The sequence below is a fragment of the Pelophylax lessonae genome (genome assembly GCF_965119305.1).
Source record: "Pelophylax lessonae genome assembly, chromosome: 11".
In the NCBI taxonomy this organism is placed as follows: Eukaryota; Metazoa; Chordata; class Amphibia; order Anura; family Ranidae; genus Pelophylax; species Pelophylax lessonae.
In genome coordinates this window covers 109,301,651-109,443,264 of record NC_138778.1, presented here as the reverse complement: position 1 = coordinate 109,443,264, position 141,614 = coordinate 109,301,651, and positions in this window count along the sequence as shown.

The following is a 141,614-nucleotide window of genomic DNA, read 5'->3' as shown; positions in this document are numbered from 1 at the left end:
ATTGGTGTGGGTGGGGATAGGATAAGCCCCATCATTGGTGTGGGTGGGGATAGGATATGCCCCATCATTGGTGTGGGTGGGTATAGGATAAGCCCCATCATTGGTGTGGGTGGGGATAGGATAAGCCCCATCATTGGTGTGGGTGGGGATAGGATAAGCTCCATCATTGGTGTGGGTGGGGATAGAATAAGCCCCATCATTGGTGTGGGTGGGGATAGGATAAGCCCCATCATTGGTGTGGGTGGGGATAGAATAAGCCCCATCATTGGTGTGGGTGGGGATAGAATAAGCCCCATCATTGGTGTGGGTGGGGATAGGATAAGCCCCATCATTGGTGTGGGTGGGGATAGAATAAGCCCCATCATTGGTGTGGGTGGGGATAGGATAAGCCCCATCATTGGTGTGGGTGGGGATAGGATAAGCCCCATCATTGGTGTGGGTGGGGATAGGATAAGCCCCATCATTGGTGTGGGTGGGGATCGGGCCCGGACTGGGACAAAAAAATAGGCCCGGGCATTTTAGGCTGAGCAGCCCATTTTTTCTTTTAAACAAAATGACCAATGATGAACAACTACCAGTTTCTCTATGTTTTTTAGTTATATTTAGCCTGCACACCCATGCGATTTGATTCTGCAAATCGTGCTGCATTTTGAAAACCGATTGCGGGGTGTCGTTAACCTAACATACACTCCGCAATCTGTTTGCATGGACGGGTTGCTATTTAGATGCAGTCACATTTAGTGTGAACCCAGGCTAAGAGGGAAAAGGTAATTTTAGGGTACATAAAAAATATATTACCCAATTTTTGGGTAAAATATAAAAGATGAGTTTGTGTCAAGTAAATAAATACCCAACATGTCAAACCTTAAGACTATGCATGCCCGAAAATGGCAACACATTTCAGTACCCTATATTTTCCATAGGCACAGTGGTGGTGGGGATAGGGGTGACATCAGTGGCGGTGGTGGTGGGGATAGGGGTGACATCAGTGGTGGTGGGGATAGGGGTGACATCAGTGGCTGTGGTGGTGGGGATAGGGTTGACATCAGTGTTGGTGGGGAAAGGGGTGACATCAGTGGCAGTGGTGGTGGGGATAGGGGTGACATCAGTGGTGGTGGGGATAGGGGTGACATCAGTGGCAGTAGAGGTGGGGATAGGGGTGACATCAGTGGCAGTGGTGGTGGGGATAGGGGTGACATCAGTGGTGGGGGAGATAGGGGTTACATCATTGGCAGAGGGAATAGGAATGACATCAGTGGCAGTGGTGGTGGGGATAGGGGTGACATCAGTGGCAGTAGAAGTGGGGATTGGGATGACATCAGTGGCAGTGGTGGGGATAGGGATGACATCAGTGGCAGTGGTGGTGGGTATAGCGTTGACATCAGTGGTGGTTGGGATAGGGATAACATCAGTGACGGTGTTGAGGATAGGGATGACATCAGTGGGAATGATGGGGATAGGGTTGACATCAGTGGGAGTAGTGGTAAGGATAGGGATAGCATCAGTGGCAGTGGTGGTGGGGATAGAAATGACAATGTTCACTGCCACTGATGTTATCCCTATCCCCACCACCACCGCTACTGATGTCATCCCTATCCCCCATCACCACTGCTTAATGGGAGGGGTGGAGATCAGACAGAGGGATGACGGTGGGAGGGATGGATGGGATCAGGCAGAGTGATGGCAGTGGGAGGGATGGATGGAATCGGGCAGAGTGATGGCAGTGGGAGGGAGGGATGGATGGGATCAGGCAGAGTGATGGCAGTGGGAGAGATGGGATCAGGCAGTGATGGCAGTCAGAGGGGTGGATGGGATCAGGCAGAGTGATGGCAGTGGGAGGGGTAGATGGGATCAGGCAGAGTGATGGCAGTGGGAGGGATGGATGGGATCAGGCAGAGTGATGGCAGTGGGAGGGATGGATGGGATCAGGCAGAGTGATGGCAGTGGGAGGGATGGATGGGATCAGGCAGAGTGATGGCAGTGGGAGAGATGAAATCAGGCAGTGATGGCAGTCGGAGGGATGGATGGGATCAGGCAGAGTGATGGCAGTGGGAGGGATGGATGGGATCAGGCAGAGTGATGGCAGTGGGAGAGATGGGATCAGGCAGTGATGGCAGTGGGAGGGATGGATGGGATCAGGCAGAGTGATGGCAGTGGGAGAGATGGGATAAGGCAGTGATGGCAGTCAGAGGGATGGATGGGATCAGGCAGAGTGATGGCAGTGAGAGGGATGGATGGGATAAGGCAGTGGGAGGGATGGATGGGATCAGGCAGAGTGATGGCAGTGGGAGAGATGGGATCAGGCAGTGATGGCAGTCAGAGGGATGGATGGGATCAGGCAGAGTGATGGCAGTGGGAGAGATGAGATCAGGCAGTGATGGCAGTCGGAGGGATGGATGGGATCAGGCAGAGTGATGGCAGTGGGAGGGATGGATGGGATCAGGCAGAGTGATGGCAGTGGGAGAGATGGGATAAGGCAGTGATGGCACTCGGAGGGATGGATGAGATCAGGCAGAGTGATGGCAGTGGGAGGGATGGATGGGATAAGGCAGTGGGAGGGATGGATGGGATCAGGCAGAGTGATGGCAGTGGGAGGGATGGATGGGATAAGGCAGATGGATGGGATCAGGCAGAGTGATGGCAGTGGGAGGGATGGATGGGATCAGGCAGAGTGATGGCAGTGTAAGAGATAGGATCAGGCAGAGTGATGGCAGTGGGAGGGATGGATGGGATCAGGCAGAGTGATGGCAGTGGGAGGGATGGATGAGATCAGGCAGAGTGATGGCAGTGGGAGGGATGGATGGGATCAGGCAGAGTGATGGCAGTGGGAGGGATGGATGGGATCAGGCAGTGATGGCAGTGGGAGGGATGGATGGAATCAGGCAGAGTGATGGCAGTGGGAGGGATGGATGGGATCAGGCAGAGTGATGGCAGTGAGGGGGGATGGATGGGATCAGGCAGAGTGATGGCAGTGGGGGGGATGGATGGGATTAGGCAGAGTGATGGCAGTGGGAGAGATGAGATCAGGCAGTGATGGCAGTCGGACGGATGGATGGGATCAGGCAGAGTGATGGCAGTGGGAGGGATGGATGGGATCAGGCAGAGTGATGGCAGTGGGAGAGATGGGATCAGGCAGTGATGGCAGTGGGAGGGATGGATGGGATCAGGCAGAGTGATGGCAGTGGGAGAGATGGGATAAGGCAGTGATAGCAGTCGGAGGGATGGATGAGATCAGGCAGAGTGATGGCAGTGGGAGGGATGGATGGGATAAGGCAGTGGGAGGGATGGATGGGATCAGGCAGAGTGATGGCAGTGGGAGGGATGGATGGGATCAGGCAGAGTGATGGCAGTGGGGGGGATGGATGGGATAAGGCAGATGGATGGGATCAGGCAGAGTGATGGCAGTGGGAGGGATGGATGGGATCAGGCAGAGTGATGGCAGTGTAAGAGATGGGATCAGGCAGAGTGATGGCAGTGGGAGGGATGGATGGGATCAGGCAGAGTGATGGCAGTGGGAGGGAGGGATGAGATCAGGCAGAGTGATGGCAGTGGGAGGGATGGATGGGATCAGGCAGAGTGATGGCAGTGGGAGGGATGGATGGAATCAGGCAGTGATGGCAGTGGGAGGGATGGATGGAATCAGGCAGAGTGATGGCAGTGGGAGGGATGGATGGGATCAGGCAGAGTGATGGCAGTGAGGGGGGATGGATGGGATCAGGCAGAGTGATGGCAGTGGGGGGGATGGATGGGATCAGGCAGAGTGATGGCAGTGGGAGGGATGGATGGGATCATGCAGTGATGGCAGTCGGAGGGATGGATGGGATCAGGCAGAGTGATGGCAGTGGGAGGGATGGATGGGATCAGGCAGAGTGATGGCAGTGGGGGGGATGGATGGGATAAGGCAGAGTGATGGCAGTGGGAGGGATGGATGGGATCAGGCAGAGTGATGGCAGTGGGAGGGATGGATGGGATCAGGCAGAGTGATGGAAGTGTAAGAGATGGGATCAGGCAGAGTGATGGCAGTGGGAGGGATGGATGGGATCAGGCAGAGTGATGGCAGTGGGAGGGATGGATGGGATCAGGCAGAGTGATGGCAGTGGGAGGGATGGATGGGATCAGGCAGAGTGATGGCAGTGGGAGGGATGGATAGGATCAGGCAGAGTGATGGCAGTGGGAGGGATGGATGGGATCAGGCAGAGTGATGGCAGTGGGAGGGATGGATGGGATCAGGCAGTGATGGCAGTGGGAGGGATGGATGGAATCAGGCAGAGTGATGGCAGTGGGAGGGATGGATGGGATCAGGCAGAGTGATGGCAGTGGGAGGGATGGATGGGATCAGGCAGTGATGGCAGTCGGAGGGATGGATGGGATCAGGCAGAGTGATGGCAGTGGGAGGGATGGATGGGATCAGGCAGAGTGATGGCAGTGGGAGGGATGGATGGGATCAGGCAGTGATGGCAGTCGGAGGGATGGATGGGATCAGGCAGAGTGATGGCAGTGGGAGGCATGGATGGGATCAGGCAGAGTGATGGCAGTGGGAGGGATGGATGGGATCAGGCAGAGTGATGGCAGTGTAAGAGATAGGATCAGGCAGAGTGATGGCAGTGGGAGGGATGGATGGGATCAGGCAGAGTGATGGCAGTGGGAGGGATGGATGAGATCAGGCAGAGTGATGGCAGTGGGAGGGATGGATGGGATCAGGCAGAGTGATGGCAGTGGGAGGGATGGATGGGATCAGGCAGTGATGGCAGTGGGAGGGATGGATGGAATCAGGCAGAGTGATGGCAGTGGGAGGGATGGATGGGATCAGGCAGAGTGATGGCAGTGAGGGGGGATGGATGGGATCAGGCAGAGTGATGGCAGTGGGGGGGATGGATGGGATCAGGCAGAGTGATGGCAGTGGGAGAGATGAGATCAGGCAGTGATGGCAGTCGGACGGATGGATGGGATCAGGCAGAGTGATGGCAGTGGGAGGGATGGATGGGATCAGGCAGAGTGATGGCAGTGGGAGAGATGGGATCAGGCAGTGATGGCAGTGGGAGGGATGGATGGGATCAGGCAGAGTGATGGCAGTGGGAGAGATGGGATAAGGCAGTGATGGCAGTCGGAGGGATGGATGAGATCAGGCAGAGTGATGGCAGTGGGAGGGATGGATGGGATAAGGCAGTGGGAGGGATGGATGGGATCAGGCAGAGTGATGGCAGTGGGAGGGATGGATGGGATCAGGCAGAGTGATGGCAGTGGGAGGGTTGGATGGGATCAGGCAGAGTGATGGCAGTGGGAGGGATGGATAGGATCAGGCAGAGTGATGGCAGTGGGAGGGATGGATGGGATCAGGCAGAGTGATGGCAGTGGGAGGGATGGATGGGATCAGGCAGTGATGGCAGTGGGAGGGATGGATGGAATCAGGCAGAGTGATGGCAGTGGGAGGGATGGATGGGATCAGGCAGAGTGATGGCAGTGGGAGGGATGGATGGGATCAGGCAGTGATGGCAGTCGGAGGGATGGATGGGATCAGGCAGAGTGATGGCAGTGGGAGGGATGGATGGGATCAGGCAGAGTGATGGCAGTGGGAGGGATGGATGGGATCAGGCAGTGATGGCAGTCGGAGGGATGGATGGGATCAGGCAGAGTGATGGCAGTGGGGGGGGTGGATGGGATCAGGCAGAGTGATGGCAGTGGGAGGGATGGATGGGATCAGGCAGAGTGATGGCAGTGGGAGGGATGGATGGGATCAGGCAGTGATGGCAGTCGGAGGGATGGATGGGATCAGGCAGAGTGATGGCAGTGGGAGGGATGGATGGGATCAGGCAGAGTGATGGCAGTGGGGGGGATGGATGGGATCAGGCAGAGTGATGGCAGTGGGAGGGATGGATGGGATCAGGCAGAGTGATGGCAGTGGGAGGGATGGATGGGATCATGCAGTAATGGCAGTGGGAGGGATGGATGGGATCAGGCAGAGTGATGGCAGTGGGAGGGATGTATGGGATCAGGCAGTGATGGCAGTCGGAGGGATGGATGGGATCAGGCAGAGTGATGGCAGTGGGAGGGATGGATGGGATCAGGCAGAGTGATGGCAGTGGGGGGGATGGATGGGATCAGGCAGAGTGATGGCAGTGGGAGGGATGGATGGGATCAGGCAGAGTGATGGCAGTGGGAGGGATGGATGGGATCAGGCAGTGATGGCAGTCGGAGGGATGGATGGGATCAGGCAGAGTGATGGCAGTGGGAGGGATGGATGGGATCAGGCAGAGTGATGGCAGTGGGGGGGATGGATGGGATAAGGCAGAGTGATGGCAGTGGGAGGGATGGATGGGATCAGGCAGAGTGATGGCAGTGGGAGGGATGGATGGGATCAGGCAGAGTGATGGCAGTGGGGGGGGGGGTGGATGGGACCAGGGCAGGCAGAGTGATGGCAGTGGGAGGGATGGGATCAGGTAGAGTGATGGCAGTGGGAGAGATGGGAACAGGTAGAGTTATGGCAGTGGGAGGGATGGATGGGATCAGGCAGTGATGGCAGTGGGGGGATGGATGGGATCAGGGCAGGCAGAGTGATGGCAGTGGGGGGGATGGATGGGATCAGGGCAGGCAGAGTGATGGCAGTGGGAGGGATGGATGGGATCAGGCAGTGATGGCAGTGGGGGGGATGGATGGGATCAGGCAGTGATGGCAGTGGAGGGGATGGATGGGATCAGGCAGAGTGATGGCAGTGGGAGAGATGGGATCAGGCAGTGATGGCAGTCGGAGGGATGGATGGGATCAGGCAGAGTGATGGCAGTGGGAGGGGTGGATGGGATCAGGCAGAGTGATGGCAGTGAGAGGGATGGATGGGATCAGGCAGAGTGATGGCAGTGGGAGGGATGGGATCAGGCAGAGTGATGACAGTGGGAGGGGTGGATGGGATCAGGCAGTGATGGCAGTGGGAGGGATGGATGTGATCAGGCAGAGTGATGGCAGTGGGAGGGATGGATGGGATCAGGCAGAGTGATGGCAGTGGGAGGGATGGATGGGATCAGGCAGAGTGATGGCAGTGGGGGGGATGGATGGGATAAGGCAGAGTGATGGCAGTGGGAGGGATGGATGGGATCAGGCAGTGATGGCAGTGGGAGGGATGGATGGGATCAGGCAGAATGATGGCAGTGGGAGGGATGGATGGGATCAGGTAGAGTGATGGCAGTGGGAGGGATGGATGGGATCAGGCAGTGATGGCAGTGGGGGGGATGGATGGGATCAGGGCAGGCAGAGTGATGGCAGTGGGGGGGATGGATGGGATGAGGGCAGGCAGAGTGATGGCAGTGGGAGGGAGTGATGGATGGGATCAGGCAGTGATGGCATAGGGGGGGATGGATGGGATCAGGCAGTGATGGCAGTCGGAGGGATGGATGGGATCAGGCAGAGTGATGGCAGTGGGGGGATGGATGGGATCAGGCAGAGTGATGGCAGTGGGAGGGATGGATGGGATCAGGCAGAGTGATGGCAGTGGGAGGGGTGGATGGGATCAGGCAGAGTGATGGCAGTGAGAGGGATGGATGGGATCAGGCAGAGTGATGGCAGTGGGAGGGATGGATGGGATCAGGCAGAGTGATGACAGTGGGAGGAGTGGATGGGATCAGGCAGTGATGGCAGTGGGAGGGATGGATGTGATCAGGCAGAGTGATGGCAGTGGGAGGGATGGATGGGATCAGGCAGAGTGATGGCAGTGGGAGGGATGGATGGGATCAGGCAGAGTGATGGCAGTGGGGGGGATGGATGGGATAAGGCAGAGTGATGGCAGTGGGAGGGATGGATGGGATCAGGCAGTGATGGCAGTGGGAGGGATGGATGGGATCAGGCAGAATGATGGCAGTGGGAGGGATGGATGGGATCAGGTAGAGTGATGGCAGTGGGAGGGATGGATGGGATCAGGCAGTGATGGCAGTGGGGGGATGGATGGGATCAGGGCAGGCAGAGTGATGGCAGTGGGGGGGATGGATGGGATGAGGGCAGGCAGAGTGATGGCAGTGGGAGGGAGTGATGGATGGGATCAGGCAGTGATGGCATAGGGGGGATGGATGGGATCAGGCAGTGATGGCAGTGGAGGGGATGGATGGGATCAGGGCAGGCAGAGTGATGGCAGTGGGAGGGATGGATGGGATCAGGCAGTGATGGCAGTGGGGGGGATGGATGGGATCAGGCAGTGATGGCAGTGGGGGGGTGGGTGGATGGGATCAGGGCAGGCAGAGTGATGGCAGTGGGAGAGATGGGATCAGGCAGTGATGGCAGTGGGAGGGATGGATGGGATCAGGGCAGGCAGAGTGATAACAGTGAGAGAGATGGGATCAGGCAGTGATGGCAGTGGGAGGGATGGATGGGATCAGGCAGTGATGGCAGTAGGGGGGGGTTGATGGGATCAGGGCAGGTAGAGTGATGGCAGTGGGAGGGATGGATGGGATCAGGCAGAGTGATGGCAGTGGGAGGGATGGATGGGATCATGCAGAGTGATGGCAGTGTAAGAGATGGGATCAGGCAGTGATGGCAGTGGGAGGGATGGATGGGATCAGGCAGTGATGGCAGTGGGGGGGATGGATGGGATCAGGCAGTGATGGCAGTGGGGGGGATGGATGGGATCAGGACAGGCAGAGTCATGGCAGTGGGAGAGATGGGATCAGGCAGTGATGGCAGTGGGAGGGATGGATGGGATCAGGGCGGGCAGAGTGATGGCAGTGAGAGAGATGGGATCAGGCAGTGATGGCAGTGGGAGGGATGGATGGGATCAGGCAGTGATGGCAGTGGGGGGGTGGATGGGATCAGGGCAGGTAGAGTGATGGCAGTGGAAGGGATGGATGGGATCAGGCAGTGGGGGGGATGGATGGGATCAGGCAGTGATGGCAGTGGGGGGATGGATGGGATCAGGGCAGGCAGAGTGATGGCAGTGGGAGAGATGGGATCAGGCAGTGATGGCAGTGGGGGGATGGATGGGATGAGGGCAGGCAGAGTTATGGCAATGGGAGAGATGGGATCAGGCAGTGATGGCAGTGGGAGGGATGGATGGGATCAGGCAGTGATGGCAGTGGGCGGGGGTGGATGGGATCAGGGCAGGTAGAGTGATGGCAGTGGGAGGGATGGATGGGATCAGGCAGTGATGGCAGTGGAGGGGGGTGGATGGGATCATGGCAGGTAGAGTGATGGCAGTGGGAGGGATGGATGGGATCAGGCAGAGTGATCAGCAGTCAGCACACACGGTCAGCCGGTGTTGTCCCGATATTGGTTTCCCCGCAACACCGGGGCAGCACAGCACTGTCTGCACTCTGCACTCACTTACCTTCTCCCCACAGCCGCCGCCGCCGCCGTCCCCCGTGAGCAGCCCGGGCCCCGGGCTGAAGAAGCTGCTACATCTGAGACTGACTGCAGCTGCTTGAGGGATTCGGGCTGGGCTGGCCGCGCCGAGCATGACACTGGCGGGAAGGAACAAGAGTGACTCGTGACGAGTGTTGATTACTTCCTTGTCCGGCTTCGCGGCCAATTAGCCTTCTGCTCAGGGGGGGTGTGACTCACACCCCCCCTGAGCAGAAGGCTGATTGGCCGCGAAGTCGGCCGGCGGCCGCAGTGGCTATGAGGGAAATTTTTGTGATGTCTGCAGACTGCGGCCCACCGGGAAAATGCCCGGTCTGCCCTATGGCCAGTCCGGCCCTGGTGGGGTAGGATAAGCCCCATCATTGGTGTGGGTGGGTATAGGACAAGCCCCATCTTTGGTGCGAGTGGGGACAGAATAAGCTCATCAGTAGTGTGGCTGGGGACAGAATAAGCTCCATCAAGAGAAATCACGAGAAGTGTGTTTCACATTACCCAGATATGAATGGGCCCTGAATGTACTCTGCATTATTAAATAACCCTATTTGTCTGGTTAGGTTGCTGAATTTGAACAAATAAAAGTGACAATTTTTTTTTTTTATTTGCTACCTGAAACCATAAAACAACAACCGCAGCCAATTTGACCCTGAGCAAAGTAAAGGCAACACTGAATCTGGGCGATAAGGAGTTAAAGTTGAGGGGGTGTGGCTGTTCACCATGCAGTTTTTTTTTTTTTTTTTTGCCTTATTTTATTTTTTCCTTGATTTAAATTTATTTTCCATTTCTCCGCAGTTGTTCAGGAGCAGCGACGCATGCGAACCCTTCCTGCAAGAGAAAAAGAGAGTTATTTTCAAAGTTTTTAGAGTTTGTGAGCTTTGTCAGTTTGGTACTGTCACAAATAAAGTTGGGTTAAAAAAAGGCTGATTTACCTATAAATACGCCCACTTGTGAAGCATTCTGCCCTTTGGCCTACAGATGTGAGCACATGGCTTCTGCCGCCATGTTTGTTTGGTAAGTATTGGTTGATTATGTTTGCAATGTTCATTTAAAAACTACAGTTTTAACTTTATTTTTTTTTTCTGCACTTTGTTAAAATGTAACAAATCCTGTACATGTTCCAATCTTCATGTATAATCTCCTAAAATTTACTATTAACTATGTTATGCTGGGGCCTGCCTTAATGGTTTGTATTCAAGCAGATAAGCTCTTGCATCACATGACTGCTGGAAAACAGCATGGGTCAGTTGCTGATTGGCTGCTATGGTTATTGCACCTTGCTATGTGCCTAAACTAAGGTGCATACTGAACAGTCACCCATACTATAAACCATTTTACAGCCTGCTCAGTTTCTCTAGAACTTTTTGTGTTGACTAAGACTGGTGTTAGAAATAAGAAAAACTAAACATGCATTTTCAGGAAAGGAGAAACAGTGGCCTGCCACTGTGGATCTCTCCTGCTGAAAATGCTAGTTGCCTGGCTCTCTGGCTGCTGCTGAGCTCCAGTGCAGGTTTCATTTATTGTCAAAATTGTTATTCACCCATTTGAAAGATGTGCGTTGCAGGAAATGTTGCTTGTAGAGTTTATTAATACCCTAATACTTGTGTGAATGTACCCTAGGGGTCATATACACAATATCTGCTTTAACTGTGCATTTCTGCAAGCATATTGGTTGTGCGTTTACATGCATTCGCAGTGCGTGTTTGGCGCATTTGCAGTGGTTTTTGGAATAATTTTTTTTGTTAATTTTTTTGTATCCATCTACGTATGTTTGCAATGCATTTTTTTTGCAGAAAGTGCAGTATGCTGTACTTTTTTTAACATGCAGACGAAAGCACTGCCATGCTATAAACGAAGCTAATTGGAATACATTCATTTTTTTTACATATGCGTTCATACTGCCTACTGTTTAAAAATGCATTGACTGTAAATCAGCCCTAAATGTTATCTGTTTGCATGATATTACAGGTGAAGACTAATGCACTTTGGCTCAATCTTCTAGTGGTCCGCAGCCATCACAGAACCATTTTACATCATAGCCCCCCCAACCTCTCCCCTCCCCCCCTGCTAATAGAGCTTTCTTATGGTGGTATTTGATCGCCTCTGCATTTATTTTTTGCTCTATAAACAAAAAAAAATCGACAATTTTTAAATGAAAAGTCAAAAAAAAAAATCCACATTAAGCGTATATTGATTTGGTTTGAGCAAAATTCTACAAACTATGGGGTATTGTATTTATTATATTGTATTTATTTTATTTTTTTTACTAGTAATGGTGGCGATCAGCGACTTATAACCGACTGCAATATTGCGGCAGGTAATCAAACATGAAGGGGTGTATTTACTAAAGCTAGAGAGTGCAAAATTAGTCACAATTCTGCACAGAACCAATCAGCTTCCACGTTTTTTTTTTTTCTGCCAAAGCTTAATTTAACAAGCTGAGGTTAGAAACTGATTGGCATCTATGCAGCAATGGGACTAATTTTGCACTCTTTAGCTTTAGTAAATAAACCCTGACACTTTTTGGGGACCAGTGACACTACTACAGTGATCAGTACTAAAACATATGCACTGCAACTGTACTAATGGCACTTGCAGGGATGGGGTTAACATCAGGGGGTGATCAAAGGGTAAATGTGTCCCTAGGGGGTGTTTTCCAACTGTGTGGGGGATGGGCTTGTACTGTAAGAAGACAGAAATCTGTGTTCCTGCTTAGCAAAAACACAGGATCCCTGTCTTCTCTTGTCACAGAACTGCCATCTGCCTTATTTACATAGGCAGACTGCCATTCTTTTTGCCTTGGTAACGACCCGCTAATTGGCTCCTGCTGTGTCCAATCACAGTGGGAGCTGGGCTAGGGTTGCCACCTCATCCCTTTATACCTGAACGTGTATTAACCACATAAGGACCAGGCCTATTTCTGACACTTGTTTACAAGTTAAAATCAGTATTTTTTGCTAGAAAATTACTTGGAACCCCCAAACATATTTTTTTTTTTTTTAGTGGAGACCCTAAAGAAAAAAATGGGGATCATTGCAATACTTTGTCACACCGTATTTGCGCAGCGGTCTTACAAATGCAGTTTTTTTGGAAAAAATCCACTTTTTTTAATAAAAAATAAATAAAAAAAAAAAAGAACCAGTGAAGTTAGCCCATTTTTTTTAATAAATGTGAAAGATATGTTACAGCGGAGTAAATAGATACCCAACATGTCATGCTTCAAAATTGCGCACGCTCGTGGAATGGGAACAAATATTGGTACTTAAAAATCTCCAAAGGCGATGCTTTAAAAATGTAAACATCTTTTGTAATAGAAATAAGCAGGACAGGACCTCTTTAATGTGAGATCTGGGGTCAAAAAGAAATCAGATCTCGCATCTACACTAAAAAGCAAAAAAAGTATTTTTTTTATTTCAGCATGAAAAAAATGGGCCATTGGGAGAAATGGATGTATGAGGTCACTGCGGTCCTCATAGCCATACAGTTAAGTGGGGGCCATCTTGCCCTCACCTGACTTCCTGCCTGGGACATGGTCGACCGGATCGTTTTCTCCGCTACCAACGGCTCCAGTAAGCAGGAAAAATGACTGGGGGGGGGGGCACCTCTTCTGCCCCCCCTAAGTGATCCCGCGTGAATTCACCACTGGGACCACTTTTATGTGAGAGGACCACCCACCCTGTAAGAAAATACTGGGGTTATGGCAGCAAGCTGCTGCCATAACACCGGTATTTAACATCAAAGTACCAACATAAAACTGCGGCGGGCGGTCCCGGAAGTGGTTAGGATGTTTGTTACCCAGAAAAGAAAAAAAAGATCCCGTTTCTTTAAAGCATGGATAACCGCACAGTGCTTGTGCTGTCATTTGTCCCCTTCTATCACCTGCAATACCTGACTGATCCTGCCTGGTTCTGCCCTCCCCCCTGTAAACTGTCCACGGTGTATCATGGTCAAGTTTACGTGCCTCCATCATCCACTCTCTCTTCTGTCTCATGTGTCCCCCTTCCCCCTCCCCCTCCCGCCTGTACACTGTGATTGAGCCGCCCCTTTCTAGCACTGTTCTGAGCGGTGCAAACATTACTATTTCCAATCACTGTCGGCACCTCTGCTAGGATAACATAAACAGCAGTTTATAGAAGGCAGTGTGAACTACCTGCAAGGGAGATCGGATGTGGGAATCCACACTGGAATCGCGCTGATTTCCGCATCACGTGAACTGGGGCTACAGCATGGTGCAGAAAATTGTAGGGGGGGGGAACTTGTTACTCTTGAAAAATGTAGACTTTTTGCCGGAGGAATGAAATGAAAGAGGTTACGTAGTCTTATGTTGTTGCTTTGTTTTGGGGACGTTTTTTGATGATTGTGGTGTATGAATAATGTGTGGAGTAGAAATGGAATTTCTCTGTCAATTTGTTTTCTACAACGACAAATCTTTTCTTTATTTTGTAGATGGTGAAATGACCATCAAGGCTGAACAATGACAACACGGTGCTGTGAGGGTCAAATGCTGGGAAATTAGAGGTATGTATCAAATTTAGTCTATAAATGCTGTAATCTGCGGGACATTTAAGTGACATTTTTTTTTTTTTTAAGTTGTGGGCTCCATTTACGAAGCAGTATTTTCCTGTTTACAATTTGAGGTAAAATAGCTTTTATATTGCAATTCACAAAAAAAAAACACGCTACTAAAATACCGCATGCATGCGCTATTTCATCAAAATATAGACCGTGAAGCACAGCTCCAGGTGAGTCTTCACCTATCTCACCCCCACTGCACACTAATGGGTGCTGGCCATGTTTGTCACATAAGTCATGGTGTGAAAAAAAAATCTGGTTGGTTGCTCTTCTATAAAATAAACTTTGTACAGATGAGGGAATATAGCCACTTAGCTGGTGGCTAAAATCTCTCATCTGTACAAGGGGAGGCCAATAATTTATTACCCTCACCAAGATCCAGATGTGCTAGGGATCCTAAATGTAGTCCACTAACTCTTCCTTATCTACATATCCACCTCCTATGGTCTACACGCTTCTCATATCTGTCGAATAGAGCTTTACTACCATCTGCGTAGAAGTATGCAGATTTGGAGGAAAACCAGCTGACAACATGACCTTGCTGAATGAATGTTGCACCTTATCCTTTTTGGTGGTGGGCGATTAAGCATGTTTTACTCAATTCTTTAGTCTCAGGATCTTATAGATATACCCAGCTTTCACCCATGGTCACTAATCTGTTTAAAAAGTCCTCCTCCTTGTTGTGGTACAGGTTCAAAATGCTTTGTGCAAATTCTACTCTTTGCTGTTTTTGGAAAGTTGTCAGTAAACTTGGAACGCATTTCTCTTGACTCGAACTATAATTCACCACAAATTGGCATGCAGATTACAAAGATATCCACTTAAAAACCTACAAATATTCAAATACCTAGCACATCTAGATCATGGTGAGGGTAGGAACTTATTGGACTCCCCTTGTACATTGTGGATTGTCAGCGTGAATTATGTGTCAATTAAGGTGATTTTATGGAAGTGTGGCCAACCAGACTTTTCTTCACACCATTTCATTGCAATATGCTATATTTATTTCATGCAACCATGCAGTATTTTATTTCATGCACTATCCAGTGGGATGGACACAGTGAACCTCCATCTGTTTTTACTGCTAATAAAGAGGTAAAATTGTGTAAACCATAGAAACATGCCAACGCAGTCAGTGCGGGCCCTGCAGCACAAGTATTAATACAAAAGAAAAATGGTGACTAAGAATGCCAAAGGATAGTTGCTTTCACAGGACACACGTGGTGTATCAAATGACGAAGTTCAATTAAGTACATACTAAAAACCTTAAATGTCAAATATCTGAATGAAAATGGTATAAGAAATGACATGTATAAATACCCTTCCACCTATGAAAAGAAAAGTCTTGGTGGAAGAAGGGTATGCATGTGTAATTTTTTTATACTATATTCACCTGGTATCCTCTGGAGGAACCCTAGGGTTCCATAGAGCCCTGAAACAAAGAAATGTATAAAAATGACACACAGCATCCAGTGCTCCTCTGTTTAATGTATTAGCAATTATTCCATGGATAAACACACTAAGAGTCTGTGGTGTGGCAAGTGCAGCACTACAAAGTGCCTTATGCGCTGTGGCATTAGAAGAACTTGATCTCTCTCTTCAGTCTAACCAGACTGTCTGTTACTCTATAAATTCCTCTAATACCGTTCTATGGAAAGCAGTAGGTTTAAAGAGCACACCAAACGCTTAAGATATCTTCTTTATTAACTTCAACTTTTCTTCATAGATAACAGTGACACTTTTGCAGCAGACAGTCCATGTACAACATGTGCTGAATACAGTATAACAAATGGTGGATATATTTCTCTCTATTGCTGTTTGAGTTTGTTTGCTTGGGTTTGTTTGCTTGGGTTTGGTTTTGAGTTGTTAGAGTTTGATATAACTTCTGAAGTTTGATAGTTTGATTTCGTGTTCGAGTTTGGTGGAACTACAAGTGAACACATAACTAGTTCAGTATACAGCTCTAATCACATTACTAACAATAGGAACATGTATAACTGTTAATTACCTATTTTTGGCCACTTGCTTCCATAAAACTGCTCTGTGGATCTGTGTGTCTATTCAGTTCTCTTCTGTATTGGAAAATGAGAAGGCTGGCTGAAGCATGAGGCTTCAGAGAAAAAAAAATGGGTGTAAGGCTGGCTGTGATTGGCCAAGACTGTTGCTGAGTGTGAGATTGGCTGTGATTGGCCACAAACTCCTTATGGGTAATAAAGTTTAACTCTGTGCTTTCTGGTTTCAACTCTGCTGTGTCTGAGCTTACCTTACATGCATACAAATGAATCTTACAGGCATATTTTTCCTTTGCTTCTGTGAACACAATATACAATTGTTATGTGACATCCAAACATGAAATCACAGTAAATAACTCTGCTTTTGTCTCTCACACATAAACATATGCACTAGTATTGAGGTTATTAACAGGTCTAGCTGTATATGCATGTAGGTCATATTAGCAACCTAGGACAGGTTCTAGCTGGCCAGCTACATGTGGTATAACATTTAAAAGCATTAGTGGGGGGGGGGGTGAATGATGGATGGTTCACCTCTGCAGCTCCTGTAAGATTTGGGCAGGATCCTAGAACCTGTGATTCCATAGAACCCTGGTTGAGAAACCCTGTTTTAAAGTCCTTTTTTGCTGTGATAGTTGGGAAGTCAATACTATATCTTTAGACAAGTCTATTTTTTCTTGTTGAATAGCCATTACCATTCTCCGATGTTCTTGAAAGTGTTTCTTGTATCTATCAAATCTTCAAATTGACACCCTGCTCCCTCAAGTTCTGCACCTTTGTAGGACTACTCAAAATTGGCTATTATATTTTTACATTCCTTAAATACCACATGCCTGGAACATAAAAGGTTTTTTCTCTGTCGCTCATTGACAGACGCAGTCCTCTTGATTAATAACACATTGGGTTATACTGCCCTCTACAGGAGTTGGACACTAGACGGAAGGAAAACGTTCTGGCCACACCTTAGGGGCAGTCCCAGAGGGTATATCCTCTCTCTCTCTGCTACAGGAAGTCAGTTTTTTCTGTCTAGTTAGGAGTAAGGACCTACGTTCCTTGCTGGGATCTTTGGTCCTGGCAAGATTTTTTAGAAAAACCTTTTATAGGCAGCTTTTTTTCTCCAGTTGTTCCTGTGAGATCTTCAAGCAAGTACGCTGAAACTGGGCGACGGGCTGGATGTTGAGATCCAGTGGTCACCCCAGTCAGCCTGCGAGCGCGTGCAGGCCCTAGCTCCGCGCTGGGTCGGCCGCGACATAGTCCCACTGGACGGGGACTGACCCTGCGAGTTAAACGTCTCGCCTGGACGCCGACGACCAGTTGGAAACTGAGTCACGGCGTCCGTATTGGTCGACAGCCCCCCCACCTCGGTGGAGAGGGGTTCTGTCAGGAGTTGGCGCCCGCCTGTTCCGGTATGGTGAGTAAATTGTTCCCCCTCTCCCCCTGACGGGTGTGTTGGTGGACGCGGGCCCCTCCCTGGGATGGTCAGATGCTCATGTTTCTGGGTCCCCCCTCTATCCTATAACAGGTGTCACAGATCCCCCAATTGAGTGTGATTTTGTGAATAAGAAACCAGGAGGCTTGGTTTGGGAGCTGACTATCTAAAGTCACTGTATGAGTGAGCAATGTTAAGGGACCATGTCTGAAGTCAGTGGGGCATTACTGTGATGATGGCCATGTATAAGGGTGATAGCATCCTGCCTGATAAGGTTGCAATACAGGCCGATGCCTGTGCCTGGACTACCGCCATCCGCAGGCCGCCATCCTCCCGCAGGCCGTACACCTCCCGCAGGCCGCACAGGCCGGTGACTACCTCCCGCAGGCCGCCGCTATCTTGCCACAAGCCGCTGCCATCCTCCAGGCCGCCGCCATTTTCCCGCAGGTCGCGCGGGGCCGCCATCTTGGCGTAGCCTCGTGTCTCCAGCATGGGGGCGGCCATGTTTGAGATGACCAAACACCTCGAGGAGTAATTGGGAGGCGCCGGAGGGCGTGTAAAGGGGCGGAGCCACCTCCTTTACCCGGGAAAAGGAGCTAAAGACTTCCTGTCTGCCAAAGACTTCCTGTCTTTTTCAACAAAAAAGAAATTTTTTTATTGCAATTATTTTTTTTTGTTGCTGGCAAGTGTCTTGTATAATCATGGACCCTGCCACACATGTATCCCCACCTGATCCCCTCGAGGTGGCCGCAGGACCCTCCAGTGCCCCACTTGTGATTGATGCATTATCAGCAGTTTTGCAGTCTTTGGTATCCCGGGTAGAGGTGGCCTGTCAGGGACGGGGGTCCAGAAAGCGACCCCCGCCTACCCCTATTTCATCTGATACTTCAGATACAGATTTTGAGCTGGTCATCGCAGCTGCAGGTCCCTCTTCTGGGGCTGTTGTCTCAGGTAATGTCTCCTCAGACAGTGAGGAGGACGTCTCTGCCTCCGCCATATGGTTCATGTTGTATACATTGTCATTACGGCCATTGAGCTATGCTATGGTTATGTACATGTTACTATTATTCGTATTACTTGTTTATACAATGCAATAAAAATATACATTGTTTTACATATTTATTGTGCCATTTATTCTATCTCCAGCCACTAGCACCCACCTCATTCAAAGTCCCGCGGGCCAATCTCTTGTTGTTTCTATATATTTTGGGATGGAGGCGTGCTTGGGGGGAATCAGATCATTGCCCCTTTTTGTATCTGCCTCCGCCATAGCACATGAAGATGCGTTGGTGGACGCACTAGTTGTGTCTGTCCGGGAAACCTTAAGACTTGAGGTTACACCGGCAGAGGTAACCGACATGGAAATTCCTTTTGGTACCAGTAAGCCTACCAAGATAGCGAAGGTTTTTCCTTTTACCCAAATGCTTTGGTAATAAAATTAAGGAGGAATGAGATCATCCGAAACGAACCCTTGCTATTTCCAAACGCATTGCTAGGCGCTATCCGTTTGAGGAATCCCTCATTAAAAAATGGACGGTACCACCAGTGGTGGACCCACAGATTTCCAGACTAAATAAAGCCACTGTTATCCCGTTGGAGGACGCTCCGTCCTTTAAGGATCCAGTGGATCGAAAAGTGGAAGCGGAATCCCGCACCATTTTTTCCCTGATAGGGTCAACCTTTAGGCCAGTGGTTGCCTTTGGTTTTGTTTCACAAACATTGACAGAATGGGCTAAATTGTTACGCCGTGACTTAAAGGGGAGAAGTATCCCCCTGGCAGCATCTGATTTGATGGAGCAAATTATACAAGGACTACAGTTCGTCTGTGATGCCACTCCCTTGTTAGGACATGCATCGATGTCAGCAGTGGTCCTCAGACGTGTGTTGTGGTTAAAGTGCTGGTCGGCGGATCAAGGTTCCAAGAAAGCTTTGGCTAATCTCCCTTTTCAGGGGGATCGCCTGTTTGGGGCCACCTTAGATAAGATCATAAAGGATGTCACTGGGGTCAAGAGCACTTTTTTGCCACAGACTGCTAAGGGTAAAGGACCTCGTAACAGGCGAGGACCTTCCTTTTCAGCTCATAAAGGTTTGTTGGGGGCGAGCGAGAAGGGCTTCAAAGCCCCCTCAGGGGGTTTCAAAGGGCGCTGGTCGGGTAAACAAAAGTCCGGCTCAGCCAAACCTGAAGATAAAACCAATACAGCCTGAAGGTGCGCCCCCACCCATCTCTGGGGTGGGGGGACGTCTTCACCGGTTTCCAGATCCATGGCTTTCCTGAATCCCAGACAAAGGGGTTCAGGGGATCATACAGTCGGGATACAAGATCGAGTGTCAATCACTTCTACCGGTGCGATTCTTCCCTTCCAACATTCGTATGCTACAAGGGGCAGTAGTTTCCGTTCCTTGAGCAGAACGTTTTCTTCATTTTTTCCAAAGATCGTTCCCAGTTCCCTCCAGGAATCGGATCCGGTTGAGCGAGCGGACCAGGGAGTCTCTGGTCTGGTGGCTTCGGTCTCCAATGCTCAGCCAGGGGAAGTCACTACTTTCGATAGAATTCAAGTTTCTGATAAATGTGTGGGAACTGAGAGTGATCAGACTTTGTCTGATTTTCTGGACCGAGCAGCTCTAGGGCAGCCTGGTTTGGATCCAGTCAGACAACGCCACGGCTGTGGCTTATGTCAATCACCAATGATTTCACCAGATGTGCTTTCATTGGGGCACCCCCGAGGTGGATCTGTTGGCATTTTGGCTCAACAGGAAGGTGCGGAGGTTTGTAGCCCACGCCCACGATCCTCTAGCGGACGCAGCAGACGCGCTGATCGCCCTGTAGGGGCAGTATCAGCTACTGTATGTCTTCCCTCCTCTCAAGTTGCTGCTGAAACTTCTCCGCAGGATAGAGGTGGAGGGAATTCCAGTTATCCTGGTAATTCCGGACCGGCCTCATCAAGCCGGGCACGCCGACCTGGGCAGACCGGTCGCGGACGCTCCTTGGAGACTTCCTCTCAGAGAGGATCTGCGGTCTCAAGGACCGATCTTCCATCTTGCTTTACAATCGCTGGCTTTAACGGCCTGGCCATTGAGACCCAGGTACTGAAGGACAAGGGACTGTCAGCTTCAGTTATTCCTACTCTAATTAAAGCAAGGAAAGCGACTTCCAGCAAAGTCTATTATCGCACATGGAAGGCTTATATTGCGTGGTGTGAATCTCTTGGATTTCCCCCACGTACCTATTCGGTGACCCGAATTTTGGCCTTTCTGCAACAGGGGGTTGAGCAGAAACTGTCCTTGAGCACGATCAAGGGTCAGGTTTCAGCGTTAGCAATCTTCTTTCAGAAACCTTTGGCTATTCATTCCTTGGTACGGAATTTCATCCAGGGAGTGCGGCACCTGGCTCCGCCAGTGCGCGCGCCCTTACCGCCCTGGGATCTTAATTTAGTGTTGTCGGTTCTTCAGAAACCTCCCTTTGAAGATATTAGGGAGATTCCCTTGCTTACTTTATCCCAGAAGGTGGCCTTCTTGGTGGCCATCACTTCTACACGCAGGGTGTCAGAACTGGCCGCATTATCTTGTCGTTCCCCATATCTGGTTCATAGGGATAAGGTGGTTCTTTGTCCGAATTCATCCTTCCTTCCTAAAGTGGTTTCAGAATTTCATCTGTATGAAGATATTGTATTACCTTCCCTGTGTCCTAAGCCCAGTCATCCTCGGGAGTTTGCGTTACATTCCTTGGATGTGGTTGGGGCAATCGGGGTATACCTGAAGACTACGGACTCGTTTTGTGACACGGATTCACTTTTTGTGATCATGGATGGCCCCAAAAAGGGGTTGCCTGCATCTGCCGTGACTATCTCCAAATGGATCAGACAGACGGTGGTACAGGCTTATTCTATTAAGGGTCGGGATCCTCCGTTCCCTGTTAAGGCGGACTCCACTCGGGCGCTTAGTGCTTCCTGGGCCTTCCGCCATCAGGCGTCAGTGGTCCAGGTTTGCAAGGCGGCTACCTGGTCGTCGGTTCATACCTTTACAAAATTTTATAAAGTTGATGTGATGGCATCGGCGGATGCCTCTTTTGGCCGCAAGGTTCTGCAGGCCGCAATTTGAGGAGACCGGTGGTCTACCTCGAGGGTTTTTTTCTGTTGGGTTTTCAGTTGAGTCTCATCCTTGGTTTGATGAGCCTTTAAGACTTCTAGCCGGCACCGGTTGGGCCTTCTGGATTTAAATTTTTATTTCTGTTATCCCACCCCTCATTTGTGGCACTGCTTTGGGACGTCCCAATGTGTTATTAATCAAGAGGACTGCGTCTGTCAATGAGCGACAGAGAAAAATGGATTTTTGTAAAATCTTACCGTAAAATCCTTTTCTCTTAAGCTCATTGACAGACGCAGTACCCGCCCCTCTGTTTTTGAGTTGGGTTGGGTTAAATTCTCCAACACTGCTTTGTGACATAACTGACTTCCTGTAGCAGAGAGAGAGAGGATATACCCTCTGGGACTGCCCCTAAGGTGTGGCCAGAACGTTTTCCTTCCGTCTAGTGTCCTACTCCTGTAGAGGGCAGTATAACCCAATGTGCTATTATTCAAGAGGACTGCGTCTGTCAATGAGCTTAAGAGGAAAGGATTTTACGGTAAGATTTTACAAAAATCCATTTTTCTTTTTCAAAAATCATACTTGCTTATGTAGATGCAGCCTTAGTCCTCTCCTGCTGGCTCGAAGACTTAGAACCAAGCGATCAAAGACTGCAGATCGCTCAGTTCTCAGAGCTCCGTGAGCAGAGAGCTGGTGACTGTCGGCCAACTGACTATTTGCTCTACCCCCCTGGACTGTGCTGTTTGTGGTCACATGAAGCAAGAAGGAATGACCGCACCTCCAATAAAGTTGAAAAACGGAGTGTATTTATTCCACATCAAACGAATGGCAAAATATAATACATACACACTGTGAGTGCTGGACAAAACGGTAGACGCGTTTCACGACTAGATGTGTCACTTACTCATTACCAAGTTCACTCTGGATGTGCATCGGCCATATATACACCCATACATGCAGCTGACACCAATTCGGTTCATCAAACTAGTTGTTCATTCAATTAGATAGCTGCTGGGAATCGAAGGCTTAATTGCACAGACAGAGTGACCCCAAAAGAAAACCAAACCAAATAAAACACACTGTGCAAAAGAAATTATACATAAATACAGATCGATTATCATCGGTATAGTAGGTGAAATCTGTGTTCATGAGGAAAGATATAAACAATGATTTAAACCCACATTGAATATTACAATCTATCTTTCATGTATATAGTAAAAGCATATGAAAAAATAGATAATTGGACATAACCTTGAATCATGAAGGTGATAGTCACCTCCACCCTCTATAGAAAACCCCAGGCGGGCAATAGTTTATTGCATGCCAAATCAGGGCATCCCCTTCACACCATAAAAGGAATACCTGTGGGACAGTTCCTTAGACTCAGGAGAATTTGTAGTGACATGGACGCCTTTAAAACGGAATCGTTCTCTCTATACCAGCGATTTCTCCAGAGAGGCTATCCCAGATGGATGCTGGATAGAGCTTACCATCTAGCCCTCTGGAAGAATCGTACTGATCTCCTACAACTTACAACGTCCAGTCACATACCATAAAATCATGACTCCAATGTCAACCTCCCACAAGTGCCAACAAAAAAGAGATCATTTAGGTATAAAAAGAAAAACATTAAAAAAGATAAACCTATACCTTCTGTTACATTGGCACTTCCCTATAGTCTAGAATTTAACGATATAAAATCCATAATTAGAAAACATCTACCTATTTTACATTTAGACCATGCATGTGATGAGATTTTGAGGAGAGGGGTCAATATCGTAGCCAAGAGAGCAGCCACATTGGGAAGTACAGTAGTAGAAGTAGTTTGTTTTATACAAAAAACATCTCCTCATCACAAACGTGGTTACACTGCAGGGGCAATTACAGATGTGGGGCACAGGACTGTCACTTGTCCCCACATTCTAAAAAGCCCCCATTTTCAATCATCCATCAGTGGCAGGATCTTCAGACTTAACAAACTTTTTAACTGCAATACCGAATATATTATATATTTGATTACCTGCAAGAAATGTCTAACACAGTATGTAGGTAGAACTACCAGGAGACTGAAGGATAGATTTAGGGAACACCTAAGCGACATTCGTTGCCTCAAATCAACAAATGTCGCTCGCCACTTCAATGATCTACATGAAGGGGACACCTCCCTGGTTATGGTTCAGGTCATTGAAATAATCCTAAAACCCAAGAGAGGAGGAGACATTTTCCAGATACTCTGTAAAAGAGAGGTTTTCTGGATATTTAAACTCCACACACGATTACCTGAGGGCATGAACTTTGAGTGCGACGTGACACATTTCTACACCTAATCCTTATATCTAAATTTTTGTCCAGCGACATTGCCACTGATATTCACTTTATAATTATTTTCCTATATTGACAACATACATTGGACATCCAATGATGGTTTTATATATAGGAGTGTTCAGATATTCAGTATTATCTATGTTATACACAAGGCCTCCAAATTATCCAATAGGTTTTTCTAGACCTGTCTCTATTTATGAAATGATTTCGGATATTATATATTTATACATATACGTTTTTTATGAACTACATTTCTGAAATCTCATAGATTTTGACAGGTATATACTTTCACCTATATTCAAACATCCATGAAAAGTAAATATTTAATAAATATCTCTTGGAGGTTCGTCCCAAATTTTTTCCCCGCCTCTGGGATCTGTGGGTGTTGGGTGTTATCAGTTTTTTATATTTGTATCATTGCATGAACAATTATGCCCCTCGTTTATTCATCCTCTATTTTCAATACTAATAGCCATAATCTACAAGATATTTTTATGTATACATACACCAAAATAACGTATATGGTTTCACTATATGATTTTTTCTATATGCAATTGTGCTTTATGCATATATATTGCTTTGTTTTGAATAAATTGGATCTAATTGGATGAGATATCACCCACACCTACCCAGGGCCGGACTGGGAATAAAAACCAGCCCTGGAAATAATTTCATACCAGCCCCATAGCATTATTATACCGGCCCAACAGCATGACGCCATTTTTTTGTTCATAAAAGGGAAAACCATGCATTTGAAAGCACATTTGAAGAGTGTATTATATATATAAGACAGATATGAAAGCACATTGGAGTTTATTATATATATATATATATATATAATATAGAGAGAGAAAATTCCGGTTAAAAGTGGTGAAGGTGGAGCAATCCAGGGGGACCCCAGGAACTCTGGGAATGGGTGTGTGTGTGTGGGGGGGGTAATGATATAAGGAGAGCCTTTATATTAATGCTCTTACATCACTGACCCCCCCCCCTCAAACTGGCCTGGTGGCGCTGTCCCTGACTTCCTCTCAGGTGCACCGTGCAGGGCTCAGTTAGTCGGCTCCAGCTTGGTGGCTCTGGTTTTATCCTATAGTCTCCTCTCAACATTCCACACACATCTGACTTCTCCTATGACCTCCATCCCAGTGCCACTCCAACTCTTGACTCCTCTCCAGACTACCCCTCAGAGACTGCAGACATGATACAAGAGATGGCCAGAGACTGCAGACATGATACAAGACATGGCCAGAGACTGCAGACATAATACAAGAGATGGCCAGAGACTGCAGACATGATACAAGAGATGGCCAGAGACTGCAGACATGATACAAGAGATGGCCAGAGACTGCAGACATGATACAAGAGATAGCCAGAGACTGCAGACATGATACAAGACATGGCCAGAGACTGCAGACATGATACAAGACATGGCCAGAGACTGCAGACATGATACAAGAGATGGTCAGAGACTGCAGACATGATACAAGAGATGGTCAGAGACTGCAGACATGATACAAGAGATGGCCAGAGACTGCAGACATGATACAAGAGATAGCCAGAGACTGCAGACATGATACAAGACATGGCCAGAGACTGCAGACATGATACAAGAGATGGTCAGAGACTGCAGACATGATACAAGAGATGGTCAGAGACTGCAGACATGATACAAGAGATAGCCAGAGACTGCAGACATGATACAAGACATGGCCAGAGACTGCAGACATGATACAAGAGATGGTCAGAGACTGCAGACATGATACAAGAGATGGTCAGAGACTGCAGACATGATACAAGAGATAGCCAGAGACTGCAGACATGATACAAGAGATGGCCAGAGACTGAAGACATGATGCCAGAGACTGCAGACATGATACAAGAGATGGCCAGAGACTGCAGGCATGATACAAGAGATGGCCAGAGACTGCAGGCATGATACAAGAGATGGCCAGAGACTGCAGGCATGATACAAGAGATGACCAGAGACTGCAGGCATGATACAAGAGATGGCCAGAGACTGCAGGCATGATACAAGAGATGGCCAGAGACTGCAGCCATGATACAAGAGATGGCCAGAGACTGCAGCCATGATACAAGAGATGGCCAGAGACTGCAGACATGATACAGCACAAATTGGCGTATCCTATCTTATATAACTATTTTATATGATTGAAGCATCATCTAGTGGGCAAAAAAAGGTATTTGATTTTAAGCACCTCAATCAGAGATCAAAAAAAAAAAAAGAATATTGCCCAATAGATGCTTTAGTCATACGAGATAGTTCTAGAACATAGAATACAGCAAGTTTCATTGTAACTGAGCCGATCTGTTACATTGATCTTCCCCCCAACATCCTTTCCATGACTTCTTCTTCTAGTTCCCCCATTTCTTGTATAGTTATCGCAGAGGTAGGAAGTGAAGGAAAATTTCCCCAGTGGGGTTACAGACTGGAGAAAAGGCCTGGCAAAACTTAACTTTTTTTTTTTTTTAACTTAAGACTAATAAATTTATTTGGCTGGAGTTGGGGTTTAATCTTCTATAAGCCTCCAATGTTTGGTAATATATAAATACGATAAAAAAAATATATGCTAAATAAGCTTTGGAAGAGGTTGCCATCATCCTTGCAGTAATAGACAAAATAATTCCCCTTTGTGTAGGACTTTAACATGGCAACCAAACATATGCCACCATAGATTTATTTATCAAAAATACAAATTTTTATAGTTCATAGTAAAAAATACCTCACCTCACATGAGGCTCAAACATTATTGACACCATATGGGACAACACACCAGTCTCTATACCAAATAGACATAACTTGCCTTACTGGGGAACGTTTTTCTATTATTTACAGGTTCTCTCCGGATGTCCATCTCTATGTTCAAACTATCTATGAGACCTTTGTGTTATGCAGCGTTATATAGTGTTGGGGATCAATCACCACCCTTTAAGCAATTGTTCTCCAATGTAAATTGTCCTCAATTAGGTTTTTATTACTGGTATGTTTGAGCCAAATGCTGCTGCTGGAGCGGTGTCTGTGACTGCTGGAGCGGTGTCTGTGACTGTGGGAGGGACCGGAGCCATCTTGCTTGCAGTCAGAAGATCCCGCCGCGCAGCTGCTCCCGCCGGATGTGACGTCATGCCGCTCATAGCGGCTGACGTCGGATTGGAAAGAGTGTATCTGTCCGTCACACAGCGGGGGCCGGGACTGCAGTGGCCAATGCTTAAAGCGGCCGCGGCCGTGGCCCCAATGCTTAAAGCGGCCGCAGCCAAAATTCTTAAAGAGGCAGCCATCTTAAAGCGGCCCCGCGGCCCCAGGGCCGGCGGCCCACCGGGAAATTTCCCGGTATCCCGATAGGCCTGTCCGGCCCTGCACCACCTACCCATAGACCGGCCGATTTTAAGACATCGGGTTCTCTGTAGCAACCCAGCTATTCCAGCATGGATCGATGAGATTCAACTTGCTGGTATACAATGTATTTTTACCCGTTCCTTTTGTTTTGCTTTGTTTTCTTCCCAATCCCTTTTTCTCATACTCGCGGAACAGTGTATCTTCATACAATCTTATTGATTGGAAAAGTGCATTACCTCGTGGGTTTTGAAATGTTGTGATTTTAAACACTGTTTTTTGAAATAGTTCATGAACAAGTATATGGATGCCAGAACCTTGTTGCATGTTTTGCTACTAGTGACAAACTGCAACAATGTTTTATGTTTATTTATATTTATGTAGCAATACATTTTTATATCAACGTGCAATATACTTCCATATACTACACATTTCATGTTTTACTTCGTGGACCAAGTTTACTCATCTTCTATGAATTTATATATGTTCACTTTGTATACATATTTATACTTTTATGGTATATATGGTTTACAGACAAGTGTAATTGTCATCTTTTCACTAGCAGTGTTTATATATATATATGTATATATATAATTTTTTTTTTTTTTTCACAAAAAAATTTTTCACATTTTTTGGGTTAGAATTCTGTATTGGAGTTTTTTTGGCACGCATATTCCTCCAATCCTCATGCATCACATTAGGGTTAAAATTCGGCTACAATGGTTTTTGAAATAAGCACCATTGGTGACTTTGTATGTACACTTCAATCATCTTTTATAAATCATCTATTTTTTAAGTTCATTTTTCACATACGATGGTCTCTTACGATGGTCTCCACATGTATGTATTTATTTATCTATTTTTTCATATGCTTTTACTATATACATGAAAGATAGATTGTAATATTCAATGTGGGTTTCAATCATTGTTTATATCTTTCCTCATTAACACCGATTTCACCTACTATACCGATGATAATCGATCTGTATTTATGTATAATTTTTTTTGCACAGTGTGTTTTATTTGGTTTGGTTTTCTTTTGGGGTCACTCTGTCTGTGCAATTAAGCCTTCGATTCCCAGCAGCTATCTAATTGAATGAACAACTAGTTTGATGAACCGAATTGGTGTCAGCTGCATGTATAAGTGTATATATGGCCGATGCACATCCAGAGTGAACTTGGTAATGAGTAAGCGACACATCTAGTCGTGAAACGCGTCTACCGTTTTGTCCAGCACTCACAGTGTGTATGTATTATATTTTGCCATTCGTTTGATGTGGAATAAATACACTCCGTTTTTCAACTTTATCGGAAGTGCGCTCATTCCTTCTTGCTTCATGTGACTTTGGATTGCGGATCCGACCGGCACCTGATTCTTGTCTCACCTGGAGCGGTCTCTCCATTCTGGACTCTGTGCTGTTTGTGGTCCCAACAGAGCAGAGTTCAGATGCGATGTGCAGAAATATATATATATATATATATATATATATATATATATATATATATATATATATATATATATATATATATATATATATATATATATATAGGTCTCTCTCAAAAAATTAGCATATTCTGATAAAGTTCATTATTTTCTGTAATGTACTGATAAACATTAGACTTTCATACATTTTAGATTCATTACACACAACTGAAGTAGTGCAAGCCTTTTATTGTTTTAATATTGATTTTGGCATACAGCTCATGAAAAACCCAAATTCCTATCTCAAAAAATTAGCATATTTCATTCGACTAATAAAAAAAAGTGTTTTTAATACAAAAAAAAAATCAACCTTCAAATAATTATGTTCAGTTATGCACTCAATACTTGGTCGGGAATCCTTTTGCAGAAATGACTGCTTCAATGCGCGTGGCATGGAGGCAATCAGCCTGTGGCACTGCTGAGGTGTTATGGAGGCCCAGGATGCTTTGATAGCGGCCTTGAGCTCATCCAGAGTGTTGGGTCTTGCGTCTCTCAACTTTCTCTTCACAACATCACACAGATTCTCTATGGGGTTCAGGTCAGGAGAGTTGGCAGGCCAATTAAGCACAGTAATACCATGGTCAGTAAACCATTTACCAGTGGTTTTGGCACTGTGAGCAGGTGCCAGGTTGTGCTGAAAAATGAAATCTTCATCTCCATAAAGCTTTTCAGCAGATGGAAGCATGAAGTGCTCCAAAATCTCCTGATAGCTAGCTGCATTGACCCTGCCCTTGATAAAACAGTGGACCAACACCAGCAGCTGGCATGGCACCCCAGACCATCACTGACTGTGGGTACTTGACACTGGACTTCAGGCATTTTGGCATTTCCCTCTCCCCAGTCTTCCTCCAGACTCTGGCACCTTGATTTCCATGCAATGAATGACATGCAAAATTTGCTTTCATCCGAAAAAAGTAATTTGGACCACTGAGCAACAGTCCAGTGCTGCTTCTCTGTAGCCCAGGTCAGGCGCTTCTGCCGCTGTTTCTGGTTCAAAAGTGGCTTGACCTGGGGAATGCGGCACCTGTAGCCCATTTCCTGCACACGCCTGTACACGGTGGCTCTAGATGTTTCTACTCCAGACTCAGTCCACTGCTTCCGCAGGTCCCCCAAAGTCTGGAATCGGTCCTTCCCCACAATCTTCCTCAGGGTCTGGTCACCTCTTCTCGTTGTGCAGCGTTTTCTGACACACTTTTTCCTTCCCACAGACTTCCCACTGAGGTGCCTTGGTACAGCACTCTGGGAACAGCCTATTCGTTCAGAAATGTCTTTCTGTGTCTTACCCTCTTGCTTGAGGGTGTCAATGATGGCCTTCTGGACAGCAGTCAGGTCGGCAGTCTTACCCATGATTGCGGTTTTGAGTAATGAACCAGGCTGGGAGTTTTTAAAAGCCTCAGGAATCTTTTGCAGGTGTTTAGAGTTAATTAGTTGATTCAGATGATTAGGTTAATGGCTCGTTTAGAGAACCTTTTCATGATATGCTAATTTTTTGAGATCGGAATTTTGGGTTTTCATGAGCTGTATGCCAAAATCATCAATATTAAAACAATAAAAGGCTTGCACTACTTCAGTTGTGTGTAATGAATCTAAAATATATGAAAGTCTGTTTATCAGTACATTACAGAAAATAATGAACTTTATCACAATATGCTAATTTTTTGAGAGGGACCTGTATGTGTATATATATATATAGTAACAGATCCCCAATACTTGGACCAAGTATTTCGGTCTTAGGTCTCCAGACTCTCACGTGATGCAGTGACCTGGCCCCTCAATTCCCCCCAAACATTAGCCTAAGCTCAATGAAGGGTAAAACAAGACACTTTATTCACCTACTCACTTCCAATATATACAGTTTTAGGTGCTTGATTACATCATGCAAATGTATTGTATACAGAACATAATTAACATACCTGGCCATCTGGACAGAAACAGGTGAATGACATTGCAGGCTCAGACAGGATTAGCATTATCATAATTGACTCCACAAACAACCAGCCCAAACATAGCTGAATACACTTTCCTAGAAATGTGAACACACTTAACCTCTAAACAGATGAAAGCAGAAGACGTAGGCTCTCAGACTGCTCATCTCCATTTTCAACACACCTTATTATAACTGTCAATACACATCCCCACAGTAGACATCATTAGCATCTCTTTAGTCTCTCAATGTGTGGAGAAGTCCTCTGCGGCAACAGGCCGCTTTAGGCCTGTAACATTGATCCCAGTCTGAGTCTGTATCTTGGGGTGACATGGATTTGAGTCCAAAGCAACACTACTCCCATGGTCCTCCAGCATATACCCCCACACAGAGGTGCACTCCCCTACAAGCCAGGGCCATAGTCTGTGGGCAGGAGGCTGGCCTCCACACTCCTCCAGTAGCCCATGGCGCTTGTCACACTAATATATATATAAAGCACCCTCCAAGGTAGGTGCTAGATAAAGTATAGTCTTACCAGCAGGGCCATGATTTTCAGCTAGGCTTGTATGTGTTACCAGGTGTGCCTGTTGTGTTGGGGAGTCTCCCCATTGTGTCCCATTGAGGGCTCTCATTGGGCAGTGGAGGAAACCTGACCAATAACACACCTGGGCTTGTATCCATCCTGGAAGGGCAGATTCTGCCGCAGAGCATTCTGGGAAGGGGTATAAGTCTGTGGGGAGCACATGACAGATTGTCTTTGGCAGGAAGCAGAGTCCCAGGAGAGAGGCGATAGGTGTCTCTCCTCCTATCAGGAGGAATCTGGTTTCTCAGGCAGCTTGCCTGAGGGGACACAGGGCTGAGCTGCAGGAGAGGATCCAGTGTGCTGAGGACCAGTGGAGCTGTGAGGGGTCGAGTTTCAGGAAAGCATTCCCAGTCACGAGTACTGTAAACTGCCCCTGGGGGTCTGCCTAGCAGAGGGGACCACTGTGGAGAAGGTCAGAGGATCCAGGAGCTAGCTGGTGCAGGAGCAAAATAAAGGGGGTGCCAGTGGTTGGGCCCTGAAGTGCAGAGTGTACAGTGCAGTGTTTACAGTGTTAAGAGTTGCTGCAGCATTACAAGAGATTACCTCGGTCAGTGAAGACTACAGGGAGTGCTTTAAAGGACTTTTGAGCTGTGAGGAAGTGTCAGAAGTCAAGTTTAAGTTCACCGACAGTCAGTCAGATTCTCCAGCGCCTATGGGCGTTGACCGGCATTCAGCCAGCGTCAAGCCAGCCCTTAAAGGCATTTTTCTCATTTCACCCTTTCAGGACGGCCTACATATGAGAGATTGTGGCTCCACCCTACAGGAAACACAACTAATTTGCAGCTGTTAAAAAGGTCCCACCCATCCTTGAGCTTCAGTTCAGTTGTGTTTCCAACCTTACACCGGAACGTTTGTTTTTTTTCTCTGACCTGAAGGCAAAGGAGTGTCTGATAGGTACCCCTGTAAGACAGGTACGGACAGCCTATGAGAGGTTCCTCCCTATCTGTGTCCTGGAAACAGGAACTTACAGGTCGCCAAACATGTCGGGTAGTCGGTTACCTTAAGGAGAAGGTCCCTCCATACCTGTTGTCTCTGCAGGAAGAGTCTCTTCCATTAATCCTCTATTGCTGGACGGTAAGAATTTCAAATTTCCTGCCAAAGAGCGTGTCTCAAGCCTTGCTGTGAAGACCGGAAGTTCCGGTCAGAAGAGGAGGAGCGAGCAGTACCCGGAAGGAAGCTCGAGAGGGAGGAGACGCCGGATCCACGAGCACTCATGGCAGAATCTCCGGCTACGAAGGGGCTGAAACACCCCAAAGAGACTCGAACAACCGCACTTCCCACAGAGGAGAAAGCGGCAGTGCAGGGTGGCTGTAGGAAACTCAGAAAAACCGGGTAAGTGACTACAGCGGTGGCGGGGCCGACTGCTGTCTATAGGAGACAGTCATGCCTTTTTCTTTCCTGATTGAGCAGCCGCAGTGTTAGACTAAATGTCTGTTGCAAACAAATGTTTTCTCCTCTTGTGTCTATGCACAGGTCTTCCAGCTACACAGGAGGCCCCTGCCAGACCAGACCCCCATCTAACACCAGCACTAACATGACTAGAAAGTGTGGTAACTGTGGGGATAAGTTGTCGAGGTCTTACTTAAAGCCATTGTGCCATGCATGTATTAATAAATTGGCAGGGCAAGAAGTTTCCTTAAATCAATTCAGGATGAGATGTTGGCTACTATTCAGTCATTTAGGACTGCAGCAGCTATCACTCAGACCCCAACACAGACAGAGGAAATATCAAGGGATAGTTTATCCTCCCAGGATAGTGTGTGGTCAAGAGGACCCTCTTCTCTCTTGTCAGGATCCCAACCCATTCCCTCATTACAAGTTAGGGAGGAGGAGGATCCAGGGGAAGGCACTAGTCACATTAGATCCCCGTCCAGTTCAGACAAGGAGTCAAACAGTGACGATGAGAAGGAAAGGGATAGTTTCAAAAGAAACAAGAGTCTCTTTCCTTTAGAGTGTATGGAGGGTCTCCTTAAAGTGGTGCATGCTCCGGTCAAAGAGTCTTCCATTAAGGATAAAGTGTACAAGGGCTTGGGAAGAGCCCAGTACAGAGCAATTCCCATCCACCAGTCTTTAAAGGACATGATTGACCAGGAATGGAAATTTCCTATGAATGCCTTATCCAGACCAAAAAACTGGAAAAGAAGGTATCCTTTTGAGGAACAGGAATTGGAGGAGTTTATAAAAAGCCCTAAACTAGACGCTCCTCTGGCCTAGCTATCAAAGAGGTCAGATTTGTCCTTTGAAAATGCTGGTCACGTTAAAGGTGTCATGGATCTCAAGATCGAATCCTTACAAAAAAGGCTTTGGCTTCTAACTCAAATAATATGACTACAGCTCTAGCAGATACCTGTATGGCCAGAAATGTAGATTTGTGGATCAAGGAATTGTCAAAACATATCTCTACAATGGAGGGATCACAAGACTTACTAGATTCCCTATCTGTGATTGGGAAAGCGGTGTCTTAGCAGACTCAGCAGTAGAGTCAATATTAGCCTCTGCAAGAACAGCAGCTCTGATGAATTCTGCTAGGAGGGCAGTTTGGGTCAAAGCATGGGAAGGGGATATATCTTCCAAGCTGAGACTTTGCGCATTACCTTTTGAAGGGTCTTTTTTGTTTGGCTCTGGGCTGGATGATGTTTTATCCAGATCCTCAGAGAAGGGGAAAAAATTCCCTACTAAGAGGAAGGACAAGTTGGGGAGGTATTCCTTTCGGAACTTCCAAGACAGAAACCAACAAAGGCCTTTCAGGGGGCAAACCAGGAGAGGTGGTCTGGCAAAGGGAAAACAAGGAGCTAACTTGCTGTTCCTTAAACCTGGACCCAATCCTAAAGAGACCAAGTGACGCCAGCGTCGGGGTAGGGGGCAGGTTAGCCCATTTCATTTCCCAATGGGAAAACATCTCAACCAGCCCCTATATTCTCCAGATCATCCGGGAAGGTTACCGACTGGAGTTTTCCTCTCAGCCAGTGACAGAAATAACAATGACATATCCCTCAAGAGTAAAACAAAAGAAGAAAGCACTGCTAGAAGGTATTCAAGAGTTAGCATAACAGAGGGTGATTACACCTGTACCATTAAGTCAGGTATTCCAAGGCTTTTACTCCCACATATTTGTGGTACCAAAGCCCTCATGAAAATTCCGGCTAGTCATAAACCTCAAAAATTAAACAAATTTCTAATATACAAGAAGTTCTCTATGGAGAACATTTATGCGGTCAGAAAAAATCTGTTTCAGAACATCTCTTTATGACCACACTGGATCTAAGGGATGCTTACCTGCATGTCCCAATTTGTCCGGAACATCAAGCATTCCTCAGATTCGCAGTAGTGACGGAAGACGGAACTGCACACTGGCAGTTCAGAGCTCTTCCCTTTGGCTTGGCAGCCAGTCCAAGGATCTTTACGAAGATCTTGGCAGAAGTAGTAGGCCATCTTCCTCTTCAGGGCCTAAGTTTGATCCCTTATCTGGACGATATGTTGATCTTTGCAAGATCAGCAAAACAGGCCACGGCAGACACCCAAAAAGTGATGTCAGTCCTACAGACGGTAGGGTGGCTGATGAATGTGGAGAAATCCTCAATAGAGCCAGCACAGGTTCAAGTCTATCTGGGGTACAAGATAGATAGATAGATTCCAGAGTAAAGAGACTTTTTCTCCCAGAGGAAAAGGTGGAAAAAGTGGTCTCGGCGGTGGAAAATGTCTGTTCTCATCCTCGGTGTTCCTGGAGACAGATCATGAGGATTTTGGGTCTGATGACAGCTTGTATCCCAGCTGTAGAGTGGGCCAAATTGCACTCATGACACCTCCAATTTTTCCACTTGCTCTCTTGGAACAAGAAACAAGAGTCCCTAGACAAAAAAATTACGCTCTCCCCGCAATTAATATCCCTAAAATGGTGGACAGTTCTCAAAAATCTGAGGGAAGGGCGACTCTGGGGTCAAGAGCAACCCTGAAAGATCACCACGGATGCAAGTTCCGAGGGGTGGGGAGCTCATCTTGAATGAGCTCATGCCCAGGGCACCTGGGATATACAGATAAGTCAGGCCTCATCCAACTACAGAGAGCTGAAAGCGGTGGGAGAAGCAATAAGAGCATTCGAAAAGGACATTTCAGGGAAAGAAGTCCAAATCCATTCAGACAATGCTACAACAGTAGCTTCCTTGAATCATCAAGGGGGGACCAGATCGAACACCCTGTTAAAGTTAGCTCAGGAGACACTGGGCTGGGCAGAAAAGAGAGTGATTTCTCTATCGGCAGTGCATATAAAAGGGAAGGACAACTGGGAAGTGAACTTCCTCAGTCGCCATTCCATCAAGCAGACAGAATGGGAACTGAATCCCAGAATATTTCAACTTCTAGTTCAAAAGTTTGGTCAGCCGGAAGTGGATATGTTTGCCACTTGGCAGAACAAAAAAGTAAGCTGGTTCTTCTCCCTGACACAACAAAAGGGTATGTTGGGCTTGGATGCTCTAGCACAGCCATGGCACTTCAGGCTAGCCTATGCTTTTCCTCCTCAAACTCTGATTCCAAGAGTTCTACAGAGACTCAGTGGATGGCCGCAACTACGTCTCATCTTGATTGCCCCTTGGTGGCCAAAGAGAATGTGGTTCGCGACTCTGGTATCCCTATCAGTGACAGCTCCTTGGAAACTACCAGAGGTTCCGGATCTGTTACTACAAGGGCCTCTTATTCACCCCAGACCACAGTTAACAGCCTGGGTAGTGAGCGCCAAATCCTAAAGGGAAAAGGTTGTTCAGATAAGGTCATTGATACCCTCCTAAGTGGAAAACAAGTTACTAGGAAAATGTATTCCAAAATTTGGAAAAAATTCTGTACTTGGCAGTCAAAAGAATTCCTCTGCCTTGATCCCCATTATCCTGGAATTTTTACAGGATGGGGTAGATAAGGGGGTGGCAGTTAACACCCTTAGAGTACAGGTAGCGGCACTTTCTGTTTTCTTAGATAAGTCTGGAGCCGTTAAAAGATTTTTGTTAGCTCGGGGAAGAGCGACCCCTATTTAATAGGGCTAATGTTCCAGTATGGAACTTAACTCAAGTACTAGAGACGTTATCTAGTGAACCCTTTGAACCTTTGGTTAAGGTTAATCTGAATATTTTGTCAATTAAGTTAACTTTTCTGTTGGCAATTACCACAGCCAGAAGAGTGGGAGATTTACAAAGTTTGTCCATAAAGGAGCCCTTTATGCTAATTCTCTAAGACAGAGTGATTCTTAGACCAGATCCCCTGTACCTACCCAAAGTAGTTTCCTCTTTTCACAGAAAACAAGAGATGGTCCTGCCATCATTTTGTGAAAAGCCTAGGTGTGCAAAGGAATGAAAATTCCATTGCCTGGATGTAAAAAGGTGTCTTCTCACCTATTTGGAAAGAACCAAAGGATTTAGAAGGTCTAGTCACCTGTTGGTTCTACATTCTGGACCAAGAAAGGGATTGCAAGCATCAAAACTCTCGATCTCTAGGTGGATTAAGCAAGCCATTAGTATGTCTTATAAGGTGTCAGGTATCCCCACACCAGCAAATCTAAAGGCACATTCCACAAGGGGCATGGCAACATCCTGGGCCGAAGGAGCCGGAGCATCCTAGGAACAGATCCGCCATGCAGCCACCTGGTCCAGTCAAGATACCTTCCTAAAGCACTATCGTGTGGAAGTACTGTCTCAACAAGTCCTTGCCTTTGGCAGACAGGTTTTACAGGCAGTGGTCCCGCCCTAAGGTAGGCCAGTATGGATTCCTTTATCATCCTCTCGTATGTAGGCCGTCCTGGTAGGGTGAAATGAGAAAACTTCCCGTTGGTGTACCGGTAACGGCCTTTCTATTAACCCTTCCAGGACGGCTGGCCTACTTCCCGCCCAGAGGTGGTGGTGAGTTACATGTGTGTGTGTATGTATGTATGTATGTATATATATATATATATATATAAATATATAACTATGTTATTGAATAACTGTGTCCCTTGAAAGTTTGGTTGGAAAGTTACTTTTCTATTACTGAAGCTCAAAGATGGGTGGGACCTTTTTAACAGCTGCAAATTAGTTGTGTTTCCTGTAGGGTGGAGCCACAATCTCTCATATGTAGGCCTTCCTGGAAGGGTTGATAGAAAGGCCGCTACCGGTACACTAACGGTAAGTTTTCTTCAAATGTCCCAATTTGTACCTAGTTGAGCCAGAGGAGTATCCCACTCATTCCCTTCTCCCATCCCCATATAAAATAAACAAAAACAACCAAAGACGCCGGACTGGTCATTGTCTCAGATCTCACACTTGAGCAATCAGCATAAATGTGCTGTTGGTGTTAACGGTAACCATGGCAGACCCACATCAGGCCCAATGCCTGGAAATATTGCTACATATATAATCATTTAAAAAAAAATGTTTCTGCTGTACGCTTTAAAGTTCTACCTCTTCCACCATGCCCTCAGTTATGCTGTTTCCTCCAGAATGGAGCCATTACAGGCAACTTTTGTAGTGGGGACTATGCTCTCTCCGTGGTGGTGGTGGGGGGGGTCTTACCCAGGGTTTTTTCTGATATTCTGACCATCCCAGCACCTCCCTCCTGTTGGATGATGGGGGTGTTGCAGTGCCTTTTTTCCCTCACCAGCCAAGGGGAGCAATGGCCAGCCGGGTTGTCTGTGCCTGTGTGCCCAAAGCTGCATGGAGTTATTTGGGCTGGTGTCATGCAGCCCAGGACTTACAAGGTGGTTCCTTCAGTGCAGGGAAGCCGCTATAGTGGTGGAGGCTTGCCACATGTGAACTCCGGGTCCTGGCCACTCCACATTCTCAGAATTCCGCTGCACTGTGCAACATGGAAAAAGCAGAAACTGCTGGCTGCTACGGCGGAAGCAGGTGCCTCATCTCATGCACTAGCCAGGCCCAGGTAAGGGGGGTACATTGGTGCCTTTCGGTTATCCTTACTATTGGGCTTTTTTGTGTGTGGTTTATTGTGACTTCCTCTCTGGGAGTCAGGGTGATTGAAGCCTGCTGCTGAAGTGCGCTACAGCTGGGGGGCTGCTCTGCACTGGTGAAGGTTCTCGGAGCTCCTTCCTCTCTCCTCTATTTGCAGTTGTTTAACCTTGTATGGGGAGCTTGGGTGGTCACATGACGGGTGTGGGTCAATTCGTGCTGGAGCCCACTTAAAATGGGATTGTATTTGTTCCCCTGTGTTATTGTTTAAGGTTGAAGCAAATAGATCTCTCCTGTTAAAGGGAAGTGCCCTTCCTAGAAAAAGCAACTTAAAGTAGAACTACAAGCAAAAATTATTTTGTATAGAGTAAGGGGGGGGGGGTTATAAACTCAGTCAGATATTTTTTGCCATCTGTCCCATTGCCGAGATTTTCCATCACTTCCTGTCCGATAGCCAAACAAGAAGTGAGAAGAAATCCCTGCAGATTGAGGGATTTCCTTGGGGATGACAAGGTCCCCAGAACTAGTGTCCCCATTGGAATATTTCCCCTCTATTTCTTTTATGGGGACAACCCAAACTTTGTGTTTTTTTTTATTTACTCACTGGTGCTCCAGGGCCTTCAAAAGTGTGATGGGTTGCAATGAAATTAGATGTGTAATTAATGCTCCTAGAACGCCTGAAGGTGCTACTTTTTTTATTTTCTTTCCACATTTTTCCAAAAACTTGTGTAAAAAAATGACATGTTCAAAAGACTCATAGAATATACATTGGGGTGTTTTCTTTTCAAAATGGGGTCATGTGGGTAATTAGATTGTCCTGGTGCTCCAGGGCCTTCAAAAGTGTGTTAGGTCGTTAGGATATTATGTGTGAAACTTATGAAATTATGTGTGTAATTTATGCTCCTAGAACACCTGACAGTGCCCCTTGCATGTTAGGACTCTGTATGTGGCCAGGCTGTTTAAAAGCCTCACTCTTGGTATTGCCATATTCAGGAGGAGTAGCAGAATGTATTTCGGGGTGTAATTGCAAGTATGCATATACTGTGTGTGAGAAATAACTTGTTATTATGACAATCTTGTGTAAAAATAAAGTATTTTCCCAAGAATTGTGGGAAAATATTACAACTTCAAAAAACTCACCATGCCTCTTACTAAATACCCTGGAATGTCTACTTTCCAAAAAGGGGTAATTTGGGGGGTATTTGTACTGTCCTGACATTTCAGGGCCTCAATAAATGCGATAGGCCGACGGTACATCAGGTGTGATTAGGCGTGATCAATTTTCAATGATTGGCACAATAGCTTGTAGACTCTAACTTTCACTAAATAATATCCACTAATTTGGGTTATTTTTTTACCAAAGATATATAGTAGTATAAAATTTGGCCCAAATTTATGAAAAAAAAAATTACTTATATGCCAAATTTTATAATAGAAAGTAAAACAAAATGTGTTTTTTTTTTTTTTTTTTAAATTTTCGCTTGTATCGCAAAAATAAATTACTCGGGTGATTAAATACCACCAAAAGAAAGCTTGATTTGTGTGAAAAAAAAGAGAAACATTTGGGTACAGCGTTGCATGACTGAGTAATTAACATTCAAAGTGTGAGAGCGCTGAAAGCTGAAAATTGGTCTGGGCAGGAAGGGGGTGAAAGTGCCTTGTACTGAAGTAGTTAACCAAGAGTTGCTTGCTCAATATTACTTCTGTAACTTGACCATCTAAGACTAAAATGCTGTCTTATTGTGCATGAAAATGTTTAAATGCAAACAAAGAAATGAATGTTCTTTTTTTGGTTGGCTATAATTTGATGTGTCAAGGCTTCTTCCTTTTTCTTGTACTGGAGACTGCTGATTTTCTTGAGAAACTAAAACTGGCTATAGATGGATCACGATTCAAGCAGTTCAGCAGGGACTGGGCCGCATTTTCAATTAATCTATGGCTGTTCCCATTCCAGAAATGTAGATCTGATGATAGACTTCTCTCGAGCCAGCTTGTTGTTCCTTTTCAATAAGCACTGCTTAGTGTATTCTGACAGCGGAGGAGTCTCCCCGCTGTCAAATACATTACAACAATTGGAAGGATGTCTCTTTCCACCTGTTGTGGAAATGATTGGAGCATTGAAATTTGCTGCAATGAAAAGCGCACTTGTGGATATTATGTGCCAAACGCCATTAATCCCTTGTATTGAAAAGTACAATGTAAACCTTTTTTGTATAAGGTTAGCCCAGCGCACTCGGCGACAAAGGAACCGTCACGTTGGGTCATATCGATGCCATCTGAAGGGTCTCTCTGTGTCTGAGTGAGTGTGTGTGTGAAAGTCTCTGAGCCCTCCAGAGCAGCGCTAGGTTTATTTACAGCAAGTGAGCAAAAGGAAGGGGGTTACAAGGGAGTGGCTTCAAGACAACCAATCACAGACATGTATACATTCATTTCAAATAGTTTTTATTGTAATTTTTGTCATACAACAAGGGAAAACAACAAGCAGGTTTGCAAAACATGTGTAACCGGTAAAACTGTGAAGAATTCAATCATCAATATCTTTCCAGACCTTATCAGCTCAGATAGCACGTAACATCTACAATATCGGCAGGTGAAAAGTACAATGCATTATACCTACATCTTCACCACTCACAACAGCTAATGAAAAAACAAGTGCGCCATCTAGTGATCAACTTAGATTATACATCAAAATTCGAACTGAACCATTGACACCAGGGGTGCCATTTCTTTCTTTCTTTATGGTAATGCTCGCTAGAGGGGGACATAATCAGTTCATATGTGTAGTGCAATTGGGTGGTACGGACAATGTCTAGCAATGATGGGGGTTGGATGGTGTTCCATTTCCTAGTGATGCTTAATCTTGTTGCCAGGAGTATATTCAATACTATTTTGCGGAGTTGCAGCGGTATTTTTTCTATTGTCAGATTAAGTAGACCTAGCTCTGGGGAGGGGTCTAGGGGTATTTGAGTAATTTTTGAGAGTAAAAAGGCTTCAGACCATAGGGCTCGTATGGGCGGGCAATCCCACAGTATATGTTTGGTACCCTGCTGACCACACTCTCGCCAACATGTTGGGGGGGTGTTGTCGTCGAATTTTGCTATGATATGCGGTGTGAGATACCATCTCAAGGATATCTTTAGAAGCGCTCAGGGAGGCTTTACAACCTGAGGTTAGGGCCAGGGACCACTGACGCTGGGAAAAAACTGTGCCCAAATCTCCTTCCCATTTAAGTAGGGGGGGGGGGGGGGGGGGAGTCTTGGTCAGGACGTTCTTCTCACCGAGGACGGGATAAATTGTAGATATGACCTTGGCTTTCGACAAAGTGGATGTGAGGTAATCCCAAATTTTCTTCGGGAGGGGAGCTCTGAGCTGGGGGTTTTGTGTCAGGCAGGACTTAATTTGGATGTAACAGTACCATTCCGTTGTGGGAATGTGATATTCCGACACTAACTGTGAAAAGGGTTTAAGGACTCAGAGATTATACAGGGCATCTAAGGTGGTTCAGCCATGGAGTATCCATCGGTTGAGGTTCATATCTGGGACCACTTGAAGGATGCTGGACATAGGAAGGGAGATCGTGGTAAGTGAGGTGTTTCCATCTAGAGTGTGTCAAATGTAGCCAAGCCGAGACCGATGCTCTGATGGTCGGCGATATGTTTTTTCCGGAAGTTTGTCCCCTATGTTCCTACTGCATAACCATGATGAGAGGTCCTTTTGAGGGGTTTGGTCTCTTTCCAGTGCTCTCCAGAGGCTGTCTGGTGTTCGCTGGAACCAAGTCCGCAACTGGGAGATTATGGAGGCTGTGTAATAATCTTCCAGGTCAGGCATGGAGGCACCTCCGGGTTCCCTGGATTTCAGTAAGATCCCTTTAGCACACCAAGACCGTTTTGTCTTGCCACAGATAACGAGACCGCATCGTCTGTAGTGAACGCAGGAATGACTTGGGGATGGGGGTAGGTAGCGACCTGAATAGGTACCGAAGTTTGGGCAATGTGCACATCTTAAAAGCAGCCAGGCGTCCCGACCACGCAAGTTAAAATTTTGCCAAAGATTGCAGTTCCGTGGCCAATTGGCTCTTGAAGGGAGAGAAATTAGCTTGAAAAAGTAGGGATGTGGATTTGGTAAGCGTAATGCCCAGATAGGTAATACCCGCATCTGCCCATTTGTACGGGAGTGACCGATTGAGAAGGTTTCTGGTTGTTCCGTCTACACCTAAATTAAATATATGGGATTTGGCCTAATTTACCTTGTATAGTGAAACTTCTCTGAACGCTGTAAGGATATCCTTCGTGGAAGTGAGGTGACGGGGTTCAATACCATCAGGATATCATAAGCGAACAAGCTGATGTGGTTCTCCTGAGAGCCGATAATTATGCCCGTGATGCCGGGGTCCATTCTGATTTTTTGGGCCAGAGGTTCTATGGCCATATTAAAGACCAGGGGGGAGAGTGGGCATCCCTGCCGCGTCCCATTAGTAATATGGAAAGGTGAGGAAAGGGAGGCGTCAACAAGTACTCGGGCTGATGGATGAGAATAGAGCGCTAATATAGCCGCATGCATTCTGCCGTTTATACCAAATCTGCGGAGCACCTCCTGAAGGTACCCCCAGTGCACTCTATCGAATGCCTTATCTGCATCCAGTGACAGGAGCAGAGAAGGCGTTCTAGAAGCATTTGCATTGTGAATAATGTTAATGAGGCGTCTGGTTGCGTCTGCGAATTGTCTACCTAAGGTGAAACCCGATTGGTCCTTGTGGATAAGCTGTGGGAGGATGGGCATTAGTCTATTAGCTACCATTTTGGCATAGATTTTTATGTCTGAATTGAGTAAGGAGATGGGATGGAAATTTTGCGGAGTGATTGGTTCTTACTCAGCTTGGGGAGGGTGATGATAGTGGCCTCAAGCATTTCCGTTGGGAATGAAGAGGATGTGGTGGCATCGTTAAACAACATGCACAGGTGGGGAGCTAGGACATCCTTTAGAGCAGGGATCCTCAAACTACGGCCCTCCAGCTGTTGCAGAACTACACACCCATGAGGCATTGTAAAACTCTGACATGCCCAAACATGACTAGGCATGATGGGAATTGTAGTTCCTGAACAACTGGAGGGCCATAGTTTGAAGACCCCTGCTTGGGAGCTTTATAATAGTCATTAATCAAGCCATCCGGGCCTGGGGATTTCGCAGTTGGTAGGGACGCTATGGCTTCACAAACCTCCTCTACCGTGAAGGGGGTGTTAAGTTGTGCAGATTGTGCGGGAGTGAGGGTAGGAAGGGAGATGCTGTCTAGAAAGTTTTTGATGTGGTCAGGAGTAGGCGACGTAGACTGGGAGTCTTTAAGGTTGTACAAAGATTCGTAGTAGCTACTAAAGGCATTGGCCATGTCTCTGGGGTCATAGAGCTGCTCGTTTGTGTGGGGGTGAATGATATATTTAATTTTGTGTTTAAGACATTGCCCTTTAAGTCTGGTGGCTAATAATTTGCCTGCCTTGTTGTTGGTGGCATAATAAGTGGCCTTAATTTTTCGGAGATTGCGTTCGTTCGTGTCAAGGAGATGTGATCTAAGTTCCTGCCTAAGTGATAAGAGCTTGATTTTGAGGTCTGCGGAGGGGCTAGTTTGGTTTTGAGCTTCTGTAAAGGTGATGTCTCGGGTGAGTTTGTCTACAATGTGCGAGCGTTTTCTGTTTGTTCTACGCTGCAGTTGGATCAGAACCCCTCTACTGAATGCCTTATGGGCATTCCAGAGAGTCGCGGACTCAGATACCGACCCCTGGTTATCTTTAAAAAAATCAGAAATGGAGTGTTTAAGAAAATCTACATTTTCTGGGATCTTAAGAATTCCAGTATTTGCTCTCCAAGGTTTTTGCGAAGATGTTTTAGAAGACAGTGAAAGTACAACGCTCACTGGGGCGTAGTCAGACCAAGTAATTGGGGCTATCTCTGAGTCCACTGCTCTCTGGAGAATCGACATATCAGATAAAATAACATCAATACGTGAATAAGTATTATGCACCACTGAATGGTGGGAGAATTCCCGGTCAGAGGGATGGTGGCACCTCCAAATGTCGTAGAGGTAGTTTCTATGGATAAACCCTTGCAGGGATTGATGACATTTGGTGGTGGCTGAAATGTCCACGGTTCTATCCGGGGGTAGGTTAAAGTCACCACATAGCACTAGGGGACCCTTTTGAACTGCACAAATTTTTTCATAATTCGATTCAGAAAGCGAATTTGATGGACGTTGGGGGCATAAACAGAAACTAAAGTCACTGTAAAGCCATTAATAGAACAGACAATGATGAGGTATCTACCGTTGGTGTCTGTTACTGACAACATTAGATCAAAGTCCAGATCTTTGTGAACGGCCAATAGGACACCCTTCCTCTTCTTGGAACAGGAGGATGTGAATACTGTAGGGTAGTCTCTATGGGAGCAGGTAGGAGCATGCTGATCCAAAAAATGAGTCTCTTGGGCACAAACTACATCTGCTTTGTGCTTGATGGCAGTGCGCCACAGCGAAGCTCACTTGGCCAGAGGGTTGAGGCCATTGGCGTTAAGGGATAAGATTTTAACTGTCATAAGTGAGTGTCAGAGCGATAAGTCGTTACTCACGGAACCGTAAGCAGTCTTTTGGAAACTTAAAGAATGAGTGATGAGCTGTTGACAGTCTAGGCATGCTCCAGGGTGGCTGTAGAGTGTGCTGGCGGATCTGGAGAGCTTAAGGAAATTCCAATAGGTCCTGGAAGGAGACCTAGCGTTGCTTGGGAGCACAACATCTGTTACACCTGCAGAAGGGGGAAAAAAGAGGACAACACAAAACAAATCAAGACAACAAGGGAACATAAAATCGGGTGGAAACCATGGGCTGGTGTAGCCGTTTCCAAATGGGGGTAAGAACAGTTCAGTAGCTAAATGGGCTGGATTCAGAACAGGACCCAATGATGAAGAGGTAAAAAAAGATAAAAAAAAAAAAATAGGATGCTCGAGTCCAGACTTCAAGTGTCCCTTGCGGAGCATTGAGGCAGGGAATGCCATTTGAGGGGGAACTCTGCTCTGGGATTTTTTCGCTACCGGGGGGGGAACCGGATCAGGGATGATGCCCCAAGAATTTAACAGGGATATGCCCCTTTCAAGCGTGGTGACTGTGTATGATTCTCCATTCCGCTCCACTAAGATCTTGGAAGGGTGTTTCCACTTGTACGGCAGGTTGTGGTTGCGCACTGCTTTGGTAATGGTGGAAAGTTGTCTGCGCATATCTAGGGTATGCTTAGAGAGGTCCGTGAAGATTTGCACAGCTGAGTAGGGGGTCAGGGAGAGTGCCCAGGGATCTAGCTTTGGTTAAGATGGATTCCTTAGTTTGGTAGAAGTGCACACGTAGCAATGTGTCACGGGGAACATGCTGAGGGAGGAAAGGGGGCTTTGGAACCCTGTGAATATGGTCAACCGTCAGCTCCAGGGGAGACGCTCCAGGCAATATAGCTAAGAAAAGGTCCGTGGCAAATTTGTGTAGCTCAGCAGGAAGCAGTTTCAGGAATGCCACGGATTTTAAGGTTATTTCTTCTGGAGCGATCCTCCAGATCTGCGATTTTTGCTTTGATCCAGTGTCTCTCATCCACATGTTCTTCATGTGCCTCTACCAAATCATTCACAGTGGTCACAATCTCTGATATGGAGTATTCTACAGTGTGTACCCTGTCCCCTAGGGAGTGGACTTCTGCTGAGAATTTGTTAGCAAGTGTCACAATGTTCGCTTGGAGAGAGGTATGGAGGGCATACATCATTTCCTTGAGAGCTGTGTCCATGATAGGCTGGCCTACCGTGGGAAAGGCCGCAAATGGAGATGTCCCCAGGGAGATGGGCAGTAGAGGGTTACTGGAGCTCCCAGGCTGTGGGGCCTTGTCAGCGCTGTCTAGCCTCATTTTTGACTTAGCTGGGCTCGTGCAGGAAGGGCTGGAGGGAGCAGATGCGAAGGAGGAGAGAGTACCTGACAGCAGGGGTTCAGCCGAGGCAGCGTCCTCCGGCAGGTCAGTATAGTGCACCCGCTGCTTCCCCCGAGGCGCGGGGAAGCAAGCGGTGAGTTTCTTCGGCCCTTTCTCCTTTCGCTTGTGGGACATCGCTGCAGGTTGCCGCGGTCAACTGGGGTGAGAATCAGGCTCGGAATCCTGTCTGTGTCGCTGTGGATGGCCCTGGATGGAGTCGTCTGTCTGCGGAGCGGGAGATCAGGCGTCCATCACTGTCCCGCGCTGGCCACGCCCCCAGACATATATACATTCCAAAGTACAATAGAAAAGAAGAGTCATTGTTTATGTATGAACATCACTGAGTGCAGAGACTAACTGCCAGGTGAACAAAGAAACACAACTAATTCACAAGCATGAACTCATCATATCCTGTTAGTGGATCCTATCAAATATGGTTCATATATACCCTATTTGATACTGATCATGCTATTGTTCCAGTGAATGGGACTTCATTATATCTGCAAAAGACAATAGCAGCAGTCTTATGTCAGTCATATGGATCAAATATAATAGAAAGATGCCAGCCATTAATCCTGGTAAAACGATAAGAATTCCACATCACAAACAAATCTCTGCAGTGAATACTGGTGCTCTCGATGGCGGATATATATTTGTGTGATGGATTTCTCCTTGCCATAAATCAGGCTACAAGTTTTGTGCAATTCCATCTAATGGAAGAGTTCCACTAACAGGTCTTTCCTCAATGCCACTTAAAGCAATATTCGCATAGTGATTAAAGTTACGAGGTACCGGTAAACTGACACTGGGAGACATAATGGCAATTTAACTAAAAATACATCCTAAAGAAATGTCCACATAAATATTAATAAAACTTCCACAACACACCTCGCTTGTGTGGATGGGGAAATCTGTTCAGTTTAACAGTTCCATGTATGGCCAGCCTTAAACCATGACATGTATGCAGAAAGACTTGTAACTTCCTTAAACTGGCCATACATGGATCAAAATGTGGCTGGTTCAGCAGGGCCCAGCTGAATTTCGATCAATGTGTGGCCAATGCGGTTTACAGGAGTCCTATTCTCGCTCGATCAGTGCAGTAGGCTGCAGAGCTGATGTGTATAGTTAACCACTTAAGCCCCGGAAGATTTTACCCCCTTCCTGACCAGACCCCTTTTTTCAACTTGGCACTTTGTGAATTTTAACTGACAATTGTGCGGTCATGCAATGTCGTACCCAAACGAAATTTACATCCTTTATTTTACCACAAACAGAGCTTTGTTTTGGTGGTATTTGATCACCTCTGCGTTTTTTTATTTTTTGCGATATCAATAAAAAAAGAGCGAAAATTATGCAAAAAAATGACATTTTTAACTTTGTCTTTTAAAAAATATCCAATATACTCAATTTATGTCATTTTTTTGGCCAAAATATATTTAGCGATGTCTTTGACAAAAAAAAATTCAATGAGTGTATTTTTATTGGTTTGCGCAAAAGTTATAGCGTCTACAAACTATGGTGTAAATACTGAAATTTACACAGCTTTAATTTCTGACTGCCTATCTTATTTCATGAAGTGCTAAAATGGCAGGGCAGTACAAAACCCCCCCAAACTACCACTTTTTGGAAAGTAGACATCCTAAGGAATGTTCTGAGAGGCATGTTGAGCTCATTGAATATTTCATTTTTTTGTCACAGGTGTTTGAAAAATGACTAAAAAAATATATATATTTTTTTTTACACCAAGTGGTCATTGAAATGATATATTGCTCACACATGCCATGGGTATATGTGTAATTACACCCCAAAATATATTCTGCTGCTTCTCCTGAGTACATGGATACCACATATGTGAGACTTTTTGGGAGCCTAGCTGTGTACGGGAGCCCGAAAACAAGTCGCCACCATCAGAATTTCGAAGGGCGTACATTTTTCATTGCTTTTCATTGCTATCTTGAAATTTCAGGGCCTCTGAAACTGTGACAGGTAGTCAGGGGTAAAATCAGCAATTTACGCCATTAGAAAACCTGAAGATGTGGATTGGTTTTCGGGGTCGCGTACACAGCTAGGCTGCCAAAAAGTCTCACACGTGGTATCCCTGTACTCAGGAGAAGCAGCAGAATGTATTTTGGGGTGTCTTTTCACATATACCCATGGCATGTGTGAGCAATATATCATTTAGTGACAACTTTCTGTAAAAACAACAAAAAAAAGAAATTATAATTTTCCCGACACTTGTGGCAAAATATAAAATATTCCATGGACTCACCATGCCTCTCGGCAAATAGCTTTGGGTGTCTACTTTTCAAAAAGGGGTCATTTGGGGGGTGTTTGAACTGTCCCGGCATTTTATGCTCAATCTTATCTACACATCACCCACTCTTCTAACCACTTGAAAACCAAGCCTTTTCTGTGACTTTTTGTTTACATGAAAAAATATATATTTTTTTTTTACTAGAAAATTACTTTGAACCCCCAAACATTATATATTTCTTTAAAGCAGAGGCCCTATAGAATAAAATGGTGGATGTTGCAAAATTTTTTGTCACACGGTATTTGCGCACAGATTTTCCAAACGCAATTTCTGCGAAAAAAAATACATTTTTTTTAATTTGTTGCACAAATACACTATATAATTCCAATTTGTTTGGTAAAATTTAAAAGATGATCTTATGCCAAGTACATAGATACCAAACATGACATGCTTTAAAAATTACACACGCCTCTGCAGCGGCAACAAAGTACGTACATTTTTAGAAACCTTTAAAAGTCTTTACAGGTTACCACTTTAGACTTACAGAGGAGGTCTACTGCAAGAATTACTGCACTCAACCTGGCGTTTGCGGTGATACCTCACATGCATGCTGCAATTGCGGTTTACATTTGTCACTAGACCAACGCTTGCGTGCGCCATTGCGCGCAAGCACGGGGGGACAGGGGGGGGCTTGGTTTTTTTTTTTTTTTTTTTTTTTATGTTATTTTGACACCTTTCCTTTCATTTTTTTTTTTTACATCATTTTTGTTATTTCAGTTCAGGTACTCTTTTTTTAAAAAAAAATTGGGGTCTTTTATGGCGCTTTTCCACTGCATGGAACCTTACCGGTTCGGCGCGCTTTTGTGCTTTTCCACTGTTGGTACCGCATGGTATAGGGTCGGAACGGTTTGGTACGGTACGGTATAGGTTTGCTTTTCCACTGGATGGAACCGAACTGTACGGTACGGCTCTGAAAAAACAGTTTGTGGTTCCAGGTACCATATCCCACAATCCTTTGCATGCAGTCACTACTAGCCACTGATTGGTCAGAGAATCCCACCCACCCCGTTGTTATCCCACCCACTTAACTTTAGTACTACTTTAGTGGAAAAGCAAACCTATACCGTACCGTACCGAACCGTTCCGACACTATACCATGCGGTACCAGCAGTGGAAAAGCAAACCGGGCCAAGCAGGGCCGAGTAGAACCGAGCCGGTACTTGCAGTGGAAAAGTGCCATAAGACTCTAGATCTCTCCTCTGACCTTAACGCATCTGACCACACCAAAATTGGTGTGATAAAATACTTTCCCAATTTCCCAATGGCCCTGTTTATTTCTGGTGAAACAGAAGTCATGAAATGCTCGTAGCTTCCGGTATCTTAGGCCATAGAGATGATTGGAGCCATTCTCATCTCCAATTAAATCTATGGTTAGATAATTGAACCACCAGCTGCACTCTCGGGTTAACCGGTGGGACAGGAGAGCCCGTGAAAAACCACGGAAGGCTGCGGAAGGCTGCGGAAGGCGGCGGTGGAGGTCCCCTCCCACTGCATGTAAAAGCAGTTTAGCGGCCAATTACCTGCTAGGATTGCTTTTACATGCGAGCCGACCGCTGGCTGTAAAAAACGATACCAAGATGATGCCTAAATCTGCAGGCATCATCCTGGTATAACCACTCAAAGTCCAGCAACGTACCAGTACATTGCTGGTCCTTGTTTGGCATATAGGTTTTTTTTTTTTTCATGCAGCCTGTGGGCTGAATGAAAAAAAGAGAACCTATCAGAAATCAGCACAGGAATAATGCGTAGTATTACTCATCATTAACCGCCCAAACAACCACCCACTGAATTTAATGATGGGTATACACGACACTATCCACGTTACCAAAATAGGATTTTAACTGCAGTGCTGAAATCAGAAAATCACCACAGCTGCTGCCAGCAAAGGTATCCATATATGCTGAATGCAAACGCTGTTTGTGTCAGAATATATAAAATCAATATCGTGGCAGCCGATGAGTACCTGCAAGAGAAACAGGTCACAAAAGAATGAAAAAACAAAGTGCATTAAAAGTACAGTAGGAAGAGTAGAAGAACATATAAAATGACTGACACAACAACAGTTTTTGGATCCTTTTATTTTTCTTTCTAACTGTTGTTCCTTGATTTGGGACTGCGATCTTTAAGCTTGGGTCTCTCAAAATGTCGTTGGACATCCAACATCTTTCGAGACCCTGTGTTTGTGTGCCCTACACTGTGTTGTGCTGTACCCTACACTAATACTCCACTAGTGTATGGTAGCACTCGAAACATTCCCCGATGCAGAGACCAGGTTGGTCAGGACATTTGGGACAATAATAACGGGTGTCACGCCTACATCCGCGCCTGCTACAGATACGACATCGTCTTTGGGGTCGTCTTTGGGTAGGGGTACTCGGGAGGACATAAGGAAAATGTCTCTCATGCAGCCGGCTCACTGCATCTGGAAGGGGAAGTTGGGCAGGCATGCCTCCTGGGTACAGGTAGGTAAGGATGATCGCTTCCTGGAATTCCCGGAAGGATCCAGTTCTTCCTGACGCCCTGTATAGGACAAAGGCGTCCAGCATAGCCAATTGGAAAAGGTAAACTGACACTTTTTTGTACCAGTGTCTGGCTTTACGGGCAACTAAATACGGCGCCAAAAGCTGGTCGTTAAGGTCCATCCCTCCCATATTAAGGTTATATTCGTGGACACAGAGGGGTTTCTCCATAACGCTAGTTGCCTAGGGATTTGGATCGTCGTGTCTGCGTGAAGGGAGGACAGAACATAAACATCCCGTGTATCCTTCCGCTTCACCGCAAGCAATTTGTCCGTTTTCAAGCAGGCTCTTGCCCCCCGACTAAGACGGGAATTTACAAGCCGTTGGGGGAAGCCCCGGCGATTAGGTTGCACGGTGCCACATGCGCCAATTTGTAATTCAGAAAGATGACTAAATAGTGGCACGCTTGTGTAAAAGTTGTCCACGTACAAATGGTACCCCTTTCCGGATAAGGGTGACACCAAGTCCCAAACAATCTTGCCGCTGCTCCCTATGTAGTCTGGGCAGTTGGGGGGCTCCACACAGCTATCTTTTCCCTCATAGACCCGGAAACTAACTGTATAACCTGTGGCCCTGTCACACAATTTATACAGCTTGACCCCGTACTTGGCACGCTTGCTGGGGAGGTACTGTTTCATAACAAGGCGGCCAGTAAATTTAATCAGGGACTCGTCAAAGCAGACAACTTGTTCAGGGGTGAACAAGGCTGCAAACCGCTGATTGAAGTGGTCTGAGGGGCCGAATTTTGTGGAGCCGATCATATTCAGGGTCTCCCCGAGGACGACAGAGTTCATTGTCGCATATGGTGAACTGGGCTAGTGGACCAATATAGCCACACTTCACTCTTGTTTGGTAATGCCCATGTGGAGGGAAAGGCCCAGAAATATTTTAAAATCGGAAACCGTTAGCTTTCCAGCCAAATGGTCTGGCAAGGGGCGAATTTGGGTTGGCGGCGATGAATCGTCATGCATATAAATTTGATTGATCCACAATAGATTTGTAAAGATCTTCTGTGAAGAACAGCTCAAAAAAAGTTCAGGGGCGTAAAACCAGCTGTCTCCACGTGGATTCCAGGTTGGGCAGTGAATGGGGGGAAGTACTGGCGCTGTAGAATCAGTGGGTTGCCAATTGGGATATGCCAGCGCATCAGGGAGGGCACTATGGGCTCTACGGGCCTGTCTACAAATACGCGGTGGCTGCGGGCCACTACTTGTGCTAGCCACCGCACGAACTTCAACTGCACTTAGGGGACTCGCCACGTCACCAGGTGATACTGCAGTGCTGGTTGTACTAGGTCCAGGGTGTACTAGGCCGCTGGCGCTTGCCAGGTCACCAGAAGGATGAGCGGCACTAGTAACCACACTCTGCTCCATACGAGCACCCTGTGATTCCTGCATCTCAACAACTCCAGAATGGGGTCCGGTAAGCCTAGGTCTAACAGGGACCCATCTGTCGTCGGAGCTATCTGTCAGGGAGCCGCTGCCGTCATCTGGTTCATATACTGACCCTGATTCTGCCAGTGTAGCTTCCCCATCGCTATCATCTGACACGGACAGTATATTATATACCTCTTCACCACTGTACCAACGTTTGGCCATTTTGGTAACTAAATTTACCGGTACAGTGGTGCGACTCACAGGTAATAAAAGCACCTGGTTGTCAAGGACTATTTCAAGCGCTACCAAAAAAACTGCTAATGCTAGCAGGGATCAGGCCTGACTCTTAACACAGCAGTTTTGTGTGTTGTTTTTTTGTAAGTGACAGTAATCTATTGATTACTACACTTGCCTGGGTGAAAGGGTTAAACGCAGGCACTGGCAGGAATCAGTGCTGACCGTGCAAACACCGCGTTTTGGGAACCCCAAACTATGGGGGCGCTAGTATAGTTCTGATCAGATCAGATATTGATCTGTTCAAACACTATACTAGTAATGGAAGTGTATGTGTGCGTATGTGTGGTAATCAAGGGGTTATTTCTAACTATGCGCCAGGGGTCTTCGGGGACCCTAAATCTCCTTTGGGATAGAAACTAACTCGCTAGCACAAACTCAAGTCACAAGCGCACTAATACAAAATACAGTAAAAACAGTATATTATGTGTGTATTAGTGTGCAATGTGACAGGGGGGAAGGGGTTAACTGGATGTGATCGGGGGGATCAGGGGGTTAAATCTTTATTGGGAGGAGCTGGCGGGTATCCTACAGATAAAAGAAACAGTGGCAAGCGCTAAACCTGGTCACAAGTCACACTTATACGGGTATATAGAAAATGCTATATACTGTATACAGTGTGTGTGGCAGGTGGTGTAGGGGGGATCAGAGGGTTAAATCTTTATTGGGGGGTGGCGGGGACCCTAAACCTTCTTGGGACAGAAACGTAGTCGCCTGCGCTAATTCTGATCACAATCACACTAATACAAAAACACTGTATATTACGTTTGTATTAGTGTTGAATGTGACAGCGGGGTAGGGGTTAACTGGAGGTGATCAGGGGGGGATCAGGGGGTTAAATCTTTATTGGGGGGTAATTTAAGTGGAAAAGGGGGGGGTCGCAAGCGCTACACCTGACCACAAATCACACTTATACAGGTATATAGGAAAATGCTATATGCTGTATACAGTGTGTTGTGTCAGGGGCTGTAGGGGTTAATTGGGGGGGGGGGCGATCGGGGGTTAAATGTGCCTATCTACCTGTGTGTGGGTGTGCTTGTGCAGTTACTCAGATGTGCTCTCCTCTCACGCTGGATCCAAAAAGGACGATGGGAGGGGAGGGCACCTCTTCTCTAAGCCTGTGTTTACATTTCACAGGCTTTGAGTGTCATTTGATTGGGCAGGACTGATCAACAGGTCCAGGCCAAAAATGATTGGCCTGGACCTGATGACTGATCGGTTCTGAACCCAATCAAATCATCGGCGGGACCGCAGGCGCTAGAGCGGCGAAGGCTAGTGACGTACCGGTACGTCACTTTGCCTGGCCGGGGCTGACCGCCTCAGTATATGTACTTGCGGCGGTCGGCAAGTGGTTAAACAGCAGGGGAGTCTCCCCGCTGTCAGAATACAATGCCACAGCAGGGAAGATTCCTGAAGGCGACCTGGAACACAGTGAAGCCAGATTTAACCATAACAACCATGCAGCAAGCATTTTAGTTCACGGTGAAAGTCTTTCTCATGACATGGTTTATATTGTGTGTGTTTTTAACTAAAATCTCCTATTTCATTATCTTTGAAAACATAGGCATGATGCCATTGTAAATTTTATCTTTTCCATTAATAGTTGGAAGCAATGATCAGCAAGGTGGGAAGCCATGAACACTCCAAGCAAAATTGGAAGCCATGAACACTCCAAGCAAGATGAAATCCCTTTTCTGCTCCTGCAGCATTAACGGATGGTGGGTACCAATGTAACTCATGGCTTGAGTTAGCCACTCAATTTTGTGGACCGAAAAATGAATGTAATAAGTTTTGCAATGCTAAGGAAGAAAAGCAACTGAGTTATGAGCTTTCATCATAACTCATTGGTTGGGTTTAGCCACTCAATTTTGTGGACCCAAAAATTAACGTACTTAGTGTTTTGTTATGCTGAGTAAGGAAGGCGATCAACTGAGTTATGAGCTTTCATCATAACACATTGCTTGGGTTTAGCCACTCAGTTTTGTGGACCCAAAGCTTTACTACATATTTCACCACTATATTCTATAGCTTGCTAAATATCCCCACACTGAGATCCCTCTTGCGAAAGTGTACAGGGAGCCCCCGCTCTCTGGAAGTAAAGGATTAGCTGTTGCAAGAATTGTTGCCAAATTTCTATTGTGAGCTGTAATTGGGTACCTGGACTGGTTGCTGGGCTGTTCTGTAGTAGAGGGTTGAGGGACTGGGGCTATCAAAGTCCTTGCTGGATTGGGGGAAGAGAAGGTCAGGGCTAGATCAGATTCAGTTTTCTCTCCAACTGCTCCTAGTGCATCCTAACAATCACTCTAGATGTTTGATTATGGCTTACAATGGAAATGGCCCTCTCCCAAAGCCCAATGTAGCTTTGTATAAAAGGCTGTTAATTCCCTAATTGCTGCTCATTAATGCCCACCTTGGAGCAGCATAGTACGCGGTTGCAAATAATTTCCCATTGATTGCAGGCTCTTTGTTGTCCCAACAGAACAGCATTCGTATGCTACCCCCATAGTGCCTGGTTCCTGTGCTGGAGTGATGGGATGAAATGCAAATGATGTGTATTGAAGTCCAGTTGAGCATTGTTCGAATACAGTGCCATTAATTCCCCTTTGCTGCTCATTTATATGCCCACCCTGGAGCAGTGTAGAATGCATTGCAAATGATTTCCCCTTGCGCATATGCTCTTTGTGGTCCCAACAAGGCAGAGTTCATAGGCAATGCATATAGTTATTGGCTGCTTTACTAGAGCCGTGTTTCGTTCATGTGCAATGCAAATGATATGTTGCGTAATCAAACCCTCTCTAGCGTAGTTTGTATACAATGCCAGTAATTCCCCTTCGCTGCTGATTTATGCCCAGCCTGGAGCTATCTAAATCTATCTAAATCTTGTTGCGGATCATCTGAATGATCAGTATGGTTGGGCTCTGGCAAGACTTTGCTGTTTGGGTTAGTTTGGTAAATTGGTAAGCATACTATTTAGTAGTTAGAATATGTAACCTGTGTTGTTTTTTAGCTACAAGAAAATCTAGGAGGATCATGAGATATAAGTAAAGGGTGATGGAAGTCTGCTGCTGAACTGCGCTAAAGCTGGGGTGCTGCTCTGCATTGGTGAAGGTTTTCGGAGCTCCTTCCTCTCTCCTCTATTTGCGGTTGTTTGACCTTGCATGGGGAGCTTGGGTGGTCACATGGCGGGGGTGGGTCAATTCTTGCTGGAGCCCACTTAAAATGGGATTGTATTTGTTTCCCTTTATTGTTTAAGGTTAAAGCAAATAAAGCTCTCCTGATAAAAAAAGTGAAGTAAAGAAAAAAGCCACTTAAAGTAGAACTACAAGCAAAACCTTCTTTTTGTATAGAGAAGGGGGGGGGGGGGAGTTATAATCTCAGATATTTTTTTGCAATCTGTCCCATTGCCGAGATTTTCCTTCATTTCCTGTCCCATAGCTGAACAGGAACTGAAAAGAAATCCCTGCAGATTAAGGGTTTTCCATGGGGACCGCCAGGTCACCAGAACTAGTGTCCCCATTGTAATATTTCCTCTATTTCTTTCATAGGGACAACCAAAACTTTGGTATATTTTTAATTCCCATGATCCCACCTGTCTTCTGCTCATCAGAAGTGCCTGAGTACCTGTCTCCAGCCCATCAGAAGTACGCGGGTGCCTGTCTCCAGCCCATCAGAAGTGCGCGGGTGCCTGTCTCCAAGCCCTTCCAGAGGGCCCCGGTTGCGTGTCTCCAAGCCCTTCGAGAGGGCCCCGGTTGCGTGTCTCCAAGCCCTTCGAGAGGGCCCCGGTTGCGTGTCTCCAAGCCCTTCGAGAGGGCCCCGGTTGCGTGTCTCCAAGCCCTTCGAGAGGGCCCCGGTTGCGTGTCTCCAAGCCCTTCGAGAGGGCCCCGGTTGCGTGTCTCCAAGCCCTTCGAGAGGGCCCCGGTTGCGTGTCTCCAAGCCCTTCGAGAGGGCCCCGGTTGCGTGTCTCCAAGCCCTTCGAGAGGGCCCCGGTTGCGTGTCTCCAAGCCCTTCGAGAGGGCCCCGGTTGCGTGTCTCCAAGCCCTTCGAGAGGGCCCCGGTTGCGTGTCTCCAAGCCCTTCCAGAGGGCCCCCGGTTGCGTGTCTCCAAGCCCTTCCAGAGGGCCCCCGGTTGCGTGTCTCCAAGCCCTTCCAGAGGGCCCCCGGTTGCGTGTCTCCAAGCCCTTCCAGAGGGCCCCCGGTTGCGTGTCTCCAAGCCCTTCCAGAGGGCCCCCGGTTGCGTGTCTCCAAGCCCTTCCAGAGGGCCCCCGGTTGCGTGTCTCCAAGCCCTTCCAGAGGGCCCCCGGTTGCGTGTCTCCAAGCCCTTCCAGAGGGCCCCCGGTTGCGTGTCTCCAAGCCCTTCCAGAGGGCCCCCGGTTGCGTGTCTCCAAGCCCTTCCAGAGGGCCCCCGGTTGCGTGTCTCCAAGCCCTTCCAGAGGGCCCCGGTTGCGTGTCTCCAAGCCCTTCCAGAGGGCCCCGGTTGCGTGTCTCCAAGCCCTTCCAGAGGGCCCCGGTTGCGTGTCTCCAAGCCCTTCCAGAGGGCCCCGGTTGCGTGTCTCCAAGCCCTTCCAGAGGGCCCCGGTTGCGTGTCTCCAAGCCCTTCCAGAGGGCCCCGGTTGCGTGTCTCCAAGCCCTTCCAGAGGGCCCCGGTTGCGTGTCTCCAAGCCCTTCCAGAGGGCCCCGGTTGCGTGTCTCCAAGCCCTTCCAGAGGGCCCCGGTTGCGTGTCTCCAAGCCCTTCCAGAGGGCCCCGGTTGCGTGTCTCCAAGCCCTTCCAGAGGGCCCCGGTTGCGTGTCTCCAAGCCCTTCCAGAGGGCCCCGGTTGCGTGTCTCCAAGCCCTTCCAGAGGGCCCCGGTTGCCTGTCTCCAAGCCCTTCCAGAGGGCCCCGGTTGCCTGTCTCCAAGCCCTTCCAGAGGGCCCCGGTTGCCTGTCTCCAAGCCCTTCCAGAAGGCCCCCGGTTTCCTGTCTCCAAGCCCTTCCAGAGGGCCTTCTGACCATCCCTGCACCCTCCCTCCTGTCGGATGATGGGGGTGTTGCAGTGCCTTTTTTTTCCTCCTCCAGCTCAGGGGAGCAGTGGCCAGCAGGGTTGTCTGTGCCTGTGTGCCCGATGCTGTTAGGAGTTATATGGGCTTGTGTCATGCAGCCCAGGACTTGCAAGGTGGTTCCTGCAGTGCAGGGAAGCCGCTGCAGTGGTGGAGGCTTGTCACATGTGATCTGCGGGTCCTGGCCACTCCGCATTCTCAGAATTCTGCTGCACTGTGCAACATGGAGAAAGCAGAAACTGTTGGTTGCTACAGCAGAAGCAGGTGCCTAATCTCATGCACTAGCCAGGCCCAGGTAAGGGGGGCACAGTGGTGCATTTTGGTTATCTTTACTATTGGGATTACTTGTGTGTGGTTTATTGTGCCTTCCTCTCTAGGTGTCAGGGTAAAGGAAGCCTGCTGCTGAAGTGCGCTACAGCTTGGGGGCAGCTTTGCATTGGTGAAAGTTCTCGGAGCTCCTTCTATTTGCGGTCGGAGCTCCTTCTATTTGCGGTTGATTGACCTTGCATGGGGAGCTTGGGTGGTCACATGGTGGGTGTGGGTCAATTGTTGCTGGAGCCCACTTAAAATGGAATTGTATTTGTTTCCCTTTGTTATTGTTTAAGGTTAAAGCAAATAAAGCTCTCCTGATAAAAGGAAGTGAAAAAAGCCATTTATAGTAGAACTACAAGCAAAACCTTCTTTTTGTATAGCGTAAGCCCATCAGGGGTGCCCGTGTCCAGCCTATCAGGAGTGCCCGGCTGCCCGTGTCCAGCCTATCAGGAGTGCCCGGCTGCCCGTGTCCAGCCTATCAGGAGTGCCCGGCTGCCCGTGTCCAGCCTATCAGGAGTGCCCGGCTGCCCGTGTCCAGCCTATCAGGAGTGCCCGGCTGCCCGTGTCCAGCCTATCAGGAGTGCCCGGCTGCCCGTGTCCAGCCTATCAGGAGTGCCCGGCTGCCCGTGTCCAGCCTATCAGGAGTGCCCGGCTGCCCGTGTCCAGCCTATCAGGAGTGCCCGGCTGCCCGTGTCCAGCCTATCAGGAGTGCCCGGCTGCCCGTGTCCAGCCTATCAGGAGTGCCCGGCTGCCCGTGTCCAGCCTATCAGGAGTGCCCGGCTGCCCGTGTCCAGCCTATCAGGAGTGCCCGGCTGCCCGTGTCCAGCCTATCAGGAGTGCCCGGCTGCCCGTGTCCAGCCTATCAGGAGTGCCCGGCTGCCCGTGTCCAGCCTATCAGGAGTGCCCGGCTGCCCGTGTCCAGCCTATCAGGAGTGCCCGGCTGCCCGTGTCCAGCCTATCAGGAGTGCCCGGCTGCCCGTGTCCAGCCTATCAGGAGTGCCCGGCTGCCCGTGTCCAGCCTATCAGGAGTGCCCGGCTGCCCGTGTCCAGCCTATCAGGAGTGCCCGGCTGCCCGTGTCCAGCCTATCAGGAGTGCCCGGCTGCCCGTGTCCAGCCTATCAGGAGTGCCCGGCTGCCCGTGTCCAGCCTATCAGGAGTGCCCGGCTGCCCGTGTCCAGCCTATCAGGAGTGCCCGGCTGCCCGTGTCCAGCCTATCAGGAGTGCCCGGCTGCCCGTGTCCAGCCTATCAGGAGTGCCCGGCTGCCCGTGTCCAGCCTATCAGGAGTGCCCGGCTGCCCGTGTCCAGCCTATCAGGAGTGCCCGGCTGCCCGTGTCCAGCCTATCAGGAGTGCCCGGCTGCCCGTGTCCAGCCTATCAGGAGTGCCCGGCTGCCCGTGTCCAGCCTATCAGGAGTGCCCGGCTGCCCGTGTCCAGCCTATCAGGAGTGCCCGGCTGCCCGTGTCCAGCCTATCAGGAGTGCCCGGCTGCCCGTGTCCAGCCTATCAGGAGTGCCCGGCTGCCCGTGTCCAGCCTATCAGGAGTGCCCGGCTGCCCGTGTCCAGCCTATCAGGAGTGCCCGGCTGCCCGTGTCCAGCCTATCAGGAGTGCCCGGCTGCCCGTGTCCAGCCTATCAGGAGTGCCCGGCTGCCCGTGTCCAGCCTATCAGGAGTGCCCGGCTGCCCGTGTCCAGCCTATCAGGAGTGCCCGGCTGCCCGTGTCCAGCCTATCAGGAGTGCCCGGCTGCCCGTGTCCAGCCTTTCCAGAGTGCCCGGCTGCCCGTGTCCAGCCTTTCCAGAGTGCCCGGCTGCCCGTGTCCAGCCTTTCCAGAGTGCCCGGCTGCCCGTGTCCAGCCCTTCCAGAGTGCCCGGCTGCCCGTGTCCAGCCCTTCCAGAGTGCCCGGCTGCCCGTGTCCAGCCCTTCCAGAGTGCCCGGCTGCCCGTGTCCAGCCCTTCCAGAGTGCCCGGCTGCCCGTGTCCAGCCCTTCCAGAGTGCCCGGCTGCCCGTGTCCAGCCCTTCCAGAGTGCCCGGCTGCCCGTGTCCAGCCCTTCCAGAGTGCCCGGCTGCCCGTGTCAGCCCTTCCAGAGTGCCCGGCTGCCCGTGTCAGCCCTTCCAGAGTGCCCGGCTGCCCGTGTCAGCCCTTCCAGAGTGCCCGGCTGCCCGTGTCAGCCCTTCCAGAGTGCCCGGCTGCCCGTGTCAGCCCTTCCAGAGTGCCCGGCTGCCCGTGTCAGCCCTTCCAGAGTGCCCGGCTGCCCGTGTCAGCCCTTCCAGAGTGCCCGGCTGCCCGTGTCAGCCCTTCCAGAGTGCCCGGCTGCCCGTGTCAGCCCTTCCAGAGTGCCCGGCTGCCCGTGTCAGCCCTTCCAGAGTGCCCGGCTGCCCGTGTCAGCCCTTCCAGAGTGCCCGGCTGCCCGTGTCAGCCCTTCCAGAGTGCCCGGCTGCCCGTGTCAGCCCTTCCAGAGTGCCCGGCTGCCCGTGTCAGCCCTTCCAGAGTGCCCGGCTGCCCGTGTCAGCCCTTCCAGAGTGCCCGGCTGCCCGTGTCAGCCCTTCCAGAGTGCCCGGCTGCCCGTGTCAGCCCTTCCAGAGTGCCCGGCTGCCCGTGTCAGCCCTTCCAGAGTGCCCGGCTGCCCGTGTCAGCCCTTCCAGAGTGCCCGGCTGCCCGTGTCAGCCCTTCCAGAGTGCCCGGCTGCCCGTGTCAGCCCTTCCAGAGTGCCCGGCTGCCCGTGCCAGCCCATCCAGAGTGCCCGGCTGCCCGTGCCAGCCCATCCAGAGTGCCCGGCTGCCCGTGCCAGCCCTTCCAGAGTGCCCGGCTGCCCGTGCCAGCCCTTCCAGAGTGCCCGGCTGCCCGTGCCAGCCCTTCCAGAGTGCCCGGCTGCCCGTGCCAGCCCTTCCAGAGTGCCCGGCTGCCCGTGCCAGCCCTTCCAGAGTGCCCGGCTGCCCGTGCCAGCCCTTCCAGAGTGCCCGGCTGCCCGTGCCAGCCCTTCCAGAGTGCCCGGCTGCCCGTGTCAGCCCTTCCAGAGTGCCCGGCTGCCCGTGTCAGCCCTTCCAGAGTGCCCGGCTGCCCGTGTCAGCCCTTCCAGAGTGCCCGGCTGCCCGTGTCAGCCCTTCCAGAGTGCCCGGCTGCCCGTGTCAGCCCTTCCAGAGTGCCCGGCTGCCCGTGTCAGCCCTTCCAGAGTGCCCGGCTGCCCGTGTCAGCCCTTCCAGAGTGCCCGGCTGCCCGTGTCAGCCCTTCCAGAGTGCCCGGCTGCCCGTGTCAGCCCTTCCAGAGTGCCCGGCTGCCCGTGTCAGCCCTTCCAGAGTGCCCGGCTGCCCGTGTCAGCCCTTCCAGAGTGCCCGGCTGCCCGTGTCAGCCCTTCCAGACTGCCCGGCTGCCCGTGTCAGCCCTTCCAGACTGCCCGGCTGCCCGTGTCAGCCCTTCCAGACTGCCCGGCTGCCCGTGTCAGCCCTTCCAGACTGCCCGGCTGCCCGTGTCAGCCCTTCCAGACTGCCCGGCTGCCCGTGTCAGCCCTTCCAGACTGCCCGGCTGCCCGTGTCAGCCCTTCCAGACTGCCCGGCTGCCCGTGTCAGCCCTTCCAGACTGCCCGTGTCAGCCCTTCTAGACTGCCCGGCTGCCCGTGTCAGCCCTTCTAGACTGCCCGGCTGCCCGTGTCAGCCCTTCCAGACTGCCCGGCTGCCCGTGTCAGCCCTTCCAGACTGCCCGGCTGCCCGTGTCAGCCCTTCCAGACTGCCCGGCTGCCCGTGTCAGCCCTTCCAGACTGCCCGGCTGCCCGTTTCCATGCCCTTCCAGAGTGCCCGGTTGCCTGTGGTGTGGGTGTGCACTTGAAGCCCCCTGTGTCAAGAAGGTTGACCACCACTGCCTTAAATAATGCTCTTAAAAAGCTGGGGGTCTATCGGATTCAAGCTTCTGGTTCATGTTGTCTCTTCTTCCATTCAGCTCTTTAATAGGTTTCTGCAGTTCATCCATGGACCATGGCTGGAAGGTGTGTGTGCATGGACTTAAGAAGCATTGAACAAATATTGGCATTGAGCTCTTTGTTTTCATCCAGCATCGGGTATCATTAACCTTTTACACTTCCCCATTCGTCTATCAGTACTGCACCTGGAGAGAGAGTTGCTGCACACAAATTCCCAGGAAACACCACAGCAAGCCTTGAAGTTCTACGTCTTCCACTCTTCCACCATGCCCTCGGTTATGGTGTTTCCTCCACTATGGAGGCACTACAGGCAACTTTTGTAGTGGGGGCTATGCTCTCACTGGAGGGGGGGGTGGTAGTGGTGGCCTTACCCAGGGTTTTTTCTGACCATCTCTGCACCCTCCCTCCTGTCAGATGATGGGGGTGTTGCAGTGCCTTTTTTTTTCTCCACCAGCCAAGGGGAGCAGTGGCCAGCGTGGTTGTCTGTGCCTGTGTGCTCTACGCTGTTCAGAGTTATATGGGCATTTCATGCACCCCAGGACTTACAAGGTGATTCCTGCAGTGCAGGGAAGCCGCTGTGGTAGTGGAAGCTTGCCGGGTCCTGGCCACTTCACATTCTCAGTATTCCGCTGCACTGTGCAGCATGGAGAAAGCAGAAACTGACTGCTGCGGCGGAATCAGGTGCCTCATCTCATGCACTAGCCAGGCCCAGGTAAGGGGGGTACAGTGGTCCTTACTATTGGTATTTTTTGTGTGTGGTTTATTGTGCTTTCTTCTTTAGGTGTCGGGGTGATGGAAGCCTGCTGCTGAAGTGTGCTACAGCTGGGGGGCTGCTCTGCATTGGTGAAGGTTTTCGGAGCTCCTTCTTCTCTCCTCTATTTGCGGTTGTTTGACCTTGCATGGGGAGCTTGGGTGGTCACATGGCGGGTGTGAGTCAATTCTTGTCTTGCTGGAGCCCACTTAATATGGGATTGTATTTGTTTCCCTTTGTTATTAAGGTTAAAGCAAATAGAACTCTCCTGATAAAAGGAAGTGCTCTTCCTGGAAAAAGCCAATTAAAGTAGAACTACAAGCAAAACTTTCTTTATGTATAGAGTAAGGGGGGGTTTATAACCTCAGTCAGATATTTATTTGCCATCTGTCCATTTGCCAAGATTTTCCTAAACTTCCTGTCCCGTAGCCAAACTTAGTGAGAAGAAATCCCTGCAGATTGAGGGGTTTCCCTGGGGACTGCCAGGTCACCAGAACTAGTGTCCCTACTGTAATATTTCCCGTTTATTTCTTTTATGGGGACAACCCAAACTTTAGGATTTTTTTACTTTCAATGATACCACCTGTCTCCAAGCCCGCCAGAGGGCCCGGGTGCCTGTCTCCAAGCCCGCCAGAGGGCCCGGGTGCCTGTCTCCAAGCCCGCCAGAGGGCCCGAGTGCCTGTCTCCAAGCCCGCCATAGGGCACGAGTGCCTGTCTCCAAGCCCTTCCAGAGGGCCCCCGGTTGCGTGTCTCCAAGCCCTTCCAGAGGGCCCCGGTTGCGTGTCTCCAAGCCCTTCCAGAGGGCCCCGGTTGCGTGTCTCCAAGCCCTTCCAGAGGGCCCCGGTTGTGTGTCTCCAAGCCCTTCCAGAGGGCCCCGGTTGCGTGTCTCCAAGCCCTTCCAGAGGGCCCCGGTTGCGTGTCTCCAAGCCCTTCCAGAGGGCCCCGGTTGCGTGTCTCCAAGCCCTTCCAGAGGGCCCCGGTTGCGTGTCTCCAAGCCCTTCCAGAGGGCCCCGGTTGCGTGTCTCCAAGCCCTTCCAGAGGGCCCCGGTTGCGTGTCTCCAAGCCCTTCCAGAGGGCCCCGGTTGCGTGTCTCCAAGCCCTTCCAGAGGGCCCCGGTTGCGTGTCTCCAAGCCCTTCCAGAGGGCCCCGGTTGCGTGTCTCCAAGCCCTTCCAGAGGGCCCCGGTTGCGTGTCTCCAAGCCCTTCCAGAGGGCCCCGGTTGCGTGTCTCCAAGCCCTTCCAGAGGGCCCCGGTTGCGTGTCTCCAAGCCCTTCCAGAGGGCCCCGGTTGCGTGTCTCCAAGCCCTTCCAGAGGGCCCCGGTTGCGTGTCTCCAAGCCCTTCCAGAGGGCCCCGGTTGAGTGTCTCCAAGCCCTTCCAGAGGGCCCCGGTTGCGTGTCTCCAAGCCCTTCCAGAGGGCCCCGGTTGCGTGTCTCCAAGCCCTTCCAGAGGGCCCCGGTTGCGTGTCTCCAAGCCCTTCCAGAGGGCCCCGGTTGCGTGTCTCCAAGCCCTTCCAGAGGGCCCCGGTTGCGTGTCTCCAAGCCCTTCCAGAGGGCCCCGTGGCGTGTCTCCAAGCCCTTCCAGAGGGCCCCGTGGCGTGTCTCCAAGCCCTTCCAGAGGGCCCCGGTTGTGTGTCTCCAAGCCTTTAAAGAGGGCCCCGGTTGTGTGTCTCCAAGCCTTTAAAGAGGGCCCCGGTTGCGTGTCTCCAAGCCCTTCCAGAGGGCCCCGGTTGCGTGTCTCCAAGCCCTTCCAGAGGGCCCCGGTTGCGTGTCTCCAAGCCCTTCCAGAGGGCCCCGGTTGCGTGTCTCCAAGCCCTTCCAGAGGGCCCCGGTTGCGTGTCTCCAAGCCCTTCCAGAGGGCCCCGGTTGCGTGTCTCCAAGCCCTTCCAGAGGGCCCCGGTTGCGTGTCTCCAAGCCCTTCCAGAGGGCCCTGGTTGCGTGTCTCCAAGCCCTTCCAGAGGGCCCCGGTTGCGTGTCTCCAAGCCCTTCCAGAGGGCCCCGGTTGCGTGTCTCCAAGCCCTTCCAGAGGGCCCCGGTTGCGTGTCTCCAAGCCCTTCCAGAGGGCCCCGTGGCGTGTCTCCAAGCCCTTCCAGAGGGCCCCGTGGCGTGTCTCCAAGCCCTTCCAGAGGGCCCCGTGGCGTGTCTCCAAGCCCTTCCAGAGGGCCCCGTGGCGTGTCTCCAAGCCCTTCCAGAGGGCCCCGTGGCGTGTCTCCAAGCCCTTCCAGAGGGCCCCGGTTGTGTGTCTCCAAGCCTTTAAAGAGGGCCCCGGTTGTGTGTCTCCAAGCCTTTAAAGAGGGCCCCGGTTGTGTGTCTCCAAGCCTTTAAAGAGGGCCCCGGTTGTGTGTCTCCAAGCCTTTAAAGAGGGCCCCGGTTGCGTGTCTCCAAGCCTTTCCAGAGGGCCCCGGTTGCGTGTCTCCAAGCCCTTCCAGAGGGCCCCGGCTGCGTGTCTCCAAGCCCTTCCAGAGGGCCCCGGCTGCGTGTCTCCAAGCCCTTCCAGAGGGCCCCTGTTGCGTGTCTCCAAGCCCTTCCAGAGGGCCCCTGTTGCGTGTCTCCAAGCCCTTCCAGAGGGCCCCTGTTGCGTGTCTCCAAGCCCTTCCAGAGGGCCCCGGTTGCGTGTCTCCAAGCCCTTCCAGAGGGCCCCGGTTGCGTGTCTCCAAGCCCTTCCAGAGGGCCCCGGTTGCGTGTCTCCAAGCCCTTCCAGAGGGCCCCGGTTGCGTGTCTCCAAGCCCTTCCAGAGGGCCCCGGTTGCGTGTCTCCAAGCCCTTCCAGAGGGCCCCGGTTGCGTGTCTCCAAGCCCTTCCAGAGGGCCCCGGTTGCGTGTCTCCAAGCCCTTCCAGAGGGCCCCGGTTGCGTGTCTCCAAGCCCTTCCAGAGGGCCCCGGTTGCGTGTCTCCAAGCCCTTCCAGAGGGCCCCCGTTGCGTGTCTCCAAGCCCTTCCAGAGGGCCCCGGTTGCGTGAAAAGCAGAAACTGTTGGCTGCTACAGCAGAAGCAGGTGCCTAATCTCATGCACTAGCCAGGCCCAGGTAAGGGGGGCACAGTGGTGCATTTTGGTTATCCTTACTATTGGGATTACTTGTGTGTGGTTTATTGTGCCTTCCTCTCTAGGTGTCAGGGTAAAGGAAGCCTGCTGCTGAAGTGCGCTACAGCTTGGGGGCAGCTTTGCATTGGTGAAAGTTCTCGGAGCTCCTTCTATTTGCGGTCGGAGCTCCTTCTATTTGCGGTTGATTGACCTTGCATGGGGAGCTTGGGTGGTCACATGGCGGGTGTGGGTCAATTGTTGCTGGAGCCCACTTAAAATGGGATTGTATTTGTTTCCCTTTGTTATTGTTAAAGGTTAAAGCAAATAAAGCTCTCCTGATAAAAGGAAGTGAAAAAAGCCACTTATAGTAGAACTACAAACAAAACCTTCTTTTTGTATAGCGTAAGCCCATCAGGGATGCCCGTGTCCAGCCTATCAGGAGTGCCCGGGTGCCCGTGTCCAGCCTATCAGGAGTGCCCAGGTGCCCGTGTCCAGCCTATCAGGAGTGCCCGTGTGCCCGTGTCCAGCCCTTCCAGAGTGCCCGGGTGCCCGTGTCCAGCCCTTCAGAGTGCCCGGGTGCCCGTGTCCAGCCCTTCCAGAGTGCCCGGGTGCGTGTCTCCAAGCCCTTCCAGAGGGCCCCGGTTGCGTGTCTCCAAGCCCTTCCAGAGGGCCCCGGTTGCGTGTCTCCAAGCCCTTCCAGAGGGCCCCGTGGCGTGTCTCCAAGCCCTTCCAGAGGGCCCCGTGGCGTGTCTCCAAGCCCTTCCAGAGGGCCCCGTGGCGTGTCTCCAAGCCCTTCCAGAGGGCCCCGTGGCGTGTCTCCAAGCCCTTCCAGAGGGCCCCGTGGCGTGTCTCCAAGCCCTTCCAGAGGGCCCCGGTTGTGTGTCTCCAAGCCTTTAAAGAGGGCCCCGGTTGTGTGTCTCCAAGCCTTTAAAGAGGGCCCCGGTTGTGTGTCTCCAAGCCTTTGAAGAGGGCCCCGGTTGCGTGTCTCCAAGCCTTTCCAGAGGGCCCCGGTTGCGTGTCTCCAAGCCCTTCCAGAGGGCCCCGGCTGCGTGTCTCCAAGCCCTTCCAGAGGGCCCCGGCTGCGTGTCTCCAAGCCCTTCCAGAGGGCCCCTGTTGCGTGTCTCCAAGCCCTTCCAGAGGGCCCCTGTTGCGTGTCTCCAAGCCCTTCCAGAGGGCCCCGGTTGCGTGTCTCCAAGCCCTTCCAGAGGGCCCCGGTTGCGTGTCTCCAAGCCCTTCCAGAGGGCCCCCGTTGCGTGTCTCCAAGCCCTTCCAGAGGGCCCCGGTTGCGTGTCTCCAAGCCCTTCCAGAGGGCCCCGGTTGCGTGTCTCCAAGCCCTTCCAGAGGGCCCCGGTTGCGTGTCTCCAAGCCCTTCCAGAGGGCCCCGGTTGCGTGTCTCCAAGCCCTTCCAGAGGGCCCCGGTTGCGTGTCTCCAAGCCCTTCCAGAGGGCCCCGGTTGCGTGTCTCCAAGCCCTTCCAGAGGGCCCCGGTTGCGTGTCTCCAAGCCCTTCCAGAGGGCCCCGGTTGCGTGTCTCCAAGCCCTTCCAGAGGGCCCCGGTTGCGTGTCTCCAAGCCCTTCCAGAGGGCCCCGGTTGCGTGTCTCCAAGCCCTTCCAGAGGGCCCCGGTTGCGTGAAAAGCAGAAACTGTTGGCTGCTACAGCAGAAGCAGGTGCCTAATCTCATGCACTAGCCAGGCCCAGGTAAGGGGGGCACAGTGGTGCATTTTGGTTATCCTTACTATTGGGATTACTTGTGTGTGGTTTATTGTGCCTTCCTCTCTAGGTGTCAGGGTAAAGGAAGCCTGCTGCTGAAGTGCGCTACAGCTTGGGGGCAGCTTTGCATTGGTGAAAGTTCTCGGAGCTCCTTCTATTTGCGGTCGGAGCTCCTTCTATTTGCGGTTGATTGACCTTGCATGGGGAGCTTGGGTGGTCACATGGCGGGTGTGGGTCAATTGTTGCTGGAGCCCACTTAAAATGGGATTGTATTTGTTTCCCTTTGTTATTGTTAAAGGTTAAAGCAAATAAAGCTCTCCTGATAAAAGGAAGTGAAAAAAGCCACTTATAGTAGAACTACAAACAAAACCTTCTTTTTGTATAGCGTAAGCCCATCAGGGATGCCCGTGTCCAGCCTATCAGGAGTGCCCGGGTGCCCGTGTCCAGCCTATCAGGAGTGCCCAGGTGCCCGTGTCCAGCCTATCAGGAGTGCCCGTGTGCCCGTGTCCAGCCCTTCCAGAGTGCCCGGGTGCCCGTGTCCAGCCCTTCAGAGTGCCCGGGTGCCCGTGTCCAGCCCTTCCAGAGTGCCCGGGTGCCCGTGTCCAGCCCTTCCAGAGTGCCCGGGTGCCCGTGTCCAGCCCTTCCAGAGTGCCCGGGTGCCCGTGTCCAGCCTTTCCAGAGTGCCCGGGTGCCCGTGTCCAGCCCTTCCAGAGTGCCCGGGTGCCCGTGTCCAGCCCTTCCAGAGTGCCCGGGTGCCCGTGTCCAGCCCTTCCAGAGTGCCCGGGTGCCCGTGTCCAGCCCTTCCAGAGTGCCCGGGTGCCCGTGTCCAGCCCTTCCAGAGTGCCCGGGTGCCCGTGTCCAGCCCTTCCAGAGTGCCCGGGTGCCCGTGTCCAGCCCTTCCAGAGTGCCCGGGTGCCCGTGTCCAGCCCTTCCAGAGTGCCCGGGTGCCCGTGTCCAGCCCTTCCAGAGTGCCCGGGTGCCCGTGTCCAGCCCTTCCAGAGTGCCCGGCTGCCCGTGTCCAGCCCTTCCAGAGTGCCCGGCTGCCCGTGTCCAGCCCTTCCAGAGTGCCCGGCTGCCCGTGTCCAGCCCTTCCAGAGTGCCCGGCTGCCCGTGTCCAGCCCTTCCAGAGTGCCCGGCTGCCCGTGTCCAGCCCTTCCAGAGTGCCCGGCTGCCCGTGTCAGCCCTTCCAGAGTGCCCGGCTGCCCGTGTCAGCCCTTCCAGAGTGCCCGGCTGCCCGTGTCAGCCCTTCCAGAGTGCCCGGCTGCCCGTGTCAGCCCTTCCAGAGTGCCCGGCTGCCCGTGTCAGCCCTTCCAGAGTGCCCGGCTGCCCGTGTCAGCCCTTCCAGAGTGCCCGGCTGCCCGTGTCAGCTCTTCCAGAGTGCCCGGCTGCCCGTGTCAGCCCTTCCAGAGTGCCCGGCTGCCCGTGTCAGCCCTTCCAGAGTGCCCGGCTGCCCGTGTCAGCCCTTCCAGAGTGCCCGGCTGCCCGTGTCAGCCCTTCCAGAGTGCCCGGCTGCCCGTGTCAGCCCTTCCAGAGTGCCCGGCTGCCCGTGTCAGCCCTTCCAGAGTGCCCGGCTGCCCGTGTCAGCCCTTCCAGAGTGCCCGGCTGCCCGTGTCAGCCCTTCCAGAGTGCCCGGCTGCCCGTGTCAGCCCTTCCAGAGTGCCCGGCTGCCCGTGTCAGCCCTTCCAGAGTGCCCGGCTGCCCGTGTCAGCCCTTCCAGAGTGCCCGGCTGCCCGTGTCAGCCCTTCCAGAGTGCCCGGCTGCCCGTGTCAGCCCTTCCAGAGTGCCCGGCTGCCCGTGTCAGCCCTTCCAGAGTGCCCGGTTGCCTGTGGTGTGGGTGTGCACTTGAAGCCCCCTGTGTCAAGAAGGTTGACCACCACTGCCTTAAATAATGCTCTTAAAAAGCTGGGGGTCTATCGGATTCAAGCTTCTGGTTCATGTTGTCTCTTCTTCCATTCAGCTCTTTAATAGGTTTCTGCAGTTCATCCATGGACCATGGCTGGAAGGTGTGTGTGCATGGACTTGAGAAGCATTGAACAAATATTGGCATTGAGCTCTTTGTTTTCATCCAGCATCGGGTATCATTAACCTTTTACACTTCCCCATTCGTCTATCAGTACTGCACCTGGAGAGAGAGTTGCTGCACACAAATTCCCAGGAAACACCACAGCAAGCCTTGAAGTTCTACGTCTTCCACTCTTCCACCATGCCCTCGGTTATGGTGTTTCCTCCACTATGGAGGCACTACAGGCAACTTTTGTAGTGGGGGCTATGCTCTCACTGGAGGGGGGGGTGGTGGCCTTACCCAGGGTTTTTTCTGACCATCTCTGCACCCTCCCTCCTGTCAGATGATGGGGGTGTTGCAGTGCCTTTTTTTTTCTCCACCAGCCAAGGGGAGCAGTGGCCAGCGTGGTTGTCTGTGCCTGTGTGCTCTACGCTGTTCGGAGTTATATGGGCATTTCATGCACCCCAGGACTTACAAGGTGATTCCTGCAGTGCAGGGAAGCCGCTGTGGTAGTGGAAGCTTGCCGGGTCCTGGCCACTTCACATTCTCAGTATTCCGCTGCACTGTGCAGCATGGAGAAAGCAGAAACTGACTGCTGCGGCAGAATCAGGTGCCTCATCTCATGCACTAGCCAGGCCCAGGTAAGGGGGGTACAGTGGTCCTTACTATTGGTATTTTTTGTGTGTGGTTTATTGTGCTTTCTTCTTTAGGTGTCGGGGTGATGGAAGCCTGCTGCTGAAGTGTGCTACAGCTGGGGGGCTGCTCTGCATTGGTGAAGGTTTTCGGAGCTCCTTCTTCTCTCCTCTATTTGCGGTTGTTTGACCTTGCATTGGGAGCTTGGGTGGTCACATGGCGGGTGTGAGTCAATTCTTGTCTTGCTGGAGCCCACTTAATATGGGATTGTATTTGTTTCCCTTTGTTATTAAGGTTAAAGCAAATAGAACTCTCCTGATAAAAGGAAGTGCTCTTCCTGGAAAAAGCCAATTAAAGTAGAACTACAAGCAAAACTTTCTTTATGTATAGAGTAAGGGGGGGTTTATAACCTCAGTCAGATATTTATTTGCCATCTGTCCATTTGCCAAGATTTTCCTAAACTTCCTGTCCCGTAGCCAAACTTAGTGAGAAGAAATCCCTGCAGATTGAGGGTTTTCCCTGGGGACTGCCAGGTCACCAGAACTAGTGTCCCTACTGTAATATTTCCCGTTTATTTCTTTTATGGGGACAACCCAAACTTTAGGATTTTTTTACTTTCAATGATACCACCTGTCTCCAAGCCCGCCAGAGGGCCCGGGTGCCTGTCTCCAAGCCCGCCAGAGGGCCAGAGTGCCTGTCTCCAAGCCCGCCATAGGGCACGAGTGCCTGTCTCCAAGCCCTTCCAGAGGGCCCCCGGTTGCGTGTCTCCAAGCCCTTCCAGAGGGCCCCGGTTGCGTGTCTCCAAGCCCTTCCAGAGGGCCCCGGTTGCGTGTCTCCAAGCCTTTCCAGAGGGCCCCGGTTGCGTGTCTCCAAGCCTTTCCAGAGGGCCCCGGTTGCGTGTCTCCAAGCCCTTCCAGAGGGCCCCGGTTGCGTGTCTCCAAGCCCTTCCAGAGGGCCCCGGTTGCGTGTCTCCAAGCCCTTCCAGAGGGCCCCGGTTGCGTGTCTCCAAGCCCTTCCAGAGGGCCCCGGTTGCGTGTCTCCAAGCCCTTCCAGAGGGCCCCGGTTGCGTGTCTCCAAGCCCTTCCAGAGGGCCCCGGTTGCGTGTCTCCAAGCCCTTCCAGAGGGCCCCGGTTGCGTGTCTCCAAGCCCTTCCAGAGGGCCCCGGTTGTGTGTCTCCAAGCCTTTAAAGAGGGCCCCGGTTGCGTGTCTCCAAGCCTTTAAAGAGGGCCCCGGTTGTGTGTCTCCAAGCCTTTAAAGAGGGCCCCGGTTGCGTGTCTCCAAGCCTTTAAAGAGGGCCCCGGTTGCGTGTCTCCAAGCCTTTCCAGAGGGCCCCGGTTGCGTGTCTCCAAGCCCTTCCAGAGGGCCCCGGCTGCGTGTCTCCAAGCCCTTCCAGAGGGCCCCGGCTGCGTGTCTCCAAGCCCTTCCAGAGGGCCCCGGCTGCGTGTCTCCAAGCCCTTCCAGAGGGCCCCGGTTGAGTGTCTCCAAGCCCTTCCAGAGGGCCCCGGTTGAGTGTCTCCAAGCCCTTCCAGAGGGCCCCGGTTGCGTGTCTCCAAGCCCTTCCAGAGGGCCCCGGTTGCGTGTCTCCAAGCCCTTCCAGAGGGCCCCGGTTGCGTGTCTCCAAGCCCTTCCAGAGGGCCCCGGTTGCGTGTCTCCAAGCCCTTCCAGAGGGCCCCGGTTGCGTGTCTCCAAGCCCTTCCAGAGGGCCCCGGTTGCGTGTCTCCAAGCCCTTCCAGAGGGCCCCGGTTGCGTGTCTCCAAGCCCTTCCAGAGGGCCCCGGTTGCGTGTCTCCAAGCCCTTCCAGAGGGCCCCGGTTGCGTGTCTCCAAGCCCTTCCAGAGGGCCCCGGTTGCGTGTCTCCAAGCCCTTCCAGAGGGCCCCGGTTGCGTGTCTCCAAGCCCTTCCAGAGGGCCCCGGTTGCGTGTCTCCAAGCCCTTCCAGAGGGCCCCGGTTGCGTGTCTCCAAGCCCTTCCAGAGGGCCCCGGTTGCGTGTCTCCAAGCCCTTCCAGAGGGCCCCGGTTGCGTGTCTCCAAGCCCTTCCAGAGGGCCCCGGTTGCGTGTCTCCAAGCCCTTCCAGAGGGCCCCGGTTGCGTGAAAAGCAGAAACTGTTGGCTGCTACAGCAGAAGCAGGTGCCTAATCTCATGCACTAGCCAGGCCCAGGTAAGGGGGGCACAGTGGTGCATTTTGGTTATCCTTACTATTGGGATTACTTGTGTGTGGTTTATTGTGCCTTCCTCTCTAGGTGTCAGGGTAAAGGAAGCCTGCTGCTGAAGTGCGCTACAGCTTGGGGGCAGCTTTGCATTGGTGAAAGTTCTCGGAGCTCCTTCTATTTGCGGTCGGAGCTCCTTCTATTTGCGGTTGATTGACCTTGCATGGGGAGCTTGGGTGGTCACATGGCAGGTGTGGGTCAATTGTTGCTGGAGCCCACTTAAAAAGGGATTGTATTTGTTTCCCTTTGTTATTGTTTAAGGTTAAAGCAAATAAAGCTCTCCTGATAAAAGGAAGTGAAAAAAGCCACTTATAGTAGAACTACAAACAAAACCTTCTTTTTGTATAGCGTAAGCCCATCAGGGATGCCCGTGTCCAGCCTATCAGGAGTGCCCGGGTGCCCGTGTCCAGCCTATCAGGAGTGCCCAGGTGCCCGTGTCCAGCCTATCAGGAGTGCCCGGGTGCCCGTGTCAGCCCTTCCAGAGTGCCCGGCTGCCCGTGTCAGCCCTTCCAGAGTGCCCGGCTGCCCGTGTCAGCCCTTCCAGAGTGCCCGGCTGCCCGTGTCAGCCCTTCCAGAGTGCCCGGCTGCCCGTGTCAGCCCTTCCAGAGTGCCCGGCTGCCCGTGTCAGCCCTTCCAGAGTGCCCGGCTGCCCGTGTCAGCCCTTCCAGAGTGCCCGGCTGCCCGTGTCAGCCCTTCCAGAGTGCCCGGCTGCCCGTGTCAGCCCTTCCAGAGTGCCCGGCTGCCCGTGTCAGCCCTTCCAGAGTGCCCGGCTGCCCGTGTCAGCCCTTCCAGAGTGCCCGGCTGCCCGTGTCGGCCCTTCCAGAGTGCCCGGCTGCCCGTGTCGGCCCTTCCAGAGTGCCCGGCTGCCCGTGTCGGCCCTTCCAGAGTGCCCGGCTGCCCGTGTCGGCCCTTCCAGAGTGCCCGGCTGCCCGTGTCGGCCCTTCCAGAGTGCCCGGCTGCCCGTGTCGGCCCTTCCAGAGTGCCCGGCTGCCCGTGTCGGCCCTTCCAGAGTGCCCGGCTGCCCGTGTCAGCCCTTCCAGAGTGCCCGGCTGCCCGTGTCAGCCCTTCCAGAGTGCCCGGCTGCCCGTGTCAGCCCTTCCAGAGTGCCCGGCTGCCCGTGTCAGCCCTTCCAGAGTGCCCGGCTGCCCGTGTCAGCCCTTCCAGAGTGCCCGGCTGCCCGTGTCAGCCCTTCCAGAGTGCCCGGCTGCCCGTGTCAGCCCTTCCAGAGTGCCCGGCTGCCCGTGTCAGCCCTTCCAGAGTGCCCGGCTGCCCGTGTCAGCCCTTCCAGAGTGCCCGGCTGCCCGTGTCAGCCCTTCCAGAGTGCCCGGCTGCCCGTGTCAGCCCTTCCAGAGTGCCCGGCTGCCCGTGTCAGCCCTTCCAGAGTGCCCGGCTGCCCGTGTCAGCCCTTCCAGAGTGCCCGGCTGCCCGTGTCAGCCCTTCCAGAGTGCCCGGCTGCCCGTGTCAGCCCTTCCAGAGTGCCCGGCTGCCCGTGTCAGCCCTTCCAGAGTGCCCGGCTGCCCGTGTCAGCCCTTCCAGAGTGCCCGGCTGCCCGTGTCAGCCCTTCCAGAGTGCCCGGCTGCCCGTGTCAGCCCTTCCAGAGTGCCCGGCTGCCCGTGTCAGCCCTTCCAGAGTGCCCGGCTGCCCGTGTCAGCCCTTCCAGAGTGCCCGGCTGCCCGTGTCAGCCCTTCCAGAGTGCCCGGCTGCCCGTGTCAGCCCTTCCAGAGTGCCCGGCTGCCCGTGTCAGCCCTTCCAGAGTGCCCGGCTGCCCGTGTCAGCCCTTCCAGAGTGCCCGGCTGCCCGTGTCAGCCCTTCCAGAGTGCCCGGCTGCCCGTGTCAGCCCTTCCAGAGTGCCCGGCTGCCCGTGTCAGCCCTTCCAGAGTGCCCGGCTGCCCGTGTCAGCCCTTCCAGAGTGCCCGGCTGCCCGTGTCAGCCCTTCCAGAGTGCCCGGCTGCCCGTGTCAGCCCTTCCAGACTGCCCGGCTGCCCGTGTCAGCCCTTCCAGACTGCCCGGCTGCCCGTGTCAGCCCTTCCAGACTGCCCGGCTGCCCGTGTCAGCCCTTCCAGACTGCCCGGCTGCCCGTGTCAGCCCTTCCAGACTGCCCGGCTGCCCGTTTCCATGCCCTTCCAGAGTGCCCGGTTGCCTGTGGTGTGGGTGTGCACTTGAAGCCCCCTGTGTCAAGAAGGTTGACCACCACTGCCTTAAATAATGCTCTTAAAAAGCTGGGGGTCTATCGGATTCAAGCTTCTGGTTCATGTTGTCTCTTCTTCCATTCAGCTCTTTAATAGGTTTCTGCAGTTCATCCATGGACCATGGCTGGAAGGTGTGTGTGCATGGACTTGAGAAGCATTGAACAAATATTGGCATTGAGCTCTTTGTTTTCATCCAGCATCGGGTATCATTAACCTTTTACACTTCCCCATTCGTCTATCAGTACTGCACCTGGAGAGAGAGTTGCTGCACACAAATTCCCAGGAAACACCACAGCAAGCCTTGAAGTTCTACGTCTTCCACTCTTCCACCATGCCCTCGGTTATGGTGTTTCCTCCACTATGGAGGCACTACAGGCAACTTTTGTAGTGGGGGCTATGCTCTCACTGGAGGGGGGGGTGGTGGCCTTACCCAGGGTTTTTTCTGACCATCTCTGCACCCTCCCTCCTGTCAGATGATGGGGGTGTTGCAGTGCCTTTTTTTTTCTCCACCAGCCAAGGGGAGCAGTGGCCAGCGTGGTTGTCTGTGCCTGTGTGCTCTACGCTGTTCGGAGTTATATGGGCATTTCATGCACCCCAGGACTTACAAGGTGATTCCTGCAGTGCAGGGAAGCCGCTGTGGTAGTGGAAGCTTGCCGGGTCCTGGCCACTTCACATTCTCAGTATTCCGCTGCACTGTGCAGCATGGAGAAAGCAGAAACTGACTGCTGCGGCAGAATCAGGTGCCTCATCTCATGCACTAGCCAGGCCCAGGTAAGGGGGGTACAGTGGTCCTTACTATTGGTATTTTTTGTGTGTGGTTTATTGTGCTTTCTTCTTTAGGTGTCGGGGTGATGGAAGCCTGCTGCTGAAGTGTGCTACAGCTGGGGGGCTGCTCTGCATTGGTGAAGGTTTTCGGAGCTCCTTCTTCTCTCCTCTATTTGCGGTTGTTTGACCTTGCATTGGGAGCTTGGGTGGTCACATGGCGGGTGTGAGTCAATTCTTGTCTTGCTGGAGCCCACTTAATATGGGATTGTATTTGTTTCCCTTTGTTATTAAGGTTAAAGCAAATAGAACTCTCCTGATAAAAGGAAGTGCTCTTCCTGGAAAAAGCCAATTAAAGTAGAAATACAAGCAAAACTTTCTTTATGTATAGAGTAAGGGGGGGTTTATAACCTCAGTCAGATATTTATTTGCCATCTGTCCATTTGCCAAGATTTTCCTAAACTTCCTGTCCCGTAGCCAAACTTAGTGAGAAGAAATCCCTGCAGATTGAGGGGTTTCCCTGGGGACTGCCAGGTCACCAGAACTAGTGTCCCTACTGTAATATTTCCCGTTTATTTCTTTTATGGGGACAACCCAAACTTTAGGATTTTTTTACTTTCAATGATACCACCTGTCTCCAAGCCCGCCAGAGGGGCCCGGGTGCCTGTCTCCAAGCCCGCCAGAGGGCCCGAGTGCCTGTCTCCAAGCCCGCCATAGGGCACGAGTGCCTGTCTCCAAGCCCTTCCAGAGGGCCCCCGGTTGCGTGTCTCCAAGCCCTTCCAGAGGGCCCCGGTTGCGTGTCTCCAAGCCCTTCCAGAGGGCCCCGGTTGCGTGTCTCCAAGCCTTTCCAGAGGGCCCCGGTTGCGTGTCTCCAAGCCTTTCCAGAGGGCCCCGGTTGCGTGTCTCCAAGCCCTTCCAGAGGGCCCCGGTTGCGTGTCTCCAAGCCCTTCCAGAGGGCCCCGGTTGCGTGTCTCCAAGCCCTTCCAGAGGGCCCCGGTTGCGTGTCTCCAAGCCCTTCCAGAGGGCCCCGGTTGCGTGTCTCCAAGCCCTTCCAGAGGTCCCCGGTTGCGTGTCTCCAAGCCCTTCCAGAGGGCCCCGTGGCGTGTCTCCAAGCCCTTCCAGAGGGCCCCGTGGCGTGTCTCCAAGCCCTTCCAGAGGGCCCCGTGGCGTGTCTCCAAGCCCTTCCAGAGGGCCCCGGTTGTGTGTCTCCAAGCCTTTAAAGAGGGCCCCGGTTGCGTGTCTCCAAGCCTTTAAAGAGGGCCCCGGTTGCGTGTCTCCAAGCCTTTCCAGAGGGCCCCGGTTGCGTGTCTCCAAGCCCTTCCAGAGGGCCCCGGCTGCGTGTCTCCAAGCCCTTCCAGAGGGCCCCAGCTGCGTGTCTCCAAGCCCTTCCAGAGGGCCCCGGTTGCGTGTCTCCAAGCCCTTCCAGAGGGCCCCGGTTGCGTGTCTCCAAGCCCTTCCAGAGGGCCCCGGTTGCGTGTCTCCAAGCCCTTCCAGAGGGCCCCGGTTGCGTGTCTCCAAGCCCTTCCAGAGGGCCCCGGTTGCGTGTCTCCAAGCCCTTCCAGAGGGCCCCGGTTGCGTGTCTCCAAGCCCTTCCAGAGGGCCCCGTGGCGTGTCTCCAAGCCCTTCCAGAGGGCCCCGGTTGTGTGTCTCCAAGCCTTTAAAGAGGGCCCCGGTTGCGTGTCTCCAAGCCTTTAAAGAGGGCCCCGGTTGCGTGTCTCCAAGCCTTTCCAGAGGGCCCCGGTTGCGTGTCTCCAAGCCCTTCCAGAGGGCCCCGGCTGCGTGTCTCCAAGCCCTTCCAGAGGGCCCCGGTTGTGTGTCTCCAAGCCTTTAAAGAGGGCCCCGGTTGTGTGTCTCCAAGCCCTTCCAGAGGGCCCCGGTTGCGTGTCTCCAAGCCCTTCCAGAGGGCCCCGGTTGCGTGTCTCCAAGCCCTTCCAGAGGGCCCCGGTTGCGTGTCTCCAAGCCCTTCCAGAGGGCCCCGGTTGCGTGTCTCCAAGCCCTTCCAGAGGGCCCCGGTTGCGTGTCTCCAAGCCCTTCCAGAGGGCCCCGGTTGCGTGTCTCCAAGCCCTTCCAGAGGGCCCCGGTTGCGTGTCTCCAAGCCTTTAAAGAGGGCCCCGGTTGCGTGTCTCCAAGCCTTTAAAGAGGGCCCCGGTTGTGTGTCTCCAAGCCTTTAAAGAGGGCCCCGGTTGCGTGTCTCCAAGCCTTTAAAGAGGGCCCCGGTTGCGTGTCTCCAAGCCTTTAAAGAGGGCCCCGGTTGCGTGTCTCCAAGCCCTTCCAGAGGGCCCCGGTTGCGTGTCTCCAAGCCCTTCCAGAGGGCCCCGGCTGCGTGTCTCCAAGCCCTTCCAGAGGGCCCCGGCTGCGTGTCTCCAAGCCCTTCCAGAGGGCCCCGGTTGCGTGTCTCCAAGCCCTTCCAGAGGGCCCCGGTTGCGTGTCTCCAAGCCCTTCCAGAGGGCCCCGGTTGCGTGTCTCCAAGCCCTTCCAGAGGGCCCCGGTTGCGTGTCTCCAAGCCCTTCCAGAGGGCCCCGGTTGCGTGTCTCCAAGCCCTTCCAGAGGGCCCCGGTTGCGTGTCTCCAAGCCCTTCCAGAGGGCCCCGGTTGCGTGTCTCCAAGCCCTTCCAGAGGGCCCCGGTTGCGTGTCTCCAAGCCCTTCCAGAGGGCCCCGGTTGCGTGTCTCCAAGCCCTTCCAGAGGGCCCCGGTTGCGTGTCTCCAAGCCCTTCCAGAGGGCCCCGGTTGCGTGAAAAGCAGAAACTGTTGGCTGCTACAGCAGAAGCAGGTGCCTAATCTCATGCACTAGCCAGGCCCAGGTAAGGGGGGCACAGTGGTGCATTTTGGTTATCCTTACTATTGGGATTACTTGTGTGTGGTTTATTGTGCCTTCCTCTCTAGGTGTCAGGGTAAAGGAAGCCTGCTGCTGAAGTGCGCTACAGCTTGGGGGCAGCTTTGCATTGGTGAAAGTTCTCGGAGCTCCTTCTATTTGCGGTCGGAGCTCCTTCTATTTGCGGTTGATTGACCTTGCATGGGGAGCTTGGGTGGTCACATGGCAGGTGTGGGTCAATTGTTGCTGGAGCCCACTTAAAAAGGGATTGTATTTGTTTCCCTTTGTTATTGTTTAAGGTTAAAGCAAATAAAGCTCTCCTGATAAAAGGAAGTGAAAAAAGCCACTTATCGTAGAACTACAAACAAAACCTTCTTTTTGTATAGCGTAAGCCCATCAGGGATGCCCGTGTCCAGCCTATCAGGAGTGCCCGGGTGCCCGTGTCCAGCCTATCAGGAGTGCCCGGGTGCCCGTGTCCAGCCGATCAGGAGTGCCCGGGTGCCCGTGTCCAGCCCTTCCAGAGTGCCCGGGTGCCCGTGTCCAGCCCTTCCAGAGTGCCCGGGTGCCCGTGTCCAGCCCTTCCAGAGTGCCCGGGTGCCCGTGTCCAGCCCTTCCAGAGTGCCCGGCTGCCCGTGTCAGCCCTTCCAGAGTGCCCGGCTGCCCGTGTCAGCCCTTCCAGAGTGCCCGGCTGCCCGTGTCAGCCCTTCCAGAGTGCCCGGCTGCCCGTGTCAGCCCTTCCAGAGTGCCCGGCTGCCCGTGTCAGCCCTTCCAGAGTGCCCGGCTGCCCGTGTCAGCCCTTCCAGAGTGCCCGGCTGCCCGTGTCAGCCCTTCCAGAGTGCCCGGCTGCCCGTGTCAGCCCTTCCAGAGTGCCCGGCTGCCCGTGTCAGCCCTTCCAGAGTGCCCGGCTGCCCGTGTCAGCCCTTCCAGAGTGCCCGGCTGCCCGTGTCAGCCCTTCCAGAGTGCCCGGCTGCCCGTGTCAGCCCTTCCAGAGTGCCCGGCTGCCCGTGTCAGCCCTTCCAGAGTGCCCGGCTGCCCGTGTCAGCCCTTCCAGAGTGCCCGGCTGCCCGTGTCAGCCCTTCCAGAGTGCCCGGCTGCCCGTGTCAGCCCTTCCAGAGTGCCCGGCTGCCCGTGTCAGCCCTTCCAGAGTGCCCGGCTGCCCGTGTCAGCCCTTCCAGAGTGCCCGGCTGCCCGTGTCAGCCCTTCCAGAGTGCCCGGCTGCCCGTGTCAGCCCTTCCAGAGTGCCCGGCTGCCCGTGTCAGCCCTTCCAGAGTGCCCGGCTGCCCGTGTCAGCCCTTCCAGAGTGCCCGGCTGCCCGTGTCAGCCCTTCCAGAGTGCCCGGCTGCCCGTGTCAGCCCTTCCAGAGTGCCCGGCTGCCCGTGTCAGCCCTTCCAGAGTGCCCGGCTGCCCGTGTCAGCCCTTCCAGAGTGCCCGGCTGCCCGTGTCAGCCCTTCCAGAGTGCCCGGCTGCCCGTGTCAGCCCTTCCAGAGTGCCCGGCTGCCCGTGTCAGCCCTTCCAGACTGCCCGGCTGCCCGTGTCAGCCCTTCCAGACTGCCCGGCTGCCCGTGTCAGCCCTTCCAGACTGCCCGGCTGCCCGTGTCAGCCCTTCCAGACTGCCCGGCTGCCCGTGTCAGCCCTTCCAGACTGCCCGGCTGCCCGTGTCAGCCCTTCCAGACTGCCCGGCTGCCCGTTTCCATGCCCTTCCAGAGTGCCCGGTTGCCTGTGGTGTGGGTGTGCACTTGAAGCCCCCTGTGTCAAGAAGGTTGACCACCACTGCCTTAAATAATGCTCTTAAAAAGCTGGGGGTCTATCGGATTCAAGCTTCTGGTTCATGTTGTCTCTTCTTCCATTCAGCTCTTTAATAGGTTTCTGCAGTTCATCCATGGACCATGGCTGGAAGGTGTGTGTGCATGGACTTAAGAAGCATTGAACAAATATTGGCATTGAGCTCTTTGTTTTCATCCAGCATCGGGTATCATTAACCTTTTACACTTCCCCATTCGTCTATCAGTACTGCACCTGGAGAGAGAGTTGCTGCACACAAATTCCCAGGAAACACCACAGCAAGCCTTGAAGTTCTACGTCTTCCACTCTTCCACCATGCCCTCGGTTATGGTGTTTCCTCCACTATGGAGGCACTACAGGCAACTTTTGTAGTGGGGGCTATGCTCTCACTGGAGGGGGGGGTGGTAGTGGTGGCCTTACCCAGGGTTTTTTCTGACCATCTCTGCACCCTCCCTCCTGTCAGATGATGGGGGTGTTGCAGTGCCTTTTTTTTTCTCCACCAGCCAAGGGGAGCAGTGGCCAGCGTGGTTGTCTGTGCCTGTGTGCTCTACGCTGTTCAGAGTTATATGGGCATTTCATGCACCCCAGGACTTACAAGGTGATTCCTGCAGTGCAGGGAAGCCGCTGTGGTAGTGGAAGCTTGCCGGGTCCTGGCCACTTCACATTCTCAGTATTCCGCTGCACTGTGCAGCATGGAGAAAGCAGAAACTGACTGCTGCGGCGGAATCAGGTGCCTCATCTCATGCACTAGCCAGGCCCAGGTAAGGGGGGTACAGTGGTCCTTACTATTGGTATTTTTTGTGTGTGGTTTATTGTGCTTTCTTCTTTAGGTGTCGGGGTGATGGAAGCCTGCTGCTGAAGTGTGCTACAGCTGGGGGGCTGCTCTGCATTGGTGAAGGTTTTCGGAGCTCCTTCTTCTCTCCTCTATTTGCGGTTGTTTGACCTTGCATGGGGAGCTTGGGTGGTCACATGGCGGGTGTGAGTAAATTCTTGTCTTGCTGGAGCCCACTTAATATGGGATTGTATTTGTTTCCCTTTGTTATTAAGGTTAAAGCAAATAGAACTCTCCTGATAAAAGGAAGTGCTCTTCCTGGAAAAAGCCAATTAAAGTAGAACTACAAGCAAAACTTTCTTTATGTATAGAGTAAGGGGGGGTTTATAACCTCAGTCAGATATTTATTTGCCATCTGTCCATTTGCCAAGATTTTCCTAAACTTCCTGTCCCGTAGCCAAACTTAGTGAGAAGAAATCCCTGCAGATTGAGGGGTTTCCCTGGGGACTGCCAGGTCACCAGAACTAGTGTCCCTACTGTAATATTTCCCGTTTATTTCTTTTATGGGGACAACCCAAACTTTAGGATTTTTTTACTTTCAATGATACCACCTGTCTCCAAGCCCGCCAGAGGGCCCGGGTGCCTGTCTCCAAGCCCGCCAGAGGGCCCGGGTGCCTGTCTCCAAGCCCGCCAGAGGGCCCGGGTGCCTGTCTCCAAGCCCGCCAGAGGGCCCGAGTGCCTGTCTCCAAGCCCGCCATAGGGCACGAGTGCCTGTCTCCAAGCCCTTCCAGAGGGCCCCCGGTTGCGTGTCTCCAAGCCCTTCCAGAGGGCCCCGGTTGCGTGTCTCCAAGCCCTTCCAGAGGGCCCCGGTTGCGTGTCTCCAAGCCCTTCCAGAGGGCCCCGGTTGCGTGTCTCCAAGCCCTTCCAGAGGGCCCCGGTTGCGTGTCTCCAAGCCCTTCCAGAGGGCCCCGGTTGCGTGTCTCCAAGCCCTTCCAGAGGGCCCCGGTTGCGTGTCTCCAAGCCCTTCCAGAGGGCCCCGGTTGCGTGTCTCCAAGCCCTTCCAGAGGGCCCCGGTTGCGTGTCTCCAAGCCCTTCCAGAGGGCCCCGGTTGCGTGTCTCCAAGCCCTTCCAGAGGGCCCCGGTTGCGTGTCTCCAAGCCCTTCCAGAGGGCCCCGGTTGCGTGTCTCCAAGCCCTTCCAGAGGGCCCCGGTTGCGTGTCTCCAAGCCCTTCCAGAGGGCCCCGGTTGCGTGTCTCCAAGCCCTTCCAGAGGGCCCCGGTTGCGTGTCTCCAAGCCCTTCCAGAGGGCCCCGGTTGCGTGTCTCCAAGCCCTTCCAAAGGGCCCCGGTTGTGTGTCTCCAAGCCTTTAAAGAGGGCCCCGGTTGTGTGTCTCCAAGCCTTTAAAGAGGGCCCCGGTTGCGTGTCTCCAAGCCTTTAAAGAGGGCCCCGGTTGCGTGTCTCCAAGCCCTTCCAGAGGGCCCCGGTTGCGTGTCTCCAAGCCCTTCCAGAGGGCCCCGGTTGCGTGTCTCCAAGCCCTTCCAGAGGGCCCCGGTTGCGTGTCTCCAAGCCCTTCCAGAGGGCCCCGGTTGCGTGTCTCCAAGCCCTTCCAGAGGGCCCCGGTTGCGTGTCTCCAAGCCCTTCCAGAGGGCCCCGGTTGCGTGTCTCCAAGCCCTTCCAGAGGGCCCCGGTTGCGTGTCTCCAAGCCCTTCCAGAGGGCCCCGGTTGCGTGTCTCCAAGCCCTTCCAGAGGGCCCCGGTTGCGTGTCTCCAAGCCCTTCCAGAGGGCCCCGGTTGCGTGTCTCCAAGCCCTTCCAGAGGGCCCCGTGGCGTGTCTCCAAGCCCTTCCAGAGGGCCCCGTGGCGTGTCTCCAAGCCCTTCCAGAGGGCCCCGGTTGTGTGTCTCCAAGCCTTTAAAGATGGCCCCGGTTGTGTGTCTCCAAGCCTTTAAAGAGGGCCCCGGTTGCGTGTCTCCAAGCCTTTAAAGAGGGCCCCGGTTGCGTGTCTCCAAGCCTTTAAAGAGGGCCCCGGTTGCGTGTCTCCAAGCCTTTCCAGAGGGCTCCGGTTGCGTGTCTCCAAGCCCTTCCAGAGGGCCCCGGCTGCGTGTCTCCAAGCCCTTCCAGAGGGCCCCGGTTGCGTGTCTCCAAGCCCTTCCAGAGGGCCCCGGTTGCGTGTCTCCAAGCCCTTCCAGAGGGCCCCCGTTGCGTGTCTCCAAGCCCTTCCAGAGGGCCCCCGTTGCGTGTCTCCAAGCCCTTCCAGAGGGCCCCCGTTGCGTGTCTCCAAGCCCTTCCAGAGGGCCCCGGTTGCGTGTCTCCAAGCCCTTCCAGAGGGCCCCGGTTGCGTGTCTCCAAGCCCTTCCAGAGGGCCCCGGTTGCGTGTCTCCAAGCCCTTCCAGAGGGCCCCGGTTGCGTGTCTCCAAGCCCTTCCAGAGGGCCCCGGTTGCGTGTCTCCAAGCCCTTCCAGAGGGCCCCGGTTGCGTGTCTCCAAGCCCTTCCAGAGGGCCCCGGTTGCGTGTCTCCAAGCCCTTCCAGAGGGCCCCCGTTGCGTGTCTCCAAGCCCTTCCAGAGGGCCCCCGTTGCGTGTCTCCAAGCCCTTCCAGAGGGCCCCCGTTGCGTGTCTCCAAGCCCTTCCAGAGGGCCCCGGTTGCGTGAAAAGCAGAAACTGTTGGCTGCTACAGCAGAAGCAGGTGCCTAATCTCATGCACTAGCCAGGCCCAGGTAAGGGGGGCACAGTGGTGCATTTTGGTTATCCTTACTATTGGGATTACTTGTGTGTGGTTTATTGTGCCTTCCTCTCTAGGTGTCATTGTAAAGGAAGCCTGCTGCTGAAGTGCGCTACAGCTTGGGGGCAGCTTTGCATTGGTGAAAGTTCTCGGAGCTCCTTCTATTTGCGGTCGGAGCTCCTTCTATTTGCGGTTGATTGACCTTGCATGGGGAGCTTGGGTGGTCACATGGCGGGTGTGGGTCAATTGTTGCTGGAGCCCACTTAAAATGGGATTGTATTTGTTTCCCTTTGTTATTGTTAAAGGTTAAAGCAAATAAAGCTCTCCTGATAAAAGGAAGTGAAAAAAGCCACTTATAGTAGAACTACAAACAAAACCTTCTTTTTGTATAGCGTAAGCCCATCAGGGATGCCCGTGTCCAGCCTATCAGGAGTGCCCGGGTGCCCGTGTCCAGCCTATCAGGAGTGCCCGGGTGCCCGTGTCCAGCCCTTCCAGAGTGCCCGGGTGCCCGTGTCCAGCCCTTCCAGAGTGCCCGGGTGCCCGTGTCCAGCCCTTCCAGAGTGCCCGGGTGCCCGTGTCCAGCCCTTCCAGAGTGCCCGGGTGCCCGTGTCCAGCCCTTCCAGAGTGCCCGGGTGCCCGTGTCCAGCCCTTCCAGAGTGCCCGGGTGCCCGTGTCCAGCCCTTCCAGAGTGCCCGGGTGCCCGTGTCCAGCCCTTCCAGAGTGCCCGGGTGCCCGTGTCCAGCCCTTCCAGAGTGCCCGGCTGCCCGTGTCAGCCCTTCCAGAGTGCCCGGCTGCCCGTGTCAGCCCTTCCAGAGTGCCCGGCTGCCCGTGTCAGCCCTTCCAGAGTGCCCGGCTGCCCGTGTCAGCCCTTCCAGAGTGCCCGGCTGCCCGTGTCAGCCCTTCCAGAGTGCCCGGCTGCCCGTGTCAGCCCTTCCAGAGTGCCCGGCTGCCCGTGTCAGCCCTTCCAGAGTGCCCGGCTGCCCGTGTCAGCCCTTCCAGAGTGCCCGGCTGCCCGTGTCAGCCCTTCCAGAGTGCCCGGCTGCCCGTGTCAGCCCTTCCAGAGTGCCCGGCTGCCCGTGTCAGCCCTTCCAGAGTGCCCGGCTGCCAGTGTCAGCCCTTCCAGAGTGCCCGGCTGCCAGTGTCAGCCCTTCCAGAGTGCCCGGCTGCCCGTGTCAGCCCTTCCAGAGTGCCCGGCTGCCCGTGTCAGCCCTTCCAGAGTGCCCGGCTGCCCGTGTCAGCCCTTCCAGAGTGCCCGGCTGCCCGTGTCAGCCCTTCCAGAGTGCCCGGCTGCCCGTGTCAGCCCTTCCAGAGTGCCCGGCTGCCCGTGTCAGCCCTTCCAGAGTGCCCGGCTGCCCGTGTCAGCCCTTCCAGAGTGCCCGGCTGCCCGTGTCAGCCCTTCCAGAGTGCCCGGCTGCCCGTGTCAGCCCTTCCAGAGTGCCCGGCTGCCCGTGTCAGCCCTTCCAGAGTGCCCGGCTGCCCGTGTCAGCCCTTCCAGAGTGCCCGGCTGCCCGTGTCAGCCCTTCCAGAGTGCCCGGCTGCCCGTGTCAGCCCTTCCAGAGTGCCCGGCTGCCCGTGTCAGCCCTTCCAGAGTGCCCGGCTGCCCGTGTCAGCCCTTCCAGAGTGCCCGGCTGCCCGTGTCAGCCCTTCCAGAGTGCCCGGCTGCCCGTGTCAGCCCTTCCAGAGTGCCCGGCTGCCCGTGTCAGCCCTTCCAGAGTGCCCGGCTGCCCGTGTCAGCCCTTCCAGAGTGCCCGGCTGCCCGTGTCAGCCCTTCCAGAGTGCCCGGCTGCCCGTGTCAGCCCTTCCAGAGTGCCCGGCTGCCCGTGTCAGCCCTTCCAGAGTGCCCGGCTGCCCGTGTCAGCCCTTCCAGAGTGCCCGGCTGCCCGTGTCAGCCCTTCCAGAGTGCCCGGCTGCCCGTGTCAGCCCTTCCAGAGTGCCCGGCTGCCCGTGTCAGCCCTTCCAGAGTGCCCGGCTGCCCGTGTCAGCCCTTCCAGAGTGCCCGGCTGCCCGTGTCAGCCCTTCCAGAGTGCCCGGCTGCCCGTGTCAGCCCTTCCAGAGTGCCCGGCTGCCCGTGTCAGCCCTTCCAGAGTGCCCGGCTGCCCGTGTCAGCCCTTCCAGAGTGCCCGGCTGCCCGTGTCAGCCCTTCCAGAGTGCCCGGCTGCCCGTGTCAGCCCTTCCAGAGTGCCCGGCTGCCCGTGTCAGCCCTTCCAGAGTGCCCGGCTGCCCGTGTCAGCCCTTCCAGAGTGCCCGGCTGCCCGTGTCAGCCCTTCCAGAGTGCCCGGCTGCCCGTGTCAGCCCTTCCAGAGTGCCCGGCTGCCCGTGTCAGCCCTTCCAGAGTGCCCGGCTGCCCGTGTCAGCCCTTCCAGAGTGCCCGGCTGCCCGTGTCAGCCCTTCCAGAGTGCCCGGCTGCCCGTGTCAGCCCTTCCAGAGTGCCCGGCTGCCCGTGTCAGCCCTTCCAGAGTGCCCGGCTGCCCGTGTCAGCCCTTCCAGAGTGCCCGGCTGCCCGTGTCAGCCCTTCCACAGTGCCCGGCTGCCCGTGTCAGCCCTTCCACAGTGCCCGGCTGCCCGTGTCAGCCCTTCCACAGTGCCCGGCTGCCCGTGTCAGCCCTTCCACAGTGCCCGGCTGCCCGTGTCAGCCCTTCCACAGTGCCCGGCTGCCCGTGTCAGCCCTTCCACAGTGCCCGGCTGCCCGTGTCAGCCCTTCCACAGTGCCCGGCTGCCCGTGTCAGCCCTTCCACAGTGCCCGGCTGCCCGTGTCAGCCCTTCCACAGTGCCCGGCTGCCCGTGTCAGCCCTTCCACAGTGCCCGGCTGCCCGTGTCAGCCCTTCCACAGTGCCCGGCTGCCCGTTTCCATGCCCTTCCACAGTGCCCGGTTGCCTGTGGTGTGGGTGTGCACTTGAAGCCCCCTGTGTCAAGAAGGTTGACCACCACTGCCTTAAATAATGCTCTTAAAAAGCTGGGGGTCTATCGGATTCAAGCTTCTGGTTCATGTTGTCTCTTCTTCCATTCAGCTCTTTAATAGGTTTCTGCAGTTCATCCATGGACCATGGCTGGAAGGTGTGTGTGCATGGACTTAAGAAGCATTGAACGGGGGGGCGTGGCCGGCTACTGATGTGAGAGCAGCGCGGTCCCGGAGCTCTCTCCTGCTTGCCCTGATCCTTCAGTGATCCTGTGGAACCCCGAGCCGCTACTCACCTGATTCCGACGCCCGTGTACTCCTGATCCCTCGGTGCATCAGCGGAGATGGTGAAGATCGGTCCCCCTGGTCCGGAGGCGCCTGGATCCCGGCCGTCGGCCTCCCTCCTCGAGCGGTCCCAAGATGGCGCCGGCCCGCCACGGAGCTCGAGCCAGCCAGCTGCTGCTGCACGATCCTTGCAGTCATCCGCCTCTCTCTCCCACGGAGGTGGTTCGGAGCCTGACGACTCTTCCTCCCTGCACCGGCATGAGACTGTGAGTGACCTTCTTCTTTCATCCCCCGTAGACCCCACTGCTGAGGCCGGGGTGGGGGTAGATAGGCCTGAGCCATCCCTTGCTGCCATCATGGATGCCATCCGCCATTGTCAGGCCTCTCTCACTACTCAAATTGAGTCTGTGAGGATGGAGATGTCATTCCTGAAGCAGGATGTCCATAATCTCCGCCATAGGGTGGGCAACGCGGAGCAACGTATTGGCGACCTGGAGGATGCCCACCGCCCCTTGCAGGCCACTGTGTCTGATTTACAGAGGGGTCACACGGCCACCATTGATAAGATCACTGACATGGAGGATCGCCTCCGACGTAATAACCTCCGCTTTCTGGGATTCCCTGAGGGGGCGGAGGGAAAGACCCCCGAATCATTTATGGAAAAGTGGCTCCTTGACACCTTTGGGAAGAATGTTTTTTCTCCATTATTCGCCATTGAACGGGCGCACAGGGTGCCGCTGCGCCCCCTGCCACCGGGGGCGCCACCTCGTCCTCTTCTCATTAAACTTCTGCATTTCCGGGACAGGGAGGCTGTGCTGCGGGCCTCCAGGGAGAAGGGCCGTGTCTCCTACAATAATAATGCTATCTCCATCTTTCCTGACTTCTCTGCAGCCACCCAAAAGCAGCGGGCCTCCTTTATGGCAGTTAAGAGGCGGCTGCGTGATCTCCAGTTACCATATAGTATGCTTTATCCTGCCCGTCTCCGGATCATCTCTCAAGGCAAGGCTCATTTTTTCCAGGATCCTCGGGAGGCTGCGCACTGGGTGGACTCCTTGGGCCGTGGCTCTCCTGGCCGCCAGGACCGGCGGTCTCCTCCTAGATGAAAGACTGTTTGTCTGCTGATAGTATGGTTGGGCTCTGGGCTCGTCCTGGTGCTCCTCATGGACCCTCTCTCGCCTGATTGATTTTTTGGGACAGATGGCTATTCCCTTTTTCTGGGGGTCGGGGTTCCTATTTTTCTGTTTTTTCTGATGGGCATTTTTGGGGTGGGGGGGCTCCCCCCTCATCTCTTTCCTTTTTATTGTTTTTTCTCGTTTGTCTACTACAGGACGAGCAGATCCACGTTTCCCTGCATTTGACTTCCTTTTGTTGTTATGGGCTACAAAGCTCTCAATTGTTGGGGTTTGAGGGCCGGGTGGGCTAGGGTGGGGGGAGGGGGTGTTTGTTACTATTGCCATCTGCAACCTGCGGGTCTAGGCGGGTTTTTTCTTTTTGGTTTGTTTGTTTGCACCATTTTGATCCACAGGGTCGGTACAGTTTTTCCTTTTTTTGTTTCTGGGGTCATGCTCTCTCCTTATGCGATGCAGTTGATTTTGTTTACTATGTTACTGTGGTCACTTTTTTTATGTCTTATGTGTACTCCTTTTTCTGGGCTCCTCTCAGATGCTGGTTGTGCCTTGGCCCTTCGGGGTTTGCCTGTTTTTGGGCTGACCTACGGGGCGCTAACGCTGATTGTTGGTATATTCCTATGTCTACTCTACGTATAATCTCATGGAACGTCAGGGGGCTAAATTCTAAAGTGAAACGGTCTCTGATGTTTGACTATTTAAAACGCCATAGTCCTCACGTTGTTTTGTTACAGGAGACACACCTCCAGGGGTCCAGGGTTATGGCCCTTAAGCGGGCACACGTGGCGTATGCGCTACACTCTACATACTCTTCCTATGCCCGAGGCACGTCCATTTTGATTGCCAAATCCGCTCCAGTCACTATTAAACATTTAAAGACGGACCCCTCGGGGTGCTTTGTTATCCTTGTTATTGAATATTTAGGCAAACCTTATACCCTGGTGAATGTTTATGTCCCCCCGCCGTTTACTAAGTCATTCTTTGACCGTGTTTTGGGTTTGGTTTTGGAAATGGCGGAGGGCCCTCTTATTATGGCGGGTGACTTTAACACGGTCCTCGACAATGCTTTGGACCGCTCTGGGGCTGCTTCTTCCCAACATACCCCCCTGCGCTCCTACTTAGACAAATTGGACCTCACGGACGCCTGGAGGTGGAAACATGGGGGGATTACTGAGTTTTCTTGTTATTCGAGCTCACACCACACTCTATCTAGGATTGACCTCTGTTTGCTCTCTCGGGAACTGCTGGGTCCGCTCTCGGGGATCAGGTACCTCCCTCGGGCGGTATCTGACCACTCCCCTTTGCTGGTGGACCTTGCTTTGGGGTCCCCACCTAATTATAAATTGTGGCGACTAAGCCCTCTGTGGCTGGCGGACCCTGCGGTGACTGATCAGGGGCTCACGGAATTGAATTCTTTCTGGGCGCTCAATGGACGGGAGGGGTCGGCACTGCTGACCTGGGACGCCTTCAAGGCCACTATGCGGGGCACCTTCTCGTCTGCCATAGGCCATGCTCGGAAGGCGCGTCAGACCAAGTTGGTTGACGCCGAACGGGCATTGCATACGGCTGAACGGCAATACTCTGACGACCCCTCCCCTCAGAATCACGCCGCTTGGCGGGCCAGAGCCCGTGATTTGGATCTCGTCCTTATTGAGCGCACCCAGAAAAAACTGTTATATCAGAATCAAAGAATTTTTGAACTGGGGGACAAAAACAGTCGCTTGTTGGCCTACTTGGCTAGGCCGGATTTTCAACCTTGTATCATTCCCCGGGTCACCAACCAGGCCGGTGTCATTGTAGAACAAACTCCTGATATTCTTCATAGTTTTGTTGAATTTTATTCCTCTTTATACCGCACCCAGGCCCATTACACTATTATCGAACTTGATGATTTTTTGTATGGTGTTGAGTTGCCCGCATTGTCGGTCGACCAGTCTCGCTTCTTGGACTCCCCTTTGACCACAGAGGAGATTGACAAGGCCATAACTACGTTTGCACATAATAAGACACCTGGCTTGGATGGTTTCCCCATTGAATGGTATCTTCACTATAGGGAATTGCTGGTCCCCCATTTGTTGAAAGTGTTTACTTGTGCTCTGAAGGAAGGACGTCTGCCACCCTCCATGACGGAAGCCCTTATAGTACTCATCCCGAAGCCGCGCAAGGACCCTCTTCTCTGTGAATCGTACCGTCCGATCTCACTTATTAATACAGATGTGAAGATTTTGGCCAAGGTCCTCGCGAGGAGGCTGAATACGGTTGTCACGGACTTGGTCGGGGCGGACCAGTCGGGGTTTATTCCTGGCCGGTCTACCTCGATCAACTTGCGTAGACTTTTTACCAACCTTCAGACGACTCATGATTCTGTGGGAGCCAGGGTTGTGGTGGCCCTGGACACTCACAAGGCTTTTGATTCAGTGGAGTGGCCTTATCTCTTGGAGGTATTGGCGAAATTTGGATTCGGACCGGGGTTCATAAAATGGGTACAACTTCTATATTATCTCCCTCGTGCCCGTATCAGGGTCAATAATTCCGTGTCTGACTCCTTTCCCATCTTTCGGGGTACTAGGCAGGGGTGCCCGTTGTCCCCGTTGCTTTTCGCCCTGGCCATTGAGCCTTTGGCTGCGCAGATCCGCCAGTGTGCGGCTGTTGCGGGCTTTGTGATCAATGGGTTGGAGGAAAAGGTTTCCTTGTATGCGGATGATATGTTGATATATCTAGCGGATCCACATCAATCCCTCCCCACTCTATTGTCCATTATTGATCGCTTCGGTCACTTCTCGGGTTTCCGGGTGAACTGGAGTAAATCTACTCTGTTCCCCCTGGATCCCCAGGTTCTGCCCCCTTCTCTCGCATTATGCCCTCTCCAGGTGGTAGATCGGTTTCGATACTTGGGGGTTGACATTCAACTTCCCTTGTCTCGTTTCCTCCCCAATAATTTAGATCCCTTGGTTGCCCGACTTAAATCTTCTTTGCAGCTCTGGTCCCAGCTTCCTCTCACGGTTTTGGGTAGGATCAATATTTTTAAAATGATGTTCCTTCCCCGATTTCTGTATGTGTTGAGTCACTCCCCGATATATGTTACCAAACGTCGTTTCCAGGTCATCGATTCGCTCTTCACTTCATTTATCTGGGGGGGTCGGCCGGCACGTGTGGCCAGAGATGCGTTACAGTTACCTGTATTGGCGGGGGGACTGGCAGCGCCCAACCTACGCCTTTATTATTTTGCCTCCCAGTTGGCACACGCACATTGGTGGTTCCATCCCGAGGACAATCATGCTGCGGCGGCCTTGGAGGCGGCTATTTTCACGTCCTATGAATCTCTGCAAAATTTGCTGCACCGTAGATCTACTATGGGCAGGCCGAACACTGCGCTTATCTCGGTCACTCTACGGGTTTTTGCGGCTACCGCATTGGGTGAGGCCGACCCTCCGGGGTCGTACTCCCCTAATGCCCCCCTTTGGCACAATCCTCGGTTTCGGGAGTTTTTCGGTCGGGACGACGGTATTTTTTGGGCCCGTCTTGGGGTGAAGTCTGTTGATCACCTGTATGTCCGGGGAACCTTCCGGTCCTTTGCGGACATGCAGTCCACTTTTGCTGTACCATCTACGGCTCATTTTCGCTACCTCCAGCTGAGACATGCGGCGGCTGCGCAGTTCGGCCTCCGGGATGTCTCGCTGGAGCCATCCCCCTTGGAATATCTCCTCTCTGACTCTTCACATGAGAAACTGGTCTCCACGTATTATCGTAGGCTTTTGCATTCTAAGTCTAAGCGCTTGGCGGTGGTTGAGTCCCAGTGGCGTGAAAACGTCCCGGACTTGACGGAGGAGGTTTGGCATGACGTCCTTCCTGAACAAATCCCGGTTGTAATTTCCTCCAGGGATAGAGTCATACAATTAAAATTCCTGTATAGGGCTTACTACACTCCCCTGTTCCTTCATAAAATTGGTACATTATCCTCCCCTCTCTGCTCTAAGTGCTCTGATGGTGTGGGATCCTTCTTTCACATGTTCTGGGAATGTCCCCCTGTCCGTGCCTTTTGGTCAGGGGTGACGGCCTTTATAACTGATATCTCTCAATTATCCAATGTCTGTAACCCCCTTCGTTGTCTCCTAGGATATGTGGATGATGAGGATGCTCCGGCTCGCACGAAACTATTTCTGCGTTTGCTCTTTTTTTATGCTAGGAAAGCTATTGCTCTCCGTTGGAAATCTTCCACACCCCCTGACGTTCCATTTTGGGTCTCTATTGTTAATCAGGCTCTGCCTCTGTATAAACTGACGTATGAGGCCAGAGGATGTCCGAAGAAATTCAATAAAATCTGGTCCTTCTGGGTAGACTCTGATCTTACTGCCTCCTCGGTGTCTGACGCCTCCTAGGCGATGTCTACAGTGCCTTCTTTTGCTCCGCATGTGTCGTTATATATTGCTTGTAATAATGTGTTACCCCCCCTTTACCACGATTACTGGGTATTTTCTGTACTGTGGTTTTATTTTGTTAGATGATTGGAGAGGATGCTTTGTATGTTCTGTATCCTCTCTTTTATGTTGCACTGCCATTTTTCTTTTGGTGTACTGTGTTTTGTTTGTTTAATAAAAAACCTTTAAAAAAAAAAAAAAGAAGCATTGAACAAATATTGGCATTGAGCTCTTTGTTTTCATCCAGCATCGGGTATCATTAACCTTTTACACTTCCCCATTCGTCTATCAGTACTGCACCTGGAGAGAGAGTTGCTGCACACAAATTCCCAGGAAACACCACAGCAAGCCTTGAAGTTCTACGTCTTCCACTCTTCCACCATGCCCTCGGTTATGGTGTTTCCTCCACTATGGAGGCACTACAGGCAACTTTTGTAGTGGGGGCTATGCTCTCACTGGAGGGGGGGTGGTAGTGGTGGCCCTCTGGGATGCCCGTGTCCAGCCTATCAGGAGTGCCCGGGTGCCCGTGTCCAGCCTATCAGGAGTGCCCAGGTGCCCGTGTCCAGCCTATCAGGAGTGCCCGGGTGCCCGTGTCCAGCCCTTCCAGAGTGCCCGGGTGCCCGTGTCCAGCCCTTCCAGAGTGCCCGGGTGCCCGTGTCCAGCCCTTCCAGAGTGCCCGGGTGCCCGTGTCCAGCCCTTCCAGAGTGCCCGGGTGCCCGTGTCCAGCCCTTCCAGAGTGCCCGGGTGCCCGTGTCCAGCCCTTCCAGAGTGCCCGGGTGCCCGTGTCCAGCCCTTCCAGAGTGCCCGTGTCAGCCCTTCCACAGTGCCCGGCTGCCCGTGTCAGCCCTTCCACAGTGCAGGGCTGCCCGTGTCAGCCCTTCCACAGTGCCCGGCTGCCCGTGTCAGCCCTTCCACAGTGCCCGGCTGCCCGTTTCCATGCCCTTCCACAGTGCCCGGTTGCCTGTGGTGTGGGTGTGCACTTGAAGCCCCCTGTGTCAAGAAGGTTGACCACCACTGCCTTAAATAATGCTCTTAAAAAGCTGGGGGTCTATCGGATTCAAGCTTCTGGTTCATGTTGTCTCTTCTTCCATTCAGCTCTTTAATAGGTTTCTGCAGTTCATCCATGGACCATGGCTGGAAGGTGTGTGTGCATGGACTTAAGAAGCATTGAACAAATATTGGCATTGAGCTCTTTGTTTTCATCCAGCATCGGGTATCATTAACCTTTTACACTTCCCCATTCGTCTATCAGTACTGCACCTGGAGAGAGAGTTGCTGCACACAAATTCCCAGGAAACACCACAGCAAGCCTTGAAGTTCTACGTCTTCCACTCTTCCACCATGCCCTCGGTTATGGTGTTTCCTCCACTATGGAGGCACTACAGGCAACTTTTGTAGTGGGGGCTATGCTCTCACTGGAGGGGGGGTGGTAGTGGTGGCCTTACCCAGGGTTTTTTCTGACCATCTCTGCACCCTCCCTCCTGTCAGATGATGGGGGTGTTGCAGTGCCTTTTTTTTTCTCCACCAGCCAAGGGGAGCAGTGGCCAGCGTGGTTGTCTGTGCCTGTGTGCTCTACGCTGTTCAGAGTTATATGGGCATTTCATGCACCCCAGGACTTAGAAGGTGATTCCTGCAGTGCAGGGAAGCCGCTGTGGTAGTGGAAGCTTGCCGGGTCCTGGCCACTTCACATTCTCAGTATTCCGCTGCACTGTGCAGCATGGAGAAAGCAGAAACTGACTGCTGCGGCGGAATCAGGTGCCTCATCTCATGCACTAGCCAGGCCCAGGTAAGGGGGGTACAGTGGTCCTTACTATTTGTATTTTTTGTGTGTGGTTTATTGTGCTTTCTTCTTTAGGTGTCGGGGTGATGGAAGCCTGCTGCTGAAGTGTGCTACAGCTGGGGGGCTGCTCTGCATTGGTGAAGGTTTTCGGAGCTCCTTCTTCTCTCCTCTATTTGCGGTTGTTTGACCTTGCATGGGGAGCTTGGGTGGTCACATGGCGGGTGTGAGTCAATTCTTGTCTTGCTGGAGCCCACTTAATATGGGATTGTATTTGTTTCCCTTTGTTATTAAGGTTAAAGCAAATAGAACTCTCCTGATAAAAGGAAGTGCTCTTCCTGGAAAAAGCCAATTAAAGTAGAACTACAAGCAAAACTTTCTTTATGTATAGAGTAAGGGGGGGTTTATAACCTCAGTCAGATATTTATTTGCCATCTGTCCATTTGCCAAGATTTTCCTAAACTTCCTGTCCCGTAGCCAAACTTAGTAAGAAATCCCTGCAGATTGAGGGGTTTCCCTGGGGACTGCCAGGTCACCAGAACTAGTGTCCCTACTGTAATATTTCCCGTTTATTTCTTTTATGGGGACAACCCAAACTTTAGGATTTTTTTACTTTCAATGATACCACCTGTCTCCAAGCCCGCCAGAGGGCCCGAGTGCCTGTCTCCAAGCCCGCCAGAGGGCCCGAGTGCCTGTCTCCAAGCCCGCCATAGGGCACGAGTGCCTGTCTCCAAGCCCTTCCAGAGGGCCCCCGGTTGCGTGTCTCCAAGCCCTTCCAGAGGGCCCCGGTTGCGTGTCTCCAAGCCCTTCCAGAGGGCCCCGGTTGCGTGTCTCCAAGCCCTTCCAGAGGGCCCCGGTTGCGTGTCTCCAAGCCCTTCCAGAGGGCCCCGGTTGCGTGTCTCCAAGCCCTTCCAGAGGGCCCCGGTTGCGTGTCTCCAAGCCCTTCCAGAGGGCCCCGGTTGCGTGTCTCCAAGCCCTTCCAGAGGGCCCCGGTTGCGTGTCTCCAAGCCCTTCCAGAGGGCCCCGGTTGCGTGTCTCCAAGCCCTTCCAGAGGGCCCCGGTTGCGTGTCTCCAAGCCCTTCCAGAGGGCCCCGGTTGTGTGTCTCCAAGCCTTTAAAGAGGGCCCCGGTTGCGTGTCTCCAAGCCTTTAAAGAGGGCCCCGGTTGTGTGTCTCCAAGCCTTTAAAGAGGGCCCCGGTTGCGTGTCTCCAAACCTTTAAAGAGGGCCCCGGTTGCGTGTCTCCAAGCCCTTCCAGAGGGCCCCGGTTGCGTGTCTCCAAGCCCTTCCAGAGGGCCCCGGTTGCGTGTCTCCAAGCCCTTCCAGAGGGCCCCGGTTGCGTGTCTCCAAGCCCTTCCAGAGGGCCCCGGTTGCGTGTCTCCAAGCCCTTCCAGAGGGCCCCGGTTGCGTGTCTCCAAGCCCTTCCAGAGGGCCCCGGTTGCGTGTCTCCAAGCCCTTCCAGAGGGCCCCGGTTGCGTGTCTCCAAGCCCTTCCAGAGGGCCCCGGTTGCGTGTCTCCAAGCCCTTCCAGAGGGCCCCGGTTGCGTGTCTCCAAGCCCTTCCAGAGGGCCCCGGTTGCGTGTCTCCAAGCCCTTCCAGAGGGCCCCGGTTGCGTGTCTCCAAGCCTTTAAAGAGGGCCCCGGTTGCGTGTCTCCAAGCCTTTAAAGAGGGCCCCGGTTGCGTGTCTCCAAGCCTTTAAAGAGGGCCCCGGTTGCGTGTCTCCAAGCCTTTAAAGAGGGCCCCGGTTGCGTGTCTCCAAGCCTTTAAAGAGGGCCCCGGTTGCGTGTCTCCAAGCCCTTCCAGAGGGCCCCGGTTGCGTGTCTCCAAGCCCTTCCAGAGGGCCCCGGTTGCGTGTCTCCAAGCCCTTCCAGAGGGCCCCGGTTGCGTGTCTCCAAGCCCTTCCAGAGGGCCCCGGTTGCGTGTTTCCAAGCCCTTCCAGAGGGCCCCGGTTGCGTGTCTCCAAGCCCTTCCAGAGGGCCCCGGTTGCGTGTCTCCAAGCCCTTCCAGAGGGCCTCGGTTGCGTGTCTCCAAGCCCTTCCAGAGGGCCCCGGTTGCGTGTCTCCAAGCCCTTCCAGAGGGCCCCGGTTGCGTGTCTCCAAGCCCTTCCAGAGGGCCCCGGTTGCGTGTCTCCAAGCCCTTCCAGAGGGCCCCGGTTGCGTGAAAAGCAGAAACTGTTGGCTGCTACAGCAGAAGCAGGTGCCTAATCTCATGCACTAGCCAGGCCCAGGTAAGGGGGGCACAGTGGTGCATTTTGGTTATCCTTACTATTGGGATTACTTGTGTGTGGTTTATTGTGCCTTCCTCTCTAGGTGTCAGGGTAAAGGAAGCCTGCTGCTGAAGTGCGCTACAGCTTGGGGGCAGCTTTGCATTGGTGAAAGTTCTCGGAGCTCCTTCTATTTGCGGTCGGAGCTCCTTCTATTTGCGGTTGATTGACCTTGCATGGGGAGCTTGGGTGGTCACATGGCAGGTGTGGGTCAATTGTTGCTGGAGCCCACTTAAAAAGGGATTGTATTTGTTTCCCTTTGTTATTGTTTAAGGTTAAAGCAAATAAAGCTCTCCTGATAAAAGGAAGTGAAAAAAGCCACTTATAGTAGAACTACAAACAAAACGTTCTTTTTGTATACCGTAAGCCCATCAGGGATGCCCGTGTCCAGCCTATCAGGAGTGCCCGGGTGCCCGTGTCCAGCCTATCAGGAGTGCCCAGGTGCCAGTGTCCAGCCTATCAGGAGTGCCCGGGTGCCCGTGTCCAGCCCTTCCAGAGTGCCCGGGTGCCCGTGTCCAGCCCTTCCAGAGTGCCCGGGTGCCCGTGTCCAGCCCTTCCAGAGTGCCCGGGTGCCCGTGTCCAGCCCTTCCGGAGTGCCCGGCTGCCCGTGTCAGCCCTTCCGGAGTGCCCGGCTGCCCGTGTCAGCCCTTCCGGAGTGCCCGGCTGCCCGTGTCAGCCCTTCCGGAGTGCCCGGCTGCCCGTGTCAGCCCTTCCGGAGTGCCCGGCTGCCCGTGTCAGCCCTTCCGGAGTGCCCGGCTGCCCGTGTCAGCCCTTCCGGAGTGCCCGGCTGCCCGTGTCAGCCCTTCCGGAGTGCCCGGCTGCCCGTGTCAGCCCTTCCAGAGTGCCCGGCTGCCCGTGTCAGCCCTTCCAGAGTGCCCGGCTGCCCGTGTCAGCCCTTCCAGAGTGCCCGGCTGCCCGTGTCAGCCCTTCCAGAGTGCCCGGCTGCCCGTGTCAGCCCTTCCAGAGTGCCCGGCTGCCCGTGTCAGCCCTTCCAGAGTGCCCGGCTGCCCGTGTCAGCCCTTCCAGAGTGCCCGGCTGCCCGTGTCAGCCCTTCCAGAGTGCCCGGCTGCCCGTGTCAGCCCTTCCAGAGTGCCCGGCTGCCCGTGTCAGCCCTTCCAGAGTGCCCGGCTGCCCGTGTCAGCCCTTCCAGAGTGCCCGGCTGCCCGTGTCAGCCCTTCCAGAGTGCCCGGCTGCCCGTGTCAGCCCTTCCAGAGTGCCCGGCTGCCCGTGTCAGCCCTTCCAGAGTGCCCGGCTGCCCGTGTCAGCCCTTCCAGAGTGCCCGGCTGCCCGTGTCAGCCCTTCCAGAGTGCCCGGCTGCCCGTGTCAGCCCTTCCAGAGTGCCCGGCTGCCCGTGTCAGCCCTTCCAGAGTGCCCGGCTGCCCGTGTCAGCCCTTCCAGAGTGCCCGGCTGCCCGTGTCAGCCCTTCCAGAGTGCCCGGCTGCCCGTGTCAGCCGTTCCAGAGTGCCCGGCTGCCCGTGTCAGCCGTTCCAGAGTGCCCGGCTGCCCGTGTCAGCCGTTCCAGAGTGCCCGGCTGCCCGTGTCAGCCGTTCCAGAGTGCCCGGCTGCCCGTGTCAGCCGTTCCAGAGTGCCCGGCTGCCCGTGTCAGCCGTTCCAGAGTGCCCGGCTGCCCGTGTCAGCCGTTCCAGAGTGCCCGGCTGCCCGTGTCAGCCGTTCCAGAGTGCCCGGCTGCCCGTGTCAGCCGTTCCAGAGTGCCCGGCTGCCCGTGTCAGCCGTTCCAGAGTGCCCGGCTGCCCGTGTCAGCCGTTCCAGAGTGCCCGGCTGCCCGTGTCTGCCCTTCCAGAGTGCCCGGCTGCCCGTGTCTGCCCTTCCACAGTGCCCGGCTGCCCGTGTCTGCCCTTCCACAGTGCCCGGCTGCCCGTGTCTGCCCTTCCACAGTGCCCGGCTGCCCGTGTCTGCCCTTCCACAGTGCCCGGCTGCCCGTGTCTGCCCTTCCACAGTGCCCGGCTGCCCGTGTCTGCCCTTCCACAGTGCCCGGCTGCCCGTTTCCATGCCCTTCCACAGTGCCCGGTTGCCTGTGGTGTGGGTGTGCACTTGAAGCCCCCTGTGTCAAGAAGGTTGACCACCACTGCCTTAAATAATGCTCTTAAAAAGCTGGGGGTCTATCAGATTCAAGCTTCTGGTTCATGTTGTCTCTTCTTCCATTCAGCTCTTTAATAGGTTTCTGCAGTTCATCCATGGACCATGGCTGGAAGGTGTGTGTGCATGGACTTAAGAAGCATTGAACAAATATTGGCATTGAGCTCTTTGTTTTCATCCAGCATCGGGTATCATTAACCTTTTACACTTCCCCATTCGTCTATCAGTACTGCACCTGGAGAGAGAGTTGCTGCACACAAATTCCCAGGAAACACCACAGCAAGCCTTGAAGTTCTACGTCTTCCACTCTTCCACCATGCCCTCGGTTATGGTGTTTCCTCCACTATGGAGGCACTACAGGCAACTTTTGTAGTGGGGGCTATGCTCTCACTGGAGGGGGGGTGGTAGTGGTGGCCTTACCCAGGGTTTTTTCTGACCATCTCTGCACCCTCCCTCCTGTCAGATGATGGGGGTGTTGCAGTGCCTTTTTTTTTCTCCACCAGCCAAGGGGAGCAGTGGCCAGCGTGGTTGTCTGTGCCTGTGTGCTCTACGCTGTTCAGAGTTATATGGGCATTTCATGCACCCCAGGACTTACAAGGTGATTCCTGCAGTGCAGGGAAGCCGCTGTGGTAGTGGAAGCTTGCCGGGTCCTGGCCACTTCACATTCTCAGTATTCCGCTGCACTGTGCAGCATGGAGAAAGCAGAAACTGACTGCTGCGGCGGAATCAGGTGCCTCATCTCATGCACTAGCCAGGCCCAGGTAAGGGGGGTACAGTGGTCCTTACTATTGGTATTTTTTGTGTGTGGTTTATTGTGCTTTCTTCTTTAGGTGTCGGGGTGATGGAAGCCTGCTGCTGAAGTGTGCTACAGCTGGGGGGCTGCTCTGCATTGGTGAAGGTTTTCGGAGCTCCTTCTTCTCTCCTCTATTTGCGGTTGTTTGACCTTGCATGGGGAGCTTGGGTGGTCACATGGCGGGTGTGAGTCAATTCTTGTCTTGCTGGAGCCCACTTAATATGGGATTGTATTTGTTTCCCTTTGTTATTAAGGTTAAAGCAAATAGAACTCTCCTGATAAAAGGAAGTGCTCTTCCTGGAAAAAGCCAATTAAAGTAGAACTACAAGCAAAACTTTCTTTATGTATAGAGTAAGGGGGGGTTTATAACCTCAGTCAGATATTTATTTGCCATCTGTCCATTTGCCAAGATTTTCCTAAACTTCCTGTCCCGTAGCCAAACTTAGTGAGAAGAAATCCCTGCAGATTGAGGGGTTTCCCTGGGGACTGCCAGGTCACCAGAACTAGTGTCCCTACTGTAATATTTCCCGTTTATTTCTTTTATAGGGACAACCCAAACTTTAGGATTTTTTTACTTTCAATGATACCACCTGTCTCCAAGCCCGCCAGAGGGCCCGGGTGCCTGTCTCCAAGCCCGCCAGAGGGCCCGAGTGCCTGTCTCCAAGCCCGCCATAGGGCACGAGTGCCTGTCTCCAAGCCCTTCCAGAGGGCCCCCGGTTGCGTGTCTCCAAGCCCTTCCAGAGGGCCCCGGTTGCGTGTCTCCAAGCCCTTCCAGAGGGCCCCGGTTGCGTGTCTCCAAGCCCTTCCAGAGGGCCCCGGTTGCGTGTCTCCAAGCCCTTCCAGAGGGCCCCGGTTGTGTGTCTCCAAGCCTTTAAAGAGGGCCCCGGTTGCGTGTCTCCAAGCCTTTAAAGAGGGCCCCGGTTGCGTGTCTCCAAGCCTTTAAAGAGGGCCCCGGTTGTGTGTCTCCAAGCCTTTAAAGAGGGCCCCGGTTGTGTGTCTCCAAGCCTTTAAAGAGGGCCCCGGTTGCGTGTCTCCAAGCCTTTAAAGAGGGCCCCGGTTGCGTGTCTCCAAGCCTTTCCACAGGGCCCCGGTTGCGTGTCTCCAAGCCTTTAAAGAGGGCCTCGGTTGCGTGTCTCCAAGCCCTTCCAGAGGGCCCCGGTTGCGTGTCTCCAAGCCCTTCCAGAGGGCCCCGGTTGCGTGTCTCCAAGCCCTTCCAGAGGGCCCCGGTTGCGTGTCTCCAAGCCCTTCCAGAGGGCCCCGGTTGCGTGTCTCCAAGCCCTTCCAGAGGGCCCCGGTTGCGTGTCTCCAAGCCCTTCCAGAGGGCCCCGGTTGCGTGTCTCCAAGCCCTTCCAGAGGGCCCCGGTTGTGTGTCTCCAAGCCTTTAAAGAGGGCCCCGGTTGCGTGTCTCCAAGCCTTTTAAGAGGGCCCCGGTTGTGTGTCTCCAAGCCTTTAAAGAGGGCCCCGGTTGTGTGTCTCCAAGCCTTTAAAGAGGGCCCCGGTTGCGTGTCTCCAAGCCTTTAAAGAGGGCCCCGGTTGCGTGTCTCCAAGCCTTTAAAGAGGGCCCCGGTTGCGTGTCTCCAAGCCTTTCCAGAGGGCCCCGGTTGCGTGTCTCCAAGCCTTTAAAGAGGGCCCCGGTTGCGTGTCTCCAAGCCCTTCCAGAGGGCCCCGGTTGCGTGTCTCCAAGCCCTTCCAGAGGGCCCCGGTTGCGTGTCTCCAAGCCCTTCCAGAGGGCCCCGGTTGCGTGTCTCCAAGCCCTTCCAGAGGGCCCCGGTTGCGTGTCTCCAAGCCCTTCCAGAGGGCCCCGGTTGCGTGTCTCCAAGCCCTTCCAGAGGGCCCCGGTTGCGTGTCTCCATGCCCTTCCAGAGGGCCCCGGTTGCGTGTCTCCAAGCCCTTCCAGAGGGCCCCGGTTGCGTGTCTCCAAGCCCTTCCAGAGGGCCCCGGTTGCGTGTCTCCAAGCCCTTCCAGAGGGCCCCGGTTGCGTGTCTCCAAGCCCTTCCAGAGGGCCCCGGTTGCGTGTCTCCAAGCCCTTCCAGAGGGCCTCGGTTGCGTGTCTCCAAGCCCTTCCAGAGGGCCTCGGTTGCGTGTCTCCAAGCCCTTCCAGAGGGCCCCGGTTGCGTGTCTCCAAGCCCTTCCAGAGGGCCCCGGTTGCGTGTCTCCAAGCCCTTCCAGAGGGCCCCGGTTGCGTGTCTCCAAGCCCTTCCAGAGGGCCCCGGTTGCGTGTCTCCAAGCCCTTCCAGAGGGCCCCGGTTGCGTGTCTCCAAGCCCTTCCAGAGGGCCCCGGTTGCGTGTCTCCAAGCCCTTCCAGAGGGCCCCGGTTGCGTGAAAAGCAGAAACTGTTGGCTGCTACAGCAGAAGCAGGTGCCTAATCTCATGCACTAGCCAGGCCCAGGTAAAGGGGGCACAGTGGTGCATTTTGGTTATCCTTACTATTGGGATTACTTGTGTGTGGTTTATTGTGCCTTCCTCTCTAGGTGTCAGGGTAAAGGAAGCCTGCTGCTGAAGTGCGCTACAGCTTGGGGGCAGCTTTGCATTGGTGAAAGTTCTCGGAGCTCCTTCTATTTGCGGTCGGAGCTCCTTCTATTTGCGGTTGATTGACCTTGCATGGGGAGCTTGGGTGGTCACATGGCAGGTGTGGGTCAATTGTTGCTGGAGCCCACTTAAAAAGGGATTGTATTTGTTTCCCTTTGTTATTGTTTAAGGTTAAAGCAAATAAAGCTCTCCTGATAAAAGGAAGTGAAAAAAGCCACTTATAGTAGAACTACAAACAAAACCTTCTTTTTCTATAGCGTAAGCCCATCAGGGATGCCCGTGTCCAGCCTATCAGGAGTGCCCGGGTGCCCGTGTCCAGCCTATCAGGAGTGCCCAGGTGCCCGTGTCCAGCCTATCAGGAGTGCCCGGGTGCCCGTGTCCAGCCCTTCCAGAGTGCCCGGGTGCCCGTGTCCAGCCCTTCCAGAGTGCCCGGGTGCCCGTGTCCAGCCCTTCCAGAGTGCCCGGGTGCCCGTGTCCAGCCCTTCCAGAGTGCCCGGGTGCCCGTGTCCAGCCCTTCCAGAGTGCCCGGGTGCCCGTGTCCAGCCCTTCCAGAGTGCCCGGGTGCCCGTGTCCAGCCCTTCCAGAGTGCCCGGCTGCCCGTGTCCAGCCCTTCCAGAGTGCCCGGCTGCCCGTGTCCAGCCCTTCCAGAGTGCCCGGCTGCCCGTGTCCAGCCCTTCCAGAGTGCCCGGCTGCCCGTGTCCAGCCCTTCCAGAGTGCCCGGCTGCCCGTGTCCAGCCCTTCCAGAGTGCCCGGCTGCCCGTGTCAGCCCTTCCAGAGTGCCCGGCTGCCCGTGTCAGCCCTTCCAGAGTGCCCGGCTGCCCGTGTCAGCCCTTCCAGAGTGCCCGGCTGCCCGTGTCAGCCCTTCCAGAGTGCCCGGCTGCCCGTGTCAGCCCTTCCAGAGTGCCCGGCTGCCCGTGTCAGCCCTTCCAGAGTGCCCGGCTGCCCGTGTCAGCCCTTCCAGAGTGCCCGGCTGCCCGTGTCAGCCCTTCCAGAGTGCCCGGCTGCCCGTGTCAGCCCTTCCAGAGTGCCCGGCTGCCCGTGTCAGCCCTTCCAGAGTGCCCGGCTGCCCGTGTCAGCCCTTCCAGAGTGCCCGGCTGCCCGTGTCAGCCCTTCCAGAGTGCCCGGCTGCCCGTGTCAGCCCTTCCAGAGTGCCCGGCTGCCCGTGTCAGCCCTTCCAGAGTGCCCGGCTGCCCGTGTCAGCCCTTCCAGAGTGCCCGGCTGCCCGTGTCAGCCCTTCCAGAGTGCCCGGCTGCCCGTGTCAGCCCTTCCAGAGTGCCCGGCTGCCCGTGTCAGCTTTTCCAGAGTGCCCGGCTGCCCGTGTCAGCCCTTCCAGAGTGCCCGGCTGCCCGTGTCAGCCCTTCCAGAGTGCCCGGCTGCCCGTGTCAGCCCTTCCAGAGTGCCCGGCTGCCCGTGTCAGCCCTTCCAGAGTGCCCGGCTGCCCGTGTCAGCCCTTCCAGAGTGCCCGGCTGCCCGTGTCAGCCCTTCCAGAGTGCCCGGCTGCCCGTGTCAGCCCTTCCAGAGTGCCCGGCTGCCCGTGTCAGCCCTTCCAGAGTGCCCGGCTGCCCGTGTCAGCCCTTCCAGAGTTCCCGGCTGCCCGTGTCAGCCCTTCCAGAGTTCCCGGCTGCCCGTGTCAGCCCTTCCAGAGTTCCCGGCTGCCCGTGTCAGCCCTTCCAGAGTGCCCGGCTGCCCGTGTCAGCCCTTCCAGAGTGCCCGGCTGCCCGTGTCAGCCCTTCCAGAGTGCCCGGCTGCCCGTGTCAGCCCTTCCAGAGTGCCCGGCTGCCCGTGTCAGCCCTTCCAGAGTGCCCGGCTGCCCGTGTCAGCCCTTCCAGAGTGCCCGGCTGCCCGTGTCAGCCCTTCCAGAGTGCCCGGCTGCCCGTGTCAGCCCTTCCAGAGTGCCCGGCTGCCCGTGTCAGCCCTTCCAGAGTGCCCGGCTGCCCGTGTCAGCCCTTCCAGAGTGCCCGGCTGCCCGTGTCAGCCCTTCCAGAGTGCCCGGCTGCCCGTGTCAGCCCTTCCAGAGTGCCCGGCTGCCCGTGTCAGCCCTTCCAGAGTGCCCGGCTGCCCGTGTCAGCCCTTCCAGAGTGCCCGGCTGCCCGTGTCAGCCCTTCCAGAGTGCCCGGCTGCCCGTGTCAGCCCTTCCAGAGTGCCCGGCTGCCCGTGTCAGCCCTTCCAGAGTGCCCGGCTGCCCGTGTCAGCCCTTCCAGAGTGCCCGGCTGCCCGTGTCAGCCCTTCCAGAGTGCCCGGCTGCCCGTGTCAGCCCTTCCAGACTGCCCGGCTGCCCGTGTCAGCCCTTCCAGACTGCCCGGCTGCCCGTGTCAGCCCTTCCAGACTGCCCGGCTGCCCGTGTCAGCCCTTCCAGACTGCCCGGCTGCCCGTGTCAGCCCTTCCAGACTGCCCGGCTGCCCGTTTCCATGCCCTTCCACAGTGCCCGGTTGCCTGTGGTGTGGGTGTGCACTTGAAGCCCCCTGTGTCAAGAAGGTTGACCACCACTGCCTTAAATAATGCTCTTAAAAAGCTGGGGGTCTATCGGATTCAAGCTTCTGGTTCATGTTGTCTCTTCTTCCATTCAGCTCTTTAATAGGTTTCTGCAGTTCATCCATGGACCATGGCTGGAAGGTGTGTGTGCATGGACTTAAGAAGCATTGAACAAATATTGGCATTGAGCTCTTTGTTTTCATCCAGCATCGGGTATCATTAACCTTTTACACTTCCCCATTCGTCTATCAGTACTGCACCTGGAGAGAGAGTTGCTGCACACAAATTCCCAGGAAACACCACAGCAAGCCTTGAAGTTCTACGTCTTCCACTCTTCCACCATGCCCTCGGTTATGGTGTTTCCTCCACTATGGAGGCACTACAGGCAACTTTTGTAGTGGGGGCTATGCTCTCACTGGAGGGGGGGTGGTAGTGGTGGCCTTACCCAGGGTTTTTTCTGACCATCTCTGCACCCTCCCTCCTGTCAGATGATGGGGGTGTTGCAGTGCCTTTTTTTTTCTCCACCAGCCAAGGGGAGCAGTGGCCAGCGTGGTTGTCTGTGCCTGTGTGCTCTACGCTGTTCAGAGTTATATGGGCATTTCATGCACCCCAGGACTTACAAGGTGATTCCTGCAGTGCAGGGAAGCCGCTGTGGTAGTGGAAGCTTGCCGGGTCCTGGCCACTTCACATTCTCAGTATTCCGCTGCACTGTGCAGCATGGAGAAAGCAGAAACTGACTGCTGCGGCGGAATCAGGTGCCTCATCTCATGCACTAGCCAGGCCCAGGTAAGGGGGGTACAGTGGTCCTTACTATTGGTATTTTTTGTGTGTGGTTTATTGTGCTTTCTTCTTTAGGTGTCGGGGTGATGGAAGCCTGCTGCTGAAGTGTGCTACAGCTGGGGGGCTGCTCTGCATTGGTGAAGGTTTTCGGAGCTCCTTCTTCTCTCCTCTATTTGCGGTTGTTTGACCTTGCATGGGGAGCTTGGGTGGTCACATGGCGGGTGTGAGTCAATTCTTGTCTTGCTGGAGCCCACTTAATATGGGATTGTATTTGTTTCCCTTTGTTATTAAGGTTAAAGCAAATAGAACTCTCCTGATAAAAGGAAGTGCTCTTCCTGGAAAAAGCCAATTAAAGTAGAACTACAAGCAAAACTTTCTTTATGTATAGAGTAAGGGGGGGTTTATAACCTCAGTCAGATATTTATTTGCCATCTGTCCATTTGCCAAGATTTTCCTAAACTTCCTGTCCCGTAGCCAAACTTAGTGAGAAGAAATCCCTGCAGATTGAGGGGTTTCCCTGGGGACTGCCAGGTCACCAGAACTAGTGTCCCTACTGTAATATTTCCCGTTTATTTCTTTTATGGGGACAACCCAAACTTTAGGATTTTTTTACTTTCAATGCTACCACCTGTCTCCAAGCCCGCCATAGGGCCCGGGTGCCTGTCTCCAAGCCCGCCAGAGGGCCCGAGTGCCTGTCTCCAAGCCCGCCATAGGGCACGAGTGCCTGTCTCCAAGCCCTTCCAGAGGGCCCCGGTTGCGTGTCTCCAAGCCCTTCCAGAGGGCCCCGGTTGCGTGTCTCCAAGCCCTTCCAGAGGGCCCCGGTTGCGTGTCTCCAAGCCCTTCCAGAGGGCCCCGGTTGCGTGTCTCCAAGCCCTTCCAGAGGCCCCCGGTTGCGTGTCTCCAAGCCCTTCCAGAGGGCCCCGGTTGCGTGTCTCCAAGCCCTTCCAGAGGGCCCCGGTTGCGTGTCTCCAAGCCCTTCCAGAGGGCCCCGGTTGCGTGTCTCCAAGCCCTTCCAGAGGGCCCCGGTTGCGTGTCTCCAAGCCCTTCCAGAGGGCCCCGGTTGCGTGTCTCCAAGCCCTTCCAGAGGGCCCCGGTTGCGTGTCTCCAAGCCCTTCCAGAGGGCCCCGGTTGCGTGTCTCCAAGCCCTTCCAGAGGGCCCCGGTTGCGTGTCTCCAAGCCCTTCCAGAGGGCCCCGGTTGCGTGTCTCCAAGCCCTTCCAGAGGGCCCCGGTTGCGTGTCTCCAAGCCCTTCCAGAGGGCCCCGGTTGCGTGTCTCCAAGCCCTTCCAGAGGGCCCCGGTTGCGTGTCTCCAAGCCTTTAAAGAGGGCCCCGGTTGCGTGTCTCCAAGCCTTTAAAGAGGGCCCCGGTTGTGTGTCTCCAAGCCCTTCCAGAGGGCCCCGGTTGCGTGTCTCCAAGCCCTTCCAGAGGGCCCCGGTTGCGTGTCTCCAAGCCCTTCCAGAGGGCCCCGGTTGCGTGTCTCCAAGCCCTTCCAGAGGGCCCCGGTTGCGTGTCTCCAAGCCCTTCCAGAGGGCCCCGGTTGCGTGTCTCCAAGCCCTTCCAGAGGGCCCCGGTTGCGTGTCTCCAAGCCCTTCCAGAGGGCCCCGGTTGCGTGTCTCCAAGCCCTTCCAGAGGGCCCCTGTTGCGTGTCTCCAAGCCTTTAAAGAGGGCCCCGGTTGCGTGTCTCCAAGCCTTTAAAGAGGGCCCCGGTTGCGTGTCTCCAAGCCTTTAAAGAGGGCCCCGGTTGCGTGTCTCCAAGCCTTTAAAGAGGGCCCCGGTTGCGTGTCTCCAAGCCTTTAAAGAGGGCCCCGGTTGCGTGTCTCCAAGCCTTTCCAGAGGGCCCCGGCTGCGTGTCTCCAAGCCCTTCCAGAGGGCCCCGGCTGCGTGTCTCCAAGCCCTTCCAGAGGGCCCCGGCTGCGTGTCTCCAAGCCCTTCCAGAGGGCCCCGGCTGCTTGTCTCCAAGCCCTTCCAGAGGGCCCCGGCTGCGTGTCTCCAAGCCCTTCCAGAGGGCCCCGGTTGCGTGTCTCCAAGCCCTTCCAGAGGGCCCCGGTTGCGTGTCTCCAAGCCCTTCCAGAGGGCCCCGGTTGCGTGTCTCCAAGCCCTTCCAGAGGGCCCCGGTTGCGTGTCTCCAAGCCCTTCCAGAGGGCCCCGGTTGCGTGTCTCCAAGCCCTTCCAGAGGGCCCCGGTTGCGTGTCTCCAAGCCCTTCCAGAGGGCCCCGGTTGCGTGTCTCCAAGCCCTTCCAGAGGGCCCCGGTTGCGTGTCTCCAAGCCCTTCCAGAGGGCCCCGGTTGCGTGTCTCCAAGCCCTTCCAGAGGGCCTCGGTTGCGTGTCTCCAAGCCCTTCCAGAGGGCCTCGGTTGCGTGTCTCCAAGCCCTTCCAGAGGGCCCCGGTTGCGTGTCTCCAAGCCCTTCCAGAGGGCCCCGGTTGCGTGTCTCCAAGCCCTTCCAGAGGGCCCCGGTTGCGTGTCTCCAAGCCCTTCCAGAGGGCCCCGGTTGCGTGTCTCCAAGCCCTTCCAGAGGGCCCCGGTTGCGTGTCTCCAAGCCCTTCCAGAGGGCCCCGGTTGCGTGTCTCCAAGCCCTTCCAGAGGGCCCCGGTTGCGTGTCTCCAAGCCCTTCCAGAGGGCCCCGGTTGCGTGAAAAGCAGAAACTGTTGGCTGCTACAGCAGAAGCAGGTGCCTAATCTCATGCACTAGCCAGGCCCAGGTAAGGGGGGCACAGTGGTGCATTTTGGTTATCCTTACTATTGGGATTACTTGTGTGTGGTTTATTGTGCCTTCCTCTCTAGGTGTCAGGGTAAAGGAAGCCTGCTGCTGAAGTGCGCTACAGCTTGGGGGCAGCTTTGCATTGGTGAAAGTTCTCGGAGCTCCTTCTATTTGCGGTCGGAGCTCCTTCTATTTGCGGTTGATTGACCTTGCATGGGGAGCTTGGGTGGTCACATGGCAGGTGTGGGTCAATTGTTGCTGGAGCCCACTTAAAAAGGGATTGTATTTGTTTCCCTTTGTTATTGTTTAAGGTTAAAGCAAATAAAGCTCTCCTGATAAAAGGAAGTGAAAAAAGCCACTTATAGTAGAACTACAAACAAAACCTTCTTTTTGTATAGCGTAAGCCCATCAGGGATGCCCGTGTCCAGCCTATCAGGAGTGCCCGGGTGCCCGTGTCCAGCCTATCAGGAGTGCCCGGGTGCCCGTGTCCAGCCTATCAGGAGTGCCCGGGTGCCCGTGTCCAGCCCTTCCAGAGTGCCCGGGTGCCCGTGTCCAGCCCTTCCAGAGTGCCCGGGTGCCCGTGTCCAGCCCTTCCAGAGTGCCCGGGTGCCCGTGTCCAGCCCTTCCAGAGTGCCCGGGTGCCCGTGTCCAGCCCTTCCAGAGTGCCCGGGTGCCCGTGTCCAGCCCTTCCAGAGTGCCCGGCTGCCCGTGTCCAGCCCTTCCAGAGTGCCCGGCTGCCCGTGTCAGCCCTTCCAGAGTGCCCGGCTGCCCGTGTCAGCCCTTCCAGAGTGCCCGGCTGCCCGTGTCAGCCCTTCCAGAGTGCCCGGCTGCCCGTGTCAGCCCTTCCAGAGTGCCCGGCTGCCCGTGTCAGCCCTTCCAGAGTGCCCGGCTGCCCGTGTCAGCCCTTCCAGAGTGCCCGGCTGCCCGTGTCAGCCCTTCCAGAGTGCCCGGCTGCCCGTGTCAGCCCTTCCAGAGTGCCCGGCTGCCCGTGTCAGCCCTTCCAGAGTGCCCGGCTGCCCGTGTCAGCCCTTCCAGAGTGCCTGGCTGCCCGTGTCAGCCCTTCCAGAGTGCCCGGCTGCCCGTGTCAGCCCTTCCAGAGTGCCCGGCTGCCCGTGTCAGCCCTTCCAGAGTGCCCGGCTGCCCGTGTCAGCCCTTCCAGAGTGCCCGGCTGCCCGTGTCAGCCCTTCCAGAGTGCCCGGCTGCCCGTGTCAGCCCTTCCAGAGTGCCCGGCTGCCCGTGTCAGCCCTTCCAGACTGCCCGGCTGCCCGTGTCAGCCCTTCCAGACTGCCCGGCTGCCCGTGTCAGCCCTTCCAGACTGCCCGGCTGCCCGTGTCAGCCCTTCCAGACTGCCCGGCTGCCCGTGTCAGCCCTTCCAGAGTGCCCGGCTGCCCGTGTCAGCCCTTCCAGACTGCCCGGCTGCCCGTGTCAGCCCTTCCAGACTGCCCGGCTGCCCGTGTCAGCCCTTCCAGACTGCCCGGCTGCCCGTTTCCATGCCCTTCCACAGTGCCCGGTTGCCTGTGGTGTGGGTGTGCACTTGAAGCCCCCTGTGTCAAGAAGGTTGACCACCACTGCCTTAAATAATGCTCTTAAAAAGCTGGGGGTCTATCGGATTCAAGCTTCTGGTTCATGTTGTCTCTTCTTCCATTCAGCTCTTTAATAGGTTTCTGCAGTTCATCCATGGACCATGGCTGGAAGGTGTGTGTGCATGGACTTAAGAAGCATTGAACAAATATTGGCATTGAGCTCTTTGTTTTCATCCAGCATCGGGTATCATTAACCTTTTACACTTCCCCATTCGTCTATCAGTACTGCACCTGGAGAGAGAGTTGCTGCACACAAATTCCCAGGAAACACCACAGCAAGCCTTGAAGTTCTACGTCTTCCACTCTTCCACCATGCCCTCGGTTATGGTGTTTCCTCCACTATGGAGGCACTACAGGCAACTTTTGTAGTGGGGGCTATGCTCTCACTGGAGGGGGGGTGGTAGTGGTGGCCTTACCCAGGGTTTTTTCTGACCATCTCTGCACCCTCCCTCCTGTCAGATGATGGGGGTGTTGCAGTGCCTTTTTTTTTCTCCACCAGCCAAGGGGAGCAGTGGCCAGCGTGGTTGTCTGTGCCTGTGTGCTCTACGCTGTTCAGAGTTATATGGGCATTTCATGCACCCCAGGACTTACAAGGTGATTACTGCAGTGCAGGGAAGCCGCTGTGGTAGTGGAAGCTTGCCGGGTCCTGGCCACTTCACATTCTCAGTATTCCGCTGCACTGTGCAGCATGGAGAAAGCAGAAACTGACTGCTGCGGCGGAATCAGGTGCCTCATCTCATGCACTAGCCAGGCCCAGGTAAGGGGGGTACAGTGGTCCTTACTATTGGTATTTTTTGTGTGTGGTTTATTGTGCTTTCTTCTTTAGGTGTCGGGGTGATGGAAGCCTGCTGCTGAAGTGTGCTACAGCTGGGGGGCTGCTCTGCATTGGTGAAGGTTTTCGAGCTCCTTCTTCTCTCCTCTATTTGCGGTTGTTTGACCTTGCATGGGGAGCTTGGGTGGTCACATGGCGGGTGTGAGTCAATTCTTGTCTTGCTGGAGCCCACTTAATATGGGATTGTATTTGTTTCCCTTTGTTATTAAGGTTAAAGCAAATAGAACTCTCCTGATAAAAGGAAGTGCTCTTCCTGGAAAAAGCCAAATAAAGTAGAACTACAAGCAAAACTTTCTTTATGTATAGAGTAAGGGGGGGGGTTTATAACCTCAGTCAGATATTTATTTGCCATCTGTCCATTTGCCAAGATTTTCCTAAACTTCCTGTCCCGTAGCCAAACTTAGTGAGAAGAAATCCCTGCAGATTGAGGGGTTTCCCTGGGGACTGCCAGGTCACCAGAACTAGTGTCCCTACTGTAATATTTCCCGTTTATTTCTTTTATGGGGACAACCCAAACTTTAGGATTTTTTTTACTTTCAATGATACCACCTGTCTCCAAGCCCGCCAGAGGGCCCGGGTGCCTGTCTCCAAGCCCGCCAGAGGGCCCGAGTGCCTGTCTCCAAGCCCGCCATAGGGCACGAGTGCCTGTCTCCAAGCCCTTCCAGAGGGCCCCCGGTTGCGTGTCTCCAAGCCCGCCAGAGGGCCCGAGTGCCTGTCTCCAAGCCCGCCATAGGGCACGAGTGCCTGTCTCCAAGCCCTTCCAGAGGGCCCCCGGTTGCGTGTCTCCAAGCCCTTCCAGAGGGCCCCGGTTGCGTGTCTCCAAGCCCTTCCAGAGGGCCCCGGTTGCGTGTCTCCAAGCCCTTCCAGAGGGCCCCGGTTGCGTGTCTCCAAGCCCTTCCAGAGGGCCCCGGTTGCGTGTCTCCAAGCCCTTCCAGAGGGCCCCGGTTGCGTGTCTCCAAGCCCTTCCAGAGGGCCCCGGTTGCGTGTCTCCAAGCCCTTCCAGAGGGCCCCGGTTGCGTGTCTCCAAGCCCTTCCAGAGGGCCCCGGTTGTGTGTCTCCAAGCCTTTAAAGAGGGCCCCGGTTGCGTGTCTCCAAGCCTTTAAAGAGGGCCCCGGTTGTGTGTCTCCAAGCCTTTAAAGAGGGCCCCGGTTGCGTGTCTCCAAGCCTTTAAAGAGGGCCCCGGTTGCGTGTCTCCAAGCCTTTCCAGAGGGCCCTGGTTGCGTGTCTCCAAGCCCTTCCAGAGGGCCCCGGTTGCGTGTCTCCAAGCCCTTCCAGAGGGCCCCGGCTGCGTGTCTCCAAGCCCTTCCAGAGGGCCCCGGTTGCGTGTCTCCAAGCCCTTCCAGAGGGCCCCGGTTGCGTGTCTCCAAGCCCTTCCAGAGGGCCCCGGTTGCGTGTCTCCAAGCCCTTCCAGAGGGCCCCGGTTGCGTGTCTCCAAGCCCTTCCAGAGGGCCCCGGTTGCGTGTCTCCAAGCCCTTCCAGAGGGCCCCGGTTGCGTGTCTCCAAGCCCTTCCAGAGGGCCCCGGTTGCGTGTCTCCAAGCCCTTCCAGAGGGCCCCGGTTGCGTGTCTCCAAGCCCTTCCAGAGGGCCCCGGTTGCGTGTCTCCAAGCCCTTCCAGAGGGCCCCGGTTGCGTGTCTCCAAGCCCTTCCAGAGGGCCCCGGTTGCGTGTCTCCAAGCCCTTAAAGAGGGCCCCGGTTGCGTGTCTCCAAGCCTTTAAAGAGGGCCCCGGTTGCGTGTCTCCAAGCCTTTAAAGAGGGCCCCGGTTGCGTGTCTCCAAGCCTTTAAAGAGGGCCCCGGTTGCGTGTCTCCAAGCCTTTAAAGAGGGCCCCGGTTGCGTGTCTCCAAGCCCTTCCAGAGGGCCCCGGTTGCGTGTCTCCAAGCCCTTCCAGAGGGCCCCGTTTGCGTGTCTCCAAGCCCTTCCAGAGGGCCCCGGTTGCGTGTCTCCAAGTCCTTCCAGAGGGCCCCGGTTGCGTGTCTCCAAGCCTTTCCAGAGGGGCCCCCGTTGCGTGTCTCCAAGCCTTTCCAGAGGGGCCCCGGTTGCGTGTCTCCAAGCCTTTCCAGAGGGCCCCGATTGCGTGTCTCCAAGCCTTTCCAGAGGGCCCCGGTTGCGTTTCTCCAAGCCTTTCCAGAGGGCCCCGGTTGCCCGTCTCCAAGCCCTTCCAGAGGGCCTCGGTTGCCCGTCTCCAAGCCCTTCCAGAGGGCCTTCTGACCATCCCGTCACCCTCCCTCCTGTCGGATGATGGGGGTGTTGCAGTGCCTTTTTTTCCTCCTCCAGCCCAGGGGAGCAGTGGCCAGCAGGGTTGTCTGTGCCTGTGTGCCCGATGCTGTTTGGAGTTATATGGGCTTGTGTCATGCAGCCCAGGACTTGCAAGGTGGTTCCTGCAGTGCAGGGAAGCCGCTGCAGTGATGGAGGCTTGCCACATGTGAGCTGCGGGTCCTGGCCACTCCACATTCTCAGAATTCTGCTGCACTGTGCAACATGGAAAAAGCAGAAACTGTTGGCTGCTACAGCAGAAGCAGGTGCCTCATCTCATGCACTAGCCAGGCCCAGGTAAGGGGGGCACAGTGGTGCCTTTTGGTTATCCTTACTATTGGGATTACTTGTGTGTGGTTTTTTGTGCCTTCCTCTCTAGGTGTCAGGGTAAAGAAAGCCTGCTGCTGAAGTGCGCTACAGCTTGGGGGCAGCTTTGCATTGGTGAAAGTTCTCGGAGCTCCTTCCTCTCTCGTCTATTTGCGGTTGATTGACCTTGCATGGGGAGCTTGGGTGGTCACATGGCGGGTGTATGTCAATTGTTGCTGGAGCCCACTTAAAATGAGATTGTATTTGTTTCCCTTTATTTTTTAAGGTTAATGCAAATCGAGCTCTCCTGATAAAAGGAAGTGAAGAAAAAAGCCACTTATAGTAGAACTACAAGCAAAACCTTCTTTTTGTATAGAGTAAGCCCATCAGGGGTGCCCGTGTCCAGCCTATCAGGAGTGCCCGAGTGCCCGTGTCAGCCCTTCCAGAGTGCCCGGGTGCCCGTCTCCATGCCCTTCCAGAGTGCCTGGGTGCCCGTCTCCATGCCCTTCCAGGATGCCCGTCTCCATGCCCTTCCAGAGGGCCCCAGTTGCCCGTCTCCAAGCCCTTCCAGGGGGCCCCGGTTGCCCGTCTCCAAGCCCTTCCAGAGGGCCCCGGTTGCCCGTCTCCAAGCCCTTCCAGAGGGCCCCGGTTGCCCGTCTCCAAGCCCTTCCAGAGGGCCCCAGTTACCCGTATCCAAGCCCTTCCAGAGGGCCCCGGTTGCCCGTATCCAAGCCCTTCCAGAGGGCCCCGGTTGCCCGTCTCCAAGCCCTCCCAGAGGGCCCCGGTTGCGTGTCTCCAAGCCCTTCCAGAGGGCCCCGGTTGCGTGTCTCCAAGCCCTTCCAGAGGGCCTTCTGACCATCCCTGCACCCTCCCTCCTGTCAGATGATGGGGGTGTTCCAGTGCCTTTTTTTCCTCCTCCAGCCCAGGGGAGCAGTGGCCAGCAGGGTTGTCTGTGCCTGTGTGCCCGATGCTGTTTGGAGCTATATGGGCTTGTGTCATGCAGCGCAGGACTTGCAAGGTGGTTCCTGCAGTGCAGGGAAGCCGCTGCAGTGATGGAGGCTTGCCACATGTGAGCTGCGGGTCCTGGCCACTCCGCATTCTCAGAATTCTGCTGCACTGTGCAACATGGAGAAAGAAGAAACTGTTGGCTGCTACAGCAGAAGCAGGTGCCTCATCTCATGCACTAGCCAGGCCCAGGTAAGGGGGGCACAGTGGTGCCTTTTGGTTATCCTTACTATTGGGATTACTTGTGTGTGGTTTATTGTGCCTTCCTCTCTAGGTGTCAGGGTAAAGGAAGCCTGCTGCTGAAGTGCGCTACAGCTTGGGGGCAGCTTTGCATTGGTGAAAGTTCTCGGAGCTCCTTCCTCTCTCGTCTATTTGCGGTTGATTGACCTTGCATGTGGAGCTTGGGTGGTCACATGGCGGGTGTGGGTCAATTTTTGCTGGAGCCTACTTAAAATGGGATTGTATTTGTTTCCCTTTGTTATTGTTTAAGGTTAAAGCAAATAAAGCCCTCCTGATAAAAGGAAGTGACAAAAGCCACTTATAGTAGAACTACAAGCAAAACCTTCTTTTTGTATAGAGTAAGCCCATCAGGGGTGCCCGTGTCCAGCCTATCAGGTGTGCCCGGCTGCCTGTGTCAGCCCTTCCAGAGTGCCCGGGTGCCAGTGTCAGCCTTTCCAGAGTGCCCTGCTGCCCGTGTCAGCCTTTCCAGAGTGCCCTGCTGCCCGTGTCAGCCCTTCCAGAGTGCCCGGGTGCCCGTGTCAGCCCTTCCAGAGTGCCCGGGTGCCCGTGTCAGCCCTTCCAGAGTTCCCCGGTGCCCGTGTCAGCCATTCCAGAGTGCCCGGGTGCCCGTGTCAGCCCTTCCAGAGTGCCCGGGTGCCCGTGTCAGCCCTTCCAGAGTGCCCGGGTGCCCGTGTCAGCCCTTCCAGAGTGCCCGGGTGCCCGTGTCAGCCCTTCCAGAGTGCCCGGGTGCCCGTGTCAGCCCTTCCAGAGTGCCCGGGTGCCCGTGTCAGCCCTTCCAGAGTGCCCGGGTGCCCGTGTCAGCCCTTCCAGAGTGCCCGGGTGCCCTTGTCAGCCCTTCCAGAGAGCCCGGGTGCCCGTGTCAGCCCTTCCAGAGGGCCCCGGTTGCCCGTGTCAGCCCTTCCAGAGGGCCCCGGTTGCCTGTCTCCAAGCCCTTCCAGAGGGCCCCTGTTGCCTGTCTCCAAGCCCTTCCAGAGGGCCTTCTGACCATCCCTGCAGCCTCCCTCCTGTTGGATGATGGGGGTGTTGCAGTGCCTTTTTTTCCTCCTCCAGCCCAGGGGAGCAGTGGCCAGCAGGGTTGTCTATGCCTGTGTGCCCGATGCTGTTTGGAGCTATATGGGCTTGTATCATGCAGCGCAGGACTTGCAAGGTGGTTCCTGCAGTGCAGGGAAGCCGCTGCAGTGGTGGAGGCTTGCCACATGTGAGCTGCGGGTCCTGGCCACTCCGCATTCTCAGAATTCTGCTGCACTGTACAACATGGAGAAAGCAGAAACTGTTGGCTGCTACAGCAGAAGCAGGTGCCTCATCTCATGCACTAGCCAGGCCCAGCTAAGGGGGGGCACAGTGGTGCCTTTTGGTTATCCTTACTATTGGGATTACTTGTGTGTGGTTTATTGTGCCTTCCTCTCTAGGTGTCAGGGTAAAGTAGGCCTGCTGCTGAAGTGCGCTACAGCTTGGGGGCAGCTTTGCATTGGTGAAAGTTCTCGGAGCTCCTTCCTCTCTCGTCTATTTGCGGTTGAATGACCTTGCATGGGGAGCTTGGGTGGTCACATGGCGGGTGTGGGTCAATTGTTGCTGGAGCCCACTTAAAATGGGATTGTATTTGTTTCCCTTTGCTATTGTTTAAGATTAAAGCAAATAGAGCTCTCCTGATAAAAGGAAGTGAAGAAAAAAGCCACTTATAGTAGAACTACAAGCAAAACCTTCTTTTTGTATAGAGTAAGCCCATCAGGGGTGCCCGTGTCCTGCCTATCAGGAGTGCTTGGGTGCCCGTCTCCATGCCCTTCCAGAGTGCCCGGGTGCCCATCTCCATGCCCTTCCCGGGTGCCCGTCTCCATGCCCTTCCAGAGTGCCCGGGTGCCCGTCTCCAAGCCCTTCCAGAGGGCCCCGGTTGCCCGTCTCCAAGCCCTTCCAGAGGGCCCCGGTTGCCCGTCTCCAAGCCTTTCCAGAGGGCCCCGGTTGCCCGTCTCCAAGCCTTTCCAGAGGGCCCCGGTTGCGTGTCTCCAAGCCCTTCCAGAGGGCCCCGGTTGCGTGTCTCCAAGCCCTTCCAGAGGGCCCCGGTTGCGTGTCTCCAAGCCCTTCCAGAGGGCCCCGGTTGCGTGTCTCCAAGCCCTTCCAGAGGGCCCGGTTGCGTGTCTCCAAGCCCTTCCAGAGGGCCCCGGTTGCGTGTCTCCAAGCCCTTCCAGAGGGCCCCAGTTGCCTGTCTCCAAGCCCTTCCAGAGGGCCCCGGTTGCCTGTCTCCAAGCCCTTCCAGAGGGCCCCGGTTGCCTGTCTCCAAGCCCTTCCAGAGGGCCCCGGCTGCCTGTCTCCAAGCCCTTCCAGAGGGCCCCGGTTGCCTGTCTCCAAGCCCTTCCAGAGGGCCCCGGTTGCCTGTCTCCAAGCCCTTCCAGAGGGCCCCGGTTGCCTGTCTCCAAGCCCTTCCAGAGGGCCCCGGCTGCCTGTCTCCAAGCCCTTCCAGAGGGCCCCGGCTGCCTGTCTCCAAGCCCTTCCAGAGGGCCCCGGCTGCCTGTCTCCAAGCCCTTCCAGAGGGCCCCGGCTGCCTGTCTCCAAGCCCTTCCAGAGGGCCCCGGCTGCCTGTCTCCAAGCCCTTCCAGAGGGCCCCGGCTGCCTGTCTCCAAGCCCTTCCAGAGGGCCCCGTCTGCCTGTCTCCAAGCCCTTCCAGAGGGCCCTGGTTGCCTTTCTCCAAGCCCTTCCAGAGGGCCCCGATTGCGTGTCTCCAAGCCCACCAGAGGGCCTTCTGACCATCCCTGCACCCTCCCTCCTGTCGGATGATGGGGGTGTTGCAGTGCCTTTTTTCCTCCTCCAGCCCAGGGGAGCAGTGGCCAGCAGGGTTGTCTGTGCCTGTGTGCCCCATGCTGTTTGGAGTTATATGGGCTTGTGTCATGCAGCCCAGGACTTACAAGGTGGTTCCTGCAGTTCATGGAAGCCGCTGCAGTGGTAGAGGCTTGCAACATGTGAGCTGTGGGTCCTGGCCACTCCGCATTCTCAGAATTCTGCTGCACTGTTCAACATGGAGTAAGCAGAAACTGCTGGCTGCTACAGGAGAAGCAGGTGCCTCATCTCATGCACTAGCCAGGCCCAGGTAAGGGGGGTACAGTGGTGCCTTTTGGTTATCCTTACTATTGGGATTATTTGTGTGTGGTTTATTGTGCCTTCCTCTCTAGGTGTCAGGGTAAAGAAAGCCTGCTGCTGAAGTGCGCTACAGCTTGGGGGCTGCTTTGCATTGGTGAAAGTTCTCGGAGCTCCTTCCTCTCTCGTCTATTTGTGGTTTGACCTTGCATGGGGAGCTTTGGTGGTCACATGGCGGGTGTGGGTCAATTGTTGCTGGAGCCCACTTAAAATGGGATTGTTTTCTTTTCCCTTTGTTATTGTTTAAGGTTTAAGCAAATAGAGCTCTCCTGATAAAAGGAAGTGAAGAAAAAAGCCACTTATAGTAGAACTACAAGCAAAACCTTATTTTTGTATAGAGTAAGCCCATCAGGGGTGACCGTGTCCAGCCTATCAGGAGTGCCCGGGTGCCTGTCCCCAGCCCTTGCAGTGTGCCCGGGTGCCTGTCCCCAGCCCTTGCAGTGTGCCCGGGTGCCTGTCCCCAGCCCGCCAGAAGGGCCCAGGTGCCTTTGGTGTGGGTCTGCACTTAAAGCCCCATGTGTCAAAAAGATTGACCACCACTGCCTTAAATAATGCTCTTAAAGAGCTGGGGGTCTATTGGATTCAAGCTTCTGATTCATGTGGTCTCTTCTTCCATTCAGCTCTTTAATAGGTTTCTGCAGTTCATCCATGGACCATGGCTGGAAGTGGTGTGTGCATGGACTTGGAAGCATTGAACAAATATTCGCATTGAGCTCTCTTCTTTGTTTTCATCCAGCATTGGGTATAATTAACCTTTTACACTTCCCCATTCGTCTATCAGGACTGCACCTGGAGAGTGAGTTGCTGCACCCAAATTCCCAGGAAACACCACAGCAAGCCTTTAAGTTCTACGTCTTCCACCATGCCCTCGGTTATGGTGTTTCCTCCACTATGGAGGCACTGCAGGCAACTTTTGTAGTGGGGGCTATGCTCTCACTGAAGGGGGAGGGGGGGAGTGTTTTTTTACCCATGTTTTTTTCTGTTCATCCCAGCACCCCCCTCCTGTTGGATGATGAAGGTGTTGCAGTGCCTTTTTTCCTCCACCAGCCCAGGGGAGCAGTGGCCAGCAGAGTTGTCTGTGCCTGTTTGCCCAACGCTGTTCGGAGTTATATGGGCTTGTCATGCAGCCCAGGACTTACAAGGTGGTTCCTGCAGTGCAGGGAAGCCGCTGTAGTGGTGGAGGCTTGCCACATGTGAGCTCCGGGACCTGGCCACACCACATTCTCAGCATTCCACGGCACTGTGCAACATGTAGAAAGCAGAAACTGTTGGCAGCTACGGCAGAAGCAGGTGCCTCATCTCATTCACTAGCCAGGCCCAGGTAAGGGGGGTACAGTGTTCCTTTCGGTTATCCTTGCTATTGGGATTTTTTGTGTGTGGTTTATTGTGCCTTCATCTTTGGGTGCCTGTATCCTGCCCGCCAGAGGGCGTCCGGTTGCCTGTGTCCAGCCCGCCAGAGGGCGTCCGGTTGCCTGTGTCCAGCCCGCCAGAGGGCGTCCGGTTGCCTGTGTCCAGCCCGCCAGAGGGCGTCCGGTTGCCTGTGTCCAGCCCGCCAGAGGGCTTCCGGTTGCCTGTGTCCAGCCCGCCAGAGGGCTTCCGGGTGCCTGTGTCCAGCCCGCCAGAGGGCGCCCGGTGCCTGTGTCCAGCCTGCCAGAGGGCGCCGGGTGCCTGTCTGCAGCCCATGCCTCAAAGATTGTGTTAGGGTGTTTTGCTTTCCAAAATGGGGTCATTTTGTGGGTGTTTCCATTGTCCTGGTCCTCCAGGGCCTTCAAAGTGTGATTGGTTGTAATGAAATTAGATGTGCAATTCTCCTAGAACGCCTGAAGGTGCTACTTAGATGTTGGGCCTCTCACACCTGGTATCGCCTTACTCCGGAGGAGTAGCAGAATGTATTTTGGGGTGTAATTTTTGCTGTGTACATGCTATGTGTTAGGAATATCTTTAAAATTGACAGCTTTGTGTAGATAAAATAAATAAAAAATGTTTATTTTTCTTTCCACAGTTTCTAAAAATTTGTGGAAAAAAGACATGGAGAAAAGACTCATAATGCCTCATAGAATATACATTGGGGTGTTTTTCAAATGGGGTCCTTTTGTTTGTAATTCGATTGTCCTGGTGCTCCAGGGCCTTCAAAAGTGTGTTGGGTCGTTATGAAATTGCGTGTAATTTATGCTCCTAGAACACCTGACGGTGCTCTTTGCATGTTGGGCCTCTGTATGTGGCTAGGCTGTGTAAAAGTCTCACACGTGGTATTGCCATATTCAGGAGGAGTAGCAGAATGTATTTTGGGATGTAATTGCAAGTATGCCTATACTGTGTGTGAGAAATAACTTGTTATTACAATTTTGTGTAAAAAATAAAATATTTATTTCCTCAAGAATTGTGGGAAAGAATTACAACTGCAAAAATCTCACTATGCCTCTGTAGCACCACCCCCACAGGAGCTGCTGATTATATTATTGGGTCTACACCCTGCCTAACAACCCAATCAAATTGGCTCGATCCCTCCTCAGGCACAACTAACCCAGAATAGGACTGGACTATCAAATGGATACACAGATTGGAATACAATACTTCACTATGCAACAATACCTTGTTACCTTCTTGAATAGTAGTCCTTCTGGGTGACACAATGGAACAGCACACAGGATTATAATTAACCAAACTTAGTTTACTATATATCAAATTGAATAGGGGAGATACAATACAATACAATACAAGTCCATAAAAGGTTATTTAAAACCGCTTTAAAAAAGGTAAAAGAATACCCCCACACTCCTCCTGCATTAAGGCTAGACACAGTACCAGATAGGTAGGCCTATCTGAGTCCCTCCCCCAGAGTTCTCTTCTTTCTTGTTAATCTTCGCTAGCAAGGTTATTGAACAGAGCTCATTTGTAATCCAAATTAGGAATGAAGATCAAGAGAGAGAAAAACAACGAGCTGTTAGTTGTCACCACAGGGTGTCTGCGTAACTGAGCAATAACTTCTGCGAGAGAGATAAGCCTCTGGCGACTCCTTTACAGACCTTATTGTTTGTCTATGAGTCTCCTGAGAGAGTATGCTGATAAACCCCGGGGTTTTATCACCTCCTGTTGCGCTACCGCTATCTGTAGATAAAACGATCTCTTTGGCAGATAGTCAGTTATTGGGCATGTGCCCTCTCACCAACAGAAGTTTCTCCTTCGCGCGCTTCCACTGCGGTCTCAGTCCTTTGGCTATGTGCCCACCGCGCGAGGTCCTTCTGGCGGATGACTTCCGGTCTCTGCAAACAGCAGTATGACCTCCAGGAATGTGCCTCGTGCTTGAGATGGGACGGTTCCACGTCGTCCCTCCAGGCTAAGAGGCTTTGGCCCAATATCCAGTATCACTCCTTCACTCTCGCTCGCTGGTTCCTCAGAGTCCAGCGCAGAAAGGCACCCCCCGGCTTAGCCTCTCTCTTCCTTTAAATAACTTCCCCCATAGTGCCGTGCGGTGCAGCCGTGCACCCTGGATCTTGCAAAGCAGCATGGGAGATGTAGTTTCTTCATCTTGCCAAAAGGAAGTCACAGCCCGGGAAATTCCATGCAGCTACCACTAGAGGGAGCCTAGTTCCTTCCCACATATCAAACAATGTCTTTAGGCATATTTAACCCCGCTACACCTCTTACTAAATACCCTGCAATGTCTACTTTCCAAAAAGGGGTCATTTGTACTGTCCTAACATTTCAGGGCCTCAAGAAATTAGATGGGCCCGTCGGTACATCTGATGTGATTAGGTGTGATCAATTTTTAATGATTGGCACCATAGACTCTATAAGGCCCTTTTCACACAGACGGACCGTTCAGATCCGCCTGTCAGTTTTTTTTGTGGATTTGAACGGACACCCCATGCATATCTATGGGGCATCGGGTGTCGGCGGAGACATGTCCGCTGACATCCCATCCGATCCATCAAATCTGGATGGATGGAAACCCTATTTTCCATCCGTCGATCGGATGGGATCGAATGAGAATGGACCGACGGTCCGTTCCCATCCAATTCCCCCATAGAAGATGCATGGGGACCTGACAGCTGTATCTCCGCACACAGTGCAGAGAACAGCTGTCATCCGGCTGCTCAGCGGGGGATCGACGGATCGATCCCCCGCTGAGATAAACGGAGTCCGTTTGACGGAATCCTAGTGTAAAAGAACCCTAACTGTCACACATAATAATACCCAGTAATGTTGGGTTATTTTTACCAAAGATATGTAGCAGTTCAAATTTATGAGAAAAAAAAAATTACTTATTTGCAAAATGTTATAATGGAAACTAAATAAAAATGTGTTTTTTTTCTACATTTTCGCTCTTATTTCACTTTTTTCGCAAATAAAATTTGATTAAATACCACCAAAACAAAGCGCTATTTGTGTAAAAAGGATAAAAAATTTGGGTACAGCGTTGCATGACTGAGTAATTGTCATTCAAAGTGTGAGAGAGCTGAAAACTGAAGATTGGCCTGGGCAGGGGGTGAAAGTGCCCTTTTATTGAAGTGGTTAAATAAGAGTTGCTTGTTCAATATTACTTCTGTAACTTTACCATCTGAGACTAAAATGCTGTCTTGCAGTGCATGAAAATGTTTAAATGCAAACAAAGCAATACATGTTCTTTTTTGGTTGGCTAGAATTTCATGTGTCAAGGCATCTTGCGGTTTTGATAGAAGTAACATAAGAAAACATGGAGGCTTCCCTCATGGGTTTATTCAACTGGAGACTGCTGATTCTCTTGAAAAACTAAAACTTGCTATAGATGGATCACAATTCAACCAGTTCAGCAGCGACTGGGCTGCATTTTCAGTTAATCTATGGCTGTTCCTATTCCAGAAATGTAGATCTAATGATAGGACTTCTCTCGAGCCAGCTTGTTGTTCCCTTCCATAAGTGATGATCAGTGTATTCTGACAGCGGAGCAGTCTAAAATTCATTAACAAAATTGGAAGGACATCTCTTTCCAGCTTGTGTGGATGGAGAAATCTGTTCATTTAAACAGTTCCATGTATGGCCAGCCTTAAAGTAACTAAACTGTGACATGTATTCAGAAAGAGTTGTAACTTCCTTAAGCTGGCCATACATGGATTAAAATGTGGCTGGTTCAGCAGGGCCCAGCTGAATTTCGATCCATGTGTGGCCAATGTGGTTTACAGAAGTCAGTATATTCCCGCTCGATCAGTGCAGTAGGCTGCAGAGCTGATCTGTATATTTTGACAGCAGGGGAGTCTCCTCGCTGTCAGAATACAATGCCACAGCAGGGAAGCCAGATTTATTATAACAGCCATGCAGCCAGCATTTTAGGTTCAAGGCGAAAGTCTTTCTCATGACATGGTTTACATTTTGTGTTTTTAACCCAAATCTCATATTTCATTATCTCTGAAAACATAGGCATGATGCCGTTGTAAATTTTATCTTTTCCATTAATAGGTGGAAGCAATGAACAGCAAAGTGAGAAGCCATGAACACTCCAAGCAAAATGGGAAGCCATGAACACTCCAAGCAAGATGAAATCCCGCTCCTGCGGCATTGGCGGATGGTGGGTATCAATGTAACTCATGGCTTAGGTTAGCCTCTCAATTTTGTGGACCGAAAAATATTTAATGTTTTGTTATGCTGAGTAAGGAAGGAGATGAAATGAGCTATGAGCTTTCATTCTAACTCGTTGCTTGGGTTTAGCCACTCAGTTTTGTGGACCCAAAGCTTAACATATTTTTATTATGCCATTATTATGCCATTAATTGTTGCTCATTTATATGCCCACCCTGGAGCAGTGTAGAATGCATTGCAAATGATTTCCCCTTTCGCATATGCTCTTTGTGGTCCCAACAAAGCAGAGTTCATAGGCAATGCATATAGTGATTGGCTGCTTTACTAGAGCAGTGTTTCATTCATCTGAAATGCAAATGATATGTTGTGTAATCAAGCCCTCTCTAGCATTGTTTGTATACAATGCCAGTAATTCCCCTTCCCTGCTGATTTATGCCCAGCCTCTTTTCTAAATCTCTTTGCGGATCAGAATGAGCAGCATGGTTGGGCTCTGGCAAGACTTTGCTGTTTGGGTTAGTTTGGTAAATTGGTAAGCATACAATTTAGTCGTTGGAATATGCAACCTATGTTGTTTTTTATATTTAGAGGAAAATCTAGGAGGATCATGGGATATAAGGAAAGGGTACACACTTTTTTTTTTTTCCTGCAATAATATGTGCATTTTACAATTTTTTTTTTTCCACCCTCAAGGGTAAACTTTGCTTTTAATTGTATGTGCGTCCCTTTGGTGGTGTGGGTCTGCACTTGAAACCCCCTGTGTCAAGAAGGTTGACCACCACTGCCTTAAATAATGCTCTTAAAAAGCTGGGGGTCTATTGGATTCAAGCTTCTGGTCCATGTGGTCTTTTCCTCCATTCAGCTCTTTAATAGGTTTCTGCAGTTCATCCATGGACCTCCTATGGTTGGAAGTGGTGTGTGTAAGGACTTAGAAGCATTGAACCAAATTTTGCACTTAGCTCTCCTTTGTTTTCATCCAGCATCGGGTATAATTAACCCTTTACACTTTTCCCAATCATCTTTCTCGACTGCACCTGGAGAGAGAGTTGCTCCACCCAAATTCCCAGGAAACACTATAGCAAGCCTTTTTGTTCTACCCCTTCCACCATGCCCTCGGTTATGGTGTTTCCTCCACTATGGAGGCACTGCAGGCAACTGTTGTAGTGGGGGCTATGCTCTCACTGGAGGGGGTGGGGGGGGTAGTGGTGGCCTTACACAGGGTTGTTTCTGATTTTCTGACCATCCCAGCACCCCCTCCTGTTGGATGATGGGGGTGTTGCAGTGCCTTTTTTCCTCCACCAGCCCAGGGGACCAGTGGCCAGCTGGGTTGTCTGTGCCTGTGTGCCCGAAGCTGTGTGAAGTTATGTGAGCTGGTGTCATGCAGCCCAGGACTTACAAGGTGGTTGCTGCAGTGCAGGGAAGCCACTATAGTGGTGGAGGCTTGCCACATGTGAGCTCCAGGTCCTAGTCACTCCGCATTCTCAGTTTTCCGCTGCACTGTGCAACATGGAGAAAGCAGAAACTGCTGGCTGCTACAGCGTAAGCAGGTGCCTCATCTCATGCACTAGCCAGGCCCAGGTAAGCGGGGTACAGTGGTGCCTTTTGGTTATCCTTACTATTGAGCTTTTCTGTGTGTGAAATTGTGCCTTCCTCTCTGGGTGTCAGGGTAAAGGAAGCCTGCTGCTGAAGTGCGCTACAGCTTGGGGGTTGCTCTGCATTGGTGAAGGTTCTTGGAGTTCCTTCCTCTCTCCTCTGTTTGCGGTTGTTTGACCTTGCATGGGGAGCTTGGGTGGTCACATGGTGGGTGTGGGCCAATTCTTGCTGGAGCCCACTTAAAATGGGATTTTATTTGTTTCCCTGTGTTATTGTTTAAGGTTAAAACAAATAGAGATTACCTGATTAAAAGGAAGTGCCCTTGCTTGAAAAAGCCACTTGAAGTATAACTACAAGTAAAACTTTCTTTTTGTATAGAGTAAGGGGGGGGGGGGGTTATATCCTCAGTCAGATATTTTTTCACCATCTGTCCCATTGCTGATGTTTTCCTTCACTTTGTGTCCCATAGCCAAACAGGAAGTTAGAAGAAATCCCTGCAGATTGAGGGATTTCCTTGGGAACCGCCAGGTCACCAGAACTAGTGTCCCCATTGGAATATTTCCCCTCTATTTCTTTTATGGGGACAACCCAAACTTTGGGATTTTTTTACTTTCACTGATACCACCTGTCTCCAGCCCATCAGGGTGCCTGTCTCCAGCCAAGAGCATGTAACTATTTTAAGCAAATAAAATGCATGTAAAAAGGCAATTTTTTTAAAGTTTGAAATAATGCTATGTTAATAGGAGCATCTAACAATATAAAGTACATGTTACATTCCACTTTGGCTCCAAAAGTGGAAATATGCTTTAAGGACTGCTTTACAAATGTTTTGTCTCTAACCCTATACCTCTCCTCTTTTTTAGCTCCTGCCTTCATTTCAACGAGTCTGCCTAACTGGACTAGCAGTGCTCGTCAGCAAGGTCGAGGTGAACTGCAATCAACGATAAGATGTCATCTTCATCAATTTGCCCGACTTGCTTCGCAATTTTGTTCTGTAATGTGCATGAAGATGTAGCCCCTTTCTGATGACTTGAAGGACTGTCCTCTACCATTCTTTATAACATGGAGTCATTGAATATACCAAAAAAATAAACGTTGACCTGATTTTTGAACCTTAGTTATGTCTTCCCATTTTTTCTCGGTGTTTCTAACCTGGATCGTAGTTCCAGCTGAGGTATTGTAATTCCTGCTGAGGTATTGTATTCTGATGGTGGGGAAAGTTCCCTGCTGTCAGAATACACTGATCAGCACTGCCGGATGTCACTTCAGTGTTGATCGTGCAGACTTTTTCAAATAGGCTATTGTACAACCAGCCCACCCTTACATGGGTCGACACTTGGCTGGTTCCTGCGGAACCAGGGTGGGGGGGGGGGGGGGCGCGCAACTGGGCAATTGCCCCTCAAAAAAGTATTACTCCCAGTACCAAGTCCAAACTGAGTGGAGCCGCCACCTTCCTCTTCCACCGCACGCCTAGTGGGTGTTGGCTCCACCCACCTCCTCCCTTAAGCGTCTCAAGGCTCCAGCACTGTGAAAGATGAAAACATCTGTGTGATGCTGGCTGCCTCCTTATCTTAGTCTCTTTTCCTCTTCCATGGGAGCCCCCCACCAAAGTATTACCTATAAGTGCATACAATAATACATGTCTAATATCACAGAATACAGTCAGGTATGGATGCCATTAGTTATGAAAAAAAAGTGCTGCCCTTTTAGTATTGACATTATTGTCTAGTTCAATCTTAACCACTTAAGGACCAGGTCTATTTCTGACACTTGTTTACAAATTAAAATCAATATTTTTTGCTAGAAAATTAAGTTAGAACCCACAAAACATTATATTTGTTTTTTTTTTTTTATTTTAGCAGAGACCCTAGAGAATAAAATGGAGATTGTTGCAATATTTGTCACACCGTATTTGCACAGCGGTCTTACAAATGCAATTTTTTTGGAAAAAATACAGTTATGTGAATAAAAAAAAATATGAAAACAGTAGTTGGCCCAATTTTTTTCTCTAATGTGAAAGAGAATGTTACGCCAAGTAAATTGATACCTAACATGTCATGCTTCAAAATTGCACACGCTCGTGGAATGGTAACAAAGTTTGGTACTTAAATGTCCATAGGCGTTGCTTTAAACATTTCTACAGGTTACCAGTTTAGCGTTTCAGAGGAGGTCTAGTGCTAGAATTATTGCTCTCGCTTGAACAATCGTGGCGATACCTCACGTGTGGTTTGAAAACCATATAAATATGTGGGCGCAACTTGAGTATGTGTTCGCATTTGCGCGCAAGCACAGAGGGACGAGGTGCTTTTTTTTTTCTTTTTCTTATTTTTTCTTCTTGTATTTTTTTACACTGTCCCTTTAAAAACGTTTTTCTCTCCCCGTCTTCCAGGACGGCCCAGCAGTGAGAGATGAGAGGCTCCTCCTACCGAAAACACAATCAATTAAGATTAGTTAAAAGGCCCCACCCTTCCCTCAGGCCCTCAGTTTAGATTGCGTTTCTTCCTACAAGATACGTGCGTTATTACTAACCTTCAGACTTATGGAGTCAAAAGGGAACCCTGTGAGCCAGGTTCAGCGGAAGGCCATGGGTTCCCCCTGGGGGACCCCACGAGCGGAGCTTTACCTGCTGCCCCATCCAGGCTTCTCCCAGGTCGCCCAATGTGGTGCAAGCCCTCGGTCACCTGCGGGATGTTTCCAGGTCATGCGATCCGGCGCCAGCAGCTCTCCTCCACCGAAGGTTTTTGAATTTCCCGCCGGACGGGCACTTCAAGCCTCATCTTCAAAACCGGAACTTCCGGCGCAACGTCATACACGCCCGACACGGGAAAGCGGAAGAATGTGGAGGAGATGCCGGAGCCACTTACGAGCGGCAAAGCAGAATCCAAGTCTATCGGAGCTCGGATGTCTGCTGTGGAAATTAAGCCCTCCACGACTCATCCTCCGGGGAAGGAAGAGGAGAGGCAGCTCCAGGTGTCGGCAGCCAAACCCAGGCCTGAGCAGGGTAAGTGCTGAACATGTAACCCTTATTGGGTCTATGCATTTTTTAAGACTGCTGGTTACCGACATAAAAAATACCTGGAAGTTGTATCATTTCCTTGAACTTATTGGAACCCACCATGTTCTTTCTATGGTCCTCAAGTGGACAAGGGGTCCCCCTGGGTTGCGGGATTTTAGCGGTGATACACTTCCACAAGAAAGTAAAATTTAAATCATTTTATTAACAAAAACATATTAAAATCGATCTGTAAAAGATCTAGAATGTAGACATATTACAATATATACAGAGAGTGTGTATGGATGTAAAACCAGGACAATAAAGATGATAGTGGTACATATACTCAGTGGCATATGTTTGCTTTGAAGGAAATCCTCCAACCCGACGCGTTTCAGGCACGCAGGCCTTTCTTCAGGGGTCTGGATGCGGAGAGATTTTGATTTCCTACATAACATAGCATATAGTAGTTTTGTTAGTTACACAGGTTGTGGTATGTTAAATATATGTTCATATACAGATATAACAGAGTAGTTAATCATTACATGTGTGAATATCATTTGATGTACAGAAATGCATACCAGTAGAGTGATCCGAATGTGACGAGAGTCACAGCTGATAAAAGCAGAGAAGGGAGAGGTCCGCTGCATAGGGTGCCAACAGTGCACCAAGAGGGGGTCCTAGGGGTACCGATCCTCCCGCATGTGGTCCCAGCGAGGATACCCAGTGGAAGGTCGCAATGGCGTCTGTGTTGGTATATATAGGGGGATATGTAGAGTAGTTACTTTATTTGGAAATATCCTGCGAGTTATAGGTGAAATATATACTATGGTAAGAGAGGAGGTATACCTTGTGGAAACATTAGTACGTCTATGGAGGCGAGATCCTGTATTAAGCGGGTCCGAGTGCAGGAGAGAGTATGTTTCCAACCGGAATCACCTTCCTGCGATGTATATATCCTTATATGAGAGCTGGTCTAGGGGTAACATAATTTTAAGTTGTAGGATCTGTGTTACATCGTACCTTGGTATGTCAGTGGGTGAATGATGGGGTGATTGGGTCCTCCAAAAAGAAGCGTTATGGGGGTCCAGTGTTCCCCCAAATAAACAACGTGTGTAGGGATAGGGTGGTCCAAGGATAGGTACTGAAATAGGAACATATGTTGTTATATATCACTGTTAATCATGTCTTCATCTATATATGGAGTTAATTGGTGCGGATATACCTGAGGAGTAGAGATTCAAGCGTATGCAATTCTTGAATTGAGTAGTTGAATCATACACCTGGAAAAATAGCATAGTGTTTATGAAATCATAGTGTAATGTAATCATTGTCTAAACAGAGGAGGGTATAAAAATGGGGAAAAGTAGCTGGACCTAGATAGTAGGAGTTATAAATAGGGTGCAGCTTCCTGTTAGGTTCCTAGGATAGCAAATTTCTAATCGGATGCAGTGAAATGATTCAAAAACAGATGGTCCTCATGTCATAATTTATTATAGGAAGGGTGATACTTACTGTATACTATCTTGTATCCTGTCTTCCAGAGTCCTTGAGCGGTCCACAAGAAACCTCTGTCTCTACACCAGCATTGTCAGGGCACATTGTTCATAGGAAGTGTGGTAATTGCTCAGATAAGTTGCCCAGCTCCCACACTAAGGCCTTTTGCTATAAATGCCTTTATAGAATGACAGCAATGGAAACTTCAGGAATGATGAAAGACTTTTTTAAGACAATGCAGGAGGAAATGCTGTCCACTATGATGACAGTTAGGTCCACTCTAGGAGCTAATAGAGTGGACCCTATAGATCCCTCTTCAATGGAAGGGACTTCTTCTAAAGGAAGAGCTCTATCAAGAGCAGGACAGTCAGGTATTACTCCAAACTACAGAAAACCTTCCCCCAACTCGAGTCAGGACAGAAGGTTTATCTCCAGAGGAGAGCCGCTCAGATTCACCATCCTGCTCAGATGCTGAAGGGAATAAGGACTCAGATGCCCCAGACGAGGCAGAGTCAGCAAAAAACCTTTTTGGGTTAGAAAATATGCAGGTTCTCCTTCAGGCCATCTATGCCTCAGAAGAGATACCTGGTTTGCCTAGAGAAACCACGGCACAGGATAAACTCTACAAAGGGACAGGGAAGAGTCCCTCTAGAGTTTTTCATGTTCACCATTCACTGAAGACTTTGATTCTTCAGCAATGGCAATTACCTGAGAACAGGTTAAATAAAGGGAGCTCCTGGAAGAGGAGATTCCCCTTTGAGGAGGATACAAGTAAAATTCCTAAAAATACCAAAACTGGATGCTCCCCTGGCACAAGTTTCTAGAAAATGAGATCTCTCCTTTCTAGACGCTGGTAGCATCAAGAATGCCATGAGCCGAAAAGCAGAAACTTTACTGGGAAAAGCTTGGGATGCCAATGCAGCTACTATGGCTTCAGGTCTAACAGCCTCCTGTGTGGTCAGAAATGCCTTTTCCTGGGTGGATAGACTCAGTAAAAGTCTGTCTCAGACAAAAACCCAAGAAATCCAGGACTCCCTGTCGGTGATGAGTAAGGCATTGGCCTACCTGGCAGACGCCGCACTAGAATCAGAAGCATCTGCCAAAACAGGAGCTCTCCTGAACTCAGCCAGAAGAGCTATTTGGCTTAAGGAGTGGGAAGGTAACCTCACATCCAAGACCAAGCTTTGTGGTCTTCCATTTGAGGGGACCCTTTTGTTTGGTTCAGGTTTGGACGATGTCCTTTCCAGATCTTCAGAAAAAAGGAAGAAATTTCACACAAAACCTAGAGAGGCTAACGGGAATTTTTTTCGGAATTTTCGGAAGGAAAGATCAAGAAACAGTGCGTCCTTTCCTTCCACCTCAGCTGTAAAGGATTAAAAATGACTTAAAAGTCAAAGTAGGGGGCAGACTGAGTCAATTTCTTTCCGGCTGGGAAGAGATAACAGTCTGCCCATATATCTGCAGCACCATAAAAGGCTACAGACTTGAATTTGCATCAATACCACCTCCCAACAGTAACCCTTACACATGTCCCCAAGGGAACTCAAAAAGGCCAAGCCCTACTATTAGAGATTCAGGAACTGGCGGAACAACTGGTAATCATCCCAGTACCAAAGGAACAGTTTTTCCAAGGGTTTTACTCCCACGTGTTTGTGGTCCCAAAACCCTCAGGGAAACATCGGATGATAATAAACTTGAGAAACCTCAACAAGTTCCTTCTATACAAAAAATTCACTATGGAGACCATCTACTCAGTAAGAAAAAACCTACTGAAAGATGTGTTCATTATCACCCTGGACCTAAAAGATGCGTACTTGTATGTTCCTATTCACCAGGATCATCAGCCGTTTCTGAGGTTTGCAATAGTGACAGAGAAAGGAACCTCTCACTGGCAGTTCAGGGCACTACCATTTGGACTAACCTCCAGTCCAAGAATCTTTACCAAGATCCTAGCGGAAGCAGTGGCTTGGTTACACGATCAAGGGATAGCTCTAATCCCTTACCTGGACGACCTAATGGTTTTTGCAAAAACAGAGGCCCAACTAAAGACAGACACCCAGCAAGTTATAACCCCCCTACAAGAGTTAGGATGGCTTCTAAATTGGGAAAAATCGTCCCTGGTGCCAACACAGGTACAATCCTTCCTGGGATTTCAGGTGGACTCTGTGTCACAAACTCTTTCTTCCCAAAGAGAAGAGGGAATAAATAGTTTCGGCAGTCTTAGACTTAAAGAATGCTCAATCTTGCCCCAGGAGAAAAGTATTAAAAGTCTTAGGCCTTATGTCAGCCAGTATCCCAGCCATTGTGTGGGCACAGCTGCATGCAAGAGAACTACTGTTCTTCCATCTGTCCTCTTGGGACAGAAGAATAGAGTCGCTAGACGAAATGGTTGTCCTCACTCCACAGGTTCAGACCTCCCTGGAATGGTGGACCAATTCAAACAACCTAGCGGAAGGTAGGCCATGGGGTCAGTGGGACCCACTAAGGATTACCACAGATGCCAGTACCAGAGGCTGGGGAGCCCACCTAGAGGGGGCACAAACCCAGGGAATATGGGGCAAACGAACAACACAAGCCTCATCCAACTTCAGAGAACTGAAGGCAGTAGGAAAAGCCCTAAAAGCCTTTCGGAAACTCATATGGAACAGAGAGGTTCTGATATTATCAGACAACACCACAACTGTGGCCTATCTGAACCGACGGGGAGGGACCAGATCGAGATCTCTCCTTACCCTAACCCAAGACATCTTGGGATGGACCGAAGGGAGGATAATCTCACTAGCAGCTGTCCAGATCAGGGGAAAGGACAACCTGCAGGTGGATTTTCTCAGCCGCTACAGCATCAAAGAAGGGGAATGGGAATTGAATCCCAAAGTCTTCCAGTCTGTAGTAGAGAGGTTTGGGCAACCAGAGATAGACCTATTTGCCTCTGCTCTGAACAAGAAGGTGAAGAACTTCTTCTCCCTAACCAGGTCCAAAGAAATGGTAGGGCTGGATGCCTTAGCTCAGCCCTGGAAGTTCAATCTGGCCTACGCCTTTCCACATCTGATGCGAATTCCCAGAGTGCTCCAGAAATTGAGCAGGATGCAGGATCTGAATTTAATTCTGATCGCTCCCTGGTGGCCCAAAAGGCCATGGTTCCCAATCCTGAAAGCCATGTCCATAGCCTGTCCTTGGCATCTCCCAGTCTCCCCAGACCTTCTGTCTCAGGGACCAGTACAGTGTCAGAACCCAGGTTTCTTCCACCTGACGGCCTGGTTACTGAACACCAATTGCTTAGAGCAAAGGGATGCTCCGATAAAGTTGTAGATACTCTCTTACTGAGCAAAACCCAATACTACCTAATGGCCAAACCTTTTTTCCGAAACATTTTGCAAACTGCCGCACCCACGGAGTGGTATATTTACTCCTCTGTGGGTGCGGCTGTTTCTACGTTGGCAAAACCAAGCTGCCATTTTCTAAACGTGCGAATAGACATGTGAAAAGCATGAAAACTTGTAACCCTGACTTACCTTTAGGACGTCATACCAGCCTTGTACACGCAGGAAAGTTTCCAAGGATCAAGTTCTTGATTTTAGATAGAATTCACCCCAGTCCCCGAGGAGGGGACTGGAATAAAATTCTTCTACAGATGGAACTTTGGTGGATCTATTCTTTAAGAGCTACAGATCCACCAGGACTAAACAAAATGGTTTCTTATAAACCCTTTTTAGAGGGGTTCACATCAGGAGGCATGGAACAATAGGCCTTTTTCTGACATCTTTTTGTCTATTTCCTACTCATTCACATCTTTCCTCTTTTTTCTTTTCCTCCATCAGGAGCCAGTTTACTGTTCACCATTTACCGAATCCAAAATCCCCAAACCTGCCTTATATTCTCTTGGTATGCAGATATGAAACAATGAATGTTCATTACTGAGTGTTGTTCGATATAATGATGTTTTCCTTTTTACACTATTAAACATTATAATTTGTCATATTTTCTCTTTTCTCTGTTATCTCTCTAGGTTTCCTTAAAACCTTATTGTATAGCCCAAGGGAGGATTCCTTTGTTCTGTACTTTTGCTACATATGGCTGGCTGGCTATCATCCCTGCCTGGGATTTATTACTTTCTTGGGAAATTTTTCCTAAATTGAATTACACTCATCTCATTATCTTTTTCCCTGCAAATATTTCAAAATATTGTTTATGATTTTTTTTGGAGCAATCTAAATGTTTTATATTTTGGCAACTAAGTATCATCTCCCATGTGTACATCATGCCCGGGGGACATGCCCGGCACGGGGGGCGGACACCCATGTGGTAGTCCGCCTCTTGGACGTAGACTATTGGTTCTCTTTGAGATCCTCCTGACTCGCCCATTCACTTCCGCTTGCGACTCACGCCGGCAGGAAGTGACCGTGCCGGTGGAACGCATCGGCCGTGCGGGCTTCCGCTGCACCATAGATGTGCGCATGTGCGGTGGGGAACCTGTACGGCGGCTGCGCACCAGGAAATCCAACAGGGAGCTACCAGCTTGATGAATACCAAGTACGTACAACTAGCTGATCTGTATTAAACTCAATTACCAGCCTTCTTATAACAGCTCCCCTTTAAACAGTGAAACACATCATTCACTCGCTGAAGGTGGAAGCTCGCTGCATAACTTTATATCAGCTCATCAAACTAACAAGGTAACGAAACTTGGATTTATTTTTTGAAACTGCTTGCTCTGTCATCTATCCGTCAATACCGCTGTGCCTGCCCGAGTCACTTGGTTTGCTGTTTAAATGCGGTTTCAATTTCCTTTTTAAATCGGCATTAGCTTCATCTAGCGGCTATACAAGCCATTACAAATGGGCCATGCCTAATGAATGGTATATTCTTATGCATTTTTACTATTTAAGAATACCAGCATTGGAGACAACTATGATCAAGGACCATCTACCCTTTATTTCATAGGACATTTTTTATAGGTCAGGCATGCACAGCAAACCTTGGCAGATTTGATTCTTAGCAGAGCAAGTAGCCGTCTTGCTATCAAACAATTTCAATTGTACAACCCTATACAACCCACTCTTTTTTCCTCATCTGGCAGATCTCCCATTCTTTTTGGGTTTCAGCTGTCCCCAGTCAGCTTCACAGCTGATGGGCACACACAATTGGAAGGTGCTTACAAGAATATCTTTACCTACTAAATTGCCTACTTTCCCCAACGAAGTACCCCAATGCAGCGATGAGACCTACCCAGCCATCTGTTTTTAATATCATTGGCAGGCATACACTCTAGGCAGCCATACGGCAGACCCTGTAAGTGTTTTTTTGAACCTTTTTTGACATATAGACACTTTATTTGGATGGCTTTACTCTGTAATGAATGTCTACCACAGTACTGTATGATTTTTTGTACAATCTACATATTTGTAAATACTTTCCATATATTATCTATATGGTTGATCATTTACAGACCGCTATTTTAAGGTTGCCCCTGAAGAAGGAGTTGTGACTTATATCTTTGAAACGCGTTGGGCATTTACCTCAATACAGCGGTATCCCCTTGTCTATTGACTGCATGAATTGTATCAAGCTTGCCAACTGTTTTTAATAATTTGTATCTGTATATGTATATGTTATCATTTTCAATAAATTATTATTATATTCTTTTTGTATTCATCCACGTGCCTTAAAAGTCCCACCCCAAGGGGAATTTCCATTTTGTTCTTACTGAGCAGAAAAACAGTCACTAGAAAAATGTATTTGAAAGTATGGAAAACATTCTGTGTCTGGAAGAAGCAAAAGGACTTTGCTGCTACCTCTACTCCCATGATCCTGGAATTTTTGCAAGATGGAGTAGATAAGGGTGTGGCGGTGAACACCCTTAAGGTACAGATAGTGGCTCTTTCAGTTTTTTTGGACTCCAGTCTGGCAAAAGAGCCGTTAAAAGATTTTTGTTGGCTAGACAAAGGGTTACCCCTATTACTAAAGACAGGTTCCCTCCTTGGGACCTGAACAGGGTCCTAGAGGCGTTATCTAAGGACCCTTTTTGAACCTTTAAAGGAAATCTCATTAAAATTTCTTTCTCTAAAAGTAGCCATCACTACAGCAAGAAGAATTGGTGATCTACAGGCTCTTTCCATTAAAGAGCCCTTTATGGACCTCAAATCACTGAACCGCTTTGTGCGGGTGCAGAACTTTCAATTTGTGGCTATCCAGACTGTCAGGCAGTGAACTTTCTAGCAGATCCTGTTCGGACTCCTGTTGCCGTGGGGAGGTTAATCTCTTTCCTGTACCCCTCACACTCAGTCACAGATAATGCCCAAAAGGAGAATAAAACAGGCAATAGTGCATTACCTCTTATAAGACTTTATTAGTAAAGGTAGAACACTTACATTTAAAGTTGGATAAATAGGCGAATGTTATTTCAATCGTGGCCGCTCTGCAGCGCGGACCACAGGTGGTGACAGCGCAGGCTTCTCCCCCGACGCGTTTTCCCTGATGAGGCATCGACTGGGAATGGAGATAGGGGCCGCACCGTCACATTGCACAAATTATTTTTTTATAATTGCAGTTGCCTGGCCTGCCAGTGAGTGTCAGGTCCACAGAGTGTACTGTGCCCACTGCAGTACCCACCACTCATATATATACGGTGGCACAGCACCTTGCAAATTAAAAAAATATTTTTTATAATTGCAGTTGCCTGGCCTGCCAGTGAGTGTCCGGTCCACAGAGTGTACTGTGCCCACTGCAGTGCCCACCACTCATATATATACAGTGGCACAGCACCTTGCAAATTAAAAACAAAATTATTTTTTATAATTGCAGTTGCCTGGCCTGCCAGTGAGTGTCAGGTCCACAGAGTGTACTGTACCCACTGCAGTGCCCACCATTCATATACATAAATGGATTTTTGTAAAATCTTACCGTAAAATCCTTTTCTCTTAAGCTCATTGACAGACGCAGGCCTCTTGATTAATAACACATTGGGTTATACTGCCCTCTACAGGAGTAGGACACTAGACGGAAGGAAAACGTTCTGGCCACACCTTAGGGGCAGTCCCAGAGGGTATATCCTCTCTCTCTCTGCTACAGGAAGTCAGTTATGTCACAAAGCAGTGTCAGAGAATTTAACCAAACCCCACTCAAAAAAACCGAGGGGCGGGTACTGCGTCTGTCAATGAGCTTAAGAGAAAAGGATTTTACGGTAAGATTTTACAAAAATCCATTTTTCTCTGTCGCTCATTGACAGACGCAGTCCTCTTGATTAATAACACATTGGGACGTCCCAAAGCAGTGCCACAAATGAGGGGTGGGATAACAGAAAAATTCAAATCTAGAAGGCCCAACCGGTACCGACTAGAAGTCTTAAAGGCTCATTTAAATCAAATGATGAGACTCAACTGAAAATCCAACGGAAAAAAACCCTCGAGGTAGACCACCGGTCTCCTCAAATTGCAGCCTGCAGAACCTTGCGGCCAAAAGAGGCATCCGACGATGCCATCACATCAACTTTATAAAATTTTGTAAAGGTATGAACCGACGACCAGGTAGCCGCCTTGCATACCTGGACCACTGACGCCTGATAGGCGGAAGGCACAGGAAGCACTAAGCGCCCGAGTGAAGTGCGCCTTGACAGGTAACGGAGGATCCCGACCCTTAATAGAATAAGCCTGCACCACCGTCTGTCTGATCCATTTGGAGATAGTCGCGGCAGAAGCAGGCAACCCCTTTTTGGGGCCATCCGTGTTCACAAAAAGTGAATCCGTTTTACGAAACTGGTCCGTAGTCTTCAGGTATACCCTGATTGCCCGAAACACATCCAAGGAGTGTAATGCAAACTCCCGATGATGGCTGGGCTTAGGACACAGGGAAGGCAATACAATGTCTTCATTCAGATGAAACTCTGAAACCACTTTAGGAAGGAAGGATGGATTCGGACGAAGAACCACCTTATCCCTATGAATCACCAGATATGGGGAACGACAAGATAATGCGGCCAGTTCTGACACCCTGCGTGCAGAAGTGATAGCCACCAAGAAGGCCACCTTCTGGGATAATGTAAGCAAGGGAATCTCCCTAATATCTTCAAAGGGAGGTTTCTGAAGAACCAACAACACTAAATTAAGATCCCAGGGCGGTAAGGGTGCCTTCTGCTCAACCCCCTGTTGCAGAAAGGCCAAGATTCGGGTCACCAAATAGGTACGTGGGGGAAATCCAAGCGATTCACTCCACGCAATATAAGACCTCCATGTGCGATAATAGACTTTGCTGGAAGTCGCCTTCCTTGCTTTGATTAGAGTAGGAATAACTGAAGCTGACAAACCCTTGTCCTTCAGTACCTGAGTCTCAATGGCCAGGCCGTTGAAGCCAGCAATTGTAAAGCAAGATGGAAGATCGGTCCGTGAGACAGCAGATCCTCCTTGAGAGGAAGTCTCCAAGGAGCGTCCGCGACTAGCCTCACCAAGTCTGTGTCCCAGGCTCGACGAGGTCCGTCCGGAGTTCCCAGGATAACTGGAATTCCCTCCACCTCTATCCTGCGAGGAAGTTCCCGCAGTAACCTGAGAGGATGGAAGGCATACCGTAGCTGATACTGCCCCCACGGGATGATCATCGCGCTTTTTGCGTCCACTAGAGGATCGCGGGCGCGTGCTATAAACCTCCGCACCTTCCTGTTGAGCCGAGATGCCAACAGATCCACACCCGGGGTGCCCCAATGAAGGCACCGCTGTTGAAATACCTCTGGATGAAGGGACCATTCCCCTTGATCCAGAGTCTGACGGCTGAGATAGTCTGCCTGCCAATCCCCTAGGTGATTGACCTAAGCCACAGCCGTGGCCAACTGGATCCGAACCGGGCTGCCCTGGAGCTGCTCGGTCCAGTAAATCAGACAAAGTCTGATCATTCTCAGTTCCCACACATTTATCGGAAACCTGGATTCTATCGGAAGGAGTAACTTCCCCTGGGTGAGCATTGGAGACTGAAGCCCCCAGACCAGAGACTCGCTGGTCCGTTCGCTCAACCGGATCCGATTGTCCAGGGAATCGGGATTCCGATTCCATTCGAAAAGAATCTCCTTTAGAAGAATTCTCCTGGAGGGAACTGGAAATGACCTTTGAAAAGAGTGAAGAAAACGTTCTGCTCAAGGAACGGGAACTACCGCTCCCTGTAGCATACGAATGTTGGAAGGGAAGAATCGCACCGGTAGAAGTGATCGAAACTCAATCCTGTATCCCGACCGCACGGCCTCCTGAACCCCTTCGTCCGGGCTTCAGGAAGGTCATGGATCTGGAAACCGGTGAAGACGCCCCCCCCCCACCCCAGAGATGGGTGGGGGCGCACCTTCAGGCTGTATTGGTTTTATCTTCAGGTTTGGCTGAGCCGGACTTTAGTTTACCCGACCAGTGTCCTTTGAAACACCCTGAAGGAGTTTTGCCCTTCTCGCTCGTCCCAGCGGAGCGAACAAACCTTTTATGAGCGGTAAAGGAAGGTCCTCGTCTGCTGCGAGGTCCTTTCCCCTTAGCAGTCTGTGGCAAAAAAAGTGCTCTTGCCCCCAGTGACATCCTTTATAATCTCATCTAAGATGGCCCCAAACAGGCGATCCCCCTGAAAAGGGAGATTAGTCAAAGTTTTCTTGGAATCTAGATCCGCCGATCAGCACTTTAACCACAATACACGTCTGAGGACCACTGCTGACATAGATGCATGCCCTAACAGGGGAGTGGCATCAAGGGCGGTGTCACAGATGAACTGTAGTCTTTGTATGATTTGTTCCATCAAATCAGATGCTGCCGGGGGGATACTTCTCCCCTTTAAGTCACGGCGTAACAATTTGGCCCATTCTGTTAATGTTTGTGAAACTAAACCAATGGCAACCACTGGCCTAAAGGTTGACCCTATCAGGGAAAAAATGGTGCGGGACTCCGCTTCTACCTTTCGATCCACCGGATCCTTAAAGGACGGAGCATCCTCCAACGGGATAACAGAAGTTTTATTTTGTGACGGGAGACACTTTGGTTGGGGGGCTTGTGGAACCCAAATTGCTTTAGGGAGGTTGGGAGACTCCTTGTCCCGCATCCCCAGTCCTTCTTATGTGTAAATCACCCTGTGTCTATAAGGGGCACAGGGTGACCAAAAACCCCAGTCAGGCCGGCTCTGCACTAATCAGACTCTTGCTAGTGGGGGTGGGGGTTTGTTGTTGAATACCCTCATTCCATTGTTATATTGTTATTATGGGAAGGGTATGTTGAGTGGAGTGACTAAGGGGGAGGGGTTGTCCCTGAAGTGTTCATCTCCATGTGCTGTGTGTTTGATTAAACCGTTTGATTCTGGATGACTCCAAAGCTTGTACTGTCTAGTTATTGGGGTAACTATAGCCAGAATCACGGATCCCGTGTTCCAGAGCTTAGGAAGCAGGTTACTGGCAGAGATACCCAGTCGGTGGTGTCCAGATTCCGTCACATTGGTGGCAAGCGGTGGGATGCTTCCTGCAGTCTGGGACATCCAAACCTCCACCGGGATCCAAGATCGGGATAGCAGACTTTGGTGGCTACAACGGAGATATGGACCTGGCATCAGAGTTCGAGGGGGTGCTGCGGATTTCCCTTTCTGTATACCCCAGGACAATATCTGCGGATCAATACCTGGAGCTCAGGCAGCAGATTCGGGTGGGGCTCTGGCTTGGAGCCCTCCAGCTTGCTGGTATATACCAGGGAAAGTGCTTTCCAACCCCAGGGGAACGGGCCAGTGACCAACGGAAGTTGCGGATGGCATTCCTGGGAGAGCGGCCCCAGGAGCAATGGGTATCTGAGTTGGACAGGCTGGTCCAGCAGGAGATAGAGCTGGACAATCAGGATCGGGCTCTGCAATGGCACGCAGAGCAGAAATATTTAGGAGAGACATAAGAATTCTCTCCCGAGGGATATGACTTGGGTGGCCCTGGATTGCTGTGGGAGAGCCTTACAGATGTGTTTGGGGATGAAGGGGAACCTGCGAGAATACAGAGAGGCTATGCTCCATCTCATAGGGGTCTCAGAGCTTGAACCTGATCTAGAACACTTGCTAAGGAAAGAACAGCATCTGGAAAGGGCATACAGGAAACTGCTAGGACACGTTCAGCAGCATGCCTATGAGTCGGCAGTGGAAACTCCGGAGATTGCTGTTCCCAAAGCTAAAGTGCTGACAACAGGGCAGAGCTCTGCTAGCCTCTGCCCAGCACCAGTAACATCTTCTGGATTCCACAGAAAGGAGATGGTGAATCTCAATCCCCAGACACCACCAGAGACTGGGGATTTAATAGACTTTTCTATTGAGGAGGAACAACCCGGTGAGACTCCTGCAGAACAGCTGACTTCAGAGCATGGCACTGTGGACCCCTGCATACAACAATCGGTGCCCCTGAAGGATGTGTGCAAGGTCACCGATGTTTCAATTTACTTCCCAGTGGAAAAGCTGGAAGCTGGGCAGAACGCTACTGGCCTCCGCCCACAACAGTCTCCCCTTGGTTGGAGAGACAGTACAGACTGGGGGTACTGTGAAGACCCACCGATGGCAGGTGGAGATGGGACCGAGGTCTTTCTACCAGCCCTACAGGGAGGCTGGGCAGCCGGCCCAGGTCCCCAGCTACAGCAGTGTACCTTCCAGGGACAAGAGACAACTAATCCTTCTCCCCAACCACAGGGAGACAACAGACCTGACCCCAATGGTGGAGATGAGACCGCGGTCTCTGCACCAGACCTACAGGGATGCTGGACGGCCGGTCCAGATCCCCAACCTACCCCGCAGGAATACCAGGAGGAGGAGGTAAGCAGTCCCTCCTCTCTACAGCAGACCCCCAACCAGGTTCTGGGGGTAGTATTCGCCAACCCCAACCCAGCAGAAGGGCTGGCAACAGAGCAGAGCGCTGCTGGCCTCTGCCCCCAACTAATTGAAGATGGATTCCCTGTGGTAGTGGATGAGACTTTGGTTCCCACTTACACAACCCCAGAAAAAGGTCTGGCATTGGGACAGGAGGATGTCAGCCTTGTTGTACATGCATTGACGGATTTTCATAGAGAAAAAGTATATGAGACTACTGTCTCCTCCTGTGTACCCCAGGGATGCTGGGCAGTCGGCCCAGATCCCCAACAGCATGATGGAGTGATCCCAGTCACCCTGTCTTCTCTCCAGCGGCTAAATGGACTCCAGGGAGAAGGACCAGTCCACACGTCTCCCCAGCAGGGGTTATATTCTGCAAGAGAGGCAGAGGTTGGCTGGGTGAGTAACGATCTGTTCCGGACAATTTGTTTGGGGTACTTTGTGGGTGCAGACATTGGGGGACTGGAACTACGGACTAACTTCAAAGTCAACCCGTTTGGGGTCTCCTTCTATGTTAGTCTCCTGCCGAAAGGGGAGATATGTGATGGGAGACACTTTGGTTGGGGGGCTTGTGGAACCCCAATTGCTTTAGGGAGGTTGGGAGATTCCTTGTCCCGCATCCCCAGTCCCTCTTATGTGTAAATCACCCTGTGTATATAAGGGGCACAGGGTGACCAAAAACCCCAGTCAGGCCGGCTCTGCACTAATCAGACTCTTGCTAGTGGGGGTGGGGGTTTGTTGTTGAATACCTGCATTCCATTGTTATATTGTTATTATGGGATGGGTATGTTGAGTGACTAAGGGGGAGGGGTTGTCCCTGAAGTGTTCATCTCCATGTGCTGTGTGTTTGATTAAACAGTTTGATTCTGGATGACTCCAAAGCTTCTACTGTCTAGTTCTTGGGGTAACTATATCCAGATTCACGGATCCCGTGTTCCAGAGCTTTAGGAAGCAGGTTACTGGCGGAGATACCCAGTCGGTGGTGTCCGGATTCCGTTACATATTTAGTCTGGAAATCGGTGGGTCCACCACTGGTGGTACCGTCCATTTCTTAATGAGGGATTCCTCAAACGGATAGCGCCTAGCAATGCGTCTGGAAACAGCCAGAGCTCGTTTCGGATGATCCCATTCCTCTTTAATCTTATTGCCAAAACATTTGGGTAAAGGAAAAACCTTCGCCATTTTGGCACGTTTACTAGTACCAAAAGGGATTTCCATCTCGGTTACCTCTGCCGGTATAACCTCAAGCCTTAAGGTTTCCCGGACCGACCCAACTAGTGCGTCCACCAACGCTTCTTCTTGTGCTATGGCGGAGGCAGGAACGTCCTCCTCACTGTCTGAGGAGACATTACCTGAGACCGCAGCCCCAGAAGAGGGACCTGCAGCTGCAGTGACCGGCTCAGAATCCGAATCTGAAGTATCAGATGAAATAGGGGTAGGCGGGGTCGCTTTCTTGACCCCCGTCCCTGACAGGCCACCTCCACCCGGGATACCAAAGACTCCAAAACTGTTGATAATGCATCAATTACAAGTGGGGTACTGGAGGGTCCTGCGGCCACCTCGAGGGGATCAGGTAGGGATACATGTG